Genomic DNA, 118,542 nt, shown 5'->3' with positions numbered 1-118,542 from the left:
GAACCCCGCCTCGAGCGCCCCTGAGTGCTGCCAGCTGGAACAGAGGGCCTCTGGGAAGAGGAAAGACCTTCAGGACCAACCAGTCTGGTGGGTGAGCCCCCCTGTACTCTAGGACCGGGGGTCTTGTGAGGTCCAAGGCCAGGAGTCAGCTTTAGTTCGGCTCCGCATCTCTCGTGGCATCCTTCCTTCTCTATACCATGTCATTCCGAGAAGAGTATCCGGTAGACAAGATCTGGTGGCATCAGGGACTGGAGTCTGGTGTATCCTATCCTCCTTTCTGCCCTAACTGGGGTCCTGAAACATAATTTCCTCAACTGCTCCCCTAGGCTCCAAAGGACCGAGACTTTGTGAGAGGCTCAATACTCTAGCTGTGCCCTCTGGGATATATTCTAACATGTAACCCAAGAAGGATGGGCGACAAGACCTAGAAGAGGTGACTGCTTATTTCTGGGTCTGAGCACTGGAACTCCTACAGCGTCTGGTCCTACGTTGTCCTGAACGATCTTTCCTCCAGAGGAAGAAGAGAATCAGGTCCTGGCAGGGTGGCTTCCCCTCTCCTGACTTGGAAATGAAGAAAGTCGGGCAGGGAGGAACAGTTGGCCGAGGGCGGAGGTTGTCCTAGTGAACCTTTGCCTTTTTCTGGGAATCCTGGTTCAACTGTGGTCATGAGTAATCCAGCTGCTTCCTCTTTGATCTCCAGAGTGACCACAGATCTCTCCAGCATCTGTGTTCCATTGGAGAACCAGTCAGGACGGGAGACTTGGAAGAGCTGAGCTTGCTAGGGCACACCCTCCAAATTAAGTTTATTCAGCGGCTTCGGGAGGCCAGGCTCAGAGAATGAGGGGCTGACAGGTATCCCAAGTGCAGGATCCAAGCCCTACCTGGAGGCTTGGTGGATAACCCGGGGCCAATCATTGACTCCTCCTGGATAAATAATTGCCTCAGCATAGTGAAGGTACATTCTGGTCCCCAGGGCTCTTTCACTTCCTGACTAGTCTCTGAATGAAGCTTGAGGGGGGGGTACTGGAGGGATGGGGGGCCGGGGGTGGTGGTGGTGGTAGTGAGATGAGTTCTCTTATTCTGCTTGTACTGTGAGCTAACCTCGGGAAGCCTTTATTCCCTTCCCCTGGCTAATATCCCTTCCTTCTCTGCTTCAAAAATGGGCTTACAGACAACCGCCTGTGATCCCAGCCAGGGAGATAGAGGCAGAGGATCAGGAACTCAAGGTCATGTTCAACTGCACAGAAAGGGTTCTGAGGCCAGCCTGAGGCAAAAAAAAAAAAAAAAAAAGGAGGGTGCCAATAATGTCAACATCAAGTAGCATTTTTTTTTTTTTTTTGAGTCAGGGTCTCCTATAGCTCAGGCTGACCTTATTCGGTATATATCCTAGGATGAACTTGAACTTTGAACATACCCCTATTTGTCTCCTTGGATTACAGACATGCACCACCACAGCCAACTTGATGTGATTTGTGCATGTACGTGTACACAATGGGGATCGGACGACAACTTGTTGAAATTGGGCCTCTCCTTCCACTCTGTGGGTCCAGAGGATCAAACTCAGGTCACCATGCTTGGCTGGAAGCACTTTACCCACTCAGCCATGTCCTGGGCTGCTACCGTTGCTTATTTATTTATTTTTTTTAGACAACCTATCATGCAACCTAGGCTGGTTTCAGACTTACTAGGTAACTGGTAACTGGTCTTGAACTCTTGCCCCTCCAGCCTCCTAGTCCAAAGTATTGGGATTAGAGGTCTGCCCACGTGCTTCCCTGTGTCCAAAGATTTTTAAGCACAAAGAACAGAATACAATGCTACTAGCCTTGGAAATTATCCTAGTTGAAATGGTAAAGGAGAGAAGGAGGGAGGGGGAGGCCAATATTCTTACATTATAGATTGTGTTTTGCAGGCCTGGTGGTATAGATATGTAATACGGGCTACTCTAGGGAGACTGAGACAGGAAGATGAAAGGTCAAGTCCTGTCTAGGCAATTTAGAAAGATCCTGTCTCAAATGGAAAGTAATGTGGGCATTGTGATACACACCTTTAGTTCCAGCACTCCATGGACCAGCGGATCTATGAGTTCAAGACCAGCATGGTCTACACAGAAAAATCCTGTCTTGAAAAAGACAAAAAGTAAATATAATGAAGTATTTGTCTTGTTGAAAGCCCCATGTTAGTTCCTCAGCATCATATATACACACATACAGCAACAATAATGATCATTAAAAAAACAACAACAGCAATAACAATAACAAAAAATAAAATATAATAAGCTAAGGTCAGCTACACATACAGGCAGAATCTGCTTCCAGTTCCAGGCGAACCTGGAGTACATAAAGCTGGGTGTGGTGGCACATATCTTTAATCTCACCATCAAGAAGCAGAGGAAGACAAATCTCTGTGAGTTCCAGGCCAACCTGGTCTACATAGTGAGTCTCAGGCTAGCCAGGGCTACACAATGAAACCCTGTCTCTAAATAAATAATGAATAAATAAATGTGTTGAGAAATCCTATCTGTGGGTGATGGCGCATAAAGGGAAGGAATATGTTCTGTTTTTTGTTTGTTTGGTTTTGTTTTGTTTTAAGTGAAGCTATTATTAGCAGGTGTTACAGGAGGGCACAGCCCTCTGAGTAAACAGCCTCCATCTTCATCAGATAGGCAGTATCTGCTTGCAGAAGACCATTCCCAGCAGGATGGTTGTTGGACTTTCCCTAAGAGAAGGAATGAGTGGAGAGGGTCGTAAGATCCTCCCTTAGATTCCAGCCACTCCTCCCTACCATTTGTATGGAATTTTGTCCCAAATACAGGCATGTGCCTGAGGTGCTAGACAGTATAGATGGGGGAGGAGGGAGGCTAACTGGTGGGAACTCTGTCCAAGCTGAGTGGAGACTTTCTAGGCTCTGGAGGTCACTCATGCTTCCAAAAGCAACCCTTCACCCATGCCTGTAAGACAGCTCAATAAACTTATCAACACTCCAGGGCAAGCAAGCTTTGGAGGACTTCTTCATGAATTTGTCATTGGAACCTTAAAAGGAGAGGGTAGGCATTTATACTTCCCTAGGAACAAACCCATATGTAACCAAAAAAAAAAAAAAAAACCACTAAGAAATAGAATAAAAAAAATTTAAATGCTTAGAAGTAAACAGAGAAGGTAAAACTGAGATGGTTAAAATAGTTCAAATAGGTTGGGCTTGGTGGTACACCCCTTTAATCCCAGCACTGGAAAGGCAGAGGCAGGCGGACCTCTGTGAGTTTGAGGCCACATAATTGTCTACAAAGCAAGGTTCAGGCCACCTAGGGCTACATAGTAAGACCCTGCCTCAAATAAAATTTCTAATGAGGTCAAAAAGATAGTTCTGTAGATGAAAAGCACGTCCAGTGCAAGTGCAAGCCTGACCGCTTGAGTTAGACAGAGTAAGATGTAGTGACACACACCAGTGACCACAGCACTGCTATGTCAAGACAGGAGGTGGAGGCAGGGGACTCTCCCTGAAGCTCAGCCAGCCAGCCTGGAGTATGGATGGTAATGCCAGAGCAAGACCCTACCTCAACAAAGTGGGAAGTGAGGACCGATTCCTGAAAGTTATCCTCTGACTGCCACATGAGTGCAAATGCCACTGCTCACACATAGAACACACACACACACACACACACACACAAAATAAATTTTTAAAAAAGTAAGTAGTTCAAATGAAGCTAAGAATAGTGGCTGATACATATAATCCTATCACTAAGGTTCCTCACAGAATTATTCACAATAGCAAAGGCAGGAGCTTCCAAAATATGAAATAGTCATATGCTATTTTATTATTTATATGCTACTTAGTCATATGCAATATTGTTCAGTCTTAAAACGAAAGGACAAGCTGGGCATAATGGCTCACACATTTAATCCTGGCACTTGGGAAGCAGAGGCAGGTGGATCTCTAAGTTTGAAGCCAGCGTGGTCTACAGAGTGAGTTCCAGGACAGCCAGGACATCTCTGTAGAGAGATGCTGTCTCAAAAAAAGAAGAAAACAAAAGAAAAAGAAAAGAAAGGACATTCTGACACATTCTAAAGGGCTAGAGAAATGCTACCAGAAACAAGGCGGACATAAAGGGAGAATACTGCATGAAAAGCCAAAGACGAGGAGTGGACCCCATCTCCACCCGGGGTTGCCTGCTTAAGGACATGAAGATCAAATCCCAGGAGGAAATCCACCTGTTCTTCCTGCCCATCAAGGAGTCTGAGGTTATGGAATTTTTCCTGGTTTTGTCCCTTAAGAATGAGCCTCTAAAGACGTGCAGAAACAGACTTGGATTGTCCCCAGACCAGGCTCGAGGCTTTTGACATCATCGTGGACTACAACAGTCACGTTGTCCTGAATATTAAGTGCTCCAAAGAGTTAGCCACTGCCATCAAAGGCCCATTATCTTGCCAAGCTTTCCATTGTAGAGAGGTAACTGGGACAAGGAGATTGGCAAGCTCCAATGATGTCCCCTGCAAAGGTGACAGGCTGTGGAATATTAGTTTAAGATGTGTTACATTCATTTATGCAGTGGAATATTTGTTTAATGATGCAAAGATGTGTTGCGTTCTTTTATTTTGCATTTGTTTAACTCTGTAAAGCTGTGTTATATTGCCTGCCTAAAACACCTGATTGGTCTAATAAGGAGCTGAGCAACCAATAGCTAGGCAGGAGAGGGATAGGTGGGGCTGCCAGGCAGAGAGAATGAGCAGGAAGAGAAATCTAGGCTCAAGAGAAGATGGAGGAGCAAGAAAAGGAGGAGAGGAGGATGCCAGAAGCCATCCAGTCAGCCGTGGAATAAAAAAGAAAGGAAGATACATAGAATAAAGAAAGGTAAAAAGCCCAGAGACAAAACACAGTTAAAGAGAAATAGGATAATTTAAATTAGAAAAGCTGGCTAGAAACAAGCCAAGCTAAGACTGGGCATTCATAAGTAAGAATAAGTCTTTTTTAACTCTCAAAGAGTTAAAAAACAAAACAAACAAACAAACAAACTACAGGCCACTGTGGCTCTGTGTTGGTGTGCCTCATTCCTGCTCCCCCAATTGAGGCACTGGTATTGTCTTTGCCCCTGTGCCCAACTAGGAAGCTGCTGCTGGCTGGTATTGATAAACTGCACCACATCACCTTGGGCACCTTCACCAAGACGACCTTTGATGCCATCTCCAAGATTGACAGCTATCTGACCCCCTGACCTCTAGAAAGAGACCCTGTTCACCAAGTCTCCATATCCAGAACTCACCAACCATGGTATGGAAACCCACACCAGAGTGTAGAGGACCCAGGCTCCAGCTGTGGCCACCACATAGGATATTAATTATTTGTTTGTTTGTTTATTGGTTTTTTTTCAAGACAAGGTTTCTCTGTGTCGCTCTGGCTGTCATGGAACTTGTTATGTAGACCAGGCTGTCCTCGAACTCACAGAGATCTCCCTGCCTCTGCCTCCCGAGTTCTGGGATTAAAGGTATTCACCACCACCACCTGGCACACATGGGATTTTTTTTTTTCTCTCAATCAATACATCCCAACTCCAGCCTCCCCTCCTTCCCCTCCCCCCTCCCCCAGATCCACCTCTCTTCTATCTCCTTTCAGAAAAGCTCAGGCCTCCCAGGAATATCAATTAAACACAGCTTAACAAGTTGCAATAAGACTTAGGCACAAACCCTCTTATCAAGGCTGAATAAGTCACCCAGTAGGAGGAAAAGGCTCCCAAGAGCAGGCAAAAGAGTCAGAGACACCCCTGCTCCCACTGTTAGGAGCTCAGAAAACCCCAGCTAAACAACCACAACATATATGCAGAGGACCCAGTGCAGACACATGCAAGCTCCATGATTGCTGCTTCAGTCTCTTTGAGCAGGGCCCTGCTTAGTTGGTTCTATGGGCTGTGTTCAACTAGTGTTCCCGACCCCTCTGGCTCCTACAATCCTTTTCTCCCCCTCTTCTGTGGGGTTTCCTAAGTTCTTCCTAATGTTGGGCTGTGGGTCTCTGCATTTGCTCCCATCAGCTGCTGGAGGAAGCCTCTGATGATAATTGGGCTAGGCACCGATCTATGCTGAGTATAGCTGAATATTGTTAGGAATCATTTCATTGCTTTTTTTTTTTTTTGGTTTTCCCCTAGGTCTCTGGGCCATCCAGCTTCCGGCCACTCCCATAAACTCTGAACCACCATTGTCCCAGCACATCTTGCAGGCAGGACAGGTTATAGAGCAAAGGTTATGTGGCTGAGATGTTGTCCCAGTTCCACCACTGGAAGCTTTGCCTGGTTACAGAAGATGGCCAGTTCAGGCTCCGTGTATCCTTCATTACTAGGAGTCCTCGCTAGGGTCACTCTCAGAGGTTCCAGGAAGTTTCTGCTCTACTAGGTTTCCACATTATCCCTTAAATGCCTCCCAATTCCAGTCGCCTCTCCCTGTACTCTCTCCCTCTGTCCTTCCTCCTCCACCTGATCCCTCCCATCCCTAATTCCCCTTCCCAGGGAGCTCCATCCTTGTTACTTCTCCTCTTTGGGTCTGTGGATTGAAGCATGATTTATCCTTTATTTAACAGCTGCTATCCATTTAAACCTATACCAGAGTCTTTTTGCAGAGAACCCAAGCTCCAGCTGTGGTTACCACATAGGATTAAAAAAAAAATTTTTTTTTTTTTTGAGACAGAGTTTCTCTATGTGGCCCTGGCTGTCCTGGAACTGGCTCCTTTCAACTAGACTGGCCTCAAATTCACAGAGATCCACCTGCCTCTGCCTCCTGGGTGCTTCGATTAAAGGCATGCACCACCACCACCTGGCCCACACAAGATTTTTATATGAGAAAATAAAAAATAGAGTGAATTAAGCCCTGTTTTTAAAAAGAACCTGGAACTGTAAAACTTCACTTTCGCCTCAAGGGGAGTAAAAAGGAGTTTCTTCTGGGCCAAATATGAATAACTGTGTTCTGGGAACATGGATTCAGGTTGCTTGGAACAGCATTTTTCTGATGGTGGTGGTGCATGCCTTTTGAGGCGGAGGCAGGTGGATCTCTGTGAGTTCAAGACCAGCCTGGGCTACCTATCAAGCTACATAATATGATCTCCAAGACAAACCAGAATAACATGTTACAGAACAGAAAAAGGTCCTAAGTCAAGGTGTTTGCCACGGACATTGGCGGGGACAGCAGAATGGTGGTTCCATCACAGTGAGGACCCTGAAGAAAAGAAAACCATAAATTAAGGCATTGCCACATACATGTGGGAGCAGCAGGTGAGCAGGTTACAGCCCAGTGGAGGAAACTCTGCTATGGGTTCAGAAATTCTCTGGCAACATTCCTAACTTCTGGATTGATGAAAGGTAGTGGTCTGTAATACATTCTGAAGATTTTTCTGGATAGTTGAAAGGATGTTAGGCCAGACACAGAGGTAGACAACAACATGATTTGTGTTTTTGTTTGTTTATTTTTAGTGCTTGTTTTTTGTTTGTTTGTTTGTTTTTGGTTTGGTTAGGTTGTTTCTTAGACAGGGTCTCACTATGTAGCGTTGGCTGACCCAGAACTCACAGAGATTCACTTGCCTCTGGGTCCCAAGTGCTCAGATTAAAGGTGGTTGCCATCATGCCCAGCCATAAATGCTTATTAGAAGAACAAAAGATAGCATATGATAGCTCAGCTCTAAACCAGCAATATTTTGACTCTCCATGAGGTTGGACATGTCTATAAACCCTGCATTTGGGAGATGAAGGGAAGAGAATCAGTTCAAGGTCACCCTTGGGTACATAATGTTGGAGGGTAGCCTGAACTATAGAAGGCCTGTTTCAAAAACAAACAAAAACCACCCACAATTGCAATAAAACTCACTAAGCTGCCGGCCCCAACTCTCCACAGTCAGCCAGCCCAGAACAAAAACAAGGAGATAATACTTGTCATTGGTGAGGGGTGGGGTTGGGCGGGATGTTGTCATAAGGCTGCTGATTGGAAAGATGAAAAGGCTTGGTTTGGTTTGATTTGGGGCATTTTTGTTTTTATTTTATTTTATGTGTGTTGGTATTTTGCCTGCACACATTATCTGTGTACCACATGAGTGCTCAGTGCAGAGGAATCCGAAAGAGGGCAGATCCCCTGGAACTGGAGTTACAGATGGTTGAGAGGCACCATTCAGGTGCTGGGAATCAAACCCAGGTCCTCCAGAAGAGCAGCCAGTGCTCTTAACCACTAAGCCATTGTTCTAGCACTTGTTGTTTTCTGAGCCCTGTGAAGCCCTTATTGGCCTGACGCACTATGTCGCCCAAGCTAGCCTCAAATTCACAGCTTACCTCAACCTCCGGGGTGCTAGGATTGCAGGTGAAAGCCCTGGCTATTCATGTGCCATGTCAGAAAACAGATAACCACGTTTGTGTCTTTTTACAACCAGAATGGATTTCATCACAGTTTATTTAAAAAAAAAAAAAAACACAATAAACTCACAAGGTGAATTGGTTTCATTGGCAGCAATTTGCCAAGTCTCTCTTTCTTTCTCTCTTTGACAGGCTGAAGAAAACACATGTTTTTCTATTCCAGTTCCTTTGTGTTTGTGTGGTGTGTGTGTATGTTCACATATGCACACGTGTGTGCACATAGGAGTGTGGGAGCCAAAGGTCAATGTCAGGCACACTCTTTTCTCTCCACCTTTTTCTTCCTTCAAAATATCTCTTCTTTATTCTTTGGAAATTTCGTGCATGTACACAGAGTGTCTTGATCCTCTCCACCCTGATTTCTCCCTCCCACGCCCCCCCCAAACGTCCCCCATTGTACCCCCTCCTATCTTCACATCCTCCCCTTTGCTTTTTTCTTTTTCGTAATCTGCTGAGCCTGCCTTGCGCAGTCTGTGGGAATGTTGACTTACCTCATCCGGGTTTTATGCAGGTAACCACAGCGGGTTTGTGAGTGCAAAGACTATAACATGGTCAGAAAACAGCATTCCACAGCACTCTTCCACACGCTCTGGCTTTTATAGCTTTTCATTCCACAGTGTCTCCTGACCCTCAGGATTGGGGGTGCGAGTGTGAATGTCCCACTTGGGGCTAAACACTCAACAGTTAATTATTCTCAGCACTTTGACCAGTTATGAATCTTTGCATTAACTGCTACCTGCTGGAGAAAACTACCTCTCTGGCCAAGGTTGACTGCAACACTAACTGATGTGTATGAACAGAAATATTTAGAAGGCAGTTTGATGACCTATCTACTTAACAAAACAATAGTAGGTTTGACTTTAAGGCTCATGACCACGAAAGGCACGGACTTTTAACCAGGTTTACAGTATCATGTCTGAATTCCCTTCTGTGAGGCAGGCCTCAGCTCCAATCCAAAAGCAGTTGGTTACCCTGGTAATCTGCATGTCACTATTGTACCAGAGGGCACATCTTGCCTGGTGGGTTGATAATACAGTTTTCGAGGTTCACTGCTGGGTGATACCATTGGTGACTCCCCCCCCCCCCCAGCAACTTGCACAACACTGTCCAGCACTATGGAAACCAGCTAGCAAGGAGGAAGTTTCCAGGTCAGCTCCAGAGTGATTTCTCTATGTTCTGTACCAAAGTATATTATATCTGCAGCAATGGAGTCTTAGCATCTTCTTCTGGTGTGTAACCAAGAGCAACCACGACAAGCTATTTAATCTTTCAAAAAGTTATAAAGTATCACTTTAATTTATTTTATTATTTTATGTGTATGGATGTCTGGCTACATGTATATCTGTGCACCATGTACGTGCCTGGTTCCCAAGGAGGCCAGAAGAGGGTGTCAGATCTCCTGGAACAGGAGTTACGGATGGTGCTGGAAACCAAACTCAGGTCCTCTACAAAGAGCAACAAGTGCTTTTAACCACTGAGCTGTCTCTCCGTGGCACTCCCACCTTATTCTTTGATGGGCTCTCACACTGAACCTGGAGCGTTCTGACTCAGCAAGACTGAGTGCCAACAAACTCCAGGGATCTTCCTGTCTCGTCCCCCAAGCACTATTGCACCTGACTGACTTTTACCTGTGTGCAGGAGATCTGAACTCAGGTCTTGGTGCTTTCACGGCAAATGCTTTTTGTCACATCTCCAGCCCTTGTTTTAATCTTTTGATTTGTTTGTTTGTTTTTTGAGACAGGGACTCAAAAAAAGACTATGTAGTCCTTGGCTGTTCTGAAACTCATTCTATAGACCAGGCTGACCTTGAACTCAAAGATCCGCCTGCCTTTGCCTCCCTAGTGCTGGGATTAAAGGCATGCATTACCATTGCCCATCTCCTCATTTCACTCTTAATTACTAATATTGACTTTCAGATCATAAATACACATCACACGGTAATATATATATTACAGAATGGCTATAAAGAGTTAAGAGGTCATAGCAAAGACAGGGCGGCAGTGGTGCACGCCTTTGATCCCAGCACTGGAGAGGCAGAACCAGGCAGATTTCTGTGAGTTTGAGGCCAGCCTGGTCTACAGAACGAGATCTAGGACAGGCACCAAAACTACACAGAGAAACACTGTCTTGAAAAAATAAAAACAAACAAAAAAACCAAAAAAAAAAAAAAAAAAAAAAAGAGGCTGTAGCAAAACTCAAGGATTATCAAAGATCTTAAGAAGCCACAGCTTGGAAGCTGATCAGAACACAAGGAGACTCTCTATTTTGACAAGATAATGAGCCCCGGCAGAGGGGCAGCTGGGGATGCTGGTGGAGGTGAGGATCAGGCTGCTACTGGGCCATAGATCTGAGCAGAGCTACAGAATTGAGTCCAGCTTCAGAAAGGAGGTGTGGGACCATGAAGGCTTAGGTGCACAGGGTAAGACCTGGTCCAGATAGATAGATGGATACAGGTTAACCCAGGTGAACAGGAAGATTGGCAGAAGGAAGCAGAGTAGACTGTCTCAACAGTGGGGACTGAGAGAGTTGAAGCCCCTGGGATAGTGAGGAGTTCTCTGGCCGTCAATTTTGTGTGTGCATTTTGTGTTTTCATATGTATTTCATATTTTGCTCAAGGAGGCCAGAAGAGGGCATCAGACCCCCTTGGAACTGGAGTTACAGATGATTGTGAGCCACCTTGTGGATGCAGGGAATCAAACTTGGGTCCTCAGAAAGAGCAATCAGTGCTTTTAGCAGTCAGTGCACTGAGACATCTCTCCAGACCCTCTTGATATGATTTTAATATGTTTTTATGTCCCCACAATCACAATTTATCCCCAATAAATTTATAGGGTGTCACTCTTTCTATCTCTAGGAATGTCATTTATCCATCTACACCTCGTGAGTGATACCAGACAGATGGTCTCATTTAGTGTACACTCGGGGGAAGAGTGGACATCTTCAAAATGGAGTCATATGCTGCCGTAAAATGAAAAACTACTGGTTTATACAATGTGGAATAATTCAGAACAGTGTAAAGTCTTACCTCAAAAGCCAGGGACTGATGTTTGACAAGGCTGCTACAGTATAACACGGATCAGCTTTTTAAGTTTATTTTTGCAGGAAACAAGAGTCTCGTGTAGCCCAGGCTGGCCTCAAACTTGAAGTGTAGTTGATAATCTTGAACCCTTAATCTTTCTGCAAGGATAGGGAGGACCATGAGTTCAAGGTTACCTGGGCTGCAGAACAAGTTCAAGGCCGACCAGAATAGGAAGGAGATCATAGCTTTAAAATGAGGGCAAGAGCTATATAGCTCAGGGGTAGAGCACTGGCCTAGTAGGCTGGGTGCCTTTGGTTTAGTCCCTAGCATTCTAAAAACACGAGGGGGAGGGGGGCAGGATGGTGGCGCACATCTTTAATCCCAGCCCTGGGAAGGCAGAGGCAAATGAATCTCTGAGTTTTGAGATCAGCCTAGTCTAGAGTGAGTTCCAGTACAGTCAGGGCTACACAGAGAAACCCTGTCTGGAAATCCCCCCTAATAAAAGGCGGGGGAGGTAGGAGTTGGGCCAGTGAGAAGACTCAGTGGATAGAGGCAATTCCTGCCAAGTCTGATGGCCTGAGTTAGATCCTTGAAACCCTCAAGGTAGAAAGAGAGAGTCAACTTTGGTAAACTGTCCTCTCCCCTCCACACATGCCCTGTGGCTTGAGTACACACACAATGTAATAACTTTTTTGTGTTTTATTTTCTAACAGTAAACAGGGTGTGTGTGTGTGTGTGTGTGCACGCTGCAAATGGAATTCAGGGCCATACACTCACTTGGCTAGTGCCCTACTACTGAGCTACAAATCTCCACTTAACTGTAACCTAAGAAAAAGTTTTTATTAACAGGCCGGAGGGAAGCTTTCTCCTTAATAATGCCAGCTGGCTGTAACATGGACTGATGTTTGATCAGGTGGCCACAGAAAAACACCGAGAACCATCCTGTTGATGCAGGCCTATAATCCCAGGATTAAGGGGGCTGAGGCAGACAGTAAAGAGTTTGAGGCTAGCCTGGACTACAAACCAAGCTCTCATCAAACAAACAAACAAAAACAAAAATCAACAACAACAACAACAAAAGACCCTGAGAACAGAAGTGTTCTTGTTCATGGTAACCCACTGGCCTAGCGTGTGTGCACCAGTCTAGTGTGTGCACCGGACTAGCAAGTGTGCACCAGTGGTCCAGCGTGTGTGCACCTTGACTTCTATCCCCAGCAGAGGGAAGGAAGTGAGAGGAAGCTGCAGGAGGGAGTGCTTTAACCTCCAAGGAAATTCAGGAGACTTAGAACGGAATGCTTTTATTCTGTTAATCAGGCCAAAGAGGTCCACCCTGTCACCAAGACCAAAAAGTCCCATAAGCCACTAACAACAACAGAAAGTCAGATAAGCATTCTAAAAAGAGATGTTTCTCATTTTCAAAGAGAAAGTGAAAACAAGGAACTTGATCTGTCTTGCTGCCTGGAGGAAAACTGATTTGGTCACAGCTCACTGGAGACGGCAGACCCACGCCGATGGGCTTGGAAGAGATCACTGCTTTCTTTTTCTCTATAGCCCCAACCTGAAAAACTCAGTTCCCACATGGGCCACATGTTGTGAAAGCCTTGATTTTGTAAAGAGAAAAAACAAACCTCTTTGTTTGGATGATGTAATTTTTATCTTTCCTTGGGTCAAAGTCAAGAGCTAAGGTCAACTGTGAGGTCTTGAGTAAAAACTGACGACCGAATCCATCTTCCATTAGTTCATCGGTCATTCCACAGAAAATTTATGGTTCTGGGCAAGTTTCTGGGTCCTGGATGTGGAGATAAGAAGGAGACAGGGTGTTTACTTTTAAGGAGCTTGATGTTGATGTTAGCAGGAGGCTCAAACCCTAGGGCTGTGTGCTGTGGTGTGGTGTGTGCTGAGTGAAAGTGAACAGGAATTAGTGACCTACCAGGGCAGAAGGTTGCAGAAGGACTGAGCTGAATTCTGAGGAATAAGCAGTATGCTTATCCCCTGTTGCTACTGTAACAAATTACACACATTTAATGCCTTAAACTGGGGGTGGTGCATACACCATTAATTACAGAACTGGGCTGTCTGAGGCAGGAGGATTGTGAGTTTGAGGTTTGAGACCAGATGGACTACATAACAAGTTAGAGGACCCTGAGCTAATAGCAAGACCCTTTTGCTAAACTGAGGATATGTTGATCTCACTGTTAATAAAAAGCTGATTGGTCAGGCAGTGGTGGCGCACGCCTTTAATCCCAGCACTTGGGAGGCAGATGCAGGTGGATCTCAGTGAGTTTGAGGCCAGCCTGGTCTACAGAGTGAGTTCCAGGACAACCCTGTCTCGAAACCTCCCCGTCCCACAAAAAAAAAAAAAAAAAAAAAAAAAGCTGATTGGCCAAAAGCTAGGTTAGATTTTCAGGGCAGAGAGAATGCTAGGAAGAAGGGTGGAGTCTGAAGAGTCTTGAGCCAGCCACAGAAGAAGAAACATGGGAAGTTCATAGATGAGGTAAATGAGCCTTAGGACAGCATATAGATGAATAGAAATGGGTTAAAATGGGTTACAATTAAATTGTAAGAGCTGGCTGGAGACAAACCTAACAATCAGCTGAGCATTTATAATTAATAATAAGTCTCTATGTGGTTATTTGAAAACTGGCTGGCGAGACAGAAAAGCTTGCCTACAAGACCCTACCTCAACACACACACACACACACACACACACACACACAATAAATAAATACTTAAATACATAAATAAATGAGTGGGGGCAGGGGGGATGTGTGTTCTGGAGACCAGAGTCTAAAGTAAGTTTAATGGAACTAATGTCAAGGTGTTTGCAATGCACTGGTTTCTTAGAAATGTGTCCAACATTTGGCCCATGAGCCATATGCATGCCAAGATAGCTAAGAGATTTGTGTATCACAACACAAGGTCAAAGGTTGGGCATGGCTGTGAGATGCTCCATGCTGAGCCAGTTCCTTGAGTCATCAGTGTGTGAGGGCCCAAATACCCTTTGGTGTGTGGTCACATCACTCTAACGGCTGCTTTTTCCATTTCGATTTTCCATATCTAGTTTCCCTTGGCCTTTCTTAGAAAGACACTTTATATATAGCGGTCCTCCATGTAATTAAAGGTATTACAAGATCTGTATCTCAAGATCTTTAATTAATTTTATTACTATAATTTTGGTTTTTTGAAACAGGGTCTAACTATGTGGGGTTTTTTGTTTGTTTTTTTTTTTTTTTAATTTTGAGACAGAGTCTCATGTAACCCAGATTGGCTTTGAGCTCAATATATATCTGCCTGCCAACTGTCCCCATACCCAGCTTCCTTTACATGTTTTTTAAATATCAATTAATTTATTTGTATGTGCATTGGTGTTTTGTCTGCATGTGTGTTTCTGTGATAGTGTTGGATACTTGGAATTGGAGTTATAGACAGTTCTGAGCTGCCATGTAGGCTCTAGGAATTGAACCCAGGTCCTTGGCAAAAGCAGTCAGTGCTCTTAACCACTGAGCCATCTCTCCAACTCCTTTTAATGATTGATTAGTCTTTATGAAATTCAAACCGGCAACTCACACAGTAATTTTAAAAATAAGTCTAATAATATAATCTAAAGTCATTCAAATTTGATACACACTGATGAATGACTCTTGAAAAACATTCAGGGCTGGAGAGATGGCTCAGAGGTTAAGAGCACTGACTGTTCTTCCAGAGGTCCTGAGTTCAATTCCCAGCAACCACATGGTGGCTCACAGCCATCTGTAATGAGATCTGGTGCCCTCTTCTGGCTTGCAGGAATACATGCAAGCAGAACACTGTAAACATAATAAATAAACAACATAATAAATATTTTAAAAAAAAACATTCAAAGCTGGGCAGTGGTGGCGCCTTTAATCCCAGCACTCGGGAGGCAGAGGCAGGCGGATCTTTGTGAGTTCAAAGCCAGCCTGGTCTACAGAGCGAGATCCAGGAAAGGCACAAAGCTACACAGGGAAACCCTGTCTCGAAAAACAAAACAAAACGAAAAATTCAAATTCTTATTGCAGCCAATTTACAGAATAAATAGAAACCTGGGGAAGTGCACTGACGTATCAAGTTGACCTTAAAGCTTAGTGTAGTACTGGCTTCAAGTCCCAGGGTTCGGGGGACACATCTGTCGTTGCTATTTGTTTTTGCTCTTTTGGGGGTCTGCCCCCCGGCTCCCAAATAAATCACACATGGAGGCTTATTATTATTTATAAATGAATGGTCTTAACTTGGCTTGTTTCTTGGCAGCTTTCCTTACCTTAAATTATCTCATCTCATCTTTTGCCTCTGAACTTCCCATTCTCTTACTTCTGTAAATCTTACTCTTACTTTGTGGCTTTCTGTGTAGCCGGGTGGCTGGCCCCTAGAGCCCTCCTCCTTATCTGGCTCCTTCTCTCCTTCCAGATTTCTCCCTCTATTTATTCTCTCTGCCTGGCAGCCCCACCTATCCTTTCTCCTGCCTTGCTAATGGCCATTTAGTTCTTTATTAGACCATCAGGTGTTTTAGGCAAGCAAAGTAACACAGCTTCACAGAGTTAAACACATGCAACTGAAACAAAAGTAACACACCTTAAAATAATATTCTACAACAATCTGTGTCCTAGCCCACCCTGATCTTTGACTGCTAAGGTGTGGCACTATTCAGGGGGAGCCATGAACAAACATCTCTTTGCTCCAGATAGCCAACCAATGACAGACCAAAATACAGATGCCACCAAAGTCCAACTTGGTGAGCCACGAGTTCTATTGCTGTTCCTTACAGAATCCCAGGTGAAGGGTTGGTTCAAGGAGCGGAAATGAGTCAAAGGACAGCTGCATCCCAAGACACCTCACCCCCACCCCCACCCCCACCCCTCTGCTGTGGGTGACAGCTCACAGAAGCTGAAAACCCAGAGGAGCACACTGCACAGCCTGCAGGCAGCTCAACAGGTAGGAGGAGAGTTCGTTCCAGGTAGTTCAGTTGGTCTGAGATGCTGTCCAGCTGCTGGCCTGGTCTCTACTCTTCCAGGCTGCTCAGCTGGTCTCTGCTTCTAGGCAGCTGAGCTTGTCTGAGAGCATCTCCTGGCCACCGTTCCTGCTTATATACCCTTGGGGAGGGAGGGAGGGACCTACTGAATCTGGTCAGCTTCAGAGACCTCCTGAAGCTATGGAGTTGTTTACTTTTTGAACATAAAGGGCTTCCCTGAAGGATGGGATGTTCTACTTCTCCTTAGAACATTCTGTGTCTTAACATGATTTCCTGTGACATGGAAGGGTTTTTTGTTTGTTTGTTTGTTTGTTTTTCGAGACAGGGTTTCTCTGTGTAGCTTTGCGCCTTTCCTGGGACTCACTTGGTAGCTCAGGCGAAATGGAAGGTTTTAATCTGGAAACTGCTATACAACAGCTTTCTCAAGGGCTGCTGGGACTTGTGTTTTCCCAAACAATCTGGAACATACAGGAGTGTACAAGATGACATTTGGTTTGGGGCAGGGAGTTCAGCACAGGGCCAGTCTTTTGTTCCCGAGAGAAAGGCTGTCAAGACATGATAGGCTTACTGTCTCCCACACTGCCTGTTTCCAGTCTTAAGGGATTAAAAACAACCCTTTTTGAAGCAAACACCTGCCGTCTGTCTGTCTCTGCTTCCTGATTCTCTGGGTTGATTCTCTGAAGGTTTCAATCAGACACAGTTCTCAAAACCCAACTCATACACCTCTCTGCCACCTCCTCCGAGGAGCCTCTCCTGATTTCATCTCTCCCCCGGGCACTTCCTCCTCAGCGGGCTGGTGTGAACTCCTTGAATCCCCTTTCCTGTGACACTCAGATAACATTGGGAAGATAGAGTGAAAAAGTAACAATAGAGGATGAGGAGTGTGGTTCAGTGGTGTGGTGCTTGCCTAGAAAGGTCCTGGTTTCTATACCTAAACTCTGCGCGTGTGTGTGTGTGTGTGTGTGTGTGTGTGTGTGTGTGTGTGTGTGTGTAGGTGTGCTTGGTGTGTGTGTGCATGTATGTGAGCATGTGTGTGCCTGTGTGGGGTGAGTGTGTGTGTGTGTGTGTGTGTGTGTGTGTGTAGGTGTGCTTGGTGTGTGTGTGCATGTATGTGAGCATGTGTGTGCCTGTGTGGGGTGAGTGTGTGTGTGTGTGTGTGTGCATGTAAGTGTGCTTGGTGTGTGTGCATGTATGTGAGCATGTGTGTGCCTGTGGGGGGTGAGTGTGTGTGTGTGCATGTAAGTGTGCTTGGTGTGTGTGTGTGCATGTATGTGAGCATGTGTGTGCCTGTGGGGGGGTGAGTGTGTATGTGTGTGTGCATGTAGGTATGCTTGGTGTGTGTGCATGTATGTGAGCATGTGTGTGCCTGTGGGGGGTGAGTGTGTGTATGTGCATGTATGTGAGCATGTGTGTTTCTGTGGGGGGTGACTGTGTGTGTGCATGTAGGTGTGTATGTGTGTGATGGGGGCATGCCGTGGTGTGCTTGTGGAGACCAGAGGACATCTTTGTGGAACCAGCTGTCTCCTTTGCCAGTGTTCCTGGGCTCACACTCGGGTCATCAGGCTGTGCCTCTGCCTGCTGAGCACCTCACCAGCCCTGAGTATCACAGGATCACATGACGGTACGCACACACACACTCTACACATTTGCACAGAGGCTGGTTTCAAACTTACCGTGCAGCCCAAGATAAGCTTGAACTACTTATCCTCCTGTCTCTTCCTCCTCAGTACTGGGATTGAGGTCAGGCCCCACCGTGCCTGGTGCTTAGTGACTTGGAACCCTAACTGGCTTGAACTGTGTGGTGGTTTGACTATGAATGGCCCCCAGAAGCTCATATATTCATGCTTCGTCACCAGGGAATGGCACTATTTGAAAGGATTAGAAGAATTAGGGGGTGTGGCCTTATTGGAGGAAGGGTGTCACGGGAGGGGTGGGGGTGGGCTTTGAACTTTCAAAAGCCCATGCCAGGCCTAGGTTTCTCTCTCTCTCTCTCTCTCTCTCTCTCTCTCTCTCTCTCTCTCTCTCTCCCTCCCTTTCTCTCTCCTATGGATCAGGATGTAGCTCTCAGCTACTGCTCCAGCACCTGCCTACATGTTGCCTTGCTCCGGGCCATGATGATGATACTGGACTAAACCCCTGAAACTATAAATGATCCCCCAATTAAATGCTTCCTTTTATAAGAGTTGCCTTGGTCATGGTGTCTCTTTACAGCAGCAGAACAGTGACTAAGATAGACTACACATACACATCTCTTTCCCAATAATGCATTTAGCAACCTGGGATCCCACCTTCCTCTAGCTGAATGCATGCTCTTCTCCAAACAAAGCAATTGGGTTACTCCAGTTTATAGCTTCCTAATAACCCTTAGTATTTCCTGTTGTATGTGTGTATGGCCAAACACATCCTAAGGGAAAGAGACCAATCCAACCTAGACTGGTTTTGAATGCATTCACAGTAAGGCAACCTGTCTTCTTAAATTTGTGGATGATCCCTTATTTACCATCTTATGCCTGTATATAATCAGGCATGATAGGATTCAAATTAGATGCATCGTGAGATCACATAATGAAGGCTTATGTAATCTAAACCTGTCTATCAAAACCAAAAGTTGCCTGTGTTCTGCCTCTAACAAGCTAACTTGCTCTGCTCATGGACCCACCAAAGCACGTCTGGAGCAGTCCTCTCACGCAGAGACTACTGCTGTCTGGAAGAGAACTTTGCTTCTGAAAAATATCCTCAGCTGGGTGTGGATGCACACCTCTGATCCCAGCACTCCAGAGGCAGAGGCAGGTGGATCTCTATGAGTTTGAGGCCAGCCTGGTCTACAGAGCGAGTTCCAGGACAGCCAAGGCTACACAGAGGAACCTGTCTCAAAAAAAAAAAAAAAAAAAAATCCTCACTGCTTTGTCGTGTGTGTGTGTGTGTGTGTGTGTGTGTGTGTGTGTGTGTGTGTGTGTTTCTTCAGGTCTTTGAAGAAGCCAAGAACCTGGAAGCATAAGCCTAGAGGCCACCAGGAACATTTGGTGAGCCATCCTGGAGGTAATTGAATTCTCTTCTGTCTAACAGACACAAATTTCTCTCTGTAGTCTCTTTTTCCTGGCCCATGATGTTAGGTAAGGGTACAGAGGCAAAGGCAAATGGGACAAGAGATGTCAGGGCCCAGTTCCAAGAGAAGGGGGGTGGCCATCCTGCCAGGATGGAGAAGGTAATGCAGGGTAGGAAGAGGGTTACAGGTATCTTCCTTGCTGGACTTGGGACAAACTCAGAACTAACCAGACACATTCTTTGACTCAAGTGAAATGTAACAAAGTAGACTCTGGTGCCTGTTCCAATGTTGTTTCTGCTTTCTAGGGAAGAACAAGACTTAGTTGCCACTTGGATTTTTAAGGTATTTTCCCTCCCTCTTTTTTCCCTCCCTCCCCCATCCCCCTGCCCCTTTCCTCTCACTTTTTCCTTGATCTGGGTTGCAGATTCTCATAGTCTTACAGGAGCTGACCAAGCGAAGCTCGGAGGACTCCTTCATCTGGAGAGATGGTCCTGCTAGGTCCTTTTATTCTTGAAATTCAAAAACTAAGACTAGGCCAGAGATGGGGTCAATCAGTGGAGTGCTTGCCTGGCATGCAGGAAGCCCTGGATTCAATTGAACACCACATAAAACCAGCTGTAATGGAACATACCTGTAACCTTAGCACTTGGGTGTTGGAGGCTGGAAATTCAGAAGTTCAGGGTCGTCCTCAAGATCAATCTGAGCTCCAGGAGATGAAGAAAGACTTATTTCTGTGCTTTTAGATTTTGTTGAGTAATTACTATGCTTGTATGCATGAGTAAGTAAGCAATTAAAAAGATAAAGAGCCAGGCAGTGGTGGCACACTGCTTTAGTCCCAGCACTCCAGAGGCAGAGGCAGGTGGATCTCTGAGTTCGAGGCCAGCCTGGTCTACAGAGTGAATTTCAGGACAGCCAGGGTTACACAGAGAAACCCTGTCATGAAAAAAAAAAGCAAGAAAAAAGAAAGAAATAGATAAATCCACCCATCTGCTAGGTCACTGCACGGCCATCATGAATGATTTCTACCCTCCTCTTGATAGATTGGCTTCTCACAACTTTTTCAGATATTTCATTGCTATATTCCAAGGACATGGTTCCCCAGACTAGAACATTACCTACATTCAAATATTTAATGTCTCTGTCTCTTTTTGTAACATAAGCTGATAAAATCCTTTTCTAGTTACAGAGATTCTCCTTCAGATTGAATTGAGCATATGAAATATTTTTAAATGTATTTATATTTTATGTGCATTGATGTTTTGCCTGCATGTATGTCTGTGTGAGGGTGTTGGGTCCCTGGAACTGGAGTTACAGACAGCTGTGAGCTGCCCTGTGGGTGCTGGGAATTGAACCCAGGTCTTCTGGGAGAGCAGTCTGTGCTCTTAACTGCTGAGCCATCTCTCCAGCCCTGCATATGAAATATTTTATGGATTGAGCTTTTCCCATTTCCTACCCAGACTCTGAGTAAGAAGGCTCTATTACACCATGCCGCTTCCTCGACTTACTTGATTGGGCATGTGGCCTGCCAGGACTCTGCTCTTGGAATGCTGGTGATGAGGCATCGCTCCCAGCCGCAGCCACCACTTCTCCCTCGGTTCTCATTCAAGCAGAAAGACAGCACATGCGTCAGTGCCTTTCACAAGGCGCCCATTGGAAGGAGGCCAGGCTCTCTAATTAGAGAGTGTCTAAAAGCCACCCTCTACACCCAGGAACACTCCACCTGGAAAGAGGACATAGACTATGGAGGGACTCTGTTCAAAGACAAAGTGGGAGTAGAAAGAGACATCACGATGCCTATCCAAGGCTAAAGTTGGAGACATCCAAAGGGAGCTATCCTTGGAATCTTCTCAGTAGTTTTCCATTATCCTTTCCTCTCCATTGCAGGTCATTCTGGAGAACTCCCCTTCCATTCTCCTGGACTCCTAAGTGTATCCTTAATCAATAACAAAAATTTGACCCAGACAACCTTAGAAAATAGCATACCATGGTTTTATTTATTTATTTATTTATTTATTTATTTATTTATTTATTTAATGTACACTGATGTTTTACCTGTATATATTTTGTGTAAGGGTGTCAGATCCCCTGGAATTGGAGGTACAGACAGTTGTGGGCTGCCATGTGGGTGCTGGGAATTGAACCTGGGTCCTCTGGAAGAGCAGCCAGTGCTCTTAACTTCTGAGCCATCTCTCCAGCCCTGGCATATCATATTTTATTGGAACACCTCCTAGCTCCAATACATATGGGAGTATGGAGAGAGATGGACCCCTAAATGGCAGTTTCTGTATATGAAACAGAAACTATTATTTGTGTGGACTGTCAGCTCCTTTGGGGTAGGAGAAAAATAGGCTGAGATGAAAGGATGCAAGAGTCCATCTGTGTGGCTGAGGATAGACGATTTTCCTCCAGGAGCTAGGCACAGGATCTCCACGAATGCTCTCATCTCCTCATGTCCATCATGAAAATAATGATGCTAATTTATATTTACCTCGTTGTCCTTTTCAGCTTCCCAGGTGCTGAGCACACCATCTTGCTCGGGATGGGAGGGGGTGTGCAACATCAAGGTTTTGTTAAATGAATATGGACTTGCACAGACTTCTGTTAATCCTCCTTAGATTCCCCAAGGGAAGTTTTATTTTTTATTTTTATTATAACATGTTTTAAATTTTTATTACATGTATTTATTTATCTGTGTGTCTACGTGTGTGCCATGCTTTGCCATGGCATGTATGTGGAGGCCAGAGGACAACTTGGGTATAGCTAGTCTTTCTCTGTCTGTCTGCCAGCTCCCAAACACAACACAGAGACTTATTATTTATTATAAAAGCTTGGCCAATAGCTTAGGTTTGTTTTTAGTTAACTCCTATAACATAAATTAACCCATTTCTATTCATCTATGTGCTGCTCTGAGGCTCATTTACCTCACATAAGTACTGCCCAGCCTGCTTTCCTGCTCACTGTGAGTCTCTGGTGTCTTCACCCTTCTTCCCAGTGTCCTCTGTGCCTGGAAATCCTGCCTAACTATTGGCCGTTCAGTTTTTATTAAGCCAATCAGAGTGACGCATCTTCACAGTGTACAAAAAGATTCCGCAACACTTGGGGCAGTCAGTTCTTTTTCTCTACCATGTGGGATCCAGAGATGAAACTCAGGTTATTGGGTTGAGCAGGAGCACCCCAACCCACTGAGGCATCATCTCACTGGCCCTGGTATCCCAGGCTGGCCTCAAATTCCCAATGTTGAGGAGGATAATCTTGAACTTTGGATCCTCCTGCTTCCATTTCCCAAGGGCTGGGATTACAGAGCATATTACAGCATGTTTGGCTTATGTCGTGCTGAGAATCCAACCCAGGGCTTCATGCAATGCTAGGTAAGTACTTTGCCAGCCTAACCCCTGCGCCGCCGCGCCCCCCACCCCCTTCCTGGGGTAAGTTTAAAATTTCAAGTTCAAGATGAACAAAGTGGGCTCAGGAGACGAGTCAGCAGAAGGCATTTGCCACATAAGCATGAGGACCAAAGCTTGGATTCCCCCAGAAACCAACATAAAATCAGGTGGGTACGCTTCCAGCTTCTGATCCTAGAATGTAGGAAGCGGAGCCAGGAAACCTCTGGAGCAAGCTGCCTAGCCAGACTAGCTGTCCTGAGAACTCTGAGTTCTGTGAGAGACCCTCCTTCGGTATATTGGGTGAGTGATCAAGAAAAATAACCAATGTCAACCTTGGGCCTCCACACATGCACACGTGAGCATGTAAGCTCCACACATGTGAGCATGCATTGCATGCGCAGACGCCACACACATGGTAAAAGTACTTCATTCATCCAACCGGAGCTTGCTTTTTGGTTTTTAATTATATATTTATCTATTATGTGTGTGTACATACACATGTGCATGCCATGGCAAACGGATGGAGGTCAGGATGGAGCTCCGGGGAGTCCGTTCTCTCTTTCTACTATATGGGTCCGAGGGACTGAACAGAGATGGGGCTAAAGGCTCAAGCAGTGAGGAGAGGAAGTTTATAGAAACCAAATTTAGTAGAATACTAGAAGTTTTGGAGGACACACTCAGATTTGGCTCTTAACCCAGAGGAAAGGGATGATCTCATAAATTTGGATGCAAACCCAGCTCCTCTAACGCCCAGTCTCTGGTCTCTGTTTCAGCCGCCCCTGGACTGCCACGTCTAGCAACTCAACGCCTCCGGGTGGAGGCGGCGCCCCGCAGCTGCAGTACAGCAGCCTGAGCGGCAGAGGGCGCGCCGGCGCACGCTAGGGCCGCTCTGGCCCAGCCCTTCTCAGTGGTCGCGGAAGGTGACGTGGACACGGAAGTGGTCGTCGTCGCGGCGGCACCGGTGGGAGCAGGGCCCTGGGCTGGGAGTGCGGCGGGCGAGCGGACGGGCGGCGGAGGCCTCGCAGCGGCGGCGGCGGCGGCGGCTTAAGGCGCAGTCGTGGTCCGTTGGGTGCCAATCCGCCGAGCCCGCGAGCGGCTGCTCAGCCCTCTCTCCTGCCCGTCGGAACCCGGGAGCAGGGACCCGCTTCGCCGGCGTCATCATGACCAAGGCCGGTAGCAAGGGCGGGAACCTCCGCGACAAGCTGGACGGCAATGAGCTGGACCTGAGCCTCAGCGACCTGAATGAGGTCCCCGTCAAGGAGCTGGTCAGTACGACCCCACGAGTCCCGGGAGCCCACCTATACTCCTGACGCCGGCCCCTCGCGGGCAGGCCCTTCTCCCAAGCCTCAGTTTCCCGATCTTTTAAAAACTAGGTCTCCGGGGAGGCTGCGGTCGGCCCCAGTGTTCTTAGTGCGATGTACACGTGTCACTTTGGCACAGTTCCAGAAGATAGGGACGCTCTACCTACCCGACCCCCTGGGCTCTTTAGAGGCCAGGAGTGAATTTACCCTCGTTTTGGAAGCTCTCACAACGTCCAGCTTCCTGCTGGGCCTTAAAGTGGGAACCCGCGAGAGCGGTGGCTGGATGTGTTCGAGGATGAATGAATGACCTGGTCCCGGGAAGTAGGCCTTCAGATAGACCTGGGTGTGGCGCCGAACCCAGCTTTTCTAAGAAGCCTGCAATCCCAGCTGGCTGTCGCAGCCTGGAGGCTGCCCTCCTCGAAGAAAGTGAAATCACTCGGAAAGACTGGCAAGGTCTCATCCCAGCTGCTCTGAAACTGTCGGGAATCGCGCTTTACCCTCCACCCTCATGCACCCCCACCCCTGTTCCGAAGTCTAAGGTCCCGGGGACATCCACACCTAGTTTGTTGCCAGTATGGAGCTATATCCTCCCTCTGTGGGTTTCCAGCTCCGTGCTCCCTAGCCCTAACGTCCCATGTTGTCCTCAGTTTGGATGACCTACACTTTCTTTATTGCCGTTAAGGGACCGCATTTGCCCTTGTCATTTGGCCTAGTCGTTCCTCCACTGTGGCTGTGTAGTATGGTGGTTTGAATGGCGTGCCCAGTTCATATCCCAGCTCCATTGCTCAATAACTGAATGTCCTTGGCAAGTTAACCAACCAACCTTTATGTCTAGATTTCTTCGTTTACAAAATGGTGTTAACGGCTCCCATCTCATACATTTATAAGTATTAAAATCATAATGTCAAATACTTGGAAGGTAGCAAATGTCAATAGATAGAGCTGATGTTTTCCACTCTGTGATATCCAGAAGTTTTTCTTAGGTGGTCATTTGGACGGTTCAGGTTGGCCTAGGATCCTTAACTGAATGTTGGACTCCTTTCCCACTCTAGGAAGACGGCCAGACTTGTTTGAGCCTGGCCCTAGGACCAGAAACCACATCCTCCAGGCATGTGGTCATTATAGCACTTGAAGAAAGGGTCAGTTTTGCAGAGCCTCTCTAGTCCTGGACACCATTGGAAAGTAGAGGCAGGCTGTGAGGGCCCTGCTCCCACTCTGGTGTTCCCTAGCCGGAGCCCTCCTCAGAGAAGGCACTCAGTACCCATACATGTTGGTGGGTTGATGACTGAATGAATGTGTAAGTCAAACTGTAGAGCTTTATTAGACCCAGTTCCTGCCCTGAAACCTAATAACAGGGCATTAGAGAAGACTTTTTGAGCGCCCTGGGGGTTTTTAAGGATCAGTTTTCCGAACTTTGACATTCTATGGTCAGACCCCTCCTCTTGCGGTCTTCCCTAGGTCTTAGTTGACTGGCATTTTCCTTCTTATCCCCAAGAACATTATACTTTCATGCCTTTCCCTCCTCAGGGTCTCACTATGATGCCGAGGGTAGTCTTTGACTTGACATCCTCTTGCCTTCTGAACACTGGGATTACAGGCATTGCCACCCTGCCCCCACCCCTATATTTTTTTTAAGGCCTTTGTAATTGTGGGAACATTCTCTGGAAAATGCTTCATTAGCAGATGTCACTGAATCATTCCAGTTGTTAGTTTGACATGTTTTTCTCATCTTTTTCTAGGCTGCACTCCCAAAGGCCACCGTATTGGATCTGTCCTGCAATAAACTGAGCTCTCTTCCGGTAAGACTGGCAAATATCAGTGAGTCTTGGAGCCCTGAACGTTCTTCATGTTGCTGGGGGTGAAGGGTGGCATAAAGTACAATTTCAGGGTACGTCTGCGGACAGGATCCAGCTAAATCTGAGGGTATTGGTGGGGACCGGTGGAAGAGGGTGGTTTGTCTCAGAAGTACATTCTTTAGAACAGCAGACGCGGCAGGGCATAGAAAGATGAAGTCAGCAGGATGCTGCCGAGTCACTTGCTGGGCTCATCTTTTTACTGCTTTATTTTAGTCTTGACAAAAGTAGTTTACCTCTCTTGCATAAAGGAGCTGGAGACCACTGTGTCTGTTTGCTCTGTATTCTGTGGAAAAGTGAGCCCTTGTCCCTTGCATCCTGTTTTGTCTTGTCTTAGGTAGCCCAGGCTGGCCTTGAAACCCCTGACCTTGCTGCTTCCACCTCCTGCATGTTGGGACTGTAGGTGTGTGCCACTGTGCCTGGCTTGTTTTGGGGTTTGTTTTTGTTTTGAGACTAGAGACACTGTGTGGCCCAGCCTGACTTCAAACCCGAGCAGTCTTCTCCTGTTTGCTTCCCAAGAGCTGGGACTTCAGGCCTGAGTTCCCACGCTGGGGCCACACATTGTTTGAGGAGGAACAAGAAAGACTGTGGTTTGGTGGGACTAGTTACTTGAGATTTGCTTTTCTTGTCATGTCTTGCATACATACCCAATGTATATCAAGTCCTTTTGATGCTTTTGGAATTTCCCCCCTTTTTTTGCATAGAAAACAATGTGTCATCATAACATTTTAAACATAAATAATTGTATCCTGCTCATATGCATGCTTCCCACTCTTCCCCCGTCATTCCTCTTGCTTTGATTTTTCTTGGAGAACTTCTTCCGGTTCTCTTTTTTCTGGAGACAGGGTTTCTCTGTGTACCTCAGGATGGCCTCAGACTCCTGAATGCTGGGATTACCGGTGTAATAACACCCAGCTGCTACTTCACCCATGTGGGCTCTGGATTCCTTCAGCCTCTCCTCTCCTGAGCAAGGCCACCCTCCTCTAGCAGTGCTCCTTTGTCATCAGGCTGTCCCTCGCTGTCAGTGTTGCCTCTTGCACCCTGTACCATGGCCAGTCATGCCTTGCCGGATTCCAGGGTAGCCTCTTGTTGGCTCAAGTCTCAGGGGAGGGGTTGAGAAGTTAGCAGTTTCTACATTGGCTCATTAGGCCAGCCCTCTCAGAGTTCTCTGGGGCTTCTCCTGTTGTCAACAGCATCTTCTTCCCACAGCTCATTAAAATGGTTTCTATTCCAGGAAGTATTGTGTATCTAATTAAAGAAGGGTAGCAGCTCCTTGCAGCTTCACAGCTGCTATCCACTGCGCCCCATAGTCACCCAGCACCCCTTAAGTCCTCGTCAATGAGTCTGTTCTGTCGTCTGTCCTAAGAACTTTTCTCTCGTGTTCAGCATGTGCCCACTGGTGTGGATGAGTCCCCACAGAGCATGGACAGGCCTCATTAGCTGAGATGGATTGTCACTGTCACACGGATGCTTAGCAAAGGTTAATGTCAGGGATTTTTTTTTTCTGTGCTAAGAATGAGCCTGAGTAGGGGGCAGGTTCTAGGCATTTAGTTACTTATCCTGACACTCACTGAGCACCTATACAAAGTACTGTGCTAGGTGTCACAAAAACAGAGACTAAGACTTAGTATTCAAGTACTGGCCGTTTTTATAAAAACAGGTATATGTATGTTTCTTTTCTTTTGGAAGGATATTGGGGGAGGGAATTGAACCCAGGGCCTCATGGATAAGCTATGACATTTCTGTGTGTGTGGTGCTAGGAATTGAACTTTGGGCTTTGCATATGCTGGGCAAGCACTCCACCACTGAGCTATCCCGTAGTCCCATTTGTTGTTTGAGATGAGGTTTTGTTATTCTGCCCAGGCTGGCTCCAACTGTACCAGCCTCCCGCGTACCTGGGAGGACAAGTGAATACGACCATGTGCAGTGAGAAATCTAATGAAAGATGAAGAAGGGCACCATGGGGGGGACAGGAAAGGCCCTGTGTCACTCCAGCAGCAGGGTGGAAGATGAGCTCATTCGACAAGATGAAAATGTTTCCAGACAACTTTTGTGTGTAACAGCCTTGGCTGTCCTGGATCTCACTCTGTAGACCAGACTGGCCTCAGACTCACAGAGATCCTCCTGCCTCTGCCTCCTGAGTGGGTTATATGCATTTCTAATGCAGATTTTGTGCTATGCTGTCTTCCAAGCTTGTCTAGGTAATTACTGTAATAGTATGTGGTCTTTCCACTGTCATCTGAAGAGAAGGAGCTGGCAGACGTTGGGATTTACACAGAGATACTCTTGACTTGCTAGTTCCTACACCTTTATACCAAAGTGTGTGAGCCCTGGGCCTAAGTCTTCTTTCTTTGGGTCCTAGTCGGATTTCTGTGGCCTCACACATCTGGTGAAGCTGGACCTCAGCAAGAACAAACTGCAGCAGCTGCCCGCAGACTTTGGTCGCCTGGTCAACCTTCAGCATTTGGATCTCCTCAACAACAGGCTGGTCACCCTGCCTGTCAGCTTTGCTCAGCTCAAGGTAATATGCACCAGGATTGCCCAGCCAAGTGTGGTCAAGGGCTCAGGACCTATGGGAGCATGACCCTGAGCAGAAGAGGGGACCAGAAATGCCACCTGGTTGGCCCTGCCTCAGCTGGCTGTTCTCTTAGTGGAACATAGAGTTTTCTTCTAGCTCCTTTTGTTCCACTTTGAGGGAGTTTGTGTGAACTCAGGCTTAGCCAGCCTCTTCCTGTCTCTGTAGAACCTGAAGTGGCTGGATCTGAAAGACAACCCCCTGGATCCTGTCCTGGCCAAGGTGGCAGGAGATTGCTTGGATGAGAAGCAGTGTAAGCAGTGTGCAAACAAGGTAGGTGTGACTCCCGGGGGGCTCGGTCCCATTCCCCCGGGACTTGCCTCTCCCTCCTCTTGTTTATCCTCCCGGGGTACCAGCAGCTCCATGTCATTAAAGCACCAGGGCTCAGTGAGATGAGTCTGCCAGGGAGAGTCTGCGTTGCTGCAGTTACTTAGTGTTTATTATTATTTCAAAAACTTTAGGTATGTGCCTGCATGAGTTTATGTGTACCATATACTTGCAGGTGCTCACATAGGCCATGTAAGAGGGCGTTGGACCCGGAGTTACAAGCACTTGTGAGCTGCCTGATATGGATGCTGGGAACTGAACCCAGCTCCTGCAAGAGCAGCAGAAGCTCCTAACTGCTGAGCCCTGGTGTATTAATTTACAAGTAGTGGGGCCATCTTCTCCACTGCATACTTTGTTTCTTCAGAAACTATTCGGCTCCAGTCTGGCATTGTGTTGACAGTTGCTTTAGTTATTAGCTTAGTTTTTAAATGTTATCTTTTTTTTTTTTAAGAGTTTATTTTTGTTTTATGTGTATATGTGTTTTGCCTGCATGTATATGCACCACATGCAGCCCTGGTGCTGGAAGAGCCAGCAAAAGGTGTTTTTTTGGACTTAAAACCAGTTGTAAGCTGCCTGAATTAGATGCTGAACCCAGCTCCTCTGCAGGAGTCTTAACTGCTGAGTCATCTCGCCAGCCTCTTTATTTACTAGGTTTTAAATCTATGCATTTGTGTGTGGCGGCCGGAGGATGACATTGGTTACATCCTCAGGAATGCTGTTCACATCTTGAGAAAGAGGCTGTCCTTGACTCATTAGGCGAGATTGGCTGTCCAGTGAGATGCAGAGACCCTCTTGTTCCCACCTCGGTGCACTGGGATTACAGGTGTGTGCCACCAAGCCCGGTGTTCTCACTGAGTGCTGGGGGTCAAACCCAGGTCCACGTGCTTACAGGGCAGCCTTTCCACTACCTAAACCATCTCTCAGCTTCAGCAGTGTTTTACTAGGACAGAGTCCTGTGCCCTGGCTTTAGTAGGGTTAAAGCTATGACTTTTCTGAGGCAGCAATTTGGCCAATAAAGAAGTTAGGATTGAAGGCCAGCAAGGTGGGCCGATGGGTAAAGGCACTCAGTGTCGAGTCCGATGACCTGAGTCCCATCCCCAGGACCCAGTGATGGAGGGAAAGAACTGACTCCTGAGTTGGCCTCTCGCCTCCACATGCACACCTCCCCCTCCCCTCACACAGTTATAAACCTTTGAAAGGGTTAAGAGGGAGGAGGGAGGACGGAGATGGCTGAGCGGTAGAGAGCACATGCTCTTCTTGCAGAACACTCAGGTTTGACTTCCAGCACCCACGCTGGCCTTGACCTCAGAGATGCGCCTGCCTCTGCCTCCTGAGTGCTGGGATTAAAGGTGTGCGCCACCATGCCCGGCTTTAGATCTTTTGAAAAGGGGCTTAAGGTGTAGAAGTTTATAGCTCATGTCCTGACAAGAGAGTGAGGAACCAGAGACATTTGTGCAAGACAGACCTTCCCGGTGCCCAGTTTCCTTGATGATCCCTTACCTTGCTCATTGAGAGCAGCACTGTGCTCTCAATAATGCCCACTCTGGCAGTGGAACACCACTTCAGCTGAGCACCAAATGGCTTACTATGTCTGAGTGCTGTGGGAACAAGATAGACTTAGCTGTATTTCAGTTAATATAAGCTAAATGTATGGGAGGGGTCTCCTGTGAGCCTCAAAAGCAATGGCCTTCCCCCCCTCCAGCCCCACCCCCATCTACTCAGGGTTTATATAATGTCACCATCATTGTTACAAGAAACCAAGCTAAAAGGTAACATAACCAGGCAAGGCAACATAGGAAGCCAAGGCTCACATGGTCCGTGAATCCTGTTGTGAAAACTTGGTGTTAATGAACAATCTCTTTTCTGGAGACTCATAATGGCCACTACTTCTCTGCCCTACATGCTTTACACGTGTGTCTTACAGTCTTTATGACCTGGGAAGTGGCTGTTTCCCTTTTTTCTGACCTGTGAAATCTCAGTGTACATGCACCATTCATCTCTCCATGCAGCAGATAATGTCAGATGGTATGGAATTGATCATCCAGAGGGGACTGTGGTAGGGTGCTTGTCTAGTGTGCATGAAGCTCTGAGTCTGAGATCTCTAGGACAGCATAAAACAGAGTATGGTGGTGTAAGGCCATAATCCCAGCGCTTGTGATGAGGCAGGAAGATCAGAAATTCAAACTCATTCTTGGCTATGTAGTGTGTTTGAAGCCAGTCTGATTGACACCCATTGATATTTCATAGCTTATGACCATAGAAGTAGTTTGCATTTAGTGTGGAGGCCCCTCTGCTCACACATTTCTTCCAGACATGCTCCAGGTAGCGCAGTGCATTGTGGATGGTAACTAAAGCCACGGTCCTTGGCAGGACTGGCATGGCTGCCCCGGGCTGCAGCCCCTTCAGGTGCTTTAGAGGAGTGGCTTGGGGAGTCAGAAGAAGGTCGGAAGTTTCTAGAACAGCATCTGCCCCTAGGAACTTCCTTTAGGGGAGTCTCTTTCATTTCTGAGCTGCCTGTGTTTTCAGATCGTTTCTGACGGGACCTTGAGCCAGGGTAAGAATGGACGTCAGAGCCAGCCACACACTTGCTTAGTTAGTATCCAGTTTGGAGTGGGACCGGAGCTTTGGACTCTTGGGCTCTCGTCACCATCGTGGTCGCCCAGCCTCCAGTGCCTGCAGTTCCTTATTGGGTAGCCATTTGCATAAATTGGATTCCCTTGGGAGGTGCTGGTAGGTCCAAGTCCTAGGTTAGCAGTTTGTGGCTTCAAACCAGGCTGAGGGAGAGGGTTCTGCAGGCCGGCTGTGGAACCCCTCTTGGGATGAGTGTATGTGAGCTTGAGGTTTCCAAGAACTGAGTTATGCTGGAGTACTCAGATCTGTCACGAGGGTCCTTCTCCTGTGTTACTTTAGTTCAAGTTTTCCTTGTCCTCTTTATTCATGCAGTAAAAATGACGTGATTAGCAGCAGTGTTTATTGAGTGCCCATCGTGCTGCAGAATGCTGAGTGGCCAGAGCAAGTTACCACAGTAGGCCAGAGAAGCATATGTTACCTTTGGCTTCCAGATCAGAAAACTTGCTGAGATCACACAGTATGATAGAGTTTAGATTGCCAGGACCTCTGAGTTACACCCATGGAACACCAGCTTCTAAAATTACAGGACTAACAAAATAAAACAAAAACAAAAGCCAGGTGGTGGGGCAGACCTGTAATCCCAGCACTGCAGAGGCAGGTGAATATTTGTGAGTTCAAGGCCGCCTGATCTATAGAGCTAGTTCTAGGATAGCCAGGGCTACACAGAGAAACCCTGTCTTGAGAAAAAGAAATTATAGGACTGAAGGGGGTGGGTAGCTCAGTAGTAGAGCATGTGTTTAATATGTAGAAGCTCTACAAAAACAAATAAATAGAAATGAGAAAAGGATTTTGGCTCCTCCTCTGTGTCCACAGTGAGAACATGTGCGACTCTTTCAGTTAGAGGTCGTCATCCATGAGTTGAACCTGGGAATTTGGGGCCCTGGGTACTGATTACAGTGGGCAGTGTTTGGGCCTTTTTCTTGAGCTGTCTTCTGCTCAGCAGGTCAGTGCTCGGATCTCAGCTGTGCTACTTTGTGCTGTGTGCCCTGGGCACATCAGTCCGTCTGGATTTTCTTCCTTTTGTAATAGAAAGCCAGGCAGTCAGTCAGGTGGGTCTAGGGCCTTCACAGTCACACCTAGCCTGGGAACAAAACAGTTCCTGCCGGTGGCTTGCTGGTGGTGTGCTGGCTCATGCCTGTCAGGACTGCCACAAGTGCAGGGCTAGCCTGGGAGACTTACTGCTCATTACTTTATCTCAAGAAACCCAAACCAACAAGAAACCAGAGGGAATCACAGTGTGTGAACAGGAACAGGCTAAGGGCCTGTGTTAGCCAAAGGAGAGGGGTCAGGAGAACATGGTGAAGGAATACTGTCTCCCTGGGGACAACAGGGAGCCACTGGATGAATTATGTGAACTGTGAGGGTCATGTAAGTGACAGGACTTTTCATAGATTCTAGTTGTTGTTGTGTTTTACCGGAAGCTTTTTTCTGACAGTCTTATTTATGAACTGGACTCATGTGACTCTTCTGCAATGAAGGATTTAAGATACAAAGATAGGATTATCTCCATTGGCTCTGTCCCACCTTCGGGTCTAGGATTCTGAAATGAACAGTCTCTCTCTTTTTTTTTTTTTCAAAGATTTATTTATTATGTACACAGTATCCTGTCTGCATGTATGTCTGCTAAGAGGGCGCCAGATCTCATTACAGATGGTTGTGAGCCACCATGTGGTTGCTGGGAATTGAACTCAGGACCTCTGGAAAAGCATCCAGTGCTCTTAACCTCTGAGCCATCTCTCCAGCCCAGAACAGTCTCCTGAGTCCTGAACAGACGTGAGCTGTGAAGACTGCTGTCTGCGTAGCTCAGAGCCTCTTCTCTCCTGCAGGTGTTACAGCACATGAAGGCCGTGCAGGCAGATCAGGAACGAGAGCGGCAGCGCCGGCTGGAAGTGGAGCGAGGTGGGTGGCCATCCTCCTAGTCATCTTCCCTGCCTTAGTCAGCCAGCAGTCTTAGGCTTCCAGAACAGATCTCTAGGAGGGTGCTCAAGGGGGGCGGGGCATAGGCAGTATAGTGGCCTCCCTGTCACCTGATACCTTTCTCCATCCAGGCTTCCCTATAGTGCTCCACAGTAAGCAACTGCTTATCATGTCTCTGCTCTGAGGTGGCCATCTTCTGAGGGTGAAAGGGCCCCTTCAGCATAGCTGGAGCCAGGCGTGTGGGCACACACCTCTAAGGTCACTATTTAGGAGGTTGAGGGAGGAAGGTCACTGAATTTAGTGACAGCCTGGGCTGCAAAACAAGACCCTCATCTCAGAAGGCAAAACCCAAAATAAAGAACCAATGAGACAAAAACCCAGGTAAAGCCCCACAAACAAAACAAATCACTAGAGCAGACCCATCTCTGTTTCCAAACCCCCAGTATGAAACCTTCCCTCTAGGAGGACACTCCTTGGAGTTTTCAAGCCTGAGGGTGGGCAGATGTCTGTGATGCTTTCTGCTGTTCTCGGTCTGCTAGCTAGTCCTCTGTGTGACTCTTCACCGTCCCATGGAACCACATGCCTGCTCTTCTGGCTTGTCTTCACAACTGTGCCATCTCCACATATCTATCTTCTACCTCTCAGCTCAGGATCTTTTTGAAACAGGTTAGATGCTGCTGCGGTGTGCTTCAAGCTCTTTCTTGGCTTTCCATTGACCCTAGAGTGGCATCCCAAGTTAGTGAGGTGGGAGGTGGCCAGCAGGTCCACTGTGACCAAGGCCAGGCTCCTCCTCCACACAGAGGCAAGCATGCCGTTAAATTAGCATGTGCACACTTTCTTTGGCAGCACATAGACCACAGCTTAGCCATTCCTTTGCCTAGACACACTTAACTAAAGTTCCAGGATGGCCAGAACTATAGAGAAGAGACCCCCGTCTCAACAAACCAAACCAAACCAAACCAAACCAACCAAAAACCCCAAACCAACTTCAACAACAGACAAGGAAATGAGGTTGGGGTGGGGATTAGGCAGGTGGAGGCAGGTCTGGGAGGAGTTAAGAGGAGTAGGGTGAAGATGATCAAACTACTTTAGATGAAATTCTCAAAGAATTAATAAAAAATATTATGTCCTTATTTATTATGGGGTCTCATTATATAGCCCTGGCTGGAACTCACTATGTAGACCAGGGTGACCTCAAACTCAAAAAGATCTGCCTGCTTCTGTCTCTGGAATGCTGGGATTAAAGTTTTGCCCCACCATACTTGTCGTAAAGTATTATTTTTCCAAAGACAGCAAACAGACTGGAGAGCTGGTTCCGTGGTTATAAGCCATGGCTGCCCTTCTAGAGCAGCTGAGTTTCATTCCCAGCACCCTGTGGTGGCTCACAACCATCTGTTATTCAGTTCCAGGGGACCTGACACCCTCTGGCTTCCACAGGCATTGTGTGCACATGATGTACAGACATACATGCAGGCAAAACACCTATACACAGAAAGCTAAAGCTAAGCTTTAAAGAAAGAACACACTGTGGCCGTTAGAACTTGCCCCGTCTTCTTCCTCTGCATTTTCGTCTTGACTGGCTGGCTGACTTCCAAGCGGCCGTGGGAGAAAGGATGCGAACAGTATTGACTACTGGCAGTCCCTGAGCTCACCAGGCAGGAGTTACAACTGTCCTTGCTGCAGGCATGACTGCCATGGCAAGACAACTCACTCCTGCTATGTCCACTTCTTGCCAGCACCAGGTCCCAAGAAGCTGGGTGTGGCCTGTTCCTGGCATTCTCTGTGCCCAGCTGGAACACCGAGTGTTCGCATGGAAAGGAATGGTGGGAAGCCACTGTCCCAATGGGGCTACTGTTCAGCTCCCTTATGGATCTTCTAGGCATTCAAGCCCTAAAAGGGCATTAAGCCACCATTTTGTGGTGTTCTGACTTTGGAAACATGTATTTCAGGCTTCTAAATGACTAATTTGAAAATGCATTTTTAGAACCAATAATTTGGAAGTGGGATCTTCATGTAAGCACACATGAGCTGTAAAGTCAACCTGAGCAAATGTTGTGTTGAGTAGATTCTTTGTGAATTAAGTTGCTGTAACTCTTTAGAAAGATTGTACTGACTAAAGCCCTGACAGGAGCTCACCTCACCATCCTCCTCCCTGGTCCACGTTCATCCCACAGAACCAATACCTCCATTGTAGCTCGTTCTCCTTCTGTGCACTTTTGTTATTTTTGTGGGAGTCATTCTCCAGGCTGGTCTGAAACTGGAGGCTTACGATCCCCCACCCTCAGCCTTCTGACGATTTAGTTATTTACTGTGTGTGCCCATAGAACACGTGGGGTAAGAGGACAACTTGTGAGAGTCTGCTCTCTCCTATATGGGACCTAGGGATAAAACTCTGGTCATCAGGGGCTGGAGAGATGGCTCAGAGGTTAAGAGCACTGGCTGCTCTTCCAGAGGTCCTGAGTTCAATGCCCAGCACCCACCTGGTGCCTCACAACCATCTGTAATGAGATCTGATGCCCTCTTCGCTTGTAGCCAGGAGGAGTCTCTTAATAAGACTCAGTAAACCCCGAGAGAAACTGCATTTTTAAAGGGAAACTTACTTGGCCCTGGATGGTCTTTACCTCACTGTGTAGCTGAGGGTGACCTGGACCAGGTGATCCTCTGCTTCAGCTTCCTGAGTGCTGGGCGTACATTTTTCATAGATTTTCCCTTTATAGCCCAATCTACCCTCAAACTCATAATCCCACACACACCCCTCCGCATCTCCCACCCTGAGTGCTGGGATTATAGACCTGTGCTACTTAACTGTACCTGGATTCTCTCACCGTGTCTGTGTGAGCCATGGCATAAGGGAAAAGCGGATGAAGCCACACTTCATCACTCGGGCGGCAGCTGCTGGGGCTTGTGTGTGTGAGAAGAGTCATGCTCTTCATACTGTGTTGTAGAGGCAGAGAAGAAGCGGGAGGCCAAGCAGCAGGCTAAGGAAGCCAAGGAGCGCGAGCTGCGGAAGCGGGAGAAGGCAGAGGAGAAGGAGCGTCGGCGGAAGGAATACGATGCCCAGAAAGCTTCCAAGCGGGAGCAGGAGAAGAAGCCCAAGAAGGAGACAAATCAGGCCCCAAGTAGGTTTGCTTTTCGTCGACAGCATGCAGCAAGGGCGGAATGGTGGTTTGTACTCCTGTGCTTGCTCGTCCTTGCCTTTGAGCAGGTCACCTAATGTCACTACTGCCTGTCTGCCGAAGATGGGGCCGTACCTGTTTGCCAGCAGGGGAAGGAAAAGTGAGAAACACTCAAACAGTTCTTGCCTAAATTGGGCATGGTGTCACTTGGAGGTAGAGGCAGGAAGATTTCGACATTCAAGGCCGGCTTGGTCTGCAGGTCAAGTTCAGGACAGCTGGAGTGACGTAGTAAGGCCCTGTTTCCAAGCCATCATAAACCAATTCCCCACCTTTTTCTGCCTGAAATTCTCAAGCAATTTTTCATTATAAATGTAATGTGTGAAGCTGGGCATGTTGACACATATTCGTAACCTTAACACTAGGGAAATAGAGGCAGGAGGGTTGTAAGTTTGAGCCCAGACTGGGCTACAGTGAGAACTTATCTCAAAAACAAAAAAGGGAAATTAATATATCATCATGGGGCAGGGTGCATCTTAGCAAACAGCAGCCGCACAGTCCCTCGTTGGGAGTGTCGCATTTGTAATGTGGTATGCTTTACCCTCTGAGCTTATCTTGTTTAGGGGGTAGGGTGGGGTTTGAGACAGGGTTTCTCTCTGTAGTCGTTGCTGTCTTGGAACTCATTTTGCAGATGAGGCTAGCCTTGAACCTGGAGATCAGCCTGCCTCTGTCTCCCAAGTGCTGGGATTAAAGCCATGCACTACCGTGCCCGGCTCCTGAGCTTATGTTTTGAGAAAAGGTCTTGAAGTGTAGCCTAGGTTAGCTTGGAGTTTGTGATCCTCCTGCTTCAGCCTCTAGAGTGTTGCGATTAAAAGCATGAGCTATCACAACTGGCTGAGCTTTTCTTTTTTTAGAGATAGGCATTATTTTGCCACAGATTTTGTGCATAGTTTTTCCTTTGGAGACCGTTGCACCATAGCACAGACTATCCTCAAACTTCTTGTGATGTTTCAAGCTCCTGAGTGCTGGGATTACAGACCTGTGCCACCACACCTAGTTTACACATATTATATAATAGTGACATTTGAGATGTTAGTAGTTTGGACCCATCCCCCTAAGTGGATGGTAGTCTATCCCTTCTGAACACCCCCATGAGCTTCCTGTGATCCTGAGGGCCCCAAACCATCTATCTCCCTGTTACCAAAGAGAATGGAAGACCCTGGGGACTGAGTTACAGAAGGCAACAGGATGAATCCCATCTTCAGATGTAGTGTGTAGTTCTTAGCGACCTTGGGGAAGACTACATTTTGGGTTCTGAACAGCAGGAGTTCTAAAACATCTGCTCGGGACTTGAGAAGGGAGTGGATCTGCATGGATTATAGAGCTGCTTTCTACAAACTGACTTATTTTGTCCCTCCAGAATCTAAGTCTGGCTCTCGTCCTCGCAAGCCACCACCCCGGAAACACACACGCTCCTGGGTTGTGCTGAAGGTGTTGCTGCTCTTGCTGCTAATGTGTGTGGCCGGAGGGCTGGTTGCATGCCGGATGACAGGGCTGCAGCACCAGCCCCTCTGCAACAGCGTGAACACCGTCTACGACAATGCCGTCCAGGGCCTGCGCCATCATGAGATCCTCCAGTGGGTCCTCCAGACCGACTCCCAGCAGTGAGCTTGTCCTCAGCACCGCTGCCCCCCAGCCTTGGAGCTTGGATTCCTATGGAATTGGGTTCTGCTGGACACAACCTCTTTTTAGCGTCAGACCTACCTGCCATCATCAGATGGCTGCTGATTGGTACTTGAGACCTCCCCTTTGTAGGGCTTCTTTGTTCCTTAGTCAGGGTTCCCTGGTGGAATGAGGAGAAATGGAGAGGGGAGGAAGAGTCACCTGCATGCCTAAAGGAATAGGCTTAGGGCTGGGGAGAGAGAAGACCGAAGTTTTCTAGTCACACCAAGCTGTGCAAGGCAAGGTTCCTTTCTACTAAACGGTCAGCTGTCACTACATTTATACTTTTGTATGTCAGGCCCTTTCTTTCCTTCCTTCCTGGGTAGCCAGGACAGATTGGAGGGCAGTGTCTTACTGGGGACCAGGAATACTTGGATAAATCTAGCCTAAGCTGGGAGGGTGGGGTAATGTTTCCTGAAAGATCTCAGACATCTCAACATTTTAGGAGCGTACAAAATGCCCGGCTGTGAAGGTGACTTCACTGCCATTGGTCCAATGTAACACTTTGAGGCAGAGCAGGGGAAGCTGTCCATGACTTGCCTACAGTGTTCTAGCTGGTCTAAAGCAGACCCACCTCTCACTCCAGTTCTCTTCCTCTCCCTGATGTCATTTGGCCTCCTTTATAATGCCCAAGAGAATGAATTCTCACTAGAATTGTCTTAGCCAGAGTGAGTCTTTCATAATAGACAAGGCCTGCCACCCACAAGTAGATCTTATAACGTCAGGGTCCTGGGAAGCTCCTGTGGAATTTTGCCTCAACTTCAGCGGCTTCCACAAAATGGCAGTAGGCCAGTCTCCCCGCCTCAGTGTAGAGCATTAACTCCCTGGTGGTCTGGAAGCAGAGGCAGATCTCTGCAAAAGCTGCTCGGGGACACCTCCACTAGCACTTGGTGTGGTGAAATACCTCAGAGGCAGCCTAGAAACTTGACTTCCAAGAAGCAGGTCTAAGAGGTGATCTGGCCCTGTAACAGAAGGGAAGGCAGTAGAAAAGTGGGAGCCAAAGGTAAACAGTCACAGGGTGGTGCTGTAGAGTGGTACATATACATAATAAAAGTTAGCACAAACCAGGGCAGCGCCACCCGCCTTCCTGCTGCTACCGGAAGCATTTCTGCTCCCCTTTCCCTTGTCTCTTCACAGCAGCTGGATGAAAGATCAGAAACAACTGTGTCTCGGTGCTTATTTGCTAAAAACTCTCAATTGCGAGCTCCTTGACTCCCCTAAGGGACCAAGTTCTGTCATAGTTCAGAGAGCACCCTCGTGACCCATCCGGATAGGTCTGTCACTCAACCGTCCGTCCTGACACTGGAAGAAAGGCCTTTGTTTTCTCCTCCCCCATAGCTCTGCCGTGTAGGTCCACATCTTACTCAGAATCACTACACATTCCTTTAGTCTTCCTCCAAGCTCCAGAGCCATTGGTACAAATGCTTTATTGATAAAGTACATACTACACAAGGTGACATCATGAAAACAGAAGTCAGCCGAGTCACAGTTCCCTGGCTGGTTGAGGCAGCTCAGTGGCTGAGCCTAGTCAAGCTAACCCGCAGGCAGGAGTTCACTCTGACTTCGAGATTTGATGCTTATTCTTTGGATTTCTACAATGATTAAATCCGTGTCTGAGTGGTCTCCCTATCTTTCTCCTCTGTCTTGTGGGGGTCGACGGGCAGCGTAGGATGGCTGGTTGTCCATGCATGGCATCTGGTTTGCAGGGGAGGACCCGTAAATGCTGGTGGAGGTAGATTCCAGTTCCCACAAGGAGACTCAATCCCTAACTGTACCCAGGGCGTACTTCTGGCCCCTCTCTGCTGTCAGAGATCAAGGTTGGGGAAACCCAGCCTGTGGCTGAGGGGTGTCAGTCAACACTGTCTAAGATGAGATCCGGTTGCAGTGTGGTCATCTGAAGATAGATCCGCCTGGATAGTTCTGGCCCAACACGGCGGGAGGTGGCTGTCACACCTTCTCCACGGCGTACCTGTATGTCAGCCAGCAAATTCTGGCATTCTTGCTCGGAAAAACACCGCTGATATGCCTGGAAGTGGGAAATGACCCCTTAGTCCCATACCACCCATCCATGGCCATCCCTTGGTTCAAGAGCCGGGACAGGAGGGTAGTCAGGTCAGTTTGAGGCAGGGGACCTGTCTTTCCTCAGGCCAGACAACCCACACTGCTGACCGACATTCTTGGCCCCTCAGCAAAGCCTCCCCCAGGCCACCCATAGCGGTGTACCTGCACCAGGAGCTGTGGTGAGGCATAGGCATCCACAATGGCACTGGCCATTTCCAAACTGACTCGGTTCAGCTGCTGGATCTGCCTCCTCCAGACGAGCGCGAGTCCCCGACCAGCTGGGTCCACTTTCGTCCCTCCAGCCCAGTCTTTCTCCAGGCAGAAGGAAAAGCTGGTTTGATCCCGGAGCTTCCTGCAAGAGCACAGTTGGGAACCTAAGTTCCTCTCCTACTTATCTGTCCCTCGACTGTGGACTGAAAAGTTCTCCAGTGACCTGGAGGTAGACTCAGTGTTACATCAGGCCAGTCTGAGTCTCCCTTTGTTCTCAAGCACAGGGTTGGGTGAAGGTTCCCTTAAAAATTGCACTGAGTTGGGGGGTGGGGCGGGGCTGAGGATGATGGCTCAGCAGTTAAGAGCCCCGACTGCTCTCCCAGCGCGCATGGCGGCAGCTCACTACCACCCGACTCCAACTCCAAAGGCTCTGGTGCCCCCTTCTGCCGTCCTTGGGCACTGCACACATGTCATGCACACATGCAGGAAAAACCTCCATACACATAAAAAGAAGAAAATTGCATCTGGGGCCTCAGGGCATGAGTGAGTGGGTAAAGTGCTTGCTGTGTCTGGAACCCCAGACCTACAGAGGGTTATGGGATATGGAGACAACCCTGGAGTCACAGGCCAGCTATCCCTACATATGCAGTGGCAAAGGAGTTCCTGCATTTCCAGTAAGGGCCTGTACCTGAGGTTATTGCTCACACTCTCATACACGTGCATACACGCATATACACATGCAGAAAGATTAAAAAACATCCCCTGCCTGCATCTAGTCCTTTCACTAGAAAAGGTATTGGGTTTTTTTCCCTGATGTTGAGGCACAGGGGACTGAGAATTGGGCAATTTGAAATCTGTTTGATTCTCACTTGCTGGGGGCTTAGACGACTCAATTAGTTCTCAGTTCCCTCAATATAAAATAAAGCACCTGGACAGGACTGTCTCTGAGGTCCCTGAGTTTTCAGTTCTGACTAGGATCACTCAAGATCTAAACGGAATGAATCCTAGTAATCCAGCATCAACTTATACAATAGACTTACATCTAAGTTGAAGAGAGTATTTTTATAAAGGGCTGGAATCGAGGTCTTTATTTCATGTATGAGTATTTGCCTCCATGTATAAGTGTATCACTTGTCTGGTGTCCTCACAGGCCAGAAGAGGGTGTTAGATCCCTTGGAACTGGACTTATAGACAGTTGTGAGCTGCCATGTGGATGCTGGGAACAGTCTGGGTCCTGTACAAGAGCAGCAAGTGTTCTTAACCTCTGAGCCATCTCTCCAGCTCCCTAGGTTTGAGGCTTTTGCCAAGAATCTCCAGCTTAAGTAGGCTTCTGCCTAAAAACAGACACTGGGCTGGTGGCAGTTTAGGAGAAAGGCATATTTTCTCTGGCTGCAAGAACCAAGGGAAAAAGCATGACCTGGTGTGGGCAGAGGGTGGAGGTGGGGAGGCTAGCCAGGTCACTCACTTGAAGGGAGCTTCAGCCACAGCCTTTGTAAATGCACAGGCGAAGTCAGCCAGCTCTTTCCAGCTCTGCACCATCCGAACCTGGGCTTCTGTGTGTAGCTGCAGATCCACCAAAGCCTAGGAACCCAAAGGCAACAATAAACAACAGATTAGAAGAGTGGAGAGACTGGTCGGAAGTCTTCTCAGTGTTCACTAAAGCCACACTCAACCTCTTGGCTCTATTTCTCCCTTTCCTACTCCATCCAAGGCAGACAGAAGCGCTAGTGTGCCTTTTATTCGGTCTCAGTTAGAAACCTCGTTAGATAACCAGTGAGCACTCACCTGACCCGGGCAACAGGATTCCTTACCTCTTCCATCTCTACCCTGGACATCATGAGCCTTGTGCTAGACTCTTGTTTCTTCTGCTGCTTCTCTTTGGCCTGTTTATTTGCCGTTCCTGATTTTCTTCTCCTTGGAGGATTCTGAGCCCTGGAACAGCAGCCCCAAACTGAGCCAGGCAAGTGTTGCGAGACAACTGACGAGCATAGACCATGCTTGGCAGGGTCACCATCTTGCAGAACACCTCGTAGCCAGGGTGAATGAGCTTCCCCTTGATAACCCACGAACTGCCCCTTTAAGGCCTATATCTATAGGGCATATCCATACCTGAAGCATTTCTCCTGGTCCACAATCACCAGTGACAATGCCTTCCCTGTCCTTGCTGTGACATCAGTTACAAAGCCCCGAAGTGTCTCCTTCCCTTTCTCAGTGTTGCCCGGACTTCCCTGCATAGTGACAGAAAGGCCATTAACATTGGCTCCTTGGGAAGAGGCTGGAACCATTCCATGCCTCAGTTCTACCCCCCGGCCCTGCACACCTGCCCTAAGTTGTTGACCATGGACATGAAGGCCTCTGCCAGGAGCAACACCAGGATGGTCGGCTCTTCCTCCCAGTCTTTTCCATCCTGCAAAAGACCCGAGAACACAGCAAAGGGCAGGTCGGCAGCTGTGGTAGCAGTGGGTAGGCCGGATCTGGGTGAATGGCCCTATGGAATAGCCTTTCCTTCTCGGATGATGTCTTGGTGGCAAGAAAAACCACCTGTGATCCGGTGCCTCCCCCTCAACTGTTTGTTCAGGGCTGGTGCACTGCATCTCAGAGACAGACTATGAACAGGGTGGGTAAGGTGATCCAGTGGCTAAAAGTACTTGCCACACAAGCCCGGTGACGGGAGTTCGATGCCTGGAACCCACGTAAAAGTGGAAGGAGAGAAGAGATGCCACAAAGCTGTCCTCCGACCTCCACACATGCACCACGGCGCGCGCACGCGCACGCACACACACACACACACACACACACACACACACACACAACCATAACACATTTTTAAAGTTGAGAGTGGTGGTGCACACCTTTAATCCCAGCTCTCAGGAGGCATTGGTAGGGAGATCTCTGTGAACTCAAGGCCAGCCTGGGCTACATCGAGTTCCAGGGCACTCAGGGCTACACAGAGAGACCCTATCTCAAAAATAAATTAAACTAAATTAAAAAAGGAGAATAAGAAAGGATTGCCAGGCGTGGTGACGAATGCCTTTAATCTCAGCACTTGGGAGGCAGAGGCAGGCGGATTTGAGTTTAAGGCCAGCCAGGGCTACATAGAGAGACCCTATCTTAGAACAAAAAAGGAGGGGGCATCGGTGCTGGGTATGTAGCTCAACACTAGAGTGTTTACTTAATACACATGAAGCCCTGCGCTCCATCCCCAGCAGCACCAGGGAAAAAAGATGAAAAAAAAAAAACCTTCATCGGACCAAGGGCTCAGTCAAAGCTAAGGTGCTTCAGGGCCAACCACCCCACAGAAACAGGGTGCTGAAGAGCGACTGGGAGCAAGACTTGGGCAGTTTTCTCACGGTCCCTAGAACCCAAATGCAAGACTCCTAACATAGCAGGGTGCAAGTGGGGGGGCTCTGGGGTCGAGTTCCAGCTGTGACCCGGAAGCAGGCATTCAGCTTTTCTGATCCCATGTCTCTATCTGGGAAGTGTGGAGATTTCAGCCTTCGGGACAGCTGTGATCGGAACAAGAGAGAACGTGCAAAGTGTCTTCAGAGACAAACTGCTCTGTGAAGATAAGAGGTTTTGTTGTTTGTTTCTGAAACAGGGTCTCAATATATAGTGGCCTGATCATTATATACAAACCAGGCTGCTTTCAAACTCAGAGATGCACCTGCTTCTGTCTCCGAAGTGCTGGAATTAAAGGCGTGTGCCACCATGCCCAGCTATGAATATAGTTTTGCTAATAATACAAGTTAAATGTGTAGGTGACTGTCCTAAGTTACCGAGAGAGCTGTGAGGGACACAGGAGAGGGAGATGGACATCTTAATGTCTCGTTTCTAAACTCTTGAAGGGTAGAGTGTCTGGATTCATGGATAGGGAGAATGGTGGGAACAGTCAGTACAGCACCGTGAGACGCCGGGCTGGAGGATGAATATGTGCCCTAAGCCTACCAGATGCTAGTGCCAGGATACCTCACCTAGACCCTCCAACAGGGGAAAGTGACGTTACCAGTGGCCTCACACCACAACAGGCAATTGAAGTACAAGCAGTTGAGCCAGGATCTAAACACAGCTGCTCCAGTCCCCAAGTCCAGTTAGAGAACTGGGGAAGACACACAGATTCTCTTCCCCTGTCCCACTCTGCCTAACTGTGTCCAGACACCACAGGATCCCCAGGCCCCTGGGCTCCCAGCTAGGAACCTACGTGGTACACTGGAGGGGAAGAGAATGAACTCTGCCCGTTCATTTCCCTGGCTTGCCCGTCATAGTGGCGGCCCTCTCACTCTTCTGGATTCTGCTTGCCACTTCCTCCCCTCATCCCTTCAGACTTGGGGACAGTAACAGCTGTGTCACTCAGCCCCAACCAGGGGCAGTGCGGCAGTCCTAGAGGGTGAAGGGGCAGGAGAGTCTCCAGCCAGAAGCTCGTACCTCTACCAGCTCCGTCCTCCTCCTCCAAGTGATACTTCGAGGCACAGCCTGGGCTTCAATCACGCAGCTGCACTCCATAGACTGCAGTGCTCCCAGGAGCTGGCCCCCACCTTCCATCTGTAAAAGCTCTGCAATAGATTGGAAGGGACTGGTCACGGGGGGAGTCCAGGACACGGACAGCCGGGCTCAGAGGGGAACTGGAATATGGGAGAACCTGGGTCCAGCACCACCACAATATGCTTGAGGCATTCCTCCGGCCTCCGGGCTTGCAGCCTATGGACCGTCGCTGCCTTCTTTTTCTTCTCGTGCGGCCTTGGGGTGTTTTCCTTCCTGCTTGCTTGGCTTGGCTGCCAGCATCCCTGAGAGCCTCTTCTCTGGACCTTCTGACTGCGCTTGGTTCTCTTCTGAGGTAGAGGGATGTCGGGAACTGTTTTAGTTACTGCCAACTCGCTGCGGGTAGACTGGTGATCTGGGAGCTGATGGCACAGATGGTCTAAGACAGAGTCCCCGTCATTTGCTGGGCTCTTCTCTAAGGCACTGCGCAGAGGAACAGCAGCAGGGATCTTTGGAAATGGCTGCTTTTTCCAGTCACATGGTCCACTTGTATTATTTTGATGATCCAAAACAGTTTTAAGTGAGGAGCTAGAGTGCCCAGGGCTCAGCTGCTCGTGTGTCAGAAACTTGCATGTGATCCGCTCGGCCAGGGGGACAAATACATCTTCATCCTCACTTCCGCTGCTTAGCACTCTGACCGGCTCTGCCTGGGTGGGAGCTTCAGCTGCATCTAGGACAAACGGCGGATCGTCCAAGCCTGGTGACGGAGGACAGGAGGCCTCGGAATAATCTGACGTGACCACCGCTACGTTCTCCCTCTGAGGCTGATTCCTGTCAGCTGAAGGTGGTTCCTTCTTCAGAAAGGCAAATGTGGGCAGTTCCTCAGAATCACTCTCTGTGGAAAGCAGGGAGAGGGACGGCTTTCTTAGAGCCATCTCTAACACACGCTATCCAATTAATTGCCTAAAAGGAGAGAGCAGACATATATGAGACCATCCAAGCTGGTCTGCTAGAGGTGGCCAAGCTTTATGAAGATAAATACGTTAAGAGAAGCAGAGAAATAGGGCGTGCCCCAACACATTCAATCCGGAACTCAAAATGGACACACTGGTACGCCAACAGGATCCCCTCTTCAAAACCTTTCTAGGTCATGGTGAGTTATAATCAAAATATAGTTACTATTACAAAACTTTAATGGGAATACTAACAAAACACAATACTAGCCCCTTGCTGATCTCTGCATTCAACACAGTTTTCTGTTTTGTCTTTTTGAGAGAGTCTCACGTAGCTCAGGCTTGAATTCATGTAGCTGAGAATGACTGTGAACTGATCTCCCTGCCTCTCACTCACAAGTGCTAGGATTACAAGTATGCACAATAATCCCTGATTTGACATGGAGATCATTAAAAATGTTCTAAAAATATTTGTGTTTGTGTGTGGGTGTGTGCATACCCCAGCCCATATCTGGCAATCAGAGGACTTGCAGGAAGTTGGTTTTGTCTTTCCACAATGTGAGCCCTAGGGATTGAACCCATGTCATCAGGCTTGGCAGCAAGCACCTGAGTCATCTCCCTGGCCCCTAACATGGAGATCTCTACAAAAACACACAAAACAAAATAAAAACCATGCTGGTGCTGGAGATAGCGGTTAAGAGTTTGTACTGCTCTTACAGAGGACCAAGTCCAGTTCCCGGCACCCACCCTGGACAGCTCTTACAACCACCTGTAATTTCAGCTCCAGGATGATCTAACGCCATCTTCTGGCCTCCAGACACATCAAATAAAAACCAGTAAACTTTAAAAAAACATAGGTTAAAAAGATGGCTCAACAAGCAAAGACGCATGTCACCTAGGCTGCTAGCCTGAGTTCAGTCCCCAGAACTGACATGGTGGGAGGAGAACTGATGCCCAAAAGTTGTCCTCTGATCTCCACATGCATACCTGAGTGTGCTTGTGTGCATACACCTCCACACAGTGAAGGAAAAATAATAATTCACATAATTACTTTCTATTTTAATTCACATTTATAAGTCCCAGAAATAGTATATATTATTTAAAATATAGTTTAGGAGTTGGAATAGTAGTTCAGTGGTAGAGTGCTTTCTTAGCATGTATAGAGTCAAGCATGGGTTTAATCCCCATCATTACACTTAGCAGGTAAACAAATAAATCACTCATACAGATTAATAGGGTCTAGTATGTTTGTATTGTTAACCATTACCATCATCTAATTCCAGAAAGCTTTTATCACCACCAAAAGAAATCCTATTAAAAACTGGGCAAGCTGGTCCACAACTGCAATCCCCCCTCTTGGGAGGAAGATACAGGAGGACACTTTGAGTTCAAGAACAGCCTGCGGTGGCGGTGGCGGTGGCGGTGGCGGTGGCGGTGGCGGTGGCGGTGGCGGTGGCGGCGCACGCCTTTAATCCCAGCACTTGGGAGGCAGAGGCAGGCGGATCTCTGAGTCTGAGGCCAGCCTGGGCTACCAAGTGAGTTCCAGGAAAGGTGCAAAGCTACACAGAGAAAGTCTGTTTCGAAAAACAAACAAACAAACAAAGAACGGCCTACATGACATAGCGAGATTGTATCAAAAGAGAAATGCTACAACCATTAAAGTCATTCCCCATTCTTTCCCTCTCTCAGCACCCAACAACCATTCTGTATTCTGTATATTTCATATAAGCACACAGTATGTGCGTCTTGTGGCGGGTATCTTTCACATTCATGCTCTCAAGGTCCTTCTGTGGCAGTACTGTGCTCCAGCAGTGCCTTCCTTTGTGTAACTGAATACTATTCCATTGTGTGGATAGGCAAAAATTTGTTTAAGCATTTATTGCTTGATGGACAGTTTGCTTCCCTTTCTTGGCTATAATAAATAATGCTGCTACAAATATTCACGTGCAAATATTTTATTTTATTTTATATTTTTATTTTTTGGTTTTTCGAGACAGGCTTTCTCTGTGTAGTTTTGGTGCCTGTCCTGGATCTCACTCTGTAGACCAGGCTGGCCTCGAACTCAGAGATCCGCCTGCCTCTGCCTCCCGAGTGCTAGGATACAAGGCGTGCGCCTAGGATAATCCTTGAAACCTTCTTGGATCTCAGTTTCTTTAACACAATACTTACCAATAACTTAGGTTTGTAGGAATTAAATGAAATTGTGCATCTACAACCAGCTTAGCACAGAGTCTGGCTGAGCCTCATCCTGGTCCCTCCCTAGGCTCCGGGTGACTTCCGCAGTGGGACAAACGTCCATGCCGGCCATCTCCCGCCTCTGAGGCCAGCGGGCCATTGCAGAAGCCCCCGGAGGTACCTGCAACAAACCCCAGGAGATCTGCGCTCACCTGGTACTGCTCCCGCCACTTTTTGAACTGTACGCAGGATCCGGAAGTAGAGCTCCTAGTAGCGGAAGCAGATTTCCCAGCCCGGAAGCGAATGCAAAGGAAACATGGCGTCGGCAGTTCTTGCGCTGAGGACAAGGGCAGCAGGTAGCTCAGTGCTGTGGCTGTTGTGGGGCGAGGCAGCAGGGAGGTTGGGAGATGGAAACTGGATCTCATGGTGAACCCTGGATGCCAAAGGAGAGAGGGGATCGCGACCCGTGGAGGCCGACTGTCTCCGGTCACGTGACCCGTGGTGGGCGGTGCTGCCGGAGGGTGGGCGTGCAGGGCGAGAGCGTTACTCTGCATCTCATTATGTGAATCCCTTCGTTTATGGAGAAGAATAAGTTCAGGAAAGTCAATCGAGTCGTTATTCAGGACTTTTTTTTTTTTTTCCTCACTGTGTAGTTTGCGTCTTAGTGCTGAGTTTTCAAGCGTATGCGACCATGACCAACGCTCAGGTCTGGTGAGACGCTGTTGAGGGTATCAGCATAAACGGGATTGCAGTCCCTTGTAAGTTCACTAGGTAAGGCAATACACACGAAAATAACTTAGTCGTAGCTGTGATAAATGCTGTGAAGAGTCTTAGATTAGGTCCTCAAGGAAGTCTTTTGAAGAGATAAAACTATTAAGACTTAAAAGAGACAGACCTAACCCTCTTGTAGAGAGAAAGCAAGAAAGTGACTTGATCTAGTCTTATATTTTGAGTAGCAAGTTAAGAGGAGACGGGCTGGATGCAAATAAATAAACAGACATGAAAATGAAACCAGGTGGGACCAGAAATGGTGGGCCTTGTAATCCCTGCACTTAGGAGCCTGAGACAGGAGGATTACCTCAGGTCTAAGACCAGCCTGGATCACAGTCTCAAAAGCTATAAATAAATAAAAATAACCAATATGGCAAACCAGCCGGAAAACTGGAATAGTAGCCATGCTATAGGATAATTTGGCCAAGATATACGTGATGATGGTAGTGAACTTGGAAGGAAGGAGATGAATAGGACATCGGTTCTGAAGATGGACTCCACAGGTCTTACTGGTCTGTAAAATGAGGGAAGAGAAGTAACCTGCAGGTTCCCCTTGTTTTTCACAAGAGCAAAGATAAATGAAACAATGTAGATGAAGCAAAAGTCAGTCACCATAAGTCAGTGACTAAAGCCAGGTAATACATGTCTGTAACAACAGTATTTATGTGAGGCTGAGGCCAGAAGATTGCAAATTCAAGGCCTGCTTGGGCTACAGGGAAAAAAAAAAAATGGATGTTTAAAGTTAGCAAGATTCCAGTGCTGTACATTGAACATGTCTCTCTAAGTTCTCTTTCCTTTTTTTATTTTTATTTTCATTTTTTATTTATTGTTTGTTTTTGAGACAGGGTCTTACTATGTAGCCCTGGCTGTCCTGCTGGAACTCACTCTGTAGACCAGATGGCCTTGAACTTACAGAGATCCACCTAGCTCTGCCTCCTGAGTGCTGAGATCAAAGACATTCTTGTGCCATTCTGCCTGGCCCGCTCTGTAGGTTCTCATCTCTAGTCCTGTATCCCAGCTAGTTTCTGCTTTCACGAGAATTTGAGAAACATAGGTAACTTGCACTACGAGCTTATGCTTCAAACACCCTTGAAGCTTCTCTACGGGTACTGATACGATCCTATAATTTTGTCTAGAGACCTAGAAACAGACTGCCAACTGCCTGTGTTAGCCTGAATTTTATGTGTATGCTTGTATGTATGTGTGCCATGTTGTGTGCCTGGTACCCACAGAGGTCAGAAAAAGCCATCGGATCCCCTGGAACTGGAGTTACAGATGGTTGTGAACCACTGCATGAGTGCAAGAAATTGAACTGAGGTCTTCTGCAAGAACAGTCAGTGCTGTTAACCTCTGAGCTGTCTCTACAGCCCCATTAGTATGCTTTTTAGATAATGTTTTTTTAAATAATTTGTTTATTTTTATTTTATGTGCATTGGTGTTTTGCCTGCATGTCTGTCTGTCTGAGGGTCCCCTGGAACTGGAGTTACAGACAGTGGTGAGCTGCCATGTGGGTGCTGGGAATTGAACACGTGTCCTCTGGAAGAGCAGTCAGTGCTCTTAACCCCTGAGCCATCTTTCCAGCCCCCGATAATTTTTTTTAAAGTATTTTTATTCTTTGAGAATTTTATTTTTAGGTACAATGTATTTTGACCACATCTACCCCCTTCAACCTCATTTATTTAAAATAAATGTTGTTGAGCACTTTGGGGTGAGTGAAGAGGTCAGAGTAGTGCTGATCTTGGTTGAACATCTGCTGATGGGCTGTGGGAAGAAAGGACCTTTTGAAATGACCAGCTGCCTGTCAGAACCACCCTGACAGGCTGTTCTTCTGGTGTGCAGTTGACAGGTGTTCAGTGGGTGAGTGGATAGCTCTGAAAGGGGTTAGTGAGGGAAGCGAAGGCTCTTTCCATGTCCCATGGTCCGGCCTTTCCCTAGGGCATGGGACTGAATTTTTGAAGCAGGCCACTCTCTGATGTCCACTCCTGTCTCCATACTCAGCAGGACTGAATGTGTCAGGAGCCAGAGCACATGATGTTTATTCTTTTCTCCATTTAAGCTCATTGCCTGCCCTCCCTGACTCACAGATACACACACACACACACACACACACACACACACACACCACCCCACACCATGCTTACCTCTTGGCCATTCCAAGGATGAATTGCTCTCTGCCCAGGCATTCTCTGAATACCATACACTTAGCATTCTTGTTTCCTTCACACCTTTCATCCTGTTCATCTCCCTTGCTGCTTCTCAGTTTAGCAAATGATCCACAGAGGCAAAGAAAGTGCATCCTTTTGGGAGCCCCTCCGAGCAGTGTTTCTGTTTTCTCTGCACTTGCAGCCCTGTTGAGCCCCGAGGCTGCTCCGGCTCTGGCCGTCAGATATGCATCCAAGAAGACAGGCGGCAGCTCGAAGAACCTTGGTGGGAAATCGCGAGGCAAACACTATGGCATCAAGAAAATGGAGGGTGAGGGTGTGCTTGGTTCTGTTTTCCATCTGTGTCCCATGATGCTGCCCTGCTCTTTCTTAGACAAACTGAACCACCACGGAGCGCCTCACTCTGTGCTCTTGAAGTTCACCATAGCATTGGCTCCATATTGAAGGGGCAAATGAGATCTAGGGAGGGGTAGGGGCCCCATTGATTTCTGGTTTCTTAGCCATGCAACCAAAAAGAGGCTGCTGGATGAGGGGGTCAGGCGCTATTTTGTAGGACCATCTTGGAGGTGTTGTCCAGGAGCAGGCTTGGAGGCTGGTGGCTGCCCTGTGCTGTTGTGATTTCTTCTTAGCATTGTGCCGTGCTTCTGTGAACACTGGTGCAGTCAGCTCACCCGTGGACTTCTCTTTTAGGTCACTATGTTCATGCTGGTAACATCCTTGGCACTCAGCGTCAGTTTCGATGGCACCCAGGCGCCCATGTGAGTTGCTCTGTGCCCTTCCCCCTTCTCTTTCCTGGGGCGGCCTTTTCATGTTCATGCCTTTTGTCCTCAGCCTGTCCCTCTGAGGTGGATGTCATCTCTATTTTATGGTTGAAATACCAGAGGCTCGGAGAGTGGTGGAACTCTAGTTAAAGCTGAGATTTGCCTAACATTAGATCATAGCATGTCCTGGGCCTCATTTTTCTCTTCCATAGAAAATGCAAGTGGGTTATATAATGATCTGATATATGGGGCATTTGCAGCTGCCTGAGGACCTAGAAACAATGTGCTTAAAGTACAGTTATCTTCTGAAAGTGGCATACTTCTTACTGATACATTTACTTTTCAGTGTTTTTATCAATTTGTAATTTTAAGACATTTCCCCTCTTATGACTCAAAGGGAAGAAATATTTTTTATTCTATTAGAATCAGATTCAATAAATACTTTTTCTTCAGTTAAAAACAACATCAAAGGAGCTGAGAGATGGCTCAGCAGTTAAGGGAACCTAGATTCAATTCCCAGCACCCACATGATGATTCATAACCATCTGTAACTCCAGTTCTAGGGGATCTGATGCCCTCTCTTTCCTCAATGGTAGCAGGCATGCAAGTGGTACACAGACATACATGCAGGTAAAACACTCACATACATAAAATAAAAATCGTAAACATCAAGTCCAGCATAGTGGTGGTGTATGCCTTCAACCCAGCACTCAAGTCAAAGGCAGGCGGATCTCTTGAGTTCAAGGCCAGCCCAGTCAACATATTGAGTTCCAGGCCAGCTAAGACTATAGAGTAAGAACCTATTAGTAATCCCCACTCTCAACCCCCTCCCACAAAACGACATTGATGTGAATTCTTCACTGAAATAATAACAGTGGAAGCTGATATGTTTGAGCTAAGTGTGCTCCAAGTTCTTCATGGTCCATTCCCTCCATCCTTAAGATGACCCTGGGAAGTAGGGAGTTTATCCACATTTTGCAGACACAGGAAAGTAACTTGCTGAAGATCACATGGTATTTAGCAGAGCTAGGATTTGAACTGTATTATTATAATTATTATTTTGTTGTTTATTTGTTTAGAAAGGGTTTCCCATATTGCCTAAGCTGGCCTTGAATTTTCCATCCTCCTGTCGCAGCCACCTGAGTGTTGGGATTACAGCTGGTGCCAACTCTCCTGGCTCATAGACTCATGCTTTTAATCAGAGAGAGACACCGGATGGTGCGGACTGCTTGTGTATGGCTTGCCACACATCCGGTTTTTGTTGTTTGTTTTTGAGACAAGGTCTCCTTGCTATGTACCTCTGGCTGGCCTGGAACTTTCCATGTTTCCTAAGCTAGTCTTAAAAATTACAGTGATCCCCTTCTAAGTCCTGGCAAACATTGCCATGCCTAACTTACTTTCTTTCTTTTCTTTTCTTTAAGATTTATTTATTTATTATGTATACAGCATGTATGCCTGCAGGCCAGAAGAGGGCACCAGATTTCATTACAGATGGTTGTGAGCTATCATGTGGTTGCTGGGAATTGAACTCAGGACCTCTGGAAGAGCAGTCAGTGCTCTTAACCTCTTAGCCATCTCTCTAGCCTCTTTTTTTGTTTTCTTAAGAAATATCTGTCTGTCTGTCTTGTCTGTCTATGCCTGTATCTTCCTATCTTCCTCTATCTATCTATCTATCTATCTATCTATCTATCTATCTATCTATCTATCTATCTATCTATGTCTGTGTGTGTGTATATTCTAGGAGGCCAGAAAAGTGTTGGATTATCTGGAACTGGAGTTTCAGGCAGTTGTGAGCTGCTGTGGGTGCCGGGAACTCACCTCAGGTCCTCTGGAAGAACAACAAGTGCCTCTAGCCACTGAGTCATCTCTCCAGCCCATCCGGTTTTACTATACATCTAATTTATTTATTTATTTATTTATTTATTTATTTATTTATTTATTTTTTAAAAAATACATCTAATTTCAAGTTGTAAAAGAAAAAAAGTATAGGCAGTTTAAAAATCTGTAATAAGGGGCTGGTGAAGTGGCTCAGAGGTTAAGAGTAAACTCTTCCAGAAGTTTTGAGTTCAATTCCCAAGAACCACATGGTGGCTCACAACCATCGATAATGAGATCTGGTGCCCTCTTCTGGCCTGTAGGCAACATGTAGGAGAAATACTGTATACATAATAAATAAATAAATCTTTAAAAAAATCTGTATTAAATTATTTATTAAAACACTTTGTATTATCTGAAGAGGGGGTTGGGAATAATAAATCTAATGCACTAAGTAAGAAATGAGTATAATGTTAACCTCAGGACTTAGCTGTGAGCACTTACTGTGTAAGCGCTGTGTGTATTCGCCGATGTCATTGCTGTTTTGTTAGCATATGCAGGACCCCACAATCTTGATCTGTATTTCCATGAACCTAAACTTAGTAACTGTAAACAGAGCATGCTCTCAGGGGCAGTGAGCTGTGGCTCCTTTGTGGGCCTGGCTTGGGGATCTGTCCGCTGGCGCTTCTGCCGAGCTGTGTTGACATTACTGCTCTTACCCGTGTTTTCTTTTCCCTCCTCTCCTCCGGAGCTGGTGAAGGAGCAGAGGCAGAGAAGTGCCAAGCAGGAGAGAGACCTGAGGGACTTCCCAGAGCCTGCCCTTCTGCTCCAGACTTGGCTCTGAAGGAGAATCTGGCCTGAGGCCGTGGGGCAGAGCACCTGCCCAATTCCAGCTGACCAGCTCTGTGTCTTGCAGGTGGGACTTGGGAAGAACAAGTGCCTCTATGCCCTGGAGGAAGGGATAGTCCGCTACACGAAAGAGGTCTACGTGCCCAATCCCAAAAACGCGGAGGCTGTGGATCTGGTCACCAGTCTGCCCAAGGGTGCTGTGCTCTACAAGACTTTTGTCCACGTGGTTCCTGCCAAACCGGAGGGAACCTTCAAACTGGTAGCCATGCTTTGAAGTCCTTCTGACTGGATGGAGCCTGGAGCCCGGGTCACAGGACCATGCGATAGTGGAGGTCAAGGGTCAGGGTGAGGGCAAGGTCCCCACAGAACAGGCCTGTGGATGGTGACTCTGCAGGAGCCTTTGGGCTGTGACTGCTGGAAACCCTTCGGAAGCTCCGACAGGAGCATCAATAAAGCTAGCTGGAGTCCTGCATCTGTGCCATCTGGGGACAAGGCCAGATGGGCTGCTTCCTGCTCATTTCCTAGCCATGCTTGCTTGTACACTAAAGGAAAAGAAGAAGAGACCTCCAGAGCAAGAACTGAGGAAGGGAGGTGGTTCTAAGGAGATTTATTGACACCACCCCTGAGAGGAAGTGAGGGGGGCTTACATTCTAGAGCAGTGGTTCTCAACCTGGGGGCGCCCTGACCCCTTTGGAGATTGAATGAGTTTTTCACAGGGGTTGCCTAAGACCATCCTGCATAGCAGACATTTACATTACAATTCATAACACTAGCAAAATTACAGTTATGAAGTAGCAACAAAAATAATGTTATGGTGTGTGGGGGGGTCACCACAACAGGAGGAACTGTGTTAAAGGATCGAAGTGTTTAGAACTTCAGATTCTAGAGTGTCACTGCTGCTTCCTCCTTGGGTCCCTTGAGGGTCCAGGGGCTGGGCCCGGGAGGTGGGGGAGTAGAGGAAGCAGCTAGCCATGTGGTTCACCTGCCACAGGCAGCCAGCTAGAGCCTGAGATGGCTACATGGTAGTTTGTGGGACAGTAGGCTCAGCCACGCCCTCCTGCCCTAGAATAGAAGATCCTTCCAGTGGTGAGCAAACAGCTTCTAGTCCGTCAAACGCAGTGAACCACATTAACTTCTGGTTCTTGATGTATTTCAAACTAGAAACAGCAGCAGAGTCTGGTTTGGGGGATACTCAGTGAAGGCCCAGGCAGGCCTCTATTGTCGGCCCAGCCCAAACCTCGGAGGTCTGACGTCTAGTAGGAAGACCAACACAGCAGGTGTTACTTTGACACTGGAGATGGGTGGTAGTGGCTGCAGTCCCAGAGGATGCAAAGTCCAGTGACTTCTAAACACCCCCCGTCTGCACACGGCATCCAGAGATGGGATGCACAATCACCTTCCTACTGTGGAGTTCTGCTTTGAACTTGCTGCTTGGTACTTTCAGAGAATGATCCTAGACTCCCCACATCCTGCAGATCCTTGGCAAAGGTGGCCTGGGGTCTATAAAGATTCACTTTGATGTCCTGTGTATAGTCGCAGGTACTGAGGTCAGCTGGGCTAGTGGGGTAGGGGTGGGAGGCCAGTTAGGCCTGTCTCAAGAGAACCAAAGCTGCCCTTTCCAGGCCCCTGAAGAGATGGAAAGGGGCAGGACGGGACGCTGCTTCCTGAGGGAAAGCAAGCCATCTTTGGTGGGAATGCAAGCAGTGTTCTTGAGGCCTCCAATAGCTTGGTGGCCGTTGAAAGAATCAGAGGACAAAGGTTTTAGCTTTCTCTCCTCCCCTGTGTACATTCATACCCCTTACACTGTTTCCCTGTCACACTTCCCTTGTAGGCCTTTCTGGCCTGGGGTCTACGCACAGAAGCCAAGTGGGGCTTTCAAGCCCTGGGGTTTCGTAGCCTTTTCCTTGTCTTGCCCAATGGGCACTGAGCAGACACCAAGAGAGATATGGGAAAAGCTGAGTTCTCCAGGGCACCTAAGACTTGAAGGGCTAAATAGTTAGGGCCCCGAGCACTACGCAGTCTGCTGGTGAAATCTGCCCTGGTCATTTTGTCAAACAGTGGGGCACATAGGCTGACTGCCGCGGGATTTACTGATGGGTCCCTGGGCAGCCTCATACAGAAGCTCTCTCTGGGGACACCATTGTGATCAGGACAAGCACAGGGAGCAAGAGAGTCATGCACCAGTTACCCAGCTTCCTTGCTCTGTCTGACCAATGAGCCTAAGGCTCAGGGCATAATGTTCCTGCCTCTCCCAGCTTCTTTCCCTCCTTTGTATTCTGGCCACATCAGGCCCCTTGCCTGGCTGCAGGAGGCTAGCACGCACTTCACTTAGAGGAGGCAATACAAGGATCTTCATCTGCATTTCCCTGGGGGAACTTCTGTGGGTGCAGGATAGGGAGGAGCCAAGCCTCAGCATCCAAGGCTAGCCTGGGGTACAAGGTTAGCCTGTAAGGGAGGAGAGTCCTGACGCTATCCCATTATCCATCTGGTCATTCCTGTTTCTTCTGCTAAGTCCAGGCCCCCAGCATGTCTGGGAAGCACTCAGGTGAGGAAGAGTCCACTCCTTTCTGGCCGCCAGCTCCTTGTGTCCCTCTCTGTCAGCTCTGATGGTCTTTGGAGGGTCAGGCTGAACAGCAGTTTCTGTTCTCACCCCTCCATCTCGAGTCTGGTGCCCAGAGTTGGAAGTTCAGAGCCTAGAGCTGTAGTTCAAATTTATTTTGCTTCCTACATAGCTGCTATATGGTGCCCTGTCCTTAGGAAGAGACCTGGCAGTGTTGGGGTTGCCCCTCCTGCCCAACAGAAACCTGCTCTGGCTTTCCAGAGCTGGGGAGCTAGGGAGCTAGGAAGAGTCCTTTGTCTTCACGGAGGGTTCTCTGCAGTTTATTTACCAGTGGTGAGGAAGGGGCCTGGCCAGGATGTTATAAACTCTTCTGCTGCTGCTGCTCTGAGCTGGAGGGGAACTGGGCTGGAGGAGGCAGTGCTCAGCGGATCACAAAGGCTCCTTCCCTAAGGAACAGTTGCTTTCGTTAGGCAGGAAGACAGGGCCCTTTGGTCAGCACCTATTCACAAAAGCCAAGAGCAGCTTAGTGTGCCTGTAACCCCAACGTGGGAGCCAGAGCCAGAGATCCCCAAGGCTTGGGGGCGAGCCAGCCCAGCTGAAAAAACCCCAAGCTCCAGGTTCAGTAAGAGAGCTGTCTTGCTGGGCGGTGGTGGCGCATGCCTTTAATCCTAGCACCAGGTAGATCTCTGTGAGTTCGAGGCCAGTCTAGTCTACAGAGCAAGACAGGACAGGAACCAACATTACACAGAGAAACCCTGTCTCAAAAAACAAAACAAACAAAAACAAACAAACAAAAAAACCCCCAGAAAAATAAAAAATAAAAAAGATCCTGTCTCAGAAGGGTAAGGCAGAAACTAGTAGAGTGGGATACCTGACACTATCCTCTGGTCAACCCCCCGCCCCCAACACGTACATACACACATAAAAAAAAAAAAATCAGTGCTGAGGACTGTTGTGCTATAGGCTGGTTAACTGGCCTGGCTGGGCTCCAGTGTGCAATCCACCGTGACAGCTTGACTGACTGCCTGTGCCTCATCTGCTGAATCCAGTCGGTAATTTTTTTGTTCTTGACCCAAGAGTTGATATAGGTAAACTGAAACAAAATGTTGGGTGGTGGTGGTGGTGGTGGTGCACACCTTTAATCCCAGCACTCAGGAGGCAGAGGCAGGCTAATCTGAGATCGAGGCCAGCCTGGTCTACAGAGTGAGTCCCAGGACAGCCAAGGCTACACAGAAAACAACTGTCTTGAAAAACCAAGATAATAAGACAAAACACCACTCTCCCCATCTGGAGAGCTAGATCAGTGTCAAATATTCAAGTGGGCGTCAGAGACAGCAACCATCTTCTCTGACAAAATACCCTTCTGTGTGTGCGCTCCTGCCCTCAGCACTTCCCGACTGGCCAGCCACACCCTGTGACAAGTGACAGAATGCCTCTGGGGGCTCCTCACCGAGTGCCGCACCATCAGCTTTGACCTGGGGCTCATCATTTCTCAGCTCTCAGTTTGTTTTCTGTCTTGCTGCCTGAAGATGGGAAGTACCAGCCTCCAAATCTGAACAGCCCACCCTGGTACTGCTGTAGATGGTCAGGAGCGCCCTCTCTTGGCAACGGGGAAAGGCTGCAGCCTGGGCAATCGGCCACTTACTCCCCGAGCTAAGCCAAGCTGAGCTCTGCCCAGTGTGGCAGCTGATGAAGTGATTTTCAGGGTCCCCACACCTTCATTCTGACTCCCACATTTTATGTAAGGTGTGGAGGACCAATACTGAGCCCTTAACTGACGACAGGAGGAGAATCAGGGAGAGCTTGAGAAAGGCAAGGCAAGTGAGTAATGTAGACATCAATCACTCAGGTCCTAGGGCAGTGGTTCAATCCCTGCCCCTGGCCATAAAGGGACAAGCTACAGAACTATCCAGTAGGCCATAACCACAACCACCTCTACTACTGGGCAGGCTACAAAGGCAGGGCTTGAGTAAGAGCAAGAAAGCTGTAGCCTTGGGGGATGAATGGGTCTTAGCGATGCTGAAGACCCCTGGGCCACATTGACTGCAGTCCGGCCCAGTGGAGTGCCTGGTGGGGCGTTTTAGAACTAAATGCCCTTAATGCCGGCCTGCTGGGTAGCAATGAGGAATCTAAGCCTCCTAGAGCCCATTTTCCTGCAGAAAGAAGGCTCCACTGGAGAGCCATCTGGCTTCTGGTTGGATTTGTCAACTGTTCCTGCTTCAGGGACCATCACTATTTCAAGGCTACTTTTGATAGCCAGCTAGACTTCTAGAAAGCCCAGGGATCAGCCACAGCTCCCTCAGACACAGGAGGAAATGTGGAACCTCAGTATGCTGGCTAGTCTGTCAACTTGACACATGCTAGGAGCATCTGGAAAGAAGGTACCTCAACTGAGAAAAGGCCTCCATTGATGATTGTTGTCAGGGGGTCCCACCACTGTGGGGAGTACCAGCCCCGGGCAAGTGGTCCCGGGAGGCATAAGAACGGTAGCTGATCATGAGACTGGGGAACAAGCCAGTAGGCAGCATTCTTCCCAAGGCCTGTGTTGGGTGCCTGCCTCCAGGTTTCTGCCCTGGCTTCCCTTTATGATGGACGATAAGCTGTAAGACGAAATAAATCCCGCCCCTCTCCGTGCTTTTCGTCATGGTCTTTATCATGGCAACAGAATGCAAACCAGGACATTCAGCTTGGAGAGATAAGAGATATATTTCCTCTGTTGCATATTTCAGACTTCACACTGAGCTTCAGGCACAATGCAACTTCAAGTTCTTCTGAGTGCCCCGACAGTCTTCCTCTGCCGCCAGTGGGGCTCCGTCTTCCAGGGCACACCTGGGAAACTGCACGGATCTCAGCAGGCTCTCATGTCCTGCATTTGCTAGGGCAAGGTGTGCTGGAAAGCCTGAGGGCCAGCCCCACCCCTGTCCCAGGGTCCCCTGGCTACCGGAGGAGCCGCCGTCCCATAAAGCCCAGCTCCACGGTATCCCCCAAATCACCTGTTCTCCGGCCTCGGACCCTGGCGGGACACCTGTGCCTCTCAGCCTCGGCTGTGAGCAGCGTAGGCCCAGGCTGGGGATGGAGGCTCTGGAGGGTGAGGCAGACAAAACCTCTCCAGAGCGGGAGCAGATGGGCTCGGTGATGCTCCCCATGGCCACAGCCCACTCCCTGGGCCTGCTCTGAGCCCTATTGCACATCTTCCTCCTCCTCCACTCACTGGAGATTTAAAAAAGTACAAACTAGAGGAGGCAGAGGAAGCGCCTCCTCATGGTTCCCGTGGACCTCTGGTCTCTTGCAGAGCCGTTAGCCGTAGTGAGCACTACACCCACCATCCCTGCCCTCACTGCAGGTTCCTGATGGCTCAAATGGGCACACTGCCTGGGCCTCTGGTTCTTGTCTGTGGGAGAGATGTCCCTCCATTGTCTGTAAGGTGCAATTAATTCCCCGGCTCCTCCGGGTTGTGCTGGCTGGGGCCCTGCTACCTGAGTCGCCCATCAGCTTTGACAGGCCCCAGCTCCGATTTAGGGTCAGGAGACAGAGAGCTCCAACTGGTCAGTCTGCAGAGCTCCAGGGAGGGACAAGCAGAAGGGCCTATGGCACACAATCCTGCCACAGACCAGAAACCGCTCAGCTCCCCGTCTGTCCAGGCCTCAAGTGCAGGACCCGTGAGCTCTGTGTGCCTCCGGGCAGTCTCCTCCATGGTCTCTGGCTGAGGCAAGTTCAGGATGCCACTTAGGCCCTGGAAACTCTGCTCCATGTATTCATTGTGGGGTGGTCCCGCGTGCAGCCAGCTGGCATCATCTGGGGGTACAAAACAAACAGTTAAGCATGCCCCTCAGTCCCATGGAGGCCAGACTATAGGAGTCAGGGCTGAACACAGCACTTCCCATCCTAACCTTACCATGGGGTCTCCTCGGACAGAGTGGACTGGGGCTAAGCTAAGGAACTTTCTGTGCCTATAAAATCATCAGTTGTGCTGGGCGGTGGTGGTGCACACCTTTATTCCCAGCCCTCTGGAGGCAAGTGGATCTCTGAGTTCAAGGCCAGCCTCATCTACAGAGCTAGTTCCAGGACAGCCAAGGTTCTTACACAGTGAAACCCTGTCTCACAAAACAAACAAACAAAAGGTCATCAGTTGTATAAAATCCAAGTGGTAGCTGAGCCTGGTAGCTCACAGTTATAACTAATAAATAGGAGACCAAGGCAGGAGGATTGCAAGAGTTCAAAGCCAGAGTGGGCTATACAGTGAGTTCCAGGTAGCCTGGGCTCCATTGTAAGACAGTATCTCAGTAAATAAATAAGCAAAATAAAAAAAGTATTTTTTTTAAGTATTTTAAAAAATCCTAAATTCCCAATTTTAGGATTTTTTTAAAGCTGAGGTCAGAAGCCAGGGCCTTACTGAGCTAAATCCCCTACCCCTAACTTTAGACTCATGTTGAACAAGGCACTTTAGGAAATAAGGCTGCTCTGGTCTGTGTCATCCACAGCCTTCCTGACAACCACAGGAGCCGCCAGCGCCCTGGGCAGCCTGTTCTTTACACTGGGCTGGCTTGCCTGGCCTGCCTCCTTCCCACAGCCTCTGTACCTTCTTCATCCTCTCATGCAGACACGTGCCAACCTTTACCTTGGCTCAGAACACGCTCTACCTTTGTCCTTTGAAGTCTAGTCGCAGAGCTGACTGCTCAGCCTGCTGTCTCCTTCATCCAATGGGGAACGGGCCTGCCTGCCCCGTATCTGCCCCAGCCCCTTGTCCTGATCTCTTTGGGTTACTCCTGCTCTTCCTTCTTGTGACAGGGTGCCTTGGGGAAAGGAACGAGCTACCCACGCGACACCACTTCTCACCACTCTGAGCCAGCATCCATTCCAGCACCTTCAGAGGTAACCCCTGTAGGAGTGTGCTCAGCTTCCAGCTGCCCCTGGCCTGTCCCCTTAGCCTCGGCCAAATCACCAGGGGGCCATGTGAATCTGGCTATCCCAAGCTACGTGGGACCTGAGGGTCTCAAGGCCCTAATCCAGCTCTGCTGCACTGGGAGCATTAGGTATGGAGGAGCATCAGAGACAGGACAGGATGAGGGACAAGATGCCTTAGAATACAGCACCCAAGTCCCCGGTGAGACCTGAGGCATTTTCTGGGCACTGTGAAGGAAAGCCCCACATTCTTCTAGTCATTTTCTGTTTTTCACTAAATCAAGCTGGAGTGACTTTTGTCCCAGTCACCCAGGGGTCTCCCATACTTGTGCCATCCTTACTTAACAAATGAAAATGTTGAGTAATTCCCAGAGCTCAGGGCCCGCTTACAAGGGCAGAGCCACATTCCCAACTGCAGTCTGCCCGACTCTCAGGCTTCCCTTTCCCCACCACCACAATGCAGGAGTGGAAGACCAAAGCCCTGCCTTCTCCCCTTTGACTCAGCCGTGGGGTCGGCACCCTGGACAATCCTGTTCTATCTGGGATCTGGGCATCACTGGAGGACGACATCCTTACCTTTCCTGAGAGGTAGTTTGCGGTTGAAGGTCAATGGCAGCACAAGGAAGCGGGTCTCCCCCAGGGGTTCCCAGAACTGAAGCAATCGAACAGTCCAGGCTCCTGGCCGCAGCGGCCGGCTCAGTGGGGGCTTGTACTGCGTGACTTCAGTGTCCGCGTCTACCGTGATGTCATAGGATGTGGCCACAACGTAGGTCGGGTCGATCCAGACCACGGTGGCCGTGAGGTTGGGGCCCCGGGCCCAGCGCTGCATGGCAACAGGCTCATCCAATGGTCCCAGCAGGCCCCCAAAGTTCCGGAAGAGACGTTCTTTGGGGTCCCACTCAGTGCCAACCTGTAGGGAGGGAGGCCGCTGGGCAGAAGCCGAGGAGAAGTTCTTCCTCTATCTCATCTCGTGCCGCCTCTCATGGTGTAACCTCAGGTCAGTCACTACCTCTTTCAGGGCCTCGGTTTCCCTATCTTCAAACTGAAGGGGTGAGTCTAGAACCGAAGCATCTCTCCCAGCTCTGAGGTTTATTCCGGGCTGCCACCTGAACCATTCTGCAATGGTGGGGCCCATAAAGGCAGACCACCCCCCACAAAGCCAGAACCTCTAGGAAAGGACACCCAAAGCTCATCTGGACTGTCCAAGCCCCAGGAATCTTTGCACTTGAGGAGATCAGGACTGAGAGTTCCGTCCCTACTCCCTGTGCCATCTGAGATGACCCCTTAGTGTGTGCCTGTGAGGGTGGTATAGGTACATCTGTGTGTGTGTGGCATCACCAAGGCTGCCGTTATTGGGAAAGCAGAGCCCAGAGAGCCCAGCCCATAAAGGTCTGATGGAGTCCTTACCCCTCCCTTGGTGTCTGTCCCTCTCTTCCCACTCCCTGCGTCTTGCTGGGGGTCAGGAGAAAGCAAGGGGGAGGACCTGTCCCACCTCCAGACTCTGGAGCCGGCTGGCCTGGTCACTGCGCCCCAACAGTTTCAGCGACCCCTGGGGCATCAGCCACATCTCAAGCGTCTCTGCTGGCCCCTGGGCTGAGGGCTGCACCGCCTGCGTCACCAGGTAGCCCTGGAAATGGTCGTCATAGAAATACAGGTGCACGCTGGACGGCAACCCCCTGGGCTCAAACCTAGGAAGGTTTCAGCAGGGAGAAAAGGAGATGCCATCAGCACACCTGACACCACCTAGAGTCCCAGGGAGAGGTACTGGGAAGCCCCAGCGCCAGGTATTTCTTGGGCCCCAAATCTCATGCCCCACGTGGTCCTGGTTCTTCTTTACCCTGCTTAAAAAAATTTTTTTTCCTTCCCGGACTCACTCTGGGCAGGGCTGTCCCTGACTTGGGCCTCCCTCTAGGCACCATACTCGAAGGGCCTGCCATACGTCAGAAGAGGGGGGACTTACCTGCAGAGTGCAGTGGCCAGTGGGGGTACAGCAGTGGCAGCATGACGCAGGCTGAGCCGGGCAAAGGCTGTGTAAGCGGTGAGTAAGACATCGCTGAGCCCACTGGGGCCATCCGCCACGTCATAGGTATTCTCCCAGTAGGCCTTGAGGGCCGGTGTGTTGGGTGGGTAGCTGCCGTACAGGTGGAGGTCCAAAATTTCCAGGACTTCCTGGTTCACAGTCGACTCAAACTTCCGGGCAAAGAAGGTGGGTCTGGAGACTTGCTGGGGAGGAAGAGACCAAGAAGATGAAGGGCTCTGCGGGCCCCAGAACACAGGGGCCGCCCCCTCAGCACTTCCTAGCACGGTCTCTCTGACTTTTCCACCTGCTGCTGCTGCTGCTGCTGCTGCTGCTGCTGCTGCCGCCGCCGCAGCCGCCCAGGTCCAAGGGGCTAGCTGCTCCAGGCGGAAACCCACCCTGCCCTTCTGACCCAGAAAGCTTGTGGGGGAACGCTGGGGCGCAGGCTTCCCGGGGCCGAGGGAGAGCACCTGAAGCCGCAGGAAGTCCTGCGGTTTGAAGTCGTTGGGGGAGCAGCCACACCAGTCCACGATGTGTTTGTACTGGCACTTGCAGCCCAGCTTCCGGTTCCAGTTGGTGACGCGCAGGTTGTTGTCCACCAGGCTCTCGCAGGCCGGGCTGTTCTCCAGCACTGTGTGGAAGAAGGACTGCAGATGGCGGGGAGAGGGGGGGAGGGTGAACCACGGGCCCTTCAACCAGCGCCCGCCCTGGCCTCTGTGCCTACCTGCCACCCACCTCGGCTGGAAGCAACGTGTACGTATAGAACTGGCGAAGCTGCGCCACGAGGGGGTCATCCGTATACACCACGTATTCCACAAAGCTGCGCGTCAGCACGAACCAGTCGGAGCCGCCATCCACCACGATGCCTGCCGGGATCTGCCGTTCACCCAGGCGCCACATGTGAGAATCACACTCATGGAAAAGCCGGTCCAGGCCTTGCTTCTTGATGAACCTGAGGGAGGCAGAAAGGCCATGCCTGAAGGTCCCAGAGAAAGGAGCCCAAGCCTTTCTACCCGGCAACAACCAGCCTTCACTTACGACTGGGCTAGGGGCTTTACAACCCAGGGCTGGGGCCCTCAGGTGCCCTTGTGTGGGAGGCATTGCGCAAGACGTCAGGGCCTCCTTCCCCACCTGTCTCACCTGGAATTGTCTCGCCCATGTGACTTGAGGAAATTCTTGTCCCGGTTCTTGGATAAGAATGCCACCAGCTCCTCATTTGTCCTGGTGAGGGAAGGGAATTTGTGCAGCAGGCGCTCAGTCCCTGTCCCAGAGCAGATACCCTCTAGCACAAATGACCTTCACCTCCCGGACCTTCCCTTCTCACAGGAGCTATTATGTCGTGTGCCTGACCCCTGTCTGACCCTTGTGGGACCCAGACAAGATGCCATCTCTCCTCTACCTCTGCAATCTGACCCAGCACTCCAGGTCCAAGCCTCTGGCTCTTCCTCCCTATTTCTTATTTATTTTTTTAAAGGTTTATTTATTTATTTATTTATTTATTTATTTATTTATTTATTTATTTATTTATTATGTATACAATGTTCTGCCTGTATGTGTCCTTGCCGGCCAGAAGAGGGCACCAGAACTCATTCTGGATGGTTGTGAACCACCATGTGGGTGCTGGGAATTGAACTCAGGACCCTCTGGGAGAGCAGTCGGTGCTCTTAACCTCTGAGCCATCTCTCCAGCACTCCCATTTCTTATTAATCCCAATCGTCAGACCACCTTTTACTGGCCCCACACCCCAATTCTTGACTGGGGTCAAGGGACCATGTCTGGGCTGTGGAGACTTTCAGAATGAGATGGCGGACAAAAATGGACCCTCCAACCCTGACGCCACAGATGGGACTCCATTCCCACCCGTCCTCATACCTGGTTGGATAGTCAGTGGCACTCAGGTTGATGAAGAAGTCCCAGGCCCAGCCAGGAATCTCCAGCAGGTCCTTCATGCTCCGCAGGTACATCCTCAGAAGGCTGGCCCCGCCCCAGATGGTGACCATGCGCCAAGGCGTCACCCGCACGTTGTCATAGTGCTGGGCCAGCTCCACCACCTCCCGGTACAGGTAGTTGGAACGCTGAGGGAGAAGGGATGCTCAGCAGATGGAGCTGGCACCAAGGTTGTAGCCCCCACCCACCTGGGGACAGAGCACAAGAGACACAGAGCAAGTGGCAGGACTCTAGCTCCTCATCGGCCACACCATCTTATGCCCGACCAGTCTGGACCTCAACTTGCCTTCCTCTAGGTAGCTGAGCCGACCTTCCCTAGGCTACCTGTCTACAGCCTTCAGAGTCTCTGCTCTGTTAACCGGCTCCTCTGGGTCTTCCCAGCCCACAAGTACCTTGTCCACATGGATATAAAAGAAGTGCTGCTCGTGGTAGACAGCCTTGAGAAGACGCTTCAGCTGGCGGATGGCACGACCATGAACCACCAGCATGTAGGCAATGCGTACCGGCGGGCCACCAACAGGCTGCTGAGCCCGAATCTCTTCCCACTGGATGCCAGGACTCATCTTGCCTGAGTGGAGTAGACAGGGACATTAGTGAGATGAGGAGAAGGCTGCCTGCCTGCCTCCCGACAGAAGAAGCCTCGACTCGGAGCCCTGGTCCCAGCTGCCCCTCTGCCAACTGGTAGGTACATTTAACAAGACTTCAGACAAGGAGGGCCATCTGGGAAATGAGCATGAAGATCTGGGCCACACCACTTCCTATCCGTTTCTGGGAAGGGCCAGAGTACCCTAGTCGCTCACCAGCCAGCTGGCAGTGACGAGGCACAGCCTTGGGCATGAGGTTCCCAGCTTGGTGCAGGCACACCACGTTGGCGATCTCCTGTTGGCACTGCTTGGTGCTGGCCCGGGCCAGGGCTGACAGCGCGTCCTTGCCCACAATCTCGCACTTTGGAGTGAAGCTGTTGTCCGTGGGCTGGGGGGCACCCTCCACGCTCCCTGTGTCTCCGTGTGGCGGGAAGCCGGCGGCCCCCATCAGTGCCTCCCCAGCTGCTGCTCCACTCAGGTTCTGGCGGCCCGGTGCCTCGGGAGGCGGGGCAGGCGGGACCCGTCGGCTGGCTCTGTGACGGCTGGTTACCGCCCGCACCACCTTGGCCACAGGCACACCTGGGCTCTCGGCCCGGCCCCGCCAGCGCCCATGCCTCTTACCAGCACTGCCCCTACGCCCTGCGGAGCTGTCTGTGTCCTTAGAGCCCTCACCGGGGTCCAGCGGCCGCGGCTTCCTCTGCCGTCCTTTCTGTAAGGGACACACAGGTCACAGTTAGCAGTCGCTCGCCTCTTCCTCTTCCTCAAGTTCCATCCTGGCCAGGGTTACCCTGAACTCTAGAAGCTCCCTGCCACCTTTGACAGGAAAAGTCCCGCTCACTCAGTAGCTCTGCACGAACAGGGCCAGCTGGCGGAGGCTCTCACCTCAGGCCACCGCACCTCACGTGGCCCCTCCAGATCGAAGATCACATAGCACTGCACTTCCTTTGCCCGCTCCGGGCTCTGGCCACTTTCTCTCCAGCAGATTTTAAAGTACACGTCCATGCCTTCTCCAATAGAAGGGTGTACAGAGCCTGCAGGGGACCAAGGAGTGCCCCACACTGAGACTCATGCCTCTCACAAGGGCTGGCTGGGAAGACAACATTAACCTCCGTCTGCATCCAAAGCATTGGTTGTTGCACTACAGCTCTTCACGTGGGAAGACTGAGGCTACAACAGGGGAGTGGCTCAGAAGGGAGGGGTAGTCATGAAGCCTGAGACCCTAACACTGGATGGGTCTCCCAGGAGACTGAGGCAGGGTGCGTTGCTGAAGGTACCCTGTGAATAACGGGGGCGCAAGCAGGAGCCGGCAAAGGAAGGTTTCTGGCACAAAGCAAGTCTGTCAGACAAGCCCGGAGAGCGGCAGGAGGCTCCAGAGCCCCCCAAACGCAGCCGAGCTGTGGTCGGCCCAATGGGCCCTCCTGCATCAGGACTGCCTGTGGCTGGAACGTGAGGTCTCGTTGGCTGCAGGCCCACAGCTGGAGGCTGCCAACCTCTGCACTTGTGACAGGCTCTCTCAAGGGGACTCCATGCTGCCTGCTACCCCAAATGGCCTGGGTCAGCTCAACTCACCCTCCTCTCCGCTCCCCACTCCCCTTCCTCGCTTGTCCTTTCAGATCGGCTCGAGTCCCCAGGTGGACAGCCACTTCATCTGCCCCAGAGTGGGGGGCAGTGGGGGTACACTGAGCTCTGAGACCCCGGATGTTCCTCTAGCAGTCAGTGGCCATGTCAGGCCATCTTCCCAGGGTCTGACAGACTAGCTGGTACATGGAAGACATTTGGCTAATTAATGCCTGTGAGTGGGAAGGGACAGAGGCAAGGGGTGTCCTAGGAGTGCTCTGGCCTGCCCTGCCACCAAACTTCTCTGAGCATAGTCCCTCAGCTGTGAGGGTGAGGATCAGATGAGACATCGACTGTGAAACTGTACCACAGAGGCCAGCTCCCTTGGCTGTCCCTTCCCTCTGGGCATCCTGAGAGAGTCCTGCCTCTCCTCCAGCGCTCTTGTCCAGCATGCTGAGTCCTACAGACACACACCTCTCTGTAACCCCGCTTCCTGCGTGGCTTACAGGGGGCACCTGGGTCCTCCCCATCCGCCGCCGCTCATCAGTCTCCTGGCTCCCAGGGCAGCCCCGGGGCCTGTCCTGCACTCCAGCTGACTCCAGCCTTTGCTTCCCGGGGAGCTCATTCAGCCTGGCACTTTCTACATACCATCCTTATACCGCCCACATCTCAGATTCATCTCTTTGGACTGGAAAGCTCCCTTGAACCTTCAGGCATGGAACAAGCAGCCTCCCCGGCATCTTCCTTGGGAACTCAGAACCCCAAGTCCAAGTGCAAATGCCTCCTGTTCCTCCTCCCCCTCCCACTCCAGTCTTCACATCTCAGTGAGTGATGTGAGCGACAACCTTTTGTGGCTCTAACCAAATGTGCTGGGAGTCCAGTTTTTTTCTTTGGAGGAGACAGGTGGCTCTGAGGATGAGGTAAAGAACCTCCTGATGCTAAGCAAATGCTCTCCCACGACGCTACAGCCCCCAGCCCTGACGGCAACTTTGATTCTTCTCTTCGCCTTATACCCCACATCCAATCCATCGTGAATGCGTGAGAATACAGAGAATCTCACTGTCTCCCCACTGCCCTCAGCCTGATCTCCCGATGCCCCCGCTCATGCGCTTGTCCCTTCCTGTCTTTCCTCATCACAGTCACCAGTGTTTCTTTTAGAACTTTTGAACACTTATTTACGTATTTATTTATTTATTTATTATTTTTATGTGTAGAGGTATTTTGCCTGCATGCATGTCTGTGCACCACATGTGTGTAATGCCTGGTGGAGGCCAAAAGAAGGCAATGGATTCCCCTGGGACTGGAAATACAAACAGCTGTGAGCTGCCATGTGGGTGCTGGGAATTGAACCCGGGGTCCTCTGGAAGAGCAGCCAGTGCTCTTAACTGTGGAGTCATCTCTCCAGCCCCTCCTTTTAGAATTTACATCCCCATGATCAGACCTAGCCGGTGGCCTCTCCTCTCAGGCTCTAGACTAGCTATCCCCACCACCACCACCCTGCCCCCGTCGATGGATCCCTTTGCCTCATTCTCTCCTCCCCACCTGGCATGCCTGGCTCAGGTTCTGTCTTGGCTGTGCCCTCAGTCTAGGTGCCCTCCGTAGATACCCCACAGCTCATCCTTTGCCTCTTTGACTCTTTGCTCAGGTTGGGTTTCTCAGCAAGGCTTGCCTGGACCAAAACCTCTAGCCTCCCTGAGCTCATTTTACTTTCCCCACAGAAATATGAGGATCTTGGGCCAACAGGACGGCTTGGCCGGTAAGGGCACCTACTACCAAGTCTGACAGCCTGAGCTGGATCTCACATTGTAGAAGCAAAGAAATGAGGCCCACAAACTGCCCTTTGACCTCCATATGCATGCCAAGGCCCAAGCGTACCCACCCACATCCACATATCCATCCATAACACAACAATACATTTTCCTAAGAAACGCACCGATCTCCTCCACCATCCTAACATGAATTGATTTATTCCATGCCCTTCTGTCTGTCTCTCCCATGGCTGTAAACACTGCCGGGGGACTTCAGCTTGTGTGCTCACTGGCATATTCATAGAGTCCAGAAGAGTATGTCGTCACGATCATAAACACCCAGTGAAGTAACGTTCAAATGAATGGCCAGAGAGGTCTTGGTGTAAGTACAGTGTGCACAAAGGCTGCTACTGGGAACTGAGACGGAAATAGTCAGCGTGAGGCCAAGGCTCAGGCTGTCAGACATGGCGGACTCAGGGTGGAGTCCAGTGTTCGGTTCCCCTGCCCTTGTCCAGAGGAACAGGGAAGAGCCTGGGCGCTACCTTCAGGCCACAATCCTACCCCTACTCCACAGTACTTCCCAGGCTTCTCTCAGAGCTACTCAATAAGTGTAGGGATGGATGTCCATCCTTGTCTGAGACGTGGGCGTAGTCGGCAGACCCTGTTCCATGCTCATACTGGGGAGGGCACCCTGGGCTGGCCAACCTACAGAGTAGTGGCATCTGACCCAGCCACACAGCGAGCACAAGAAGGCATTCCCAAGACTGGGAGGGTAGTGATGGCAAAGAGGTAGGAGTTCCAGGGGTCAAAGCCTGTATCCGTGCCTCAGGAGGCTGGTCAGGAGGGTAGGGCAGGAGGGCACAGAGCCAGGCTGGCTGTGGTGGGGGACAGGATGTGGGAGGAAATAGGCATGGTGGTGCCCTGCACTGCAGCAGGGAGCTGGCTGACCCTGAGAAGGACAATCCCAGAGGAGGCTAGGGACCAGAAGGCAGCGATGAGGAAACAGAAAGGCCCTGGTGGGTAGCCAGCCCCCACTCCGGAACCCTCTCAGGCAGGTCCCAGAGCCTCACGCTATGTCTCTTAACAGGCTGCCTTCAATAGCCTCTGAGATCAGCGTGGTGCTCTGGCTGGATGCATTCCGGCCTCAGAGCTCCCCTCCTCCCTGGTAAGGGGGCATATAAAGTCCTCTGCCGCTTCCCGACTGAAAAATCCTTGAACCCTCCCTGAGCCATGAAGAAAGCGAACACAGAGATGCTCACCCCCCACCTACCCACCCCCACCTCGGACTTCTCAGACTGCATTTAAAACAAGCAGTGAAAGGATGCCCGTGAAAGCTTTGAATAGCGTCAAGTGGCTCTTTGGGGGTTAGTGATCATCCCAGGTATCCACTCTCCACCCCTCCACAGGCAGCAGAGTGCTCTCCTTAATGCACATTGGCTCCTGCTGTGGAACTTTCCCACTGCACTTACAATAAAACCCACTCAAGTCCCTTATTGTGGTCTCTTTGGCCATACAGGATGGAGCCATCTTTAGGGAAAGTGCCCCACCCTCTATCCATTCCCCGAGGATCCCCAGCTCAGCCCACTCTCCTGAGAACCTTCTGCTCAAACTCTCCTGCCCACCTCTTCCTGGAGGAAGCCTTTCCCAGCCTCCTGATCTGATCCAGCCCCCTTGTTATTCTAGCTTCCTCTCTCTGGCTGGCTCTCGCTGTAGACTGTCTGCCCTGTAGGTCAGGACCTCATCTATTCTTTATTTCTGTATTCCTAGTATGAGCCCAGTGCCTGATAGGAGAGAATTGAGTATGTGCTGACTGACTGACTGACTGAACGTATGTCCCAGGGTACAGTGTTGAGACCATGTGCGATGATGTCCCGACAGCTTAGCAGGTGCTGAGAATTCCTGCAAGCATTCACAGGGACTACTTCATTTTGTAGTTTTCATTGCCCAAAAAACAGTGCTACCACTACCCCCAAAGAAGAAGAAGTGGCTGGAGGCGGTCCACCTGATAGCAGAGCCAGGACAAGGCTGTGAAGAGCGTAGTCTTTCTTGTGTGCTGACCTCAAGCACTACACGATGCTCCTTCACAACCCCAGTCTGGTGAGGTGGCTGCCAGGCTCCTTCACACCACAATATTTAGGCCATCTGGGACCTTCCTCCATTCTGGTCCAGGATTCCTTTCTCAGCTTCAGCAAGGTATGTGTGTGTGTGTGGGGGGGGGGGGGTGTGCCGGGAGGGTGAGGCCTCAAATTCTCTCACCTCTCTCCAGTTCTCCATCCCCAGCTACGGGCAGAGCAGCAGGGGCTCAGGCCGTTCATTGACTCAAACCCCCAGCCACTGAGCCATCCACTTCCGAGAAGACTCAGGTGCCCGACATGCTTTTCCTCACCAGCCTCCCCCTCACACAGACCCGGCTCCTCATCTGCCTCTGCGGCCCACTCCATCTGAGATGTCCCAGTTGCCCAAAGAGACTTCATCTGACTGAAACTTTCTCCTCTCTTTGTGCACACAGACCAAGCTCACTCCCTACAGCAAGTCACAGAGCCAGCTTCCCCATGACTGACTGTCCTCAGCTCCTTTTGGAGTCCTGGTCCCAAGTCTCTCTGTTCCTGTTCCCCTCACCACCCCAGTGTCTTGATTCTCCCCGAAACCCAGAAGGGCAATTCTTCTCCCAGTCTCCACATCAGGTATTTGGGACTGACCAGGTGCAGGGGGAAAAGGCTTCCAGGCTCCATGCCTTCACCCTGCCAGGTAAAGCCCAAAAGGATATGACAACAGAGCCCTGGAGACACAGGGACATGGGGGCCAGAAGCAGGAACCCCTGACCACTGGCCACGGCTTAGGGCTTTGATTTGGCAAATCCTCACCTCCTTTCCAGAAGGGACCCAGACCCTACTGGACCCCTCCTAACCACACTGCCAGGAGGGTGTCTGAGACTGCAACTCAAGCACCATCAAGAGGAAGAAAAAGCCTGGAGTCAGGGTCTGGGGCTCTAATCTGCAGCTGCTGTTCCCAATACCCCAGAGCCAGAGATGGCTTCCTGCTCCTTTGAAGTCCTGAGGCCAACTCCACAGCTCACCTTCCCATTCCCATGCCCTCCTGAAGATTCACCCAGGTTCTTCCCTGGCCACGCCTTGAGGACACTTCAGTTTTTTCCCTTGGGGGTCACTCCCGTTCACTCTTATTCCCGGGCATATACACTTTGTCACAGGCCATAATTCCACCCCGAGTTCCACTTCGCCGCCACTCGCTGCTTCTCAGGCGCAGCTGAACATAGATGCCCGGGGTCCCTCGGCCCCCACTCCTCCGCCCACGGCGCGTACACCCCCGCCCCCTCCCAACTTTAGAAAGTTTGGCCTGAGGCTTCCCCACCTTCGAGCAGGCTAGGGCCCAGTCGTTCCTCCCAGCCCCGATCCCCGCGTCTGACCTTCATCGCTCCCCGGGACGGAGACCACCCCACTATGACCCGCTCTTCCCTCCGCGGCCCCCAGTCCACCAGGCGCCCCGGCCTCCGGGTCACGCACTGCTCCCGCACGCAGCCCGCCAGGCCGGCCTGGGAAAGGAGCGTTGGGGGACGGAGGTCGGGCTCCAGGAGGCTGCCTGCGCCCCGCACGCACGCGGCCCAAGCCCCACTTGCCTGGCCGGGGCCGCCCGCAGCCCCGCCAGGACCCCGCGCGCCCCCGCGCCCGGCCTGCCCGCCCGCACGGCCGTCGGAGCACCTCTCCCGGCTCGTCCTCCTCCAGGCCGCTGAAGCTCCACACCACCAGGCCCTGCAGCAGCAGGATGGCCAGCGCGGTGGCGATCGCCAGCTTGTAGCGCCGCACCAGCTTCTGCACCCGCGCGCTCGCCACCATCTTCCTGCCCGGGACGCGGGGCGCGCGTCCGGCCCTGCAAACCGGCCGCGGGCGTGCGCATGGGCGCGGGGCCGAGAGCCCACACACACTCCGCCCACATAGGCGGACCTGGGGCGGGGCCCTAAGCTCCACCCTCTCGCGGGCTGGGCGCGGGGCAGTGGGCCGGCCTTCCGCTCTTGTCTCCTAGGAGGGATCTTGGTGCTCCGGGTCCCTTCCACGACTCCAAGTGTGTCTGCGTGTGAGATCACCACCTCCTGGCCCCAAAAGCATTGTCCTGGGGTCCGGAGAGTCTGCGATCTGATAGCTCTGGTGTCAGGGCATGGTGTGTGTGTGTGTGTGTGTGTGTGAAGGGGGACTCAGAGGGTCTCCAACTCTGGGAAATGCTGGCACTCTCAGGTGTGTGAGTACCACCTACCCTGCTTAAAACCTGAAGGCCGTCCCTGAAGACAAAGCATATAGCCCCTTGTCTGGCTCCCACGCTCTTCACAAAGCTGGCTTGCCATCCTGCCCCTCCATCCAAAGCATCCTCAGGCCTCTGCTGGAGTCGTGATTCTCAACTTCTAGTTTCTAGACAGAATCTCCTGGAAGATGATTAAAAAACAGCTCTAGTTCCCACTCCTGGAGTTTAGAATACCTGAGAATTAGAATCTTCAACAAGCTCCTCTGCTGCTGCTGCCGCTGCCGCTGCCCTGGAACCACACTTGGAGACCCACCAGACCTTGGCGTATGCTGTTCTCTCTCCTTGGCAGCCACGCCCACCCGCAATCCCCATCAGTGGCAAATTCGTTTGCGCTTCCCCTGCACCCTTTGAAGCCTTGGCCCGCAGCTTCAAAGCTCAGGAAATGTTAGGAGGGAGCTGAGAAAGTCCACCCAGTTGATCATACTACTTTCTGGCATGTTCAAAAGCAGCACCCGATTATAATCACACCCGGGGCCTCACCTGAACCCAGCAGACCGCGTGGAAGGTAAAGCGGTGCCTGCCAGAGTAAGGTGACTAGAGACAACAAAACCCACGGAGGATATGCTTCACGTTTTAAGTAAACAAGCAAGCAAGATGTTTGACCCAGTTGTCTTGCTCTGTTGCTCATCTGGTCTCCTGCTTTAAACTCCTAGGTAGCTAGGAGTAAACTCGTAAAGTATTTATTATCTATGATAGCCTTTCATTCTTGACCCTCCGACCTTTGCCTCCTCAGTGAAGACAGACGATTTGTGTTTGTTTGTTTGTTTTTTGTTTGCTTGTCTGGTTGATGTTGTTTTGTTTTGTTTTGTTTTCTGAGTCTCACGTATCCCAGGCTGGTGGTGAATTCAAAATATGGCTGAGGATAACTTTGAACTTCTGATCTTCGTGCCTCCACATCCAGAGTGCTAGGATTACAGGTCCAAGGCATCATAAGGGATTTATACAACCATAGAATGGGAGGGTGATAAGGTTATAAGGAAGATTTTCTGAAACATTGTAAGAGATGGCTCAGTGATACCGGAGTTTAATTCCCAGCACCCACGTAAAAAGCCTGGAGGGGTGGAATTTGGCTGTAAACCCAGAACTGGGGAGGTAGACAGATGGATCTCTGGGGCTCCCCAGCCTGGAGTTCATCTTAAAATCACAAAGTGGCAGACTCCTGAGAAACAGACTAAGTTAACCTGGTCTGCATGCACATCTGCACATACGACTCCACCTACACACACACACACACACACACACACACACACACACACACACTTTTTAAAATGATATAAATTAAATTAATAAAAAACACAATCAACAGTTCTTGGAAAGGAGATTATTTCAAAAGAAAAAAGTCCAAAAAATTTAGAGACAAAAGGCAGAGTGGTTGGGGAATTGCCAGAGATGGTGGGTGGAGCGGTTCAGTCATTTGATGGGTCTCAGTACACTTTCATTAATCCTCTCCCAGTTTGAGCATTGTTAACAGTAGAAATTGTAAACAATGTTTCAGATGACACTTTGGCTACTTAGGAGAATTTAAGAGTTCAAGGATTTGGGAAAACATCAGTTGACATGCCAGCAATTGATATGTTAATTAAATATCGACCTGTGTGCTCATTAAATCAGATCCTAGAGACTGCTACCTGCCGATATTTTCCCTCCACGAGGAAAACAACTTTCTCTCCCTTGAGTCTAGAAGCAGTATAGAGTCACGAGAGCATTTACTGTCAAAAGTAAAAATCCCTTGCAACCCCCAAAGTACTTACCATTCACATTACACTTTCCTGACTCTGCCAGCCGGCACACCTGGCTTTGTTTTCGTTGTCTTTTCTGAGCCAAGGTTTCATGAAGCCTGGGCTGGCCTCAAACTCTCTATGTAGCCCAGAATTACTTTGAACTTTTGATTCTCCTGCCTCCACCTCCCAAATGTCAGAATTACAAATGTGTCATATCACAGACAGATTTCATTTTCATTTTTTTGAAGGAGTCATTATCTTTCATTGGGGGGTGTTGTTATTATTATTATTATTATTATTATTATTATTTTTAGCTAGATGATATTACAAACATTTTTCTACATTTTTCTTTCTTTCCCTAATGTAAATCCCTAGAGATTCCCCTTAGTTGTGTAGAATAGGTTAGCTAATTCATCTTTTTTCTTTTCTGTTATTTATTCTTACAGTTCTGAGAATCTAATTTGGAGCCTTACACCTCACACTTGCTACGGAAGGGCTGTACCACCGAGCTAGAGTTAGCCCTACTTCAGTCTTTTTTAATGGTTGCATAATAGTCTGCCCCTGGGGCATTAACTAGGTTCCCAAGTCTTGCCTGCGCCACACTCTGTAATAAGCATGTTTCCAGGTCTGTCCCTATGACTGATGCTTTTATAACTATGATAGTTTTGTGGGAAATAGATTACCAGAGAAGCAGGATTTTTTTTTTTTAACTAAATGTTTCTATTAACTAGCTTGGGATATAGCGTAGTGATTGAGTACTTACCTAGCACATTTAAGGCTCTGGGTCCAATCCCCCAGGTCTGGAGAAAAAAGGCATCTATATTTTGAGGGGCTGGTTTAGTAGTTAAGAACCCTTGCTACTCTTGCAGAGGGCCAGGTTCAATTTCCAGAACCCAGGATGGCTTAAGACTATCTGTAACTCCAGCACCAGGAGACCTGACGCCCTCTGCTGGCCTCAGTGGGCACTACACACATGTGGTATGTTTGCGTCCAAGCAAAACACTCATACACATAAAATAAAAATCTATTCATTTTGCGTTTTCTTGAGACAGGGTTCCTCTGTGTAGCCCTGGCTGTCCTGGAACTTGATCTGTAGATTAGGCTGACCTCAAACATAGTTCTACCTCCCAAGCACTGAGATTAAAGGTGTGTGCCACCACTGCCCCGCTAAAAAAAAGATTTTAAAAACAAAAACAAAAGGATATTAAAAATGCTTCTGTGGAACTATAGTTATACATACAGAACTTTATACAAATCATGGGTGCACAGCTTGATAAATATTATAAAATGAACACATTCATGGAAGAGCCTTTAGGTTATAAATGATAACATTATCAGCACTATAGAGCCTCCTGCTAGTTTCATCCAAAGCCATGAAACCTGGGGAAAATGCACAAAATATGGATCCACTCATATAAAGCTCAAAACCAGATAGGTCTGACTGATGACAAAATCAAGTTGTTACAGCTCTTGCTTTGGGGAAGGGAGAAAGATGACAGTGAGCAATTCATGACAACATATGCATGTGTGTCTCAGTCAGTGTTCCATCGCAGTGAAGAGACACCGTGACCAAGGCAATTCTTACAAAAGAAAGCATTTAATTTGGGGTTCACAATTCAGGTGCAGTAGAGTCCATGACCATCATGGTAGGAAACAGAGAGCCTTGGTGCTGGAACAATAGCTGAGAGCTTTACATCCTGATCAGCAGGCAGCGGGGCAGAGAGGAGAAGGAGAGAGAGAGAGGGAGAGAGAGAGAGAGAGAGAGAGAGAGAGAGAGAGAGAGAGAGAGAGAGAGAGAGAGAGAGAGGAGAATGAAAATCAGGGCCTGGCATTGGCTCCTGAAACCTCAAAGCCCACCCCCAGCTACACACCTCCTCCAACAAGGACACGCCTCTTAATCCTTCCCAAACAGTTCCACTAACTGGTGACCAAACATTCAAACAGATGACCCTATGGGGACCATTCAAACCACCGAAGTATGTGAGCTTTGTCTATTTTGAACATCATCTAATGGCATCAGGTATGTGATTGTATCTGGGGGGTAGATGGGTACCTCTACATTGTATCCATTGCAACTTTGCTAGGGAAGGAGGGATTTTAAGTTTTGATACATATTGACAGATTGCTTGCCAAAATTGCAGTGCCATTTACATTTAACAGTGTCGGACAGTATTATTTTCCTGCCTCCCCTCCAGCAGCAGGGGTTGTTCTGTTTTTAATTTTAGCTAATCTGATAGGTGAGAAGTGACCTCATTGTTTTTTAATTTATAATTCTCTTCTGGACACTCTTGTTAATTGGTTCTGCCCCTCTTAGAACTGGTTATTTGTGGATGTGGAATTATTTCATTCCTATTATATTCTTTGTCTTTTCGTGTGTGTGTGTGTGTGTGTGTGTGTGTGTGTGTGTGTGTGTGTGTGTGTGTATTGAGACAGGATGTCATGTGTCCCAGGCTGACCTTAAACTCACTATAGTATATATATATGGAGGATGAGCTTGAACTTATGATTTCCCTGCCTCTATATCCCAAGTGCTAGGGTTAAAGGTGTGTGTCACCATGCCTGGTTTGATTCAGTCCTGGGGATGGATCCCGGGGCTTTGTGCATGCTGAGCAAGTGTTCCACTCACTGCGCTGCAGTCCCAGCCCCTTTTCTTCTCACTTTTAAAAGTCTGTCCACTTAAAACGTAGTTTTCCTTACTCAACCATTGCACTTTGGTTTTCAGGTCCAATCCAGAGGCTGCAGCCGGAATTCTTCTGGCTGCCCAACTCTCTGCCCCTTGTGGTGTACTAGGTAGTGGGGGAGGAGACCCAGGTATAATAACATATGTGAAGATGTCGTATTGAAACCTATTACTTTTATGTTCTAAATAATAATCATAAGCAATTATTATTTTTGATGCTACGGATTGAACTCAAACCTCAAGCATGCTAAGCACACGGTCAGCCACGAAGCTGGTTTCCCAGCCCACACTACCTTTTCTTTTTTCTTCTCTGTGCATTGATGTTTTGTCTGCATGTATGAGGATGCAAGGTTCCCCTGGAACGGGAGTCACAGACAGTTGTGAGCTGCCATGTGGGTGCTAGGAATTGAACCCAGGTTCTGGAAGAGCAGTCAGTGCTCTTAACCATTGAGCCATCTATCCAGCCCCCAGGTTACCTTTTCTAACAGGGTCTAAACATCTGGCCTCTCACTCACAATCTTGCTGCCTTAGATTGCCTTCTGGGTGTTGGCATTACAGACATTACAGACTCCTGCCCCTTTCAATTGTAGTTTAAATTGTATTAGATTTGAGAACTTTTTAAAGCATTTTTTTTTTTTTTTTTTTTTTTTTTTGGTTTTTTCGAGACAGGGTTTCTCTGTATAGCTTTGCGCCTTTCCTGGGACTCACTTGGTAGACCAGGCTGGCCTCGAACTCACATAGATCCGCCTGGCTCTGCCTCCCGAGTGCTGGGATTAAAGGCGTGCGCCACCACCGCCCGGCTAAAGCATTTTTTTTTTTTTAACATTTATTTAGTGTGTACATGTGAAGGTCAAGGACAACCTGCCAGAGAGGGTCCTCTCTTGTACCGTAAGTGTTCCAGGCTTGAACTCAGGCCATCAGCTTGGTGGCAAGTACCTTTATTTGCTGAGTCACCCCAATGGCCCTGGTTGATGAGTATCTTAGCTAGGGTTTTTCCATCCATGTTTATAATGGAGCCAGTCCAGGTGACCAGCGAGACTTGTTTGTGTGACAAATTTTTGAGTGTTGGAATTTGAATTTCTAGAGACACATTCTTTAGTCCCTCTCCCTTCCCAGTCATCTCACATCCAATCAAAGGCACCCATTCTGTCACTTTCTGGCTTTTAATGACGTTTGACCTTACTCCTCTGGTTGGTCTATGGTTTTCTTCCTTCATTTTTTTTTTCTTTCTTTTTATCTTAGGCAGAGAGATTTAAGACAGTCTTACTCTGTAAGGCAGATTGGGCTGGAACTCACTATGTAGCCCAGGTTAACTTGCAGCAATCCTCCTGCCTCAGAGTTCTTGGATTACAAGCATGAACTGTTATGTCTGACTACCTCACTTTTTTAAAAGTCTTCTAAAAAAATCTGGGGACTTACGCATGCTAGTTAAGTACTTCACCACTTAGCTGTACCTTCACCCTCTTGTTTTTACTCTTTAGTAGATGTAAGGATTGAGTTATCCCAGTTTACAGCACAAATCCAGGACTATTCTTTGTTTCTTTTGTGGATTGTTACTCTTTTTTATTATTATTACCCTTATATGACATTTTCTGGTTTATTTATTTATTTTATTATTTTTTCGGAGCTGAGGACTGAACCCAGGGCCTTGCACTTGCTAGAGAAGCAAGCGCTCTACTACTGAGCTAAATCTCCAACCCCTTCTGGTTTATTTTGTAGGTGTGTCTGCTCATGTGCCACAGCACACAGGTGGAGGTCAGTTGTGTGTGCTGTAGGAGTTGGTTTCTTTGCTTCTGCCATGAGGGTCTCTAGGATAGAACTCCGGTCATCTGTCAGGCTTGGTGGCGGGCTCCTTTACCCTCTGAGCCACCCCACCGTCCCTTCTTCATCTGTTTTTAAGACAGGATCTCACTTAGCCCAAGCTGGCCTTAAACTCACTATGTAGTCGAAGATGACCTTGAACTCCTGCTCCTCCTGCCTCCACTTCCTGAGTGCTGGGGTCACAGATGTGTGCCACCACACCGCAGTTCATAGGATGCTGGGAACTGAGCCTAGAGTTTCTTCACGCGTGGTGGGTAGTAGCAAGCACTCAGCCAACTGAGCTACATCCCTAGGGCTTTTTGGTCCGGTGCTAAACCCAGGGCATCACACATTCTAAATGCCCTCTGGCTTCTGTCACTGGGCTATCCCCCCACCCTCACCCCACCCTTTTTATTCTCTTTGAAATAACTCGCATATCAATGGATACTGCTGTTCCTTGTGTACATGGAAACCCTTGCCACTTAGTCCAGGCACCGTGTGGGATCTAATCTTTCCATCATTTCTGTCTCCCTGTCCGGGGTATTGTCTGTTCAGATCTGTGTGTTTCTCTTTTGGGTAAACATTGTAATCGATGAGTATTTTTCTACAGAAGATCCACACACTCCACTGCAGCTCAGGTCTTTATTCTGCTTTTTTTTATTTTGTTTGTATGTACTGTTCTGAAAAATGAAAGTCTGCAGTCCTTCCATTCTGCCTTTAGCCAGCTGAGAACCTGTTTTAGCCTTTAGCTAAGGGTATTTTAGCCTTCTTTTTGGTCCTCTGAGTCTCTGTCTCTGTCTAGATATCTTTCCCTCTCTCCACCTGTCTTCCACCCCTTCATTGAATTATCTAGCCAGGTATAGTGATTGGCTCATGCTTGTAGCACCAGCACTCAGAAGCTGAGACGAGAGGATCGCTGTGAGTTTAAGGCTAGGTTGGGCTATATGGTGAGTGCCAAGCCAGAGTGACCCTGTCTAAAAGCAAGCAAGCAAGCAAACAAGCAAACAAACAAACAAATGTGCCTTTGGTGGCTAGGTACAGTTGACAAAGGGCTATAAACGGAGTACTAGAGTGGAACATTCTGTGCCTGTAAGCCATCTTACTGTAAGCCACACTGAGTCACTATAGAAAGCTGGTCTATAATTATAAGTCCCCTGATTGGGCATTCCCATCAATAAGCAGCCTGCTAAGTCCATACAACATGTCCATTACTGGGACTGGATGGCAGAGTTGGAATCTCAGGGCTTAGATGTTTCGAACTCTTAACTTCCTCCAGCCAGTATGTTTCCATTGCGAAAAACAGAAACTTTGTCTCAAAATGACTTAAATATTCATGCAGGGAAGGTTGGGGATTCCATGCTCTGACACAGCTGCTTTCCCTCAGTATACACAGCTGCTCCCTCAGTGTCAGCTGCTTTCCCTCAGTATACACAGCTGCTCCCTCAGTGTCAGCTGCTTTCCCTCAGTATACACAGCTGCTCCCTCAGTGTCAGCTGCTTTCCCTCAGTATACACAGCTGCTCCCTCAATATCAGCTGCTTTCCCTCAGTATACACAGATGCTCCCTCAGTGTCAGCTGCTTTTCCTCAGTATACACAGCTGCTCCCTCAATATCAGCTGCTTTCCCTCAGTATACACAGATGCTCCCTCAATATCAGCTGCTTTCCCTCAGTATACACAGATGCTCCCTCAATATCAGCTACTTTTCCTCAGTATACACAGCTGCTCCCTCAGTGTCAGCTGCTTTCCCTCAGTATATACAGCTGCTCCCTCAGTGTCAGCTACTTTTCCTCAGTATACACAGATACTCCCTCAATGTCAGCTGCTTTTCCTCAGTATACACAGATGCTCCCTCAATATCAGCTGCTTTTCCTCAGTATACACAGCTGCTCCCTCAGTGTCAGCTGCTTTCCCTGTTGCTTTGATAAACTACCTGACCAGAAGCAACTTCAGAGAGAAAGCGTTTCTACTCACCGTCTGAGGGGACACAGCCTGTCTTGGCGGGGAGGAATGGTGGGAGGAGTCAAGGCAGCTGGTCCCACCCATTATATCCAGTCAGAGGGAAGGGGTTCTCCGCTCCTTTCTCCTTTTCACTCAGTCCAGGACCCCAGCCCCTGGGATGGTGCTACCCACATTCAGGGTGGATCTTCCTTGCTTTGTTAAACCTTTCAGGAAATGCCTTCATTGACACACAGCTGTGTTTACCTGATGATTCTAAACAATGTCACATTGACAAAGAAGGTTAACACTCTTGCTACTGCTAGCGCATAACAATGGGAGACAAAGTTTCCAAGGTATGAATGCCAACAAAAAACAAAACCAAAACATATCACTGGGTAAACACCTGGTAGATATAAAGAACTAGAAAGCAGAGTGTGAATAGAGCCAAACCCTGTGGACTGATGGGAACTAAAATGTCAACTAGGGAACAGGGCAAAGGGACTGGTAATGCAGCCGTTCACTGTAGGGGAAGGCTAAACACAGAACAAAAGGAACACAGCCTGGCAGCTGAGCAGACTGTAGGAGCTATGGCAAAAGCTGTGGGCCGAGGGATGTGGAGGACAGAAACATCTTCCTAACTGTGCTGTCTTGAAAGAGAATGGCTCCCATGGGCTCATTTATTTGAATATTTGGTCCCAAGTTTGTGAACTATTTGGGAAGGATTAGGAGGTGTGACTTCACTGGAGGAGGTGTGTGACTGGGGGTGGGCTTTGAGGTTTCAAAAGCAGATCCATTTCCAGTTAGCTTGCTCTTGCCTCCCTACCCACCCCGCTCCAGCTTGAGGCTAAGGATATGAGCTCTCCACTCCTGCTCCAGTGCCATGCCTGTCTTCCTGCTGCCATAATCCCTGCCATGATGGTCACGGACTATAACCCTCTGAGACTGTAAGCTCCATATCTTAGTTAGGGTTCTATTGCTGTGAAGAGACACCATGACCACAGCAAATCTTACAAAGGAAAACATTTAATTGGGATGGCAGCTTACAGTTTCAGAAGTTTGGTCCATTATCATCATGGTGGGGAGCATGGTGTCGTGCAGGCAGACATGGTGCTGGAGAAGGAGCTGCTACATGTTGATATACAGGCAACAAGAAGTAGACTGGGAGTAGTTTGAGCACAGGAGACATTAAAGCCCACCCCCACAGTGGCACACTTCCTCCAACGAGGCCACACCTCCTAACAGTGCCACTCCCATGGGGGCCATTTTCTTTCAAACCACCACATCCCAAATAAGCTTTTACTTCTCTGGGTTGCCTTGGTCATGGAATCTCTTCATACCAATAGAAAAGTAACTAAGATGCTAACCAAGATTGGCCCAAGTCTTCCTCCAGCTGAGTCACTGGATCTGCAATCTTCTAGTGCCAGTAAAGAGCACAGCACCAGTTCTGTGCTAGGGTGCGGCAGTGGCAAACAGAAAACTAAACCCACCAGGTTAGAAAGAAAGAAAGAAAGAAAGAGAAGGAAAACAGCACAATGCAAAGCCCAAACACCCATCCAAAACAAGTCTGAGACCCCAGATTCCAAGACATGTGAAGGTGCTGAATACTAAAAAATTTAAAAGCAAACAGAAATACAGCCAACCGACTAACAGTTTGTGGATTCATCTGCCAAAGACTTGAAAATAAGAATGTTTAAAGAAATAAGTGAAGAAACCATTTGTTGAACAGGAAACTATGGTAGGCTATGTTTTGTTTTGTGGTGGTGGGGATAGAATCCAGGTGTTTGTACAAGCTAAAGAAGTATTGTGTCTCTGAGCTACACCCCATCCCCAAGGAAACTGAAGTGTGCGTATGGAAATGGCATGAGCACAGAGACGTCAGATGTGAACAGCTGTAAGTCCCAAGAAAATGTTACACACACACACACACACACACACACACACACATGCACACACACACGCGCACACACACACACACACACACACACGCACACGCACACGCACACACACGCACACGCGCGCACACGTAGTCAGAAAGACGGCACGGTAGGTAAAGATGCTTGCTACCAAGCCTGACAACCTGAATTTGATGCCCCCAACCCACATAGTGGAAAACCCACTGCAGCATACATAAACATAAACTGAATAAGTAAATATATGAATAGTTGATAAATACATGTTTAAAGATATTTAAAGCCAGGTGGTGGTGGCGCATGCCTTTAATCCCAGCACTTAGGAGGCAGAGGCAGGAGGATCTCTGTGAGTTCAAGGCCAGCCTGGGCTACCAAGTGAGTTCCAGGAAAGGCGCAAAGCTACACAGAGAAACCCTGTGTCAAAAAAAATTGATAAATGTACAGTGGATCTAGTTAAAGAAAAATTTGTAAGTTGGAAAACAGTCCTAAAGAATCCACATAGAATGTAGCCTAGGACTCCCTGGACATTGGCAGCCAGGGAAGCAGACTGGCTAAGTGTGGCTCTTCACCTCTCCCTCCTCTCCCCCAAATCTGATCCCCCAGTCTCATCCCCTGCTCTGTAGTAGACTGTCTGTTGTGGCCTCTCCTCACTCTCTGCTCTCGATCCCGGGCTACTACGCAGATCCTGGTGGAACACCCTGCTTCCCTCCCTCCTGTGGACCCCCTCAGCCTCTACCCTCTTAGCCCATGCCCATTTCTAAGTGTCAGCTCCCAATACCTAGAAACACATTTTGCCCAGGACCCTCAGTGGCCACACACATAGCAGGATCCCAGAATTCCCCACCAGGCAACACAGCCACCACAGCCTCCTAAGAACCAGAGAGGAAATGGAAACCAAGGAACAAAACACCCACTCAACAAAGACAAGACCAGATATTAGCACCTAGAATTATAATCACCTCAAACCCACATGCCTAGACTCCAGTGTAAAAACACAATCAATCACAACTAGGACAATATGTCTCCCCTAGAGCCCAGCAACCTCACCACAATAGGCCCTGAGAATTGCAACATACCTTACACACAAGAGAAACACCTTAAAATAGCCTTCATGAATGTGACAGATGTCCTTAAAGAAGACATGAGTGAGTTCCTTAAAGACATCTATGAAAACGCAAACAGCAGAAGGAAAGGAATAAAACTGTTCAAGAGCCAAAAGTGGAAATAGAATTCATAAGGAAAACCCAAACTGAGGGGAACCTAGAACTGAAAATTTTAGGAACTCAAACAGGAACCTAAGGTAAGTCTCCCCAACAGAATACAAGAGATGCAAGAGAGGATCTCAGGCACCGAAGACATGATAGAAGAAATGAACATCTCAGTAAAATAAAATGTTAAATTAAAAAAATTCTTATCACAAAGCATCCAAAAACAAAACAACAACAACAACAAAACCTGGGATACCATGAAAAGACCAAATCTAAGGGTAATAGGAATAGAGCAAGGAAAAGAAACCCAGGTCAAAGGCACAGGAAATATTTCAACAAAATCACAGAAGAAAATTTTCCTAATCTAAAGAAAGAGATGCCTATTAAGGTACAAGAAGTATGCAGAATACCAAATAGACTGGTCCAGAAAAGAAATTCCCCATGGACAAAATAATCAAAACCCTAAACATACAGAACAAAGGAAGACTATTAAAAGCTGTAAGGGGAAAAACAAAACAAGGAACAGACAAGAGCCTATTAGACGAGATTGGGCATGTTCGGGTGGTATGACTATAGCGAAAGGTCTACTAGAATGATACCTGACTTTTCAAGGGAGACTCTGAAAGCCAGATGGACCTGGACAAATGTTCTTCCTTCCTTCCTTCCTTCCTTCCTTCCTTCCTTCCTTCCTTCCTTCCTTCCTTCCTTCCTTCCTTCTTCCTTCCTTTATTTATTTTTATTTCTTTATTTCTTATGTATTTTTACAAGACAGAGTTTCTCTGTGTAGCCCTGGCTGTCCTCGAACTCACTCTGTAGACCAGGCTGGCCTCAAACTCACAGATCTGCCTGGCTCTGCCTCCCGAGTGCTAAGATAAAAGGCATGCGCTACCACACCTGGCTGCCCTAGCAAAACTTGCAATGACAATAGATGGAGAAAATAAGATATTCTATGAAAAAAACAAATTTAAGCAACATCTATCTACAAATCCAGCCCCACAGAAGGCACTAGGCAGAAAACTACAACCTGAAGAGGTTAACCACATCCAAGAAAAGACAATGAATAAATAATCCCAGACCAGCAAATCAAAAGAGGAAACACACACACACCACAACAAAATAACAGGAAATAAGAAACATTGCTCATCAATAACTCTTAATATCAGTGGTCTCAATTCCCCAATAAAAAGACACAAATGCACAGAATGAATGTGAAAACAGGATCCATCCTTCTGCTTCATCCAAGAAACATACTTTAACGTCAAAGACAGACATCACCTCAGGGTAAAAGGATGGAAAAAGTTTTTTCCAAGCAAATGGGCCTAAGAAACAAGCTGATGTAGCCATCTTAATATCTGCCTAAATAGACTTCAAACCAAAACCAATGAAAAGAGATAGGGAAGGACACTCCATACTCATCAAAGGAAAAATCCACTGAGAGGACATTGTGATTCTTAACATCTGTGCACCAAACACAAGGACACCCCGTTCACAAGAGAGACACTAGGTACAGCTCAGATCGCAGATTGACCCGCACACTCAGACAGTGGGCGACTTCAACACCCCACTTTCACCAAGAGACAGGTCATCTAGACAAAAGCTAAACCGACACATGCTGAGGCTGACTGATGTTATAAACCAAACGGACCTAGCAGATATTTACAGAACATTTCACCTAAACACAGAACACTCCTTCTTCTCTGCCCCGCATGGAACTTCCTCCAAAATTGACCACATACTTGGAAAGAAGATTAGTGTTTCTATGGGATTCCTGGGTGTGTGAACCAGTGGGTTTCTGCATCTATATCAGTTTCTTGCGCCTTTTCTTGGGCTCTTTTCCTTCTGTTTGTTTGTTTTGTCTTATTCCAATGTGTTAGTTTTGGTTTTCTCTTATTATAATTTATTTTATTTTATCCCTTAGGAGCCTGTTTGTTTTCTTAAGAAAGATGATGATGATGATGATAGTGATGGTGATAATGATGATGGTGGTGGTGGTGATGATGATGGTGGTGATGATGGTGATAATGATGATGGTGGTGGTGGTGATGATGGTGATAATGATGGTGGTGGTGGTGATGATGGTGATAATGATGATGGTGGTGGTGGTGGTGATGATGGTGATAATGATGATGGTGGTGGTGGTGATGATGATGATAATGATGATGGCGACGACGACGATGATGATGATGGAGATAATGACGATGGTGATGAGTTTGCATTGCTGAGAATGGAACCCACCACTTTGTGCAGCAGGCATTGTACCACTTAGTTATACCCCAGCCCTCACTTCATCTTTTATAAGACTTCATCATATTTTAAGTTCTTTCTTTTTTTTTTTTTTTTTTTGTTTTTTGTTTTTTTGGTTTTTCGAGACAGGGTTTCTCTGTGTAGCTTTGCGCCTTTTCTGGAACTCACTTGGTAGTCCAGGCTGGCCTCGAACTCACAGAGATCCACCTGCCTCTGCCTCCCAAGTGCTGGGATTAAAGGCGTGCGCCACCACCGCCCGGCTAAGTTCGTTTTTTTTTTTTTTTTTTTTTTTTTTTTACATAATGTAGCCAATTTCTTTTAAAAGCCAGTTAGTAGAGTGCTTGCATGCATGAGTCCCTGGGTTCAGCCCCCCAGTGCCAAATGAACTGAGCGTGGTGGTGCACCCCTGTGATCCCTGCACTGGGGGAGTGGAGGCTGAAGGATCAGGAGTTCAGGGTCATCCTCAGTTACAGAGAATCTGAGGCTGGACTACATGATACCTTGTCTCAAAAATATGTTTTTTTCCAGGCAGGGCATGGTGACATTTGCCTTTATCCCTAGCACTCAGGAGGTAGAGGCAGGTGAATCTCTTGGAGTTCAAGGTCAGTTTGGTCTCCTTAGCAGGGACCAAGCCAGCCAGAGCTACACAGTGAGATCCTGCCTCAAAAAAATAGTATTTCCCCTACCCCCAGAAAGTAAGGTGATAGTCACGTCTCCCTCTTTCTACTCCACCTCCTCACTCAGACTAAAGCCTGTGAGCTTTACTTTGTCCCTCCCACATCTTTTTTGCTCATATTAAAGTATTCAAGGGTGAGGCATCAGCTTGCTTAGGAAAGTGCTGGCTACACAAGGATGAGGACCTGATTTGATGCCCCAGAACCCACATTAAAAATCCAAACCAGGGGCTGGGGATTCAGCTCAGTGGTAGAGCACTTGCTTAGCAAGCACAAGGCCCTGAGTTCGATCCTCAGCTCAAAAAAAAAAAAAAAATCCAAACCAAACAAACATGGGGGCTGGAGAGACACCTCAGCATTTTTAAGAGCACTGACTGCTCTTCCAGAAGACCTGCATTTAGGTCCTGGCGCCCTTGTTAGGTGACTCACAACCACCTGTAACTCCAGCTCCAGGGTGATCCAATGCCCTCTTTTGGCATTCTGAGGGCACCGGAACACTCAAGGTGTACATTCACACAAACACACACATATAAATAAAAATGAATGGTGACTGGCATTGATAATCCCAGTGCTGGGGAGAGGGAGACAAGGTCCCTGAAGCTTATTGGTCAGCCAGCCTTGCCTACTTCTCTGCAGGGTCTCCAAGACCACCATGGTCAGCAGGGTAACGATCCAGGGGGAAACAAGAAAGAAATTTGGTTCAACATGACTGACTCAGTAGTTGGTGTTGGTTCAAACTGAGAAGTAGTTTATTTTAGATATGTTTAAGTACAGCACAATTTGGTGAAAAATTTTCCTAGTGATAATTAACTCAATCCTGTGCACACAATAAAGCTTAAGACATGACTATATCAAAACTCTTTGTAAAGTACATGTGACATCTTCGTATAGGTAGGTTCCATAGATTGACAAGCTCATGGTAAGGGGCTGGGGAGGATATGGTGTGGTCTCAGCCTCATAGATAGTGCAAAGTTCACCAGATTATTAACCACGTCCATTCCCAGTCTTCTGGATAGAAACGTGTTGTACATTCCACCCTCTGAAGGAACAACCTTGTGTATTTGACATTTCTCGGTCCCTTAGTGCTTATCTGTGAGCACAAGGACCTCTGTGCCCCCACATTTCTCAAGCTCCAGGCCAGCGAGAGACTGCTCTCAAAACTAAAGTAGTTGGTACCTGATAACCAAGAGCCAAGGTTGACCTCCAGCCTCCACACACACCTGCATATACACACATGCACAGACACATACATACGAACATGCCCACACATACAAAAATAGACACACACACATACACATGTAAACCCTTTAGTGGGTTTTCTACCTGTATTTCATGTATTCATTTATTTATTTTCCTTTTTTATTTTTTTCTGAGACAAGGTTTCACTATGTAGCCTTAGCTGTCCTAGAACTTGTGTACACCAGGCTGGCCTCTCACATAGAGAGCTGCCTGCCTCTGTCTCCATAGTGCTGGGATCAAGACATGGGCCACCATAGCCAGCTTGTATTTTTTTTTAAATGGTTTATTTATTTATTTTATGTGCGTTGGCATTTTGCCTGCAAGTATGCCTGTGTGAGGGTGTCAGATCCCCTGGAACTGGAGTTAGAGATGGTTGTGAGCTGCCATGTGAGTGCTGAGAATTGAACCCGGGTCCTCTGGAAGAGCAGCCAGGTCTCTTAACCACTGAGCCCTCTCCAGCCCCTCCAGCTTATATTTGGAAGGTGCAGGACTGCCTACTTACTAGTTCTGTTTTGTTTTGAGACAAAGTCTTATTTGTAACCCACGCTGGCTTGAAACTTCCTTATGTAGCCTAGGCTGGCCTCAAACTTGTGGCAACCCTCCTGTCTCAGCATCCTGATTGCTGGAGTTATAGCCGATGCTGCCTTGCCTGGCTCCCACGTTTGAATCTCCTTTCCTCCTAGTGTCGAGGCGACATCTTCAGGTAATTTATTCAAGAGTACTCCTGAGGGATCATTTTTAAACAGCTCTGCCTCTGGGGTTTCTTGTTGCCTCCATACATGAGTGTCACACTTACTTTTCCTTTAGATTCTCTAGACCCATGCATGTATTTCAGACTGTAGATATCGACTTCCTCCATCTCGCCGCTTGCACTGCATTCACCACACAGGAAGGCCTAGGCAAGAACAGGAAATATGGGCACGCACCACGGTAGTAAGACCGCAAATTGCATCTGGAGTGTCTGAAGAGTAAGGTCGAGTTCAGGTTGCTTTTTATATCCTCCATCCTGTTTCAGAAAACACACAAATAGGTTTCAAAGTAAAATGTGCTGCTAAGGATGAGCAGAGGTAAAAATAAATAGACATTTACTTCTTTGAATGTTGTGAAAGGTCTGAGATCCTTTTAATTTAGGCTTTGCCATTTTTTTCCTTTATTTTTATTTATTTATTTTTTATTTTATTTTTTAAATTTTTTCCTATTTGTCTGTAAGATCCTTATTTGTCATTCTGTTCCCTGATTTAAACCTGCTTTGAAATCATAAAGGAAGGGGCTGGTGAGCGGGTTCAGCGGGTAGAGCGTTCGCTGTGCAGGCCTGATGACCCAAGGTCAACCCCAGCAACGCACAGAAAGATACAAGGAAACCTGCTCCACAAAGTGACCTCAGACTTCTCCATATCCCAACCCCCCACACACACTTGTGTTTGCACATGATGACAATAATAAGAAAAAACATAGAAGAAATAGGTTTTAAAAACACCCAAAGGTGGGGCTAGAGAGATGGCACCGAGGTTAAGAGCACTGGCTGCTCTTCCAGAGGACCTGCGTTCAATTCCCAGCACCCACATGGTGGCTCACAACCATCTGTAATGGGATCTTACATGGTGCCCTCTTCTGGCCTGCAGGCAGACATGTGTGTGGAACACTATATACATTAAAAAAAAAAAAAAAAAAAAAAACCAAACTCAAAGGAAACAAAAGGTATGTAAAAGTACAGTCTCTCCCTCCTCTAATGTCTTGCTGTGAGTATGTGTGTTTGCATGTGTGTGTACATGTGTGTATGTGTCTGTGTGATGTGTGTATATGTGTGTATATGTGTTCACGTGTGTGTGTGTGTGTGTGTGTGTGTGTGTGTGTAGTATGTGTGTATGGGTTCTGGGAATTGAAACCAAGGCTTTATCTTTTTTGTTTGTTTGTTTGTTTGTTTGTTTCAAAACAGGGTTTTTCTGCCAGGCGGTGGTGGCACACGCCTTTAGTCCCAGCACTCAGGAGGCAGAGCCAGGTGGATCTCTGTGAGTTCGAGGCCAGCCTGGGCTATCGAGTGAGTTCTAGGAAAGGCGCAAAGCTACACAGAGAAACCTTGTCTCGAAAAACAAAAACAAACAAACAAACAAAAAACCAGGGTTTCTCTGTGTAGCCCTGTGTAGTTCTCTGATCCGCCTGGCTCTGCCTCCCGAGTGCTGGGATTAAAGGCGTGCGCCACCACCGCCTGACAGCTGTATCTTTCTTAACTGTTTTAACTTTCGTGTGCTACAGCACGGGTGTTGTCAGAAGATGACTTTCCCGATTCAGCTGTTGCCTTCTATTACAGGGCTCTGGTTCCTGAACTTGGGTCGGTGGCTGGTCAACAGCCACCTTTATTTACCCTCTGGCCTCTTGCTTAGGGTTTTGTTGTTGTTATTGTGTTTTAATTTTATGTGTATGGGTGTTTTGTCTGCATGTGTGTCTGTGCACCTCATGCATGCAGTACCTGTAGTGGCCAGAAGAGGGTGTTGGATCCCTTAAAGCTGGAATTGCAGATTTACACATGTGAGCTGCCATGTGGGTGCTGTGGGCCAGGAACCCAGGACCTCTGGAAGAGCAGCCAGTGTTCTTAACTGCTAAGGCATCTCTCTGTTCCCTTGGTTTGGTTTTGAGACAGGGGTTACTCCGTAGCCCAGGCTGCCCTGACATTTACTAGATAGTCAAGGCTGGCCTCAATTTCAAGGTGATCCTCCTGCCTCAGCTTCCCAAGTGCTGGGATTACAGGTAAGCGTTACCATACCCAACTGCTGAACTGTTTTCCTTTGAGAATTCATCATTGCATGCGTCAGTGTGGCTGGCCCTTTCCCATCAACTTTGCTTGGAGCCAGACTCTCCTCTGTGTCCAGCTTTCTACCTGAAAGCTGTCTCCTTCCGTTTCTTTGATTACTCTTTCCCAGATCTGCTCTGTTCCCTCCAGAATTCCTTCTCTTCCAACCTGCACGCCCTGTGTCTGAACCGTCTCATTCCTTTTCATCTTTGGGTCGTTTCTCACTTGACTGTGACAATTTTCTCTTCTCAGGTGTCTTGGATGCTATTTACAGCTGACATCCTGGCCTCGTGACCCAGCCACTGCGGTTTCTGCTTTGCTTCCTGCTCTCAGGTGCGAGTGTCTCTCCCCCACAGCCCCACCAGACCTTTGCAGCACCCCATGAAGTCTTTTATGAATTTGAATCAGATATTTAGATACAAAACAAAACAAAACCCCTTGTGTTGCTGTGGTGGTATTGTGTTTTCCAAAATATTGTGTACTCTAATAAATTTATCTGGGGTCAGAGAACAGACAGCCACTAGATACAAAGGCTAGAAAATGGTGGCACTCACACCTTTAATCCTAGCATTCCAGAGATAGAAATCCCTCTGGATCTCTGTGAGTTCAAGGCCACATTGGAAATAGCCAAGCATGGTGACACGCCTTTAATCCCAGAAAGCCAGCCTTTAATCCCAGGGAGTGGTGGTAGAAAGCAAAAAGATATATAAGGCGTGAGAACCAGAAACTAGAAGCATTTGGCTGGTTAAGCTTTTGGCTGGTTAAGGTTTTGGCTGGTTAAGCATTCAGGCTTTTGAGCAGTAATTCAGCTGAGACCCATTCCGGATGAGGACTAAGAGGCCTCCAGTCTGAGGAGACAAGACCAGCTGAGGATCCGGCGAGGTGAGATAGCTGAGGCTTGTTCTGTCTCTCTGACCTTCCAGTATTCACCCCAATAACCGGCCTCGGGTTTGATTTATTAATAAGAACTTTTAAGATTCCTGCTACATGTAGCAGGAAGTCTTTGTGTCCTGCCCTGCCCCCCCCACCCCCCCCACCCTCCGTTTTGCAGAGAGTTGGTTCTTTCAACCAAAGAGTCTGGGGCAGGATGCTAGGGCTTGCTCACCTTTCCCCTCCTAGGAACGGAGCTGGATGGCTGGGGGGCTATATTCATTGTTCCCTTCATTTTATTTTCCCACCTGGGCTGAGATGAGGTAAGTAAGGTCACAGAGACTCTGGGGGCCTCTCCTCTGAGCAGTGTCTCATCTGACTGAACATGGCCCAGTCCCCTCTCAGGAAAGGTGTTTTGGGCCTACCTGCTGCTGAGATGGTAAGTGGCTGGGCCGCAGCAGTGTGTCAGGACCCGTGGCCCTAACTCCAAGTCTGACTACTTCCGGTGTGACCAATGGGAATCCATTTGTCTACCGGACCAGAACTGAATTCTCTACCTTGTGTCAGAGATAAAGCCGGCAGTCTGACCCCCAGCTGTCTCATATGCACCCCACATTCAGGAGGAGTCAGGAGTGGTGGCACACACTTGTGCTTCCAGGGCACAAGGCTGAGGCAGGAAGAGAGCGAGTTCCAGACCAGTCCAGGTTCATATAGCAAGACCCTGTCTTTTTCAACTTTAATTTTATGTGTATAAATGTTTTGCCTACAAATAAATCTGTGTGTTATTTGTGTGGCTGGTACCCACAGAGGCCAGAAGAGGGCATGGGATCTGTTGAAAGTAGAGTTATGGAGCTGACTCTACCTGGGCTTTCTTTCTTTCTTTTTTTTTTTTTTTTTTTTTTTTTTTTTTCCGAGACAGGGTTTCTCTGTGTAGCTTTGTGCTTTTCCTGGAACTCACTTGGTAGCCCAGGCTGGCCTAGAATTCACAGAGATCTGCCTGACTCTGCCTCCCGAGTGCTGGGATTAAAGGCATGTGCCACCACCGCCTGGCTGAACTTTCTTTTCTTATTAATTAATTATATTTATGTGTATTTTTTTTTCTTGCATGTACAGGTACCACACACATGCAGTACCTACAGAGACCAGGAGGGGGCATTAGATTCTCTAGAACTGGGGTTACAGGAGTTAGAGATGTTGTGAGCTGTCATTGTGGATCTTGGGAATTGAACCCTGGTTCTCTGGAAGAGCAGCCAGTGCTTTTCACTGCTGAGCCATGTCTCTGGCCCCCAGATGCCATTTATCTTTTTAAAGATGTGTTTATTTTTATTTTATCTGCTTGTGTGCCAGTGCACCACATGTGTGCATTACCAACAGCGGCCAGAGAGGGCAGCAAATAGCACGGGACCCGAGTTACAGACTGCCATTAGTCAGCGTGTGGGTGCTGGGAATTGAACCAGGTCCTCTGGAAGAGCAGCTGTTGCTCTTAATCACTGAGCCAACCTCTCCAGCCCCTGGCCTTGAACTTTCTGTGTAGCCAAGGCTGCCTTTGAGTTCCTAACCCCTGCCTCCACCTCTAAATTGCTGGGGTTATGAATGTAAGTCATCACACACAGAAGGACCTTAAATGTATCTTAGAGGTCCCTGTTTTACCTGCACAGCAGAGCTAGCCATACGTGGGCTCCCAATGCTGGTGCCTGTCTCTATTGAAGGACTCACCCACAGTTGGGGTACATGTTCTACACTTGTGTTCTGATTGGGTTTTTTGTTTTGAGACAAGCCTACATGATGGAGCATAAGCTAACCTTGTTGTAGAATATTACTTTAACTACGTAAAGATGTGCTACATTTGTTTCTGCTGCCTTTGTTTAACTGTGTGGAGATCTGCTGTGTTTGTTTCACCTTGCCTACCTAAGGCACCTGATGGGTCTAATAAAAAGCCAAATGGCCAATAGCTAGGCAGGAGAAGGACAGGCAGAGCTGGTAGGCAGAAAGAGTGAATAGGAGAAGATCTAGGCTTGAGAAGAAGAAGAAGAAGAAGAAGAAGAAGAAGAAGAAGAAGAAGAAGAAGAAGAAAAGAGAACAAGGGAGAATGAGGAAGCCGCCAGCCAGCAGACACAGCGTAGGACACACAGAAAGAAAGGTAAAAGCCCTGAGGCAAAATGTAGATAAAGAGGACCAGGTTAAGTTATAAAAAGCTAACCAGAAACGGGCATAAACTAAAACCGAGCATTCCTAACTAATAAGAAGTCTCGGGGCTGGAGAGATGGCTCAGAGGTTAAGAGCACCAACTGCTCTTCCAGAGGTCCTGAGTTCAATTCCCAGCACCCACATGGTGGCTCACAACCATCTGTAATGAGATCTGGCACCCTCTCCTGTATACATAATAAATAAATAAATCTTAGCTGGGCAGTGGTGGCACACACCTTTAATCCCAGCACTCGGGAGGCAGAGGCAGGCGGATCTCTGTGAGTTCGAGGCCAGCCTGGTCTACAGAGTGAGTTCCAGGAAAGGCACAAAGCTACACAGAGAAACCCTGTCTCGAAAACCAAAAAAAAAAAAAAAAGAAAAGAAAAAAAAAAAAAGAAGTCTCCATGTCATGATTTGGGAGCTGGTTGGTGGCCCAAGAGAAAAAGCCTGGTACACAGCCTTAAACTTGAGATCCTCCTGCCTCAGCCTCCCACATCTAGTATTATAGTCTTGTACCACTGCACAGAGTTGAGAGCATGAGTAATAAGAATGTCAAGGAAGTCCCTTCTCCCTCCCTCCTTCCTGGGGAGGGCCCCTTGTTACCAGAATCCCAGAACACACGTGGCCTGTCACCACAATGCCAGAGAGCAGAGCCAGGTACTAACTCTCTGAGCTGTGAGACAGCAATCTGGGGATCCCACGGGCACGCCACAAGTCTCCCTTCTTCCTCCCACTCATCCTGAGTGTGAACATTTCCTAGGGAACGGGGAAAAGGCAGCCAGTCAGTCCAGAGCTCAGTCCTAACCCTCTGCCCGCTCAGGCAGCCCAGCCTGAGACTCGAGGCGCTGGTGACCCTCTCCTTATCGCCTCCTGCCCCTCTCTCCCATTATCATCTGTCTGCTCATCAAAGCCTTCAGAAGACTCTGAGCCTTGCACCCTGACTGAAGTGCCATCTAGGTTAAAACCAGGAACAAACCATTAGCAGCGTGGATGTGCTATGGTTCCCGGCTTCAATATAAAGGGCTAATGTGTCTGTACAGTGTAGAGTATAAAAGTGTCCTTTTCTGTCCCCTGTCACCTCATGTCACCGGCCTTTGAGAGTCCCCAGGTGGAATGGTTTACTGTGGTTTGCTTTCAAATGTGGGTCATGTTTGTGAACTGGACGGTGGTTTACTCTTAGCAGTTTCTCAAAATGCATTTCCTCATAGACGTGTGTACACGTGTGTTCTTAATTGCTGAGCCATTGCTCCAGGCCCCTTATGTGTGTATATTTTGCTCACACAGTCACAGGTCAGGGGTAACACATGTATGTAGCATGAATCTTAAAGGTCTTATTAACAAAATCAAACCTGAGGCCAGTTACTGGGGTGAATGCTGGAAGATCAGAGAAGCAGAACAAGCCACAGCCGCCTCACCTTGCCAATTCCTCAGCTGATCCTGTTTCCTCAGATTGGAAGCTTCTGAGTCCTCATCCAGAATGAATCTCAGCTGAACTGCTGCTCAAAAGCCTGAAAGTTTAACCAGCCAAATGCTTCTAGTTCTGGTCCTTATGCCTTATATACCTTTCTGCTTTCTGCCATCACTTTCTGAGATTAAAGGCGTGAGTCACCATGCCTGGCTGTTTCTAATGTGGCCTTGAACTGACAGAGATCCAGAGGGATTTCTGCCTCTGGAATGCTAGGATTAAAGGTGTGAGTGCCACCGCTGCCTATCCTCTATGTTTAATATTGTGGCTGTTCTCTTCTCTGACCCCAGATAAGTTTATTAGGGTGCACAATATTTTGGGGAACACAATACCACCACACACGTACATGCACATAAGCAGAGGAAATTCAGAAGGACATGAGAGAGGCAGAAAATGGAGGCTGGTAAACAATCTGAGGAACAGGTGCAGGGCCTTCCTGGAGACAGATGTGAACACTGATGGCTGTTGCTGGAGGCTGCACAGTGCCCTGCCCCTCTGAGTTCAAGTGCTGGAGTGAGTGGAGCTACCCAGGGAGTCTTCTCCCTCTGCTTACCCCCCTCCGGGTCTCAATGGACCACAGCTACTTTGGTGACCTGTGGGCTCTGGTGCCACCCACAGGGACCGGTTGGCCATGGCATTGGAGAGGCATTAGATGCTGCCCATCTGCAGGAGCAACACCCATGATGGGGTGGGAGGGTGCTCTCTCTGAGAAGCAGGTGGGAAGCAGCTGCTGGCAGAGGAGGCCCAGGTGGGCAGCCTGTCCTGGGGCACAGGTGGCCATATGCAGATGCTGAGGAGGTGGAGGCTGGATATCTGAAGCGCTGCGGGGTTTGCGGCTTGGCTATTCACGGTCACATGCCTTGCTTGCACCCACACATTGTTGAGGCCAAGGCCAAAGGGCCTGAGAGATGTGGGGCCCCTTCCATCAACCTTCATTAAGTGGAGATGGAGGGAAGCAGATGTTCCGTTAAAAGCTGCCTGCATATTCCCTGCTGTTAACAATGAGGGATTTATCACGCAGACTTGTTACATGTTTTTTTTTTCTTCCAAGCCAGACAATTCATCAGAAGGCATGTTAAACTGTTTAAATATTAGTCAACAAAATAAATTTCTTCTCCTGGGAGAACAGTCTTTCCATGTGTGCTTTGGTTTTATAATTTTGGCTGGCTGCAGCTGCCGACTTCAGACACACACCAGCGTTGAGGCAGGGTTCACACTGGTGCCGTGCTCACGGCAGCCCTGTGATTCACAGGTTTTCTGTGAAAACATGCAATAGAAGCCCTTTGGGGCCAGCAATAGGTATTTTTAAATGTTCACCTGAGCATCACCACTCTGGCAGGCATGGGAATTATTTACTCCACGCCGTTATGTTTGGAAGCACAGGTGGTGTGTGACCTGAGTTATCTGCTAGCAGCTGCAGACTGTCCCCAAAGGCTGCCAGCAGCAGCCAGGCTAGGCTGCCTGTCTTCCAGGGTCTAGTCGGGACATCCGGTTCTGCTCAGCTGCAGAGCAGTTTCAGCTGAAAACAAGTACAATTCCTCACATTTCCTTTCCTTTTTATTTTCTGGTGTCTTACAAGGTTGAGCATTGAACCCAGGACCTCACACTTGCTAGGCAAGCACTCTCTCACGGAGCAACAACCTCAGCCCTTACCCCTCATGTCTGAAAGAGCAGAAAGGCAAAGCTTCTCTGTCAGACATCGGCTCTAGTCTGAGCCCTCAAAATGGTATAGAAAACTGTCCCTGGCCAGGCGGCGGTGGCGCACGCCTTTAATCCCAGCACTCGGGAGGCAGAGGCAGGCGGATCTCTGTGAGTTCGAGGCCAGCATGGGCTACAGAGTGAGTTCTAGGAAAGGCACAAAGCTACACAGAGAAACCCTGTCTCGAAAAACAAAACAAAAACACCCCTCCCCTCCCCCCCACCAATTTAATTTTGCTAAGCATAGTGGAACGTGCCTTTAGATTTGTTTGTTTGGACAGGGTCTTGCTCTGCACCCCAGTAGCCAGCTGGGCAGTTGCTCTGGAGCCCAGGATGGCCTCAAACTCATGGCCCTCCAGAGTGCCTCAGTTTCCCAAGTGCTGGAAGTACAGGCCATGCCACCACAGCCTGCTCTGTGGAGCACACCTCTAATCAGGAGGCAGAGGTAGGCAGGTCTCTGTACGTTTGGACATATCCCTGTTTCCATGGTGTCTGGCTGTCTGGCTCCACAGACACTGGGGTCCCTTCTCTCTGCCTTCTCTTTGGTTTCCCGTGTTACCTTCTCACTCCAGCTCTGCTTCAGTGTCTGGGTCATTTTGCCATTTGCTCCCCTATTCCAGGTTCTCAACCAAGTGATTCCTGTGGCACCTTTCTTTCAATAGAAGTGGAGGTGGGCCGGGCAACGGTGGCGCACACCTTTAATCCCAGCACTCGGGAGGCAGAGGCAGGCGGATCTCTGTGAGTTCGAGGCCAGCCTGGTCTACAGAGTGAGTTCCAGGACAGGCACCAAAATTACACAGAGAAACCCTGTCTCAAAAAAAACCCAAAATAAATAAACAAAAATAAATAAATAAATAAATAAAAATAAAAAGTGGAGATGGTTGAGAGGGTTTATCCTAAAGCATTCTTTCTTCCCAGCATGCCCCCCTTTTTTAGTGTAACTTCTTCAAATGTGTCCACTAGCGAGCATCTGCCACCTGTCTGCATCTCGTCAAAACACGTCCTTCTATATCCTGACTTGGCTGGAAGCCTGCGGATGGGGGAAGGGGAAGAGCCCTTGCCTGCAGGGTGGCAAGAGAAAACTCCAGCCTGGCACGTAAGGAAAACTTCAAGACAGTGCCCATGTCCTGAAAGTCATGAGCACCCTGAAGGTAAGGCACGCCTGTTTTGTCCAAGGCTGATGAGGGACTCCATAGATAAGACTGGACCAAAAGATCTCCCAGCTCCTACAGCATGATCTGGGGACATTTTTCTTGGCTCCTTATTGGATTTGTCATTGTCTTGGACATCTGTTGTTTCTGCCTCCCAGCAGGCTTTCTCCTTCTGTCAAAACTGTTCTCTGTCCTTGGTGGGATTGGCATCACTCCAGCTACTGGGTGGTCCTCGTCGATCATATTAATGTGAAACACAAATACTTCCCATCCTCATGCCTCTCCCCATACCTTCTCCTCCTCAGTCTTCTATTGTGTCCCTGCCAACCCATTGCCTGTGGCCTGACTCCATTACTTCAGGTCACTTCTTGCCTCTTCACATGAAGAGCACGCCCCGGGGAACCACATGAAGCTCAGCTTCACAGAGAGTTCTCCTGCTTTTCCAGGGCCCCCAGCAGGTAGCAGAAGCACCACCTCCTTCTGTACCCAATATGCACCTGACTCATCCAGAGCCCCAACCTCCCACCCCAAAGTGGTTATAGGTGGCTGGGACCTGCAGGGGAAGCAGCACTGGGCACTGGCAGAGGACAGAGGGGTTAGGGTTCCTGCTCACACAGTTTCCTTAAGCCTGTCGCCCCACTTGAGTCGATTCCAGTGTGGTGGTTTGAATGGAAATGGCCCCTGTAGGCCCTCAGGAGTGGCACTATTAGGACATATGGCCTTGTTGGAGTAGGTGTGGCTTTGTTGGAGGAAGTGTGTCACTGGTGTGGCAGCTTGAATGTGTTTGCCCTCCATAAGCTCACAGGGAGTGGCACTATTATTAGGAGGTGTGTTGCTAGAGTTTTCCTGCCTTGCCCACAGTCAGGACAAATCTTTGTCACCCGCCAGTCCCACAGCCACTCAGACCCAACCAAGTAAACACAGAGACTTATATTGCTTACAAACTGTGTGGCCGTGGCAGGCTTCTTGCTAACTGTTCTTATAGCTTAAATTAATCCATTTCTATAAATCTATACCTTGCCACGTGGCTGGTGGCTTACCAGTGTCTTCACATGCTGCTGGTCATGGCGGCAGCTGGCAGTGTCTCTCTGCCTCAGTCTTCCACTTCCCAGAATTCTCCTCTCTCCTTGTCCCACCTACTTCCTGCCTGGCCACTGGCCAATCAGTGTTTTATTTAATGACCAATCAAAGCAATTTGACATACAGACCATCCCACAGCACTGGTGTGGCATTGTTGTTGTGGGTGTGGCCTTGTTGGAGGAAGTGTGCCACTGTGGGGTGGGCTTTGAGGTTTCCTATGCTCAGGACACTGGCCAGTGAGTCAGTCGACTTCCTGTTGCCTCTAAGTCAAGATGTAGAACTCTCAGCTCCAACACCATGTCTGTCTGCACACCTCATGCTCCCCACAATGATAATAATGGACTGAACCTCTGAAACTGTGAGTTCCCTCAATTAAATGTTTTCATTTATAAGAATTGCTATGGTCATGTGCTGTGGGATGTTCTGTATGTCCTGTGGGAGCCTGTTCTTGGGTTCTTTGTGGCGTTACCCAGCAGGTCTGCATAGAGAATGATTAGGACCATGGGCCTGAGTGCAGGTGTCTGAGATGGTCTGCACTTGGCTGTGCTGGGGGATGGTTTGTATGGCAAATGTGTTGCTCTGAGTGGTCAATAAATAAAACCTGATTGGCAGTGGCTAGGAAGGAAGTATAGGCGGGACTAACAGAGAGAAGAAATAAAAGAACAGGAGTCACTGCCTGGAGCCGCCGCCAGGACAAGGAAGATGTAAAGTACTGGTAAGCCACGAGTCACGTGGCAAGGTATAGCTTTATAGAAATGGACTAATTTAAGCTATAAGAACAGTTAGCAAGAGGCCTGCCACGGCCATACAGTTTGTAAACAAAATAAGTCTCTGTGTTTACTTGGTTGGGTCTGAGCAGCTGTGGGACTGACGGGTGAGAGAGATTTGTACTGACTGTGGGCCAGGCAGGAAAATGCAAGCTACAGTCATGGTGTCTCTTCACAGCAATAGAAACTAACTGAGACACTGGGGGTGGGCTTTGGGGTCTCAGATGCTCAAGCCAGGCCCAGTGTCTCAGTCTTCTCCTGCTGTCTGCCTGCCAATCTGGACACAGAACTCTCAGCTACCTCTCCAGCACCATGTCTGCCTGCATGCCACCATGATGACAATGGACTAAACCTCTGAACGGTAAGCCAGCCCCTGTAGTGGAAAACTGTTCTACCTTGCAATATCTGCCCCTGGGACTGGACCTCAGGGCTACCCGTAAGACCGGAGAGGCACCTAGAGAGCTCTCTTCTCTCCCATGAGGGCTTGGATGGTGGAACTGACTCAGGGCAGAACAGCACGGGACGGCACCCCAGCCTTCCAGGACCCTGTGACGAGTCTCCTATTCTGTTTTAGTGAGTTTTCTTTCCTAATAAATTTCTTTTACCCCTAAGCAGACTCCTGTGGATTTCTCGAATTAAGCCCCAGTTAAATGTTTTCCTTTATAAGAGTTTCCGTGGTCATGGTGTCTCTTCACAGCAATAGAAACCCCAAATAAGATACCCAGATACACCACTGTTGGGATGATTTTATGTGTTAATCTGACTCAGCTAAGGAATGCCTAGAAACTGGTGTGTGTGTCGGTGAGGATGTTTCTAGAAGAGCATTTGAACACAGGGTGCAGAAGACCCACCTCCACCAATGTGGTGATCATTGTCTTGTATATGGAGGACCAAACAGAAAAAAAGCTGGCAAAAGAGTGAGTTCTCTCTTTTCTTGAGCTGGGAAATCCATTTTCTGCCTGTGGACATTAAAATTTTTGTTCTAGGCTAGCAACAGGCTCATTAGATAAAGACAATTCCTTCCAAGCCTGGTGACCTGAGTCTGGTCCCCAGAACCCACACAGTGGAGGAGGACACAATTGATTCCCACAAGTTGTCCTGTGACCTTTATGTGTGTGCTGGCACATGCAACCCCTTCACCCCACAAATAAATAAATAATGTAATTTTTTTTTTTCAATTCTAGTTCTTGGCGCTTCGTGTGTTAGGACTTTCACCAGCAGCCTCTCTCAGCCCCAGGTCCGCAGCTTTCGAGAGGAAGTTCCTCCTTTGCCCCCTGGTTTTCAGGCCTTCAACCATACAGAAGCATGTCACCAAGTCCCCTGACTCTCCAGCTTGTCACGGGACAAGCATTACCATGGGACTCCTCAGCCTCAGGAACTGTGAGAGCCGATTCCTAGTCTAAATCTCTTCCCATGTTGCTCTGCATAAGCTGTTGGTTCCGGTCCTTGGGAGCACGCCCGTACAGATGCATGCCGGGAGCTGACCTTCAGCTGGTGGCCACACCGCTGTGGTGGAATGGCCTTGCTCCAGAGCCCAGGCAGCCACGATGTGCTCCTCTCTGCTGGTGCTCTCTGTACACCTCACACGGAAACTCTTCCTATCACGACTGTATTGGCTACTGTCTCGTTGCTATGACAACATACTTTGTTTTTGCCTCACAGTTCAAAGATACGGTCCATCATGGCAGGGACGACAGGGCAGTAGGAGTCTGAGGAAGCTGGTCCCATCGAATCCACAGTCGGGAAGGGTGGAGCGTGATTTCTCCTTTCTATGCAGTCTGGGACCCCAGCCCAAGGCGTAGCACCACCCACACGGAGGATGGGACTTTTCACCTCAGTTAACCTCATCTAGAAAATTCCTTAAAGACTTCCCCAGAGGCTTGTTTCCAGGATGACTCTAAATCGCACCAAGGTGACAATCAAGGTTAACCATCACAGTAGGTCCCTCTGGAATTATACAGTGCTGGACACAGAAGGCTCAAAAGACCGAAGGCCTGTCATAGAGCATTTTCCTCCTCGGGTCTGCTCGGGAAGTAGACCAGAAGGAGATGCCAAGCTTGGCCCGGAGCTGAAGTGATCTACCAGGCCTTGGGCTTCTGTTGTTACAGTGGGAGGTGTAAAATGAAATCATTTCCTCTTTTTCTGGAGGGGCATGCCCGCTTGGTCCCTAAGAACTTGCCCATTGTCGGGGTTGCCCATGTCTTTGCAGGGTTTCCCTCCAGCGCTCTGGAATTGTACCTCATGTTGTCCCGTATTTACCACTTTGCCCTCATCTGGCTTGATCAGCATGATGTCATCAATATAGTAATGCGTCTATGATGCTGCAGAGGATTCTGGTCCCTTTGTACTTCCTCATAACAGAAGATAGGAGTTAGCATCACCATGGAGCTAGACTGTAGGGGTGTGCTATTGATCAACCAGTGTAATACAGAGGAGTGGTCCTGGTCTTAGGGTTTCTGTCGCTGTGATAAAAGGCCATGACCAAAAGCGATTTGGGGAGGAAAGGGTTTATCCAGCTTAAAGCTCTCAGGCCAGAGTTCATCATCAAAGGAAGTTAGGGCGGGACCTGAAACAGAGGCCAGAGAGGATCACTGTTTTATTGGCTTGCTCATGGTTTGCTCAGCCTACATTTTTACACATACACACACACACACACACACACAGACACACACGAAACTTTTATCTTTTTTTTTTTTTTTTAAGATTTATCACCAGATTTCACTATAAATGGTTGTGAGCCACCATGTGGGTGCTGGGAATTGAACTCAGGACCTCTGGAAGAGCACCCAGTGCTCTTATCCTCTGAACCATCTCTCCAGCCTCCAGCCTGCATTCTTATAGTACCCAGGACCACCACCCCAGGGCTGGCACCGCCTACAGTGAGCTGGGCTCTCCCACATCAGTCCTAAAATAAGAAAATGCACCACAGGCATGGCCACAGGCCCATCTGCTGGGGGCATCTTCTCAAGGTTCTCCTTTCCCAAATGACTCACATTTGTGCCTAGTTAGCATTAAACTAGGCAGCACCGGACTCTTTTTTGGTGGGGATGGGCAAGACTGCTCTGTCAGCAGAATGGGGCTCTGTGTGTGTCTGAGCCAATATCAATCTGCTCTAACAACGATAATACCAGCACAGCAGGAGCAGCAGGGACCAAGGCCAGAGCAGGACTCAGTTTGTGGGAGTTGATTGTCATCCTCTCCGGGTTGGAATGAAAATCAGGGAGTGATGGAAATCACCTTTAGGTCTCTTAGGGTGCCAGTTATCTCCGCAATCCTCGTAGTATGCAGTACGGGTTTAGACCAGCTGAGGTAGGAAGCAATTCCAGCTGCTCACTCTGGCCAAGGACCAACGGGAGAGTTTAATTGACTCTAGTTGCGTCCATTCTGCTGAAGTGTTAGACTAGGCATATGATTGTCAGGTGGAGCTATGGGCTTAGTGTTGTGGGATATCTGTACATTGTGTGAAGACGTATGGCTGTGATTGGGTTAAAGAGCTGAATGGCCAATAGCTAGGCAGGAGAGGACGGGCGAGATTTCCAGGGAAAGAAAAGAAGACGAGGAATCTAGGCACAAGGGATTTGCCAGGGGTCACAGGGAGATCAGGACATGCAGTACGGAGATGAGGTTAAGAGCCACATAGCAGAATGTAGATGAAAGAGTATGGGTTAATCAAATTATGAGCTAGTTGAACACAAGCCTAGCTAAAGGCCAAACTTTCATAATAAGTCTCTGTGTCATTATTTGTAGGGACTCTGGCGGTCCCTACAGAAAGTACAACTAGAGCCCAGTAGCCCCAATGCCAAGCTGTTGTGAACTAAAACTAAGAACTAAGCTTGGGCCGGGCGGTGGTGGCGCACGCCTTTAATCCCAGCACTCGGGAGGCAGAGGCAGGTGGATCTCTGTGAGTTCGAGGCCAGCCTAGGCTACCAAGTGAGTTCCAGGAAAGGCGCAAAGCTACACAAGAGAAACCCTGTCTCAAAAAACCATAAAAAAAAAAAAAAAAAAAAAAAAAGAACTAAGCTTGGGGCTTGGGGACTTAGCTCAGTGGTAGAGTGCTTTCCCCCTAGACAGGGTTTCTCTGTGTAACAGCTCTGGCTGTCCTAGAACTTGATTTGTTGGCCAGGCAGGCTTTGAACTTGGAGATGCGCCTGCCTCTGCCTCCTGAGTGCTGGGATTAAAGGTGTGCACCACCACTGCTCAGCAGCGCACACCTTTAATCCCAGCACTCAGGAGGCAGAAGCAAGTGGATCTCTGTGAGTTCGAGGGCAGCCTGGGCTACAGAGTGAGTTCCAGGACACCAACAACTGCATAATAGAGAGACGCTGTCTCAAAAGAACAAAACAAGCCAAGAAGACATTGGATGCTTTTGACTCAAACAAGGGGCTATGATGATGATTCAGAAACTCTGGGTATCAGTGTCAACTTGTACTCTGGACCCCAAAGTTCTCAGAAGGTTGAGTACTGTGGTGATTTGAAAAAGAATAGTATCTTCCCCGTGTCCTCCTACAACCTGTGCCCCCCCCCAAGGCCACATCTTTGAATGCTTAGTCATCAGGGAGTGTCACTGTTTGAGAAAAATTAGGAGGTGTGGCCTTGTTAGAGAGGAACTGCATTACTAGGCATGGGCTTTGAACTTTCAAAAGCTCACACTAGGCCCAGTGTTCTCCCTGCCTGCAGCTCAGGATGTAGCTCTCAGCTACTGTTCCGGAGCCATGAATGCCGCCATGTTCCTGCTGTGATGGTAATGTGGCCTGACCCTCTGAAACTGTAAGCCAGCCAACAGTGAAATGCTTTGGTTTGTGAATTGCTTTGGTCACAGTGTCTCTTCATGATGATAGAGCCGTCACGAAGGGTGTCACCCTCTTCTCTTTCCTTGGTTTATGATTTCCCAAGTGATCAGTGAGATCTCTCTGGAAGAGCTCATAGAAGGTCTCTAGGTCCATTTGACAGGTGACCATCAACTGAGGCACTCAAGCTTGCTCCCACTCTACCACTGATTTAAACTTTAGCCCCCAGGAACCTGACAAAGCACAGAGGTAGGTGTGTGTGTGTGTGTGTGTGTGTGTGTGTGTGTGTGTGTGTGTGTGTTATAGGCAAGGTCTTGCTATAAAGCCCAGACTGGCTTCAGATTCACAATCCTTCTGCCAGGTGTTAGGGTTACATGTTGTACCACCACACACCACATCAGACCAGTCTGTGGAAAGCTAGATAACTTGAGTATTTCAACAATGACAAATTAAGCCTGGGCATTCATAAACATGAAATGATGTTTAGGGGACTCGGCAATGAATCACCGACAGCTAAGCCAAGCCAAGCTGTAGCTCCCAGACAGAAGCTCTCAGCTCAGAGCTTCCAGCTCTGAGAATGGACACCCTGGTCCAGAAGGGGAGGAAGCAAGGGGGGTAGTACACACCGGTATCCATGGACCAGAGGCAGAGGCTGGCCCCGCAGAAGGCAGAGGAGGGGAAAGGTACCAGGTGTCTTGCTGAGCTCCTTGAAGCTATGTATGAAACCTTTCCCAGAGCTGCATCTTGACTATATTCTTCAGTTAAGCACACAGGCCAGTCCTTGTTCAGGTTGTGTGTTGGGATTTCTATCACTTCCATGGTAAGGAATACCCACAAATCCAAGTAAAAGCATTAGTAGTTTTCTCACCTTTTAAAAAATCAGAACTTCAATCTGTAAGTTGGAAATATTTTTTGTTTTGTTTTGTTTTTCGAGACAGGGTTTCTCTGTGCAGCCCTGACTATCCTGGAACTCACTCTGTAGACCAGGCTGGCGTCGAACTCACAGAGATCCACCTGCCTCTGCTTCCCTGGTGCTGGGATTTAAAGCATGCACCACCATTGCCCAGTTGGAAAAATTTATTGGTGAAAAAAATTTCTGTATAAATGAATGATTCTTTTCTTGGCCTATACTACTACATAAATATGGAGCAGGAATTACTTATGAAAATATTTACAAGCTCATACTGCAATGTAATTGGTGTTTGAGCACTCCATTAATATTTAATTTTTCATCAACTAAATTAATATTTAATTTTTCTTGAACTAATTTATTGGCATATTTTCAACATTCTACCAAGGGACATGACATAAATCATATTAATAATGTATGGCATGAGAGCTTTTCATATTTCTTTTCTAAGCTGTCATTTAAAAATAATTTTCTATGACAGGAAATTCCAAATGTAGTATTTATTGAAGACAAGACTTCCATGATGGGCTTCAGCAACCAACAGGAAATACACTGTGATTTTAATTATAGTTATGTCTTAGGTTTTGACATTATGCTTTTTGTTGTTAACTCTTGTGAAGTATAACATTCCATAGAGTATTTCAACCATCCGTGACAGAACAGGCTTGCTCAGACGAGAGCTTGGAGCTATACTAAAACCACAGTGAAAAGCTCATCAGATAAAACTGGACATCGCCCTGTGGGAACCAGAGCAGGCTGTGTTTCCTGGAGTGGCGGAGAACCTCAGTTCCTCAGGTGACCAGTATTTTTATTGTCCCATTGTCATCCTCCACCTGACACCCGAAAACACACGAATGACTCTTTAGACAAGTCACACTTACTCATAAGTAATTTGGGAGTATTATGTAGTTTCTTCTTTGTGTTCGTTGTGGTATGTTATTTGTTTTTATTGTTATAGTGTTATTTTATTTGAGGTGGGATCTTTCCATGTAGCCCAGGCTGACTTCCAACTCTCCTGCTTTAGTCTGCTGGTCTAAGGTGCGCACGACCATGCCCGGCCATTCTTTTTTTTTTTTTTTTTTTTTTTTTTTCTTTAAGGCTTCATATGTGGAAAAGAGAAAATATTGACTAGTCACCAAGAGCTTAGCTTCCCATCTTCGTTTTAAGTTAGAATGGAGTGGTAGAATTTTGACCAAAACAAACACACACACAAACAAATAGAACAAAAGCACCACCTTTTAAAATACTTCAAAGTCCTATGAGAGCACATGGGGTGGTTATTAAAATTAAAGGCAGCACCCTGACTCCCAGAGCAGTCAGGATGCATTCGATTTCAAGTGACAGATTGCAGCGTGGAAGGCAATGGGCAGTGGGATACCCAAACACTGCCTGTATAGTTGTAAAGTAAGAAAGAATTCTTCCTTCCCTGAATCCCACCGCCAGTCCGCAGGGACTTCAGAGGCTGGGGTAACCGCAGGCTTCCTGAGCTAGTTCCGTCTCCCCTCGGAGCAAGCTCACCCACTCCTAACAGTCCTGGGGTCTCCTCTCCTCTCCCCTCCGAGCAAGCTCACCCACTCCTAACCGTCCTGGGGGCACCGTCAGCAGCGGCCCCGCCCTTCTGCTTTAGAGTCCCAGGCTGAGCTTGATCCTAACATCTGGATTCTCGTGTCTCTCTCTCTCAATTACTTGAGTTTGCTAGGTCACAGCTGCTCCCTGAAGCCAGACAGAGCAGAACCCACAAAGTCCCCCGATGCTTAGCCTGCTCTGGGTGGAGAACAGCTCGGCGCCACAGGGCCATCTGAGGGGCCGCTCCTGCTCCCTCTGTGCCTCTCTAAACGCACCCCACCATCTGTCGGATGATTCATGCCCTGCTGGATACAAAGTCGGGGCTCGATTTGGGTCTTTGGATTTGAGATCATTTTGAAATCAAAGGTGTCATGAGCTTTGTCTGACAAGCTTGGTGGCCTCAACATCCTCGCCTCATTTTGCAAAATGAAGATGACGCATGCCGCTTTCCACCTCCTGACATGCTTTACATTTCCCTATAAATGTGGAACAACTTGAGAAGTCCCTGGGATGAGTCTCCCTTCCTCCAGGGCTGGTACCCCTGGATTACTCACACCATCATCCCCACTTCCTGAGCAAAGTGTCTGGGGTGGGGGGCCTTTCTTCCCTCCTCTCCCATCACTTCCTCTCCTTCCTCATTTTCTTGATGCAGGTGAGCGAGCTGAGTGTCTGTGTGCTGTAGCTAGAGTTTTCCTGCCTTGCCCACAGGACAAATCTTTGTCACCCGCCAGTCCCATAGCCGCTCAGACCCAACCAAGTAAACACAGAGACTTATATTGCATACAAACTGTACGGCCGTGGCAGGCTTCTTGCTAACTGTTCTTATAGCTTAAATTAATCCATTTCCATAAATCTATACCTTGCCACATGGCTGGTGGCTTACCGGCGTCTTCACATGCTGCTGGTCATGGCGGTGGCTGGCAGTGTCTCTCTGCCTCAGTCTTCCATTTCCCAGAATTCTCCTCTCTCCTTGTCCCACCTACTTACTGCCTGGCCACTGGGCAATCAGTGTTTTATTTATTGACCAATCAGAGCAATTTGACATACAGACCATCCCACAGCAGTGTGCCCAGACCACTCTCTGATTTGCAATTAGTCTCTTTTATCTGTGTACTTTATTCCCAGTATCTTCCCGCTCCCCACTGTGGTGTTTTGAATAAGAATGGCTCTCATAGGCTCATGTGTTTGAATGCTTGGTTACCAGTTGGTGGAACTGTTTTGGAAGATTTAGGAGGTGTGGCCTTGTCGAAAGGGGTGTGTCGCTGGGGTTTGTCTTTGAGGTTTCAAAAGCCCATGCCAGGGCTGGAGAGATGGCTCAGGGGTTAAGAGGGCTGAGTCTTCTTCCAGAGGACCCGAGTTCCATTCCCAGCACCCACATGGCAGCTCACACCTGTCTGAAACTCCAGTTTCAGGGGACCCCGACACCCATGGCAAAAACACAAATGCATATATATATCAAAAGCCCATGCCAGGCCATCTGCCTGCTGCCTGCTACCTGCAGATCAGGATGTACCTGGCTTAGCTATTGCTCCAGCATCATGCCTGCATGCTCCACGGTGATCATGGACTCACCCTCTAAAACTGCAAGCAAGTCCCCAATTGAATGCTTTCTTTTATGAGTCGCCTTGGTCATGGTGTCTCTTCATAGCAACAGAACAGTGTTCAGCGCATGTCCTGTTAAGTGACTCTTTTGTTTGAATTACACTTGTAAAGAGTGCTGCCATGAGCTTGTGGCCACCACCAGTGTCTGCAGAGAAAGAGGCCCATTTTTTTTTCCTCCTCAGTTCTGGTCCTTTCAGGTTTGAGGCATGCTCCCCTAGCTCCACAGGACAGGGCTTCACCATCCTTCCTTCGCTTCCTCTCCCCGCTCCTCTCTTCTCTCGATCCTCTCTCTCCCACACTGGGGATGGAACCTGAGACCTCTTGTACCAGTTTTGGTGGTTGCATCATGATCTTGACAGGACCCTTAAGCAAGCCGACTCTCTCTACCCCCTCCCACGGCCTGCTCAAGGCTAGTCTCCCTACCTTTTATCAACCTGACCTTTCTCTCTGACACACTGCCAGGCTGTGCCAGGCGGGGATGGCCGCAGACAATGCGATGAACTTAGTCTTATCGGAAGGTGCCGAGACAGAGTATTTCCTGTTGTAAGTGTCAACCATGTTCCAAGTCACCAGGGACATACAGACAGGGAGCACCACTGTCGTGCCTTCATATTTTCTCTCTTCTGTCTCTATCCTTGACTAGGCAGGAGCATCTGGGAGAAGAAGAGGAGCTGGGGGAAGGGCCTGGTTATATCTCTGGGGTTGACTTCTTTGCAAGCAGGTGCAAGGGTAGATTTTTGGCATGGGTGATTTATCAGAGATAACACCTGACTAGGAGAAAGGGGGGCGGGACTCTACAGTGTGGCAGGGGTGGGTGAGGAGATGTCTCTGGGTAGACTTTGCTAAATGGTAAACTTAGACATATCTGAAATTCAATGAGTTTGTGCATTCAGTGCTCATGAATCAGGCAACACCAGACAGAAAGTGTGCCGGCTCCCTGGAGTGGGTGGGCTGAGGAAGGTTCTAGAAGGGAATTGTAGAAACGAGACAAAGAATATATTTGATGGATTTAAGTGGGGAAACAATCCCTTAGTTACAAGTTAGTTGGTGGCTTCAGAGGGACCAAACTCACATTTGTATTGTGTTGGGCTTCTGTCTGCTTCCACAGGAATCTAAGGCATCGATGGTGTTGCAGCTACATGCCCCGTCCCCCAAAATAGCTATTTTAACATTGAATATCCAGTCCTCAATACCCCACAAAAAAACCCTTTTTGTCTGTCCTTGGATGTAGATGAAATGAGAGGTGGTCTGGGCTGAGGCGGCTCCCTCAGGGAGACGGCACCACTCACAGCAGCCGGGATGAGGTCTTTCTTAAAGGAGTTGGGGGGCCAGCCCACTCTGGTGCCTCCGTTGACCAGGAAGCAAGCTTCCTGAACAAAGCCTAGTCCATTTGTAGAGATGGAAGAGAGGAAAAGTAGGAGTCACAAGGGGTCAAAAATCATGGCAAGGCAAAGAGATGTCAGAGAAGGAGAGTTAGGAAGACTTTCCACATAGAGTCCCCTAAGCTAGAAAGGGCCTAGAGTTATCTCTGATGGTTAACTTCTGTTTTTCCAGGTGGCAGGAATTAGGAGCACCTTTAATAAATGTTTGTCCTGGGCTAGGGAGGGACCTAGCTTGGTAGAGCGATGTGCAAAGCCCTGGGTTTGATCCTCAGTGCTGCAAAGCTTGGCATGGTGGCACATGCCTGTAATCCCAGCACTCAGGGTAGAGATAGGAGGGCGAGGGGCCCAGGATCATCCTTGGCTACATAGCGATGTGAGGCCAGCTTAGGTTAACGAGACTGTCTCTAAACAAACAAATGTGCTTCCCATAGGTAAACAGGGGGGCACAGAGGACAGTTCTCATCTCGTTGTCCCTCTCGGACTCTGTGGTGCTGTTTTGTTCTCCCACAGATTAGGGGGTTTACAGCACCCCACATGGGTGTCTGTTGAGGCCATCTTTCTAACCCTGGGTGCTCTCTTCAGGTTTTGGTGACTCTCACAGGGTTCCAGAGTTTTCCATTATTGCTACACTGGTCATGCTGATCTGTAATCAGTGACCTTTGAAGCTACTGTAGTTGCTTTGGGGTGCTACTGACTGCCCACATCACACGGAGGAGTTAATGGATAATCGCTGTGTGTGTTCTGATGGCTCCACCTACCGACTGCCTCCCCTTCCCTCTCCATCTCCACAGGCCTCCCCCACGCCAGACACAACAAAGTTGAAATGAGGTCGATTAATAACCCTACGGTGGCCTCCAAATGCTCCAGGGAAAGGAAAAGCCACACGTCTGTCACTTCGAATCAAAAGCAAGGGATGATTAGGCTTAGCGGGAGAAAGCGTACTGACAGTTCAGATAGACCGAAAGCCGGGCCTCTTATGCAAACGATCTAGTTATGGGTGCAGAGGAAGAGTTTTTGAAGGAAATTTAGGATGCTTCTCCAGTAAACGTGGCAATGATGAGAAAGTGGGGCAGGCTTCTTGCTGATGGGTGGAAGCTTTAGTGGTCTGGGTGGGAGGCTAAACCCTCCAGAACGTTCCCTCAGTTTTCAAGCCTAATCCAGATCAAAGCCCTCTTTTCAGTTCCATGAAGGCTGGGAGAGGTCAGGAAGCCGTAGAGGAAAACGCTGCCTTGTGAGCTTGAAGCAGAGAAACTGTCTTCAAACCTAACTGTGCAAGACAAGACAGGAAGCCAAAGGGGAAGCTCCAGCAGGTCTCAGGAAGTTCCAGCTGAGAGCACGGGATGCTGTGGCCATACCACACCTCAGCATTTTGGGATTATGCTCAAGCAACATTAATCTAATTTAAAAAATCTCTGAGACAGGGGCTTCCTATGTAACATAGGCTGGTCTCAAACCTGGAATCCTCCCGACTCACTCTCCCAAGCTCTAGGATTACAGGTATGTGCACAGATCCTACTCAAAATATTTTGTTGTTGGTGGTTTTTTTTTTGAGACAGAGTCACTATGTAGTCAAGGTTGGCCTCAAACTCTTGATCCTCCTGCCTCAGCTTCCAGAGTACTGGGTTTATAGGCCTGTATACTTTCTTTCTTGCTTTCTGGTTCCTATGATAAAAGACTGACCAAAACCAACTTGGGAAGGGAAGGATTTCCTGTTACACTTCCAGGTAATAGTTCATTGTTTAAGGAAACCAGGGCAGGGCTCAAAGCAGGGAGCTGGAGGCAGGAATGGAAGCAGAATGCTTCAGTCAGGAAGGCTAACTACTGGCTTGCTTTCTTATATAACCCAGGATGGCCTGCTCAGGGGTTGTTACATCGATTAACAATCACGAACATGTCCCATAGACATGCCCCCAGGCCAATGGATAGAAGAAACTCCACAGTTAAAGTTCCCTCTTCCCAGGTGACTCTAGCTTGTGACAACATAATAAATACTGACCAGCACAAATACCAACACCCCTGTAATATCTTTTTAATGAACTTTGATTTTTTTTTCCATAGAGAAAATGCTATTTCACACTTAGTTGACAATAGCATGGTATAAACAGGAATTTTTTTGTCTAGGAAACAGGAAAACGTTCCTGTGGTTCATTTGACTCTGCTTTATGGAGCCTAGGACTAGACTCTTGTCACCTCCTGGGGACGTCTGCACTTGTCTCCTCTCACTTATCTCCAGCTCAAAATAGCCCTGTGTCAAAGAGCATACTACAGGAACAGGGCTTTAGTTCAGCGTTGAACTGTGTGCTAACACGAGCACAAGATTCCGGGTTCAGCCCTCAGCTTGGGCGTGGGAGTGATGGAGAAGGTATACTGTATGAGTGGCCGCATCAGGCTTCTTGAGCATCACCCTGATGGAGAATTGGTGTTTCTTCCCTTACAGAATTTAACTGTTTCATAACTAACTTGGCATGATTCTGTGATTTGAAGGGATAGTGTAAGATAAGCAGTGTATGTCTGGGTTTTCAGCCAAGATCTGGGGGAACTGACCTGGTAGGACTGAGAGGCAGTTAACTATGTATTCATAGCATCCATGATGCCATTGCGTCAAACACTACCTGAACCTTCGTGATAAGAAAGCAGAACAGACCCTCCACATGAGACGGATCAACTGACCCACCGGGCACCTCAGCAGAGGTTTGATAAAAGAACTCCACCTTTAATAGGAAAAGGTGAGCCGGGCGGTGGTGGTGCACGCCTTTAATCCGAGCACTCAGGAGGCAGAGCCAGGTGGATCTCTGTGAGTTTGAGGCCAGCCTGGTCTCCAAAGCGAGTTCTAGGAAAGGCGCAAAAGCTACACAGAGAAACCCTGTCTCGAAAAACCAAAAAAAAAAAAAAAAAAAAAAAAAAAAAAAAAGGAAAAGGAGAAAGGTGGGACCTGCTTTTCTGTGTGTGTACCTGGAGATAAACACAGCTATTCATAGATGAAGGCAAAACCCACACACAATGGAGGGTGGAAGACACCAGTGCAAAAACCCCAACGGTGCAGGAGAAGGCCCTGAATCACCTCAGGATCACGGGCCCTTTGGAGATTAAGGTTAAACCACCCTGCCAGCCACAAAGAGGTCACCCATTGGGATAGTTCTTATAGGGACAGACCCTCTCCTTAGGGTGTTTAGATAGCCTCTGTTGCTTAAGTAAATGTGATTTAGGATTTTGTTGAGGCATATCAAGATCAACACCTGTGTATAAATCAGCTAGATGGAATCTACCCAGGATGCCCTGAGCTAGGCTGGAGAAACCACTTCCTGTGTAGTGTTGGGGTATTCATCCAAAGTCTCCTCAGACCCCAGAGGGGTAGTGTTGAGGAATATTTGTATACTGTGTGATGATGTATTGCTGTGATTGGTGTAATAAAGAGCAAAATGGCCGGGTGGTGGTGGCCCATGCCTTTAATCCCAGCACTCAGGAGGCAGAGGCAGGTGGATCTCTGTGAGTTCGAGGCCAGCCTGGTCTACAGAGTAAGCTCCAGGACAGGCAAAAAAGATTACACAGAGAAACCCTGTGGGGGGGGGGGAAGCTAAATGGCCAATAGCTAGGCAAGAGATATAGGTGGGACTTCTGGGAACAGAGAGGACTCTGGGAAGAAGAGAGGTGGAGACACAGAGCAAGCAGGATGTGCAGGAGGAAGGTAACAGCTCAGAGCCACATGGCAGAGAGTAGATGAATATAATCATATAATTAATATGGGTTGATTTAGGTTATACGAACTGGTTAGAAACAAGCCTAACCATAGGTCAAGCTTTCATAATCAGTAAGAAGTCTCCATGTCATTGTTTGGGAGCTGGTGGGACAGAAAAGGACTCGTTACAGGGTCGGTAGCACATCATACATTGGTGCTGCACATTTGCACATTTGCAAGCTTGATGCCCCTCTTGTGTGTGTGTGTCTGTGTGTGTGTGTGTGTGTGTGTGCATGCATGCAAACGCGTGCACGCGTGAGTGCTCCTGCATTCATGTATGTGCATGTACATGTATACTCCAGAACATGTAGAGGTCAGAGGTTGACTATCCATGTTTTTCTCCACCTTATTTTTTTTGAGCCAAGATCTCTCACTAAACCTGGAGCTCACCAGTTTGGCTAGACAGGTTGGCCAGTGAGCCTCAGCATCCTCTCCCTGACTCTCTAGCGCTAGTATTCTAAGCACATTCTGCTGTACCTGGCTTTTTCCTTGGGGTCTGGGGATCCAAACACAGTTCCTCATGTCTGCACAGCAAACAGTACCGACTCAGCTGTCCCCCCAGGGCACCCTGTGGTTTTTTTAGATTTATTTTTTATTATTTTAAATCATGTGCATGTGTGTGCACATGAGTGCAGGCGCAGATGCAGGCAGGGACCTGAAGTATCAGGTCCCCTGGAGCTGGAGTTACAGGTGGTCGTGAGTCACTCTAGAGTGCTGGGAACTGAACTCCGGCCCTCTGCAAGGACAGTGAGGGCTCTTAACCACGGAGCCATCTCTAGCTCCCCCTCTGTGTTTTAGGATGGTTTTATTTTATTTTGTGTGTATGAGTGTTTCGCCTGCATGTGTGTCTGTGTACCACATGTGTGCTTCTGATACAGAGGTCAGAAGAGGGTGTGGGATCCCCTAGACCTAGTTAAGAACAATTGTGAGTTGCTGTGTGGGTGCCAGGATTAGAACCCAGGTCCTCTGGAAAAGCAAGTGCTCTTCGCCATCTCTCCAGCCTACTCTCTCTGTAAGATACGGTCTTTCTGTGTAGCCCTTGGCTGGTCCAGAAGTTGTAAGGTAGATCAGTCTAGCCTTGGAATCATGTCCATCCTGTTACCTCTACCTCCTGAGTGCTGAGATTACAGGCATTAGCTACTGTGCATGCCTTGATCTTCTCTCTTGAGGTTGTTAGTTTGGGATCATTTTGATGGTTTCCTAAACTTTGGACATGGTGGTGAAGCTGTCCCTGTCCTCAAGAGGGACACATGATAACATTGACATTCTAAGACAAATCTCTTAAGTCTAAAATCTTCTTTTTAAATGTGTATTAGTAGTAGTAGATGGAGCACAGAGGACTTTTAGGGTAGTGAACTATTCTGATACTATAATGGCACACATCTGTCTATTGTCAAAATCAGTAGACTATACAGTGAGAATGAATTTTGCGTAAACTATTGACCTTAGGCAATACCAATGTATCAAAATAGACTCAACTGTAACAAAGGCACCACACCTCGCACAATTGGGAAGAGCCTTGCCTAGGATATGTGAGGCCCTGGGCCCAATCCCCAGCATTTCAGTACCTATCTGTCTATCTATCTATCTATCTATCTATCTATCTATCTATCTATCTATCTATCTATTTATCTATCTATCTTTCTGTCTATCTTTCTATCTATCTATACATATATATCACAAAGGTAAAATATTAATGAAAGAGGAATGTGTGAAGGTAAAGACTTAGAGGAGGAATTATCTTTTTTTTTTTTTTTTGTTTGTTTGTTTGTTTCTCGAGACAGGGTTTCTCTGTGTAGCTTTGTGCCTTTCCTGGAACTCTATTTGTAGACCAGGCTGGCCTCGAACTCACAGAGATCCGCCTGCCTCTGCCTCCCGAGTGCTGGGATTAACTAAAATATTTCTGTGGACCTAAACCCTACTATAAAAATAGCCTGTTTAGTGATTTAAACATGACTCTAAATACAGTCAGTTTGGTGTTTTGAAACAAATCTATTCATCTAGATGGTGGTGGTGCGTGCCTTTAATCCCAGCACTTAGGAGGCAGAGAGAGAGAGGCAAGCTGAACTCTGAGTTCAAGGCCAGCCTGGTCTACAGAGCAAGTTCCAAGATGGTCAGGGCTACACAGAGGAACCCTGTTTCAAAACAAACAAACAAGCAAGCAAACAAACAACAAACAAAACCTCAAATCTATTCCTATAAGGGTGTCTTCCTCGTCTCCAATTTATTTTTTTACATTTAGTATTTTGTGTATTCACAAACGAACATGCCATGGCACGTACATGTATACCTCTTTTCCTTCAATTTCCAGGAAATGGCTCTCTCCCTCTACATGTGGGTTCCAAGGATGGAACCCAGGCTTGAGGGCAGGCGCCTTTACCCACTGAGCCAATTCTCGAGCCCTACAAGTACATTTCCTACAAAGAAAGCCTTTGCCCATTCAGCACAAATGATGTAAGTCACACTTCTGTCCCTGTTGAAATCGGTCGTATATACACGAGCTTTGACTGGCCCACGCCCCGGATCCCACACACTGAGAATCTTCCAGAGTTTGAGCTGCTCTCGTTTTTCACAGCTCCAACAATCCAATTGTTTATTTTAGGAAAATGCCAGAGCCATATGGAGAAGCGGCTTCCCTTACGTGTTCCCATCGCTGGGTTGCCTCCTTCCCTGGGGAGGATGACATTCTTTGCCAAATAAGTCTTGATTCAACTTGGAAGGGAGACCATTTATAAACACTCAGACGTATGAGTGTTTCCTGGACTCCCACTGTCCTGAGATCTCGGCTTGAATTCATTCTCTACCCTCTTTCTTCGGAATCTCCAGGCCACAGTCCAGGGCCTCTCCTCCAGCTGGCAGCAGGGGGCTTGAGACAAGGGGAGGTAGCCCCTCTTGCAGCTTCGCCAAGATGGATGGACGTGCCTTTTGCAGCCTGGCCTGGCACTTTGTCCCACGTAGCACAGCTTTCTGCTGCAGGTTGCCACACGGGCCCAATGCCCATCAGCCTCTCTCCCATGCAAGAAGTTTGTTTGTTTGTTT

The 118,542-nt window shown here is 48.4% G+C and overlaps 4 protein-coding genes across 5 annotated transcripts; 2 read left to right on the top strand and 2 right to left on the bottom strand.

Moving 5' to 3' along the window:
* The first annotated feature begins 23,728 nt into the window (after positions 1-23,728).
* Positions 23,729-39,868, top strand: Lrrc59 (leucine rich repeat containing 59). The gene is made up of 7 exons (XM_028868973.2): positions 23,729-24,065; positions 25,841-25,900; positions 28,317-28,475; positions 28,698-28,802; positions 33,314-33,386; positions 36,350-36,523; positions 37,938-39,868. The coding sequence occupies exons 1-7, from the start codon at positions 23,961-23,963 to the stop codon at positions 38,183-38,185; spliced, it is 924 nt and encodes a 307-aa protein (XP_028724806.1). The 5' UTR covers positions 23,729-23,960; the 3' UTR covers positions 38,186-39,868.
* Eme1 (essential meiotic structure-specific endonuclease 1) lies at positions 39,650-48,451 on the bottom strand. Its single transcript, XM_028868974.2, has 9 exons — positions 48,327-48,451; positions 45,147-45,949; positions 44,933-45,060; positions 42,831-42,917; positions 42,620-42,738; positions 42,322-42,442; positions 41,976-42,091; positions 40,463-40,652; positions 39,650-40,265 (listed from the first exon to the last, which is right to left on the bottom strand). The coding sequence occupies exons 2-9, from the start codon at positions 45,919-45,921 to the stop codon at positions 40,089-40,091; spliced, it is 1,713 nt and encodes a 570-aa protein (XP_028724807.1). The 5' UTR covers positions 45,922-45,949; positions 48,327-48,451; the 3' UTR covers positions 39,650-40,088.
* Mrpl27 (mitochondrial ribosomal protein L27) lies at positions 48,368-54,944 on the top strand. The gene is made up of 4 exons (XM_028868976.2): positions 48,368-48,470; positions 51,232-51,357; positions 51,738-51,805; positions 54,540-54,944. Exons 1-4 carry the CDS (start codon positions 48,431-48,433, stop codon positions 54,744-54,746), a joined length of 441 nt encoding a protein of 146 aa, XP_028724809.1. The 5' UTR covers positions 48,368-48,430; the 3' UTR covers positions 54,747-54,944.
* A 4,769-nt stretch (positions 54,945-59,713) lies between these two features.
* On the bottom strand, positions 59,714-73,725 carry Xylt2 (xylosyltransferase 2). 2 transcript variants are annotated; one of them, XM_028868977.2, is made up of 11 exons: positions 73,504-73,725; positions 66,699-67,191; positions 66,291-66,466; positions 65,824-66,026; positions 65,092-65,172; positions 64,687-64,903; positions 64,422-64,598; positions 63,895-64,157; positions 63,427-63,622; positions 62,511-62,844; positions 59,714-60,827 (listed from the first exon to the last, which is right to left on the bottom strand). In XM_028868977.2, the coding sequence occupies exons 1-11, from the start codon at positions 73,636-73,638 to the stop codon at positions 60,505-60,507; spliced, it is 2,598 nt and encodes an 865-aa protein (XP_028724810.1). In that variant the 5' UTR covers positions 73,639-73,725; the 3' UTR covers positions 59,714-60,504. The 2 variants fall into 2 exon arrangements, with proteins under 2 accessions (XP_028724810.1, XP_037056557.1); XM_037200662.1 differs by lacking the exon at positions 73,504-73,725 and adding an exon at positions 67,365-69,248.
* Between the last annotated feature and the right edge of the window lie 44,817 nt (positions 73,726-118,542).

The sequence above is a fragment of the Peromyscus leucopus genome, chromosome 8b (assembly GCF_004664715.2).
Source record: "Peromyscus leucopus breed LL Stock chromosome 8b, UCI_PerLeu_2.1, whole genome shotgun sequence".
Lineage (NCBI taxonomy): Eukaryota > Metazoa > Chordata > Mammalia > Rodentia > Cricetidae > Peromyscus > Peromyscus leucopus.
The sequence above is the reverse complement of the archived record's forward strand: the minus strand, read 5'-3'. Positions and strand labels throughout refer to the sequence as shown.

Excerpts from the sequence above, each read along its gene's own strand:
- Lrrc59 (XM_028868973.2), top strand. The coding sequence starts at position 23,961 with ATGACCAAGGCCGGTAGCAAGGGCGGGAACCTCCGCGACAAGCTGGAC. Across the intron at positions 28,476-28,697 it reads TCAGCTTTGCTCAGCTCAAG|AACCTGAAGTGGCTGGATCT; the intron begins GTAATATGCACC and ends CTGTCTCTGTAG. Across the intron at positions 28,803-33,313 it reads GTAAGCAGTGTGCAAACAAG|GTGTTACAGCACATGAAGGC; the intron begins GTAGGTGTGACT and ends TCTCTCCTGCAG.
- Eme1 (XM_028868974.2), bottom strand. The coding sequence starts at position 45,921 with ATGGCTCTAAGAAAGCCGTCCCTCTCCCTGCTTTCCACAGAGAGTGAT. Across the intron at positions 42,918-44,932 it reads GGAGGACGGAGCTGGTAGAG|GATGGAAAAGACTGGGAGGA; the intron begins GTACGAGCTTCT and ends GGTCTTTTGCAG. Across the intron at positions 42,739-42,830 it reads TGGTCAACAACTTAGGGCAG|GGAAGTCCGGGCAACACTGA; the intron begins GTGTGCAGGGCC and ends GTCACTATGCAG.
- Mrpl27 (XM_028868976.2), top strand. The coding sequence starts at position 48,431 with ATGGCGTCGGCAGTTCTTGCGCTGAGGACAAGGGCAGCAG. Across the intron at positions 48,471-51,231 it reads GCTGAGGACAAGGGCAGCAG|CCCTGTTGAGCCCCGAGGCT; the intron begins GTAGCTCAGTGC and ends CTGCACTTGCAG. Across the intron at positions 51,358-51,737 it reads TGGCATCAAGAAAATGGAGG|GTCACTATGTTCATGCTGGT; the intron begins GTGAGGGTGTGC and ends CTTCTCTTTTAG.
- Xylt2 (XM_028868977.2), bottom strand. The coding sequence starts at position 73,638 with ATGGTGGCGAGCGCGCGGGTGCAGAAGCTGGTGCGGCGCTACAAGCTG. Across the intron at positions 66,027-66,290 it reads TTTATATCCATGTGGACAAG|CGTTCCAACTACCTGTACCG; the intron begins GTACTTGTGGGC and ends CTTCTCCCTCAG. Across the intron at positions 60,828-62,510 it reads CAAACTACCTCTCAGGAAAG|ATGATGCCAGCTGGCTGCAC; the intron begins GTAAGGATGTCG and ends TTGTACCCCCAG.